Raw genomic sequence first — 144,179 nt, 5'->3', positions numbered from 1 at the left:
GGGCTTTAAATGCCAAATAGAGGCATTTTTATTTGATCATAAAGATAACAGGGAGCCACTAGAGCTTTTTAGGCTCATGGTCAGACTTGGGCCTTAGGAAGATCCCTTTGGTGGTAGCTATGTGGGGGATAGATTGGAGTGGGGAAAGACATGAGACATGGAAGCCAATTAGGAGTTAATGCAATGGGTCCAGGTGAGAGGTGATGAGTCTGGTAAACGGAGAGAAAAGGGACAGGTATGAGTTATGTGGAGGTAAATTTGATGAGATAAGGCATTTGACTGGCTATGTGAAGTCAGGGGTGGTGAGAAGTCAGAAATGATTGAGGTTACATATCTGGGGGACTAGCAGGATGGCAGTAAACTTTGACAGATTTGGACATGTCAGGTTTCAGGTGTTTACAGGATATACAGTTTGAGGTGTCTAAAAAGTAGTCAATTATGGGGGATTAGAACTCAAGGCTGGACATAAAGGTCTGAAAATCAACTCCATAGTGAGGATAACTGAATGCATAGGAGTTCAGGGCAGAGAGGAGAGCATACCCAGGACAGAATGATGGGATGCACTCACCCTTAAGGGGCATGGTATGAATGATGGTCCTGCAGAGGCGACTTGGAAGGATCATTCAGACAAGAGAACACAGAATACAATGTCATGAAAACCCAGAAAGGGGAGAGCCAGTCAGAGAGGGTGATCAACAGTGTCAGGAGCTACAGAGAGGTCAAGAAGGATGGGGGGGGCAGCTAGGGGGAGTACCTGAGTTCAAATCCGGACTCAGACACTTGACACTTAGTAGCTGTGTGACCCTGGGCAAGTCACTTAACCCCCATTGCCCTGCAAAAAAAAAAAAAAAGAAGAAGAAGGATGAAGACTGAGAAAAGGCCACTGGATTTGACAGTTAAGAGATCTTTGGTAACTATTGGAGGGAGCAGTTTCAGTTGTAAAGAATTCAGAAGCCAGATTGCAAAGGGCTAAGAAGTAATTGAAAAGAGAGGAAGTGAAAGTAATTAATGTAGACAGCCCTTTCCCCACCCCCAGTTTAGTTGTGGAAGAGAGGAGAGATTTATGACAATATTTTGAGGGAGTAGCAAATGCAAGTCAGGATTTGTTAAGGATGAGGGGACACATGGACAGCATGGGAGGAGAGAGTAGATAGGGAACAAATGAGTATCAGAAAAAGGGAATATTGAGAACTATCTGTGGGGGAAAGAGAGGATATTGGGATCAAGGTTACAAGTAGAGTTCGCGTTAGCAAGGTGAAGTTCTGCCTCTTCCTCAGAGCCTAGAGTAAAGGAGTAAAGACCAGGAAGGAAGAGGTGTGTGTATAGAGGAATGATATCAATAGGTTTTGTGATGTTGGTTGGTTGTTTTTTATTCTCAAAGAGGACCAAAATGACATCACTATGTTAGAGTCAAGGTACAATGTGTCTGACTGTGGCTGATCAGACAAATATGAGCTCAGAATGCTCTTCCATAGGTCTGGCACAAATAATCTATAGGAACATTTGGGATGGATTCTCTAAATTTGTGCATCTATCTTTTTTTTTTTTTCTGAGCTACCTCAATTCTGCTTCACTCATAGAAAACTGGACCTTCTCTGATAAGGGTATGCCATGCTGGGCAGTCCTGTGCCAGTGTCTCCCATGTGATATAAGTCAATTCCAAAGTTCTTAAGAGAGATTTTGAGAATGACCTTATAGTGCTTTTTCTGACCACCACGTAAGTGCTTGCCTTCTGTGAGTTCTCTATAAAATAGTCTTTTAGGGTTTTGTGATGTAGAACAGTGGTGTCAAACTGAAATAGAAAGCAGGGTGGGGGCTAATCCATAGGGCATATTGACTTTGTCTTGAAATGTAATGTCATCTATGTATTTTTAATAATTTTTAATGTTATCTATTGCATTTTCATTTATTTTGTTAAATATTTCCCAATTACATTGTAATCTGATTTCTGCACTAGGGAATGTTAGTCTTTGACATCTCTGATGTAGACAGAGTAAGAGAGAAGAGGAAGCTCAAGGCAAATATACTCTATTTTCTCAGTGAACTATGAGGTCAGGTCCTCTGTTGAAAGGGTGAAAGGAAGGAAATGTGGTTGGAAGAGCTGAAGAGAGAAGAGAAGATTTTGAATAGTCTCTGTGGGGAGTGGAATAGAGAAGCAATTAGGGAAGAGTAAAAGGATTGCTTTTTTATAAAAGAGTCTCTAGTGTCCTTCAGTTTGGGTGCTACCTTTTAAAGGAAGGCTTACCTGATTCTCTCAATTTAGGTATGGAATACCTGAACCAATAAAATTTTGCATTTACTTTATCTATAACCTGTATTTATCCATCTGTGCCCATGTTATATTTCCATAATAAAATGCCAGCTTTTTGAGGGCAAGGTTTGTTATACTGTTGTGTCACTGGAACAGTGCTTGGCACATATTCAGTTGTGTATGACTCTTTGTGACCCCATTTGGGGTTTTCTTCGTAGAGATACTAGAGTGGTTTGACATTTCCTTCTCTAGCTCATTTTTTTTTAACTCTTTTTTTTTTTTTGTGAGGCAATTGGGGTTAAGTAACTTGCCTAGGGTCACACAGCTAGTAAATGTTAAGTGTCTGAGGCCGAATTTGAACTCAGGTCCTCCTGACTCCAGGGCCAGTGCTCTATCCACCGCACCACCTAGCTGCCCCTCTCCAGCTCATTTGACAGATGAGGAAACTGAGGCAAAGAGGATTAAGTGATTTACCCAGGGTCACACAGCTAGTAAGCATTTGAAGCTGGATTTAAACCCAGGTTTACCTGATTCAAGGCCTGGCACTCTATCCACTGCACCACCTAGCTGCCTGGCACATAGTGGCCAATTAATTAATGTTTGATAATTGATAATGATTGATCTATTTGTTGTGCTTTAAATATATTATTTCATTTGAGCCCTATAAGCACATGTAGCCATATCACCCTTGGCTCAAAAAGCTCTAGTTACTCTCTAAAATACATACTCATCCATCTGGTATTAAAAGCCCTTCTCAATCTGACTCTGACCTATCTTTCTTTTGATTGGTTTTGTTTGTTTGTTTTTGCAGGGCAATGAGGGTTAAGTGATTTGCCCAGGGTCACACAGCTAGTAAGTGTCAAGTGTCTGAGGTCTGATTTGAAGTCAGTTCCTCCTGAATTCAGGGTCAGTGCTTTATCCACTGCACCACCTAGCTGCCCCAACCTATCTTTCTTGGCTGATTTTACTTTGCTACTCTGGATGAACTTGACCTCCAAGCCATATTCTTGTGACATTGCATCTCTTACCTCTGTGCCTTGAAAGATCCCTTGCTCAAGATGAAAGAGGATCACCAAGACGACCTCAGCAACTAGAGGATTGGAGGCACCTCTTGGGGACTGGGGACCAGAGATCCGGACCTTACTAAACTTGCCCTTCATTGACTTGTGTTGGTTGGACAGTGCAGGTCTGATGTTATAGGGAATTGACTACTTGGTCAGTAGCTCCCCAAAGTGTGTTTGATGTGGGATGGGATTAGGATGATCAGATTGATCGTGAGTAGTCCCAAAGAATTACAAGACTCAGTGACTCAGTTTCCCAAGTTTTATTGAAAGTCTGTTGACCACAGGGAGAGAACCAGAAAAAAATAGAAAGGTATCTCTCAAATAGGGAAAGACAAGATAGCTATATTTATAATATGGATAAATTGATTATCAATCTCATTATAATAATCTCCACCTTAGGGAAGTATAGGGGAGGGCTTATCCTAATTTGGACTTCCTGGGATCCTAAGCCAACCCCCTAGGCAGGTACCTTTTTCCATGGAGCTATATTTTGGGGGTTTACACATCATAAGGTGAATCTGGGGACAAATTTGGCCTTTTCTGCGCATGTTACCTCAATTTGCCAAGGTCAGAGTGTCTTGGTGTTTTTATTCTCTTTCTTATTCTTAGGCCTAATTTCCATTAGGATCTCTGTGATCTGTCTCTTTGCCTTTTTGTTGTAGTTAGGGTCTCTATTTCTCTTTATGTTTTTCTTGTGGGTGGTGATGAATGGGGGGTAATTAATAGGAGCCAGACCTCAAGGTACCAGTTAACAAGAACCTAGGCCCTGGCTTTGATGAGGGCCCAAGTCTTAAATTATCCATTAATTCCTTCAGAACTGGGGTCTGTATTCCTCTTACAATTCAGATCTAATTCAGAGATTGGGTCTTGGGTTTGTCTGTTAACCCCTTCTTTACCTCCTACATCATGTTTACTTCTTCTGTGTGTGTGTGTGCTTTTGTTTACTTGCTTGCTGTACCACATAATAATAAAGCTCTTGTTTGTATCAGCTTTCTGAGAACCAAGTTCCTGGAAATTCTCTGACCCAGGTCTTTGCTTTAACCAGAACAGTGAGGCCAAATAAAGCACAGAAGTTAAGTAACTTACCCATGGTCACAAAGATCAATGACTGGGACACATCTGAACTCAGGTCTTCCAGACTCCAGACCCAGTACTCTGTGCCATTTAGCTACTTCAGGGCATTAAGGCTGGCTATTCTGGTTGGGCGTGGGGTGGGGAGAGAAAGCTAGATGAGGCAGTGGTAGTGGTTTGACTTGCCTAGTATATACTGCCTTTTGTTTCTTCCTTGGGGTGGAGTACTAACCAACTATTACAGCTTAGCTGATTTATCTGCCCCATAGTTAAATGTCTATATGGGAGTTGGGGAATCAGTTATCCATGTTTGGGGCAACTTAGACACAAACTATAAATAACATTTTATTTTATTTTAGAGATTGGGAACAACAAACCACAGAGAAAATTGACTCTGTGGTCAGGTCCCCAGGATTGGATTTGGTGCCTTCTTGGTTTAGGACTCCAGGAAGTCCAAATTAGGATAAGCCCTCCCCTGTACTTCGCTAAGTTAATGAGTCTTTTTTTTTTTTTTTGGCCGGGCAATGAGGGTTAAGTGACTTTCCCAGAGTCACACAGCTAGTAAGTGTCAAGTGTCTGAGGCTGGATTTGAACTCAGGTCCTCCTGAATCCAAGGCCAGTGCTTTATCCACTGTGCCACCTAGCTGCCCCAAGTTAATGAGTCTTAAAGAGATCCCCAGGCTGTGGGTGGCATGTAGGAATAGCACCTCTGGTGTAATGGCTTGCCAAGCCCTTTTCAGACATGCTCTTCTACCTTTGGTGTCTACCTGGCACTCAATTTTCACCTGTAGCTCCCAGAAGCTATAGGTACACAGCGTCACATCTGGTAAACTGTCTTGGCAGATGGGCTAAACCAGGTTGAGGGTAACCAATATGGCCACAGACCCATGGGTGAGGTAGGGGGGTGTCAATCCTAAGTATGTAAAGACTTTCTCTGGCAGAAGGGGCAGATGAGAACAATTTGTTCTAAGAGCCCTGAAGACAGCTGAAGCAGGCATTGTAGAGCACTTAGAGCTTGGTCAGACATAGAAGATGCTAAGGTCATCCCTTGCATCTCAGACCATTACTAGTTGTCTTGACTTTTGTCTTACCACTGGATTTCAATGATTCTAGGAGAGAATGAGATAATGACTTTGTTGAACTCTGCCTCACTTAAATCCAATTAATATACAAGTCAGATATCACCCTATGAAGTCATTGGTTCTCTTCAAAAACAGAGGACATGGGGCAGCTAGGTGGCACAGTGGATAGAACACTGACCTTGGAGTCAGGAGGACCTGAGTTCAAATCCAGCCTCACAGACACTTACTAGGTGTGTGACTCTGGGAAAGTCACTTGACCCTGGTTGCTTCAAAAATAAACAACAATGAAAAAGAAGGATAAACAACAGTAACATAAGAATATGTATATTGTTCTCTAGAAAAAGTATAAGCTCCTTAAGGGCAGTTATTTATTATTTATTTTTGGTATTGGCAAAACCAATGTGGTTTTATATCGCTAGTGATACCAAGAACTTAATAAATTCTTGTTGAATCCTGCGAGGTAGGTATTTTATTATCCACATTTTCAAATGAGGAAATTGAAGCCGATAGAATTTAAATGACTTATCTAGAGTCACACAACATGATGGTAGAGGCAGGAATCAAACCCAGGTCTTTCAGACCCTGCCTTTAGCCTACTAATGCAGAAAGAAGGAAATAGAACTAAGAGAATCAAATGAACAATGATTACAATAATTTAAATTAAAATGATGCTAAAAGACATCAGAATTCAGATTATATGCAATAACCGATCTCTTTCTTCACTACACATATGTTCTTACAGTTGTTCCCATGGTTCTCTAACTCATATTCATCACTTTTCATGGCACAGTAATATTCTATTACCTTCCTGTGCCATATTTCTGTCATTCTCCCATTCATGGGCAGCTCCTATTTCCAGTTTTTTGCTCCCATAAGAAATATTTCACATAATAGGCTCTTAATAAATGTTTGTTGATCTTAATTAAAATTCTTACCATTTATTTTTTGACTACAATGCCATTCTCTCAAACAGGAGAATTTGGAATTCCTTATCTTCATGATTTGGACTGGGTTTATGGATTGTGTGGGCTCTGGGAAAGTTAGTACTTTTCCAAGATATATGAGGAATTTATTCAAATTTATAAGATTAAGAGCTATTTCTCAATTGATAAATAGCCAGAGGATATGAACAGGCAGTTCTCAAAGGAAAAAGTCCAAACTATCAACATGAATATGAAAAAATTCTTCAAAAAATGAATAATTTTTAAAAATGCAAATTAAAGCAACTCTGAGATTCCCTCTCCTATCCATCAGATTGGCAAAGATGACAAAAAAGAAAATAACAAATTTTAGAGGAACCTGTGGTCAAGTAGGCATCCTAATGCACTGTTGCTAGACCTGTGAATTGGTCTAGTCATTAAGGAAAGCAATTTAGGACTATGCCCAGAAAGCTACAAAATTGTGCAAGGAATACACTATTAGTTGCATACCTCAAAGAAAGCAGAAAAGGACCCTGAAAAAAATTTGATGGCTTTTTTTTTGTAGTGGCAAAGAACTAGAAAGTAAGGGGGTATCCATAATTTGGAGGAGTGGCTGAACAAATTATGATGTATGAATGTTGTTGTTTGTCCTTCATTCTTGAAGGGGATCATTATATCAGGGTGATGTCATGACTTGCAGTGAATTGGATTTAAGTGAAGGAGGGCTGTGCAAAGTCACCAGCCTCACTTTTTTCTTCAGAGCCATCTGGGTCAAGCAGCAAGATACATATTAGGATGACTGGAGATGGCCCCAGATGTTTAAGGGAATTGGGTAAAGTGACTTGTTCAGGGTCACATAGCTAGTAAGTGTCTAGGTGATATTTATGAATAGATTTATGAATCTGAGGTGAGACATATGAATGTAATAGAATACTATAGTGCTAGAAGAATAGGGAAGAAGATGGATCCCAAGAAACCTGGGAAGACTTGTATGAACTGATACAGCATGAAGTAAACAGAACCAGGAGAACAATGTATACAATAACAGCAACAACAATGAACACAATAAGAGCAGAGTCAAAAAACCTTGAAAGACTTAAGCTCTCTACTTAATGCAATAATGAGCCATAATTCAAAGGGTAAACCTCCTACCCCACCTCCTGACAAGGAGACGGATCCATGATACAGAATGAGGTGTGCAATTTTGGACATAGACAGTGTGGGAATCTATTCTGCATGACTATGCATATTTGTTATAAGAATTGTGTTCTTTCTTTTTTGAAAAAGTGTGGGTGGGAGAGAAAATAAATGCTTGGTAATTGAAATAGAGAAGTATAATATGTATAATATATTATAATAATGTTGCCCATGATTTTTAAAAATCATAATTGTTGGGGTCTGACTGACTACAGAGGAATTTGAAATCAAGAGCCTGATATTGCTGATAATCTTCTAAACCCCTATGGCTTTGCAAATATACGTTCAGCCTTCTGAGCTGAGCTAAACCTCTGCCAGCCACCTAACTTCTGGCTACTACCCAGGCGCCAGAATGAGCATGGCAGGAGATCAGGGAGCACTATCTCCTAGTAACAGCTCCACAGGCTTAGGAAAAAGGGCCCCTGGGGGTTGTTCCCAAGGGAGCCCTTCTCAGTCTCATTCTATAATCCTTAAGTTGGTTGTTTTGCCTTTCTTGGCCTTGGTTTGCCCTTTTGTGAAAGATGGATAAGGTCAGAAAGCTATAATACCTCTCTAGGGGGTAAGGAGGCTGAAAAAGAGAAGGGTTGCATCTAGGGGACAACTTATTTCACTTAATTCTGTGTAAGAAATATGTGTGTGTGAGAGAGAGAGAGAGAGAGCATATGCATATATATATATATACACACATACAGCATATAAATATAAATATATATATATGTATATACACATACTTGTACTCACAGGTTGGGGTCTCCTAAATGCACTTACTACTATTTTCATTGGGGTTCTATGGGTTACCCTGAGAGTTTAGATTTCCAGTACTATTGTTTATGAGCCCCCACCATTGTAGTTCCCATTGACGATCAACTAGTTAGCCTTAAATAGTGAAAAGGTAGAATTAAGAACAGCAGATATAAAAACATTCCCTGGAAACTAGGAGGGTATTCTTTTGGACATACAAGATAACTGAGAAGATTAGGCTCAGACATAAAGTACAAAAGTAGTGAGGCACATGTATTAAAAGCATATATGGCAAAGAGGTAACTCACAGTCTCCAGTTACTGGAAATCAATTTCTTTCTTCATAGTACATAATGAGGGTTTCCCCTTGGGTGTTGCTCCCCACTGGACAGGTAGCCCAGCTGAACCTTGAGGGGCCATGCCTCTGTTGAGGCCAATGAAAATACTTCTCTCTGCCATTAGGGAGTCATTCTTCTTAAAGCCACTTTTCTTCAGATGAGGATTTTCCTTCTGCTTCCATATTTGATCTCAGTTTGTCTCTCTTTGTGCCTTGATTGCTGTATCATCTTCTATAGGTCTGGCCTTTTTTGATATGGATAGAGGGAAAGGGATGAGAAAGAAACTGTCCTTTTTGACCTTTATGAAAAAGGATTTCCTCTTATGAGTCTGGAATCCTGAGCTCCCTAAATTGGTGTCCCTCATCAATGTATTGGTTCCCCACTTAACTGGACAGCTGCTAGAATTTCTCCCACTATTTAACACTCCAGAAGCATGGTTAGTTTGTTTGGTTAGCCAATTATGCTGTTCAGTTCTTGAGTCAATTAAAGAGGAGTTTGCACCTGATAACAGGATCGCAGGGTGAAGCCAATCTTGTTGACAAATTTTTAAAAACCTAATCATGTCCGTTGATTAATTAAAATTTTATCTTAAGAGCTGGTTTTGGAGCCAGAAAGACTTGGGTTCATAGTGTATCTCTGATATATGTTGGTCGTATGACCCTGGACAAGTCATTTAGGCCAGAGGGGTCAAACTCTGGCCCTGCAGCTGCAGGAAACCTCCCAATTGTAGCTTGATTAGAATGTAATTGGGAAATATTTAACAAAATAAGTAAAAATACAATATTACAAAAATAATGTTAATTTGTGATTTTCAAAGTGAACATGTTGCCTTTTCTATTTGAGTCTGCTCTAGGCAACCTTCTAAAACTATAAATTGCAGAGACAAGCTTACCTGGATTGGTAGAAGGAATTTCCTCATTTGGGGACTTCTGGTAGCAATGAAGCTACAGCAAGATCCTTTGCACATGCAAAGTGATTGTTTTAAACAGGCCACACAGAATCACTACAGGAACTAGAACTCTCATTCCTCCAAATATATGCTATTTCCTTTTTTGACCCGGTTTGAACAGAATTTTAGCCCAGCATTTCTTGATATCTTTTTGGAAGATATTTTTCTTCTTTATTTTTAATTTTTCAGATTCTTGCATTAGAAAAATATTTTAATGTCTACTTGCTGAAATTTTTCCAATCCTGAATTTTTTTCAAAGGAATTGTTGTTTTCTATTTTTATTTTGTTTATTTTAGATTTTCCAATAGGTTCAGCTCTCTCAGGATCAATCTGCCAAATTAATAGAATAATTATAAGTGAAAAGTACCTTGTTCAATGCTGCTGATTATTGTGTTCGGTATGTATAGAGAAGATAAAATGTATGTTGATAAAGCACTGGCCCTGAATTCAGGGGGACCTGAGTTCAAATCCGGCCTCAGACACTTGACACTTAGCTGTGTGATCCTGGGCAAGTCACTTAACCCTCAGTGCCCCACAAAAGAAAGAAAGAAACAAACAAAAAGTATGTATCATTGATTCTGGTTCATTGGGTGTTGTTTCCTAGTCATATACTAATTGTTGGAATATGAATTTGATCACAGATCCACCAGTTTTCATATATGCCTTATTGTTTATTTGCTGTGCATGAATTACAGCATTGTCTCGTATTAATGTGGTATTATATTGTGTTTCTAGGGCTTAAGTTACCTCTACTGTTTTGTGGAATGCTATAGTAATGGAGGGATTGAAAAATGGGGGCTGACTTGGTTGAAATGTATTATTTGATAGTATGGAGGTCTGCAGCAAGTCTTCTGATATTGATTGGACCCAGAGGGTTAAAAAAAAAAAGGATATTATAAAAATGTTGACAATAAATGTGAAAAATTTTGGGGAATCACAGAATAATTCATAGCAAAGTTAGGCCTAAGGAGATCACTAAGGCAATATTCTCTGAGTATTCAGATCCATTTCCTCATTCAGAAATAGCTATTATATTGACAATAGGAGAGGTTTGCTATAAATTAATCTACAGATCTTCCCTCTCCCCTCTCCAGCCTCCCAGGAGTTCATCAGGAGAATAGAATATTCGGTGAGCAAGAGGCATTGGCCAGAAAGATATTGGTGGAGATTATTAAATGAGGAAACAGAAACCTCACTTATAGGTAGGGCCAAAGCCAGATCCCCTGCAGTAGAAAGAGAAACCTCATGTGTGGGTATGGCTGAGGCTAGATATTTCATTGCAGAGGGATATAATAGGCCTAAATTAGGAACATATTTGGGAAAGAAACCTTGTCCCCATGGAGAACAACCAAGGGAGGATCAACAATATGAGAGAACTGCGGCTATAGTGGCAGGCATTTGAATTAGAAAAGAGCGGGCAGATCAATGGAAAGGATTTTGGATTTCTCCAGAGCATGAAAACTAACCAGCTCAGACTCATAAGGAATTTATGCACAAACTAGAGAAGCAATATTGGTGATGGCAAGACACCACAGCAAGTATATGATATATTTGCCCTCTTTACTCTTCAGTACAAAGGGGAATAGCCACCTAACTTTGCAATTTATGTGAATGCTTCATTATAGAGAAGGAGAGAGGAGAAATAAAACCCTAAGGAAACAGATCTGCGTTTCACTCATCTGGAGTGAGTGCATGCTATACTGTGCAGGAATTAAATATCTATTTGTTATTGACATTTGACAGCATCTGACAGATTGTGAACAGTTCCTGGCCAGGATGGAGGATGGACAAAAGGTTGGTAAGGACTCGCCCTAGGAAGACTGAACTTCAGTTGGCCTCTGGAACATTATCTAGTTTACGGACCATGGGAACAAAGCAAGGAAGTCATGCCAAAAATGCAGATTTGGAGACAGATAGAAGGCCTTTTGAGACATAGGACCATTCTCAAAATCAGGTTTGGAAACAAAGACCAAGGGAATGGAGACCACAACAGGCTGATACAAGCATACTGCCAGCAGGATACAATCAGAAATGAAGAGCTATCCTTTATTGCTTTCTTGAAGAGGACGGAAACGACATCAATATGTTGGGGTCAAAGTACAGTGTGTCTGACTGTGGCTGATTAGAACAATACAAGCTCAGAAGGTTCTACCACAGGTTGAGCACAAATAGTTAGTCCATATGAACATTTGGAATGGAAATGTCTCTAAATTTGCACATCTCATGTTTCTGTTGAACTACTACAATTCTGCTTTGCTTATAGAGTATAGCTCCTTTGATGCCAACATACCAGGAGGGGTGGCCCCGGCCAGTGTCTTGAATATCTCAAAATCAATTCTAAAGTTCTTCAGAGACCTTGAGAGTGTCCTTCTATTGCTTCTTCTGACCTCCATGTGAGCACTTGTCTTCTGTGAGTTCTCTGTAAAATAGTCTTTTAGGCAAATGTATTTTTGGCATTCGAACAACTCAGTTAGCCCATTGGAGTTAGTTGTGCTTTCTGCAGTAGAGAAGCTTGGAAGTTGAGCTTGTGAAAGGACCTATGATATGGTAATGGACACAGATCTGCCAACTATCACAAAGTTTTAATATTAACTGAAATATCAAGATTAAAAAAAATACTACCAGGATAATGTAGCAACAAGCTGAGACTTAATGCCTGCACACTTTGACTATCCATACAGCTTGTTCAAAAGCCTACAGGAAGAGAGGGACATATGTTAGGAATGAGCATCAACTCAGAAGTGGATACTAAGAATTTTGACTTTGGTGAGGCCTCAGAATCTGATGAATGGGGGGGGAATCTGTTGAGTCAAAAGTTCAGCAAGAGGATAGATGTGTTCTCATTGTAAGAGATGTGTGTGGAATGTAACTGAAGATTAACCTTTCCCAGATTTGAGTAACTAGTAATATTTGAGTTAATCTGGGAAGACCCCTTTATCTGTAATGGAAGAGCTCATACACCATCTTAAAGAAATTCTGGGGCAGCTAGGTGGTGCAGTGGATAGAGCACTGGCCCTGGATTTAGGAGGACCTGAGTTCAAATCTGACCTCAGACACTTGACACTTACTAGCTGTGTGACTCTGGGCAAGTCACTTAACCCTTATTGCCCTGCCAAAAAAAAAAAGAAAGAAAAGAAAGAAAGAAAAAAGAAATTCTGGTCAATGGCATTGTCACTGAGCCCAGCAGCCTATATGCATTTCCTATTGTGGTAGTATGGAAGGAGAATGGAAAGATATGGATGGGTATAGACTACTAGACTGTGAACAAAAGCAGAGGAGCATGCCGTGCCAAAGGTTCAAGATGCCCTAAACTATCTGTTAGGCATCTAGTGGTTCTCAGTATTCAATTTATAATGCATATTATCAGATTCTTATGGTAGAGGAAGACAAGAAAACAAATGTTTTCATCTGCTCAGTTGGATTTGCCAGGTTAAGTGTATGTCCCAAGGCATCTCAGAATTTCTTGCCATTTTTTTTTTTTGCGGGGCAATTGGGGTTAAGTGACTTGCCCAGGGTCACACAGCTAGTAAGTGTTAAGTGTCTGAGGTCGGATTTGAACTCAGGTACTCCTGAATCCAGGGCCGGTGCTCTATCCACTGCGCCATCTAGCTGCCCCTTCTTGCCATTTTTTAAAGGCAGATGGAGAAAATAATCAGAGATATGAATTAACAATAAGTATCAATGTACCTAGATAACCTCATTGCCTTTGGATAGACACTAGAAAAATACAAGAGACTGATGAAATGTTAGATCAAATAAAGGAAACTGGTCAGAAGCTGTCAACAGACAAGTGTCAATTTTGCAGAACCTCTGTCACTTAACCCCCATTGCCCTGCAAAAAAAAAAAGTGGACAGACAATTATGAACAAGCTTTCCAAAAGTTGGAAAACTATCTCAGACATGCACTCATGCTGGCCTATATCGATCCACCCAAGCTGTTTGTTCTACACACTGTCATCCTGGGGGTGTTAGGACCTGTCCTGTACCCAAAGACCTAAGGTCAACAGAAACTCGTATTCACCAGTAGAGGACTTGGTGACAGTTAAGACTTACCACCCCTTACACAAACTAGAGTTCTTGATATTGGAGTGAGCTGTCATTGAAAAGTTTGCAGGCTATGTGTATGAAACAAATTACAAATACAGACAGACAACAATCATTAGACCTAGGTTTTGACCATTGCTAAATTAAATGTTACTTGCCAGCAATGAGTAGATGGCAACACTGTGAATACAACATACACTACTGCCTAGGGAAGAATATGTGGACAACAGTCCACATAATGCAGATCAGCACTCATTCCTAGATTGTTGCAATAAGCTTTTGGTTGGTTTCCTTGCCATGTGCATCTCCTTACTCTAATCCATCCTCCACTCAGCTGTCAAATTAATCTTCTGACCAGGACACTCCCCATTCAAACAACTCTAGTGGCTCTCTATCACCTCTAGGATAAAACATTAAAACATTAAATCTTCTGTTTGGTGATCAAAGACTTTCATAACCTATCCCTCTACCACCTTTTAAGTTTTCTTACACCTTGCTCCCCCTTCATCACGTACTCTGTGATCCAGTGATATTGGTCTCCTTCCTCTTAATACAAAATATTCCATCTTGTCGGCATTTTCATTGGCAGTGCTTCAAACTTGGAATGCTCTCCTTCATCTCTGTTTCCTGGCTTCTGCAGCTTCTTTTAAGTCCCAGCAAAAGTCCCATCTTCTACAAGAAGTCTTTATCATCTTAATACTAGTACCTTTCCCCTGTTATTTCTAATTTATCCTGGCTATATCTTGTTTATACATGGTGGTGTGTATGTTGTTTTGCCTATTGGACTACAAGTTCCTTGAGAACAGGGACTGTCTTTTGCTTTATTTTGTAGCCCCAGACCTTAGCATACTGCTTGTCACATAGTTGGCATTTAATAAATGCTGGTTGTAATTAAGAGAAAAAAAATTTTTTTTAAATGCTGTTTCATTGATGATGATGCCCTGTCCTGAAGGCTGTCACCAGAGCTGTGGTGATAATGAGAGAAGTTGTGAAAGCTATGTGTGATGCACAAGGAGGTGGGCTACAATCAAATGTAGCTGAGAACTTGGTACTTCTAACAGACAGCATGCCAATGGCATATGAAAACCATGATTCATTGAACCAGCCTTCTTTGCTTCAGTTGTCTATGGATTACTGGCAGTGTGAACAGATGGCTGAGGAAAGCCAAAGAGCAAGGAAGAGATGCTAAAGGACTCAAGTTCAATTGCCAAGAAGGCACCCTACTGTTGAGACAAGTTGGAATTATGCAGAGTTATCTACCAGGTTGTAACTGATCCTATGAAGAGTACCAGGAAGTAGATGACACCTATAGAGCAGGGCTTCTTAAACTTTTCCCACTTTTGACCCCTTTTCACCTAAGATTTTTTTTATGCTACCCTGGATATATAGGTATATAAAATAGGTATATATAACCACCTTTTACTGTTGCCAAATTTTTCATGACCCCCACATTCAGTTATGCGACCACCTATGGGGTTGTCACCCACAATTTAAGAAGCTGGGACCTAAAGCATAGCACTCTGTAGCCATGAAAGTAGTATAGGAAGATTTTAGATACAGGAGGCAAGAGACAGCTCTGGAGCTAGGAAGAAAGAGAATTTGGGGTGGGGGGCGGGCAATGAGGGTTAAGTGACTTGCCCAGGGTCACACAGCTAGTACCTGTCAAGTGTCTGAGGCAGAATTTGAACTCAGGTACTCCTGAATCCAGGGCCAGTGCTTTATCCAATACACCACCTAGCTGCCCCAGAAGAAAGAAATCTTAACTAGCTTGAGAGAACAGTGAATGTCAATAAGAAGTGTGGGACTTATATAAAAAGAAAAATGCTAACTGTTGTGGGCCCAAAGTACCCCAGAAGTAACCTGAGGCACATCGAGGAATCTTCTCCTTGAGAAACTAAACCAGAGGACAGATAGGCCTAGAGAGAAGCGGAACCAGATCATAAGCGGAACCAGATCAGACTGAGCTAGCTTCGGGACCTCCACCCTTCATTCTGATCTCCCTTACTGGTGGGGAGATAAGTTTGGGTGTGGCTGCGGCCTTTGTGTCCTGAAGAGAAAGATGACTTGAAAGACCCATAGCCACCCCTCACCCAATTCCTCTAGCCACCACCAGTGGAAGATGGTCCTCCCTCACTAAAGGAACTTTCCACAGTCAAAGGGTCACCCCTCCCCCCCATCAGTCCTCTATAAAAGTGCCTGCCAGTCTCCTGCTTGAGGAGATTGGTACCTCAGAGCCACATGCTTTGTTCCATACCTCTCTCCCCATGAAAAGTCCAAGGATTTCTTTCATGGTCCCCCCCCCCCTTCCCTTGCCCCTAAATAAACTACCATCTTATTCTAACTGCTTTTGTGTGCAAGAGGGTATAATTCTTTAAAGAGGAATTCCTAAGAACCCCAATCCTGTACCCAATTTTCCCCCATAACACTAACAACTTGTGAAGGGAATTTAGAGATTATAAACACTAGCAAAGCTCTGTTGTTGTTTGGGTCATCTGTTTTCATTCACTGAATAAATATGTATTGACCTATGTGACCCTCCAACTTGCTGTTCATTGCTAGTGACACTCAATCTTCTGTTTTCTGTCCCCCATTCTGGAATGTTCTCCTCCTCACCTTTCTTTGTTTCTCTGACTTCATCATGATTCAGCTGAAATCTCTTTCTGCAGCAGGTCTTTCTTGGTCCCCCTCTTTCCCAAGCTTTCCTCTGAGAAGAGTCCACTTGCTACATACACACACACACTGGATTAGCTTCTATTTATTATATACGTTGTGGGGAAATATGGTAGCAGGTTTGAGATAGGGGTAGGGCTCTGGGGTCCTTAGGAATTCCTCTTTAAAGAATTATACCCTCTTGCACACAAATCCAATAGAATAAGATAATAGTTTATTTAGGGGCTGGGGAAGAGAGAAATCCTTGGACTTCTCATGGGGAGAAGGCATGGCACAGAGCATGGCTCTGAGATACCAATCTCCTCCAACAGGAGACAGGCAGATACTTTTATAGAAGACTGATGGGGGTGATCATCTGACAGTGGAAAGTTCCCTTACTGAGGGAAGATCATCCCCCACTGGTGGTGGCTGGGGGAATTGGGTGAGGGATGGCTGTGTATGTCTCAAGCCATCTCTCTCCCCTTCCCCAGACACAAAGGCAGCAGCCACACCTAATCTTATCTCCCCTGGGGTGAGGGAGACTGGAATGAAGGGTGGTGGTCCCGGAGCTAGATCAGTTCTGATCAGGTTCCACTTATCTCTGTCATGGGAAGATTATGGGCCCCGGTTACCCCAAGAGTTTTCTGGGGAGTTCAAGGAACTTTTTCCTTGAAACCTCAGGGGTTTTCCCTTGAAATCAAGGAGGCGTCTCCTTGAACTCAATCAAGGACACACACACACACACCCAAAAGAGATGAGCGGCACCAGATCCAACTGAGCATGCTCCAGGACCACCACCCTACATTCTAGTCCTGAGCACCTGGATGAGGTAATCCAGGAGAAGACCACCTGGAACCGCCCATCAGCAGACTGCTTAGACCCATCAGGACAAAGTTGACACCCACCACCAGATCGCTCACCAGGGATTCCTCCTACCCCAGTCCCTCACCCTATAAGAGGCTCTTACCCACCCCATCTAAACCCTATAAAATGGCGCTCCCAGAGCTAGTCGGGGAGGAAAGTGTTTTGTTCATGCAAAATCTTCCTCCCGGTCAGTTTCTCTTGTACCCCAATAAACCTGTTCTTTTATTCCTAATTAGGTCTTGTGTGAGAGTGTAATTCTTTACAGAGGAATCCTAAGGACTCACGTGCTTTCTCCTATCCGTTTTCCCCCCATATCATCTCTTTAGGTGTGTCTGTCCTTTGGTTTAGTTTCTCAAGGAGAAGATTCTTTGATGTACCCCAGAGAATTTCTGGGGTGGCCTGGGCCCATAACATATACATATATACACATGTAAACTAGGTACATGCTATATACAATGTATATACCTTACACATGTGCATATATTTATGTACAATTGTATATATGTGTGTACACACGTGTGGAAGATATATATATGTATATATATGTATATATATATGTATATATGAGAAATTAGCTTCCGCTTATTCTTTCTCTCTAGTAGATACGCGTGTGTGCGAGCACACATTAAAAAGAAATCTTGGTTCAGGCCTAGCCCTGATCAATAAGGGAAACTCAGAAAAAGAAAGCAGTTGGAGGTGGACAGCTTGAATTTCAAAGTAGGTGCTACTTTTATACTCAGGAGTGAACAACTTCCAAATAAGGATAAACCAGTATGTTGATTGTTACTCCTAATCCTAAAGAGATGAGATTAGTACCTCCTCAACTCCTCTTCCCATTACAATATCAAAGGGAAATGGGTATTAGTGCACATGCCCCACCAATATCTCCTGCAAGACTGGCAGTGCCTGCACTCAAAATTCAAGCAAGGTTTAAACATAGGGTCACTTTGACTCTGCACAAGTAGCTGATTTTGTATTTATATCGTTTTCCCTGCACAATTTTCATTTTTGGTTTCTTGAAATATAGTTCCGGAAACAAAAGGCTTAAAAAATGGAGCTTTAAAGGGAGCTACTTGACTATGCCTTTAAACCCAAATCATTCTGGCTTTCATTGAATGGCCAATAATAGTCCCAGCCCAAGCCCCCACAGTTTAAGTTTTAATGGTTTAGAATTAGTATAAATAGCAATTGTTTCTTGTTCTAGCCAGAAATTCATAGGGTCTTTCCCTCCCAGATTGATATCTTTGTGATGGTAAATTGGGCCACCTTTTGTCTTAATTCTTACCTAGCCCTTAGTCATTGAATGGGTGTGCCCTAAGACAAACAGACCTAAGAAAGACCTTAATTTAGAAAGGCCAAGGTCACCCACTGCCTTCTGGGCCATTTCTAGTCATCTTGACCTTTCTCTTGCCACTGGACTGGGATGACCCTGGAGGAGAGGGGCTAATTTTTGAAGCTCTGCCTTACTCAAATCCAATTCACTTTTTTTTTTTTTAGTGAGGCAATTGGGGTTAAGTGACATACACAGGGTCACACAGCTAGTAAGTGTTAAGTGTCTGAGGCTGGATTTGAACTCAGGTACTCCTGACTCCAGGGCCGGTGCTTTATCCACTGCGCCACCTAGCTGCCCCCCAATTCACTTTTGAAAGTCAAGACATCACCCTTATAATGTCAACAGTCCTCTTCAAATTGTTGAGGGCACAGAGCACCCCAGAAGTTCTCTGGGGCACTGACAAAATGAAGGATGAACAACAAGGAAATCTCTCTCTACACACACACACACTATAGTACCGATATAGTACGATATGTATACTATATACCTAGCTTGTACATGTGTATATGTATTTTAAATCCATGTGTACTGTATGTTATATACTATATATACACATGCATGCATATAGATATGTATGTATATATATATATATATATATATATATGAATATACTTAAAATAGGTACATACTATACACACATATACATTTATGTTATGGACCTGGGGTACCTCAGAAGTTTTCTCCTAATGTCAGGACCTGTCAATTTCCCCCATAACAATATACATCTATAGATATATAGTAAATGGAAATGAATCCATGTGTGTGTATAGGATGTACTGTTTAGATGGGTATATATCTATATGTATGGATATAGATATATAGTGATCTCCTTGAGGGCAGGGACTGTTTTTACCCTTTTTTGTATCCCTAGTACTTAGCACATTTCTGACTCAGTCAGCCCTTAATAAAACTAGTAAATCTTTGGAATTTGTTGACATTTTATGACATTTGAATTGACATTTTATGTCTGGGAGGAGAAAGCAAGAACATAAAATATACCTTAGTGGTGATCGATTATTTCACTAGGGTATGCACAGACATACTTATACACCCCCCACCTCCCCACTGTCCCCAAAACAGACAAGGAAGGAACTCAAAGAAATGCTAACCTTTGCAAGTATCAAGAAGTTGAAAGCTATACCTTGCTGTCCCAAGGGAAAGCCACAGCAGGCCTGAGTGCTTCAGTCACATACTGTTGATACATTAGGATTAAGACCAAAACAATAATTGCATTGGAGTCATCAAAATGTGCCATTTTTAGTACACATATACATCTCCACCAAGAATAATGCTTCATATCATAGTTGCTAATGTTTGGCAGTTATGCCTGCCTATTGCTTGTACTTTGGATTTTCAGAAGATGGAAAAGGAAGCAAACACAATTCCATCTCTCCTCTGAGAGAAAGGATGCAGAAGCCTACCAGCTCGATATAGTCAACTCAGAAGAGCTCCAACAGGAACAAAAAAATGCTGTGATGGCTGATTTCATTTTCAAGCTCTTCAACAATGAGATCAAGTTTTGCTGAGAGGAATCTTGATATTCAAAAGACAAACACATTAGCAGATCGACAGAAGGCTACTCCATACCAAGTTTTTGAGAGATTAGGTAACTTGCCTGTTTATAGAATAGTCCTAGTGAGAGCCCTGTAAAGCGAATTTAGTGCCACCTATTGCCCATAGGACCGAAAATTGAGTTCTCTGATGAGTAGAAGGAAAGAGGTAATTGACATTTAGCTCAGAGTGCTTTAAAAGAGACTGACCAGCAATAATATAAAGACTGAACCAGACACTGACTCAGAAAGTAACATTTCCAGTGAGCAAAATGATGTATAATATAACCCAACAACCTTGTGTATCATTGAGGTGAAACAACTCAGATAGGGAGAGAAGACTGAACCCCAAAGCAGAACCTTTCCTGCCTAGAATTTCAGCTCTTGAAACTTCTAGGGTATAAAAACAAATCACAGAACCTAGAAATACTGATAGCTAGCCTAGACTCTCAACACGCTTGGTTTTAGGAATGTTGACCATCAGGCAATACTATCAATAAGCTCAGTAATAGGAGCAGAAAGGTCAGCAGGTTCCAGAAAAACTAAGTCTATTTGATCTGTGACCACACTAATGTGAAACTGAAGAAGTGGTTATAATTACTGCTAGGCAACAATGCTAATATTTACCTATGTGATGTGACATATATAATTATATGTGCATATTGACGCACATGCTAATATATGACATGTTCTGAATTATTCTACTTATTATCTTGCTGTTATTTTTGTTTTTTGCTAATGTTATACCTGCGTTATAACTCCATTTATCTGTTGTATTGCTGCTTTATTTTGTATATATTTGTTTGCATTTTATCTCTCTTATTAGATAGTAAATTCCATGAGGGCAAAAAGTATCTTTTGCCTCTTTTTGTATCCCCAGAATTTAGCACAGTACTTGGCACATAGTAGGTGCTTAAGTGTTAATTGAATTGAATTGAACAAGCTAAAGAAAATACTAATTTTCTTCTTTCACAGGACTACTGATATTGTTATTGCTAACACTGCATCATTTTTTGGGTTTGTGCCTTGGATGTATATTGGCAGTTTTCAGGTATAACTCAGCTGTTTTTGCAAGAGACTGCAAAATTGCTGACTCTAGGAAGGAACATAATTCAAGTTTGGTTCCATTCATTTCATTCCCCTTAGAATCATTGGGGAACCAAGGTATGGACCTACTAGCTTTATCTAGAATTCTCCAGGTTGCTATGATCTTATCTTTCATCACAGTGGACTTCTGGAAAGAAGTCTGAGAATGTTTTCATGGGCAGCTACAGAAATCAATGCATGGCTACAAGAAGAACCTTGTGGAATGTACTGAGAATAATGCTGGTGTGCAATGATGGGAAGAGCAAGGAAGAGATGATGGGGGTGTTTCGATTGTAAACTATACACAGGATTAGGCCTTCACTACTGACTAGGTACAACCTGGGAGGAGTTAAGATGGTGACCCCTAGGTCATTAAGAGATGTCAGCCTGGCTAATAGCACCTTACTGCCTTCCCTCTGCCCACTTATGGGAAAGCAGCTCCTTCCACTGATAGTGAATCCCTAAATTTGCTCCCTTTTCATTTGTTCTCAATTGCTCCTAGCATCTGCTTGCAGATGAGGGGATAAGACAGAAAAGTGTAGGCTCACTTATTTCACTTTCATGTCTGGATTATCTAAATGATCATGTAATTTTATGGCCATTAATATTGATCTTGCCTGGTATGCATAGATTGAAAGGGAGAGTAGGGTGTTTTTTTTCTTTTAGACAGGAAACATTTTTCTTGCTCAGTCACAAGCTGAGAGGAGAGTGTGTGGGGGGGGCTAGTTAGAGACATATAGAGACAGAGAAACAGAATCAGAGAGAGATGAGAGACACGGAAAGGCTGATATTTTCCACCCCCATAAGTGTACCAGGGTACACTTGAGTAGACTAATAGAGATACCGTTAGACCCCAGATTGTCAGTTCAGGCAGCTGCATGCTGAAAGTGGAACAGAAAACAGCTGCTTTAGTCAGAGAGGCTTTGGGTGACTGGTTTCTCTGTGCTACAAAACCATGCTCCTAAGGGGAGGGAGAGCTCCCCAAAAGTGCTGTAACAGGCATGTGGAAGCTCTAGATTAAAGTGTCTGAAGTTATCAGTGTTTGGCTGGGGGCACCTGCCCTGGTGAGTACCTCTTGGTGGTTTTTAAAAGAAAATTTAATTAAATCAATTGTTTTTACCCCCTAAATGAGGCTTCAGGAGCGCAACAGAAACATTCACTTTTCATTGCATTATTCCGGGTAAACAAGAAATAACTGGTTATAGAAATACGAGGATCCAAATATTATTCTTTTAAGTGAGTGGGTGTCTGGTTCCCTGGACACATTTACTTTGAGAACCACATCCTTCCAGAAGTCTATGTGTGAATTTAGAAGCTTTAAACATGCCCAGTTGAACAGAATGGAAAGCTTTTCAGGGGAAATCAGGAGAACTGCCTAAGAATTAGTTAGGTATGCAAGGTAGGCAGTTAGTGGCATGACAGCTTGGTCCTGCCCAAGCACTGATGTTAGGAGCTGCAGTCCCCCAGCCTTCTTCAGATACTGAAGAGGTAACTGCTTACAAATACTAGGCTCTAGAACTGAAAACCCTACCTGGAGTTTAGAGCCACTGTGTCCTCAATAATGTAACAAATTAATCAACAAACCTTTATTAAGCTTTTTTTTTGTGAGGCAATTGGGGTTAAGTGACTTGCCCAGGGTCACATAGCTATTAAGTGTCAACTGTCTGAGGCCAAATTTGAACTCAGGTACTCCTGACTCCAGGGCCAGTGCTCTTACCACTGCGCCACCTAGCTGCCCTTATTAAGCATTTTCTATGGGCTAAACTAGGTGCTGAAGATACAAAGACAAAAATAAAACTCAAGGAGTTTACATTTTATTGGGGGAAGTAACATGTATGCACATAAGTAGATACAAAGTAAATACAAGGTAGTTTCCGGGGAAGGCAGCTAGCTGGCTGATGAAGAAAGGCTGTAGGTGGTTTTTGGACTGAGTTTTGAAGGAGACCAGAGATTCTAAGGAGTGAAGGTGAAGAGGGAATACATTCTTATTTAAGCAAGGCCATTGCCTGTGCCCATTAAGAACAAATAACAAGAAGATCAGTTTGGTCATAACATAAAACATGTGAAGGAGAGTAGTGTGTGATGAAACAGGAAAGGTAGTCTGGGGCCATATTAGGTAGGGTGCTGAATGTCAAACAGAACTGTTTGTACATGGTCTTTTTTTTTTTTTAATTAAATTTTTTTTTTTTAGTGAGGCAATTGGTGTTAAGTGACTTGCCCAGGGTCACACAACTAGTAAGTGTTAAGTGTCTGAGGCCAAATTTGAACTCAGGTACTCTTGAATCCAGGGCCAGTGCTCTATCCACTGCGCCACCTAGCTGCCCCAGTACATGGTCTTTAAAGCAATAGGGAGCCACTAGAATTTCTTGAGCAGGATGATGACATGACCCGTACTTTGAGAGTATCATTTTGGTATTTGTTTGGCTGCTAGGCCAACAGGAATGCTGGGCCTGGAGTCAGGAAGATGCATCTTCCTGAGTAAAGATCTACCCTCAGACACTTACTAGCTGTGTGATCTGGGCAAGTTACTTAACGCAACTCAGTTCCTCATCTGAAAAATGAGCTGAAGAAGAAAATGGCAAACCACTCCCCTATTTTTGCCAAGAAAACTCCAAATGTGGTCAATGAAGGGTTGGCAAGACCGAAAAAAGACTCAACAACAACTGCAACAAAATTTGTTTGGAGTATAGCTTAGAAAGGGGAAAGTCTTAAGGTAGGATAAAAAAAACCACCAAAACAATTAGGAGGCTACTGTAATAGTCCAGGCAAGAGTCATTAAGAGCCTGAACAAAGCTGATGACATCCATTAGAGAGGGAGATGGTTGCTCCCTAAGGTTAGGAGACCTAGGAATTGTAACTTGGGTTTATTTGGTGGGAAGGCAGCAACAGTCTAGTTTATGGGCAGGCAGATTAGCTATCTCTTCCCCTCCCCCCCCCCCCATGCCCCTACCCACTTCCTTTGCTGTTTATCCTGCTGTATGCTTTGAGTGAACACTTATTGCATGTAAATGCTTCCAGGGTGTCTAACAAATGATTCTTAGGAGGCTGGAAGCTCCTGAGTAGTGGCTTTGATTGATTTTTAAAAAATTATTTATTTTTGTTTTGTTTGCTGGGCAATGGGGGTTAAGTGACTTGCCCAGGGTCACACAGCTAGTGTTAAGTGTCTGAGGCCGAATTTGAACTCAGGCACTCCTGACTCCAGGGCCAGTGCTCTATCCACTGCTCCACCTAGCTGCCCCTGCTTTTTTTTTTTAATATCCTTTTTTTTTTTGGTGAGGCAATTGGGGTTAAGTGACTTGCCCAGGGTCACACAGCTAGTAGGTGTTAAGTGTCTGAGGCTGTATTTGAACTCAGGTCCTCCTGAATCCAAGGCCAGTGCTCTATCCACTACTCCACCTAGCTGCCCGCTGCTTTGATTGATTTTTAACTTCAAAGAGCTAAGGAAGTTAGAGTAGGTTACATACTGATTTTCACTGATGAAATCATTTTTCTTTTCTTGACTTAGGATGTTTCTCGTCCATCTCTTGAGAAGTCCTAAGCCCTATTTCCCTGGAAATTCCCCTCCAAGGATGCCCATCCCCTTAGTGAGTATGGAAAATGTTGGAAGTCCCCTGTTCCCGTGGTAACAAATTTTTTCAGAGAAATCCTTGAAGCTAAATTCTCTTTTGGTGGTAAAGAAAAAACGAAGAATTTGGACTGAAAACGGTTCCAAATTTAAAACCATAGCTTAAAATAGTCCCTTCTTTTTGTAAAAATTCACACTGTTCAAATATCGTTATCTGGAAATGAAAAGCTCTAGAACACGCTTCCCTGTTGAGTTTTTAAGGGTTAGGGTTAGGCCCAGCCCTTGCACCTTGAGTCTTCGTCCACCCTACCCCGCCCAGCACGCTACCCCTTTCTACTTCCCGCTTTTTTTCTTTTCTTTCTTTCTTTTTTTCTTCTTGCCTTCTCCCTCGCCCCGCCCTCCGTCTCTCTCGGCCCTACTCTTCGGCTCCGGGTCCGGGCTAGAGGTCCTGGGGCGCAGGCGCATCAACAACACTGCGAGACAGCCATTGGAAAGGATGGGGCGAGGTTAGACGGAAGGGAAAGGGTGGGAGGTGCCACGCGGGGGCGGGGCGGGGCGGGCACGCGCTCACTGGGCTGACGCCATGACGCCGTGACGCCAGGCCGGTGTGTGTCCGTCTGTGTGTGTGTGAGTGTGCGCGCTCTGCGTGTTTGTATGTGTGTCCGCCCGGCAGGTCCCGGATGTTGCGGACAGTATGAGGTGAGCGCACGGGGACAGGGACCAGCAGCTGTCGCGGCCGCTCTCAGGTGAGTGGGGGGAGGAGAGAGAGGGGGTTGTCCAGTCGGAGTGGGGGGGGGGGCGCCTTCCTAAGGGGCTGACCAGACACCCCCCCCCCCAACACACACATACATATACACACCCTTCCTTCTTTACCCTACACTCGGACGATGGCGTGAATCTGGCGTCTCTTCAACCATCCGTCCTTTCCCTCCACTCTGGCACTGAATTCATGGACACTCAGCCCTCCCTCTTCTCCGTCCCCTTCCCCCCCCCCCCATTCACTCCCTTTGCCCCATCCCCCCCCATGCCAAATAGTGAGCTGTCGCCGGAGGCGAGGGGAGAAGGCAATACGCATGCGCGAGCGCTACCAAGGCGGGGTATGTGTTCGTTCGCTGTTTTGGGGGCGCATGCGCAGCACCGTGCTGCAGGGACCTGCTGGATAACGATCCCCTTTGCCCCACGTACTCAGACAGTGGCTCAACCTGCCTGCTGCCAGATAGTGAGCTACTCCTGCTGTCCAAAGAAGAGAAGTTGAATTGTTTGAGGTGGTCTAGGGACAAAACGTTAGTTTGCCCCTGTTGCTGCCCCTGAGGCTTCCGGGGTTACACTCCCGGGTCCTCGGAACCAAGTCTTCCTCCACCACCTGGGCTTACCTGCCATTGCAGTTGCTGATTGTAGGATCACCTCCCCACTATCAAAATGCTACACCTTTTGAAGTCATTACTCTGATTATTGTGAACGCCCTGTAAATACAACTGTATGCAGCTCTAGGTGGCCGGTTTCAGAAGGGGGCAGCCTGTCTCCTCTGGGAAGGAGGACTTGGTGGTTATGAATCATGACACTATAAAATAGGTTTTTCCCTGATATAAAGTACTTTTCTGTTTAAACACAAAGAGTGTGGTGTAATGGTTAGAACGGGAAGTCTGAGTCAGGTCATCTGAGTTCTCCTCCCTGTTTTGACACTGCCTTGTTCTGTGCCACTGTCCGTTGTAGAATCTGCATATAAGACTTTTTAGCAGCACATAGTTGATGCTTAACAAACATCAAATGAAGCAATTAGAAATTATTGGTTTCATTTTCAATGGGGGAAATAATGTTTCTACTTGTAGATTAGAGATTAAAATAGTTAAATCTCAGTGGCCTAAACCCCTTCTCCTTTCTGCTTGGCCATTTCACTGCTCTTTTCACTGCCACAAAATAGAGTTAGAGAGTGAGAAGTAAAGTAAATGAAACTGAAACTAGTCAGTGTCAACTTGTTAGCAGTTACTATAAAAAGGTTAATGAAAGTAGAGATAGGAACAATTGGCTGAAATGACTGGGAGTGAGCAGGGCATTTTGGGCAGATTTCATTTATCTCTCTTATCTGAGTTAACCTTTAGCCATACTTTTAATCACTTATATACTTTGTCTCCTGCCTCTCCTATTCCATCCATTTCTTTAGGATTCAGTGGAAGGTGGTAGAGAGACTTTTTGCCCTATTTTAGACCCTGAAACCTTAATCAACATATTCTTGGGCCTTGTGGTTTATTGTTTTCTAACTTTTCTGTGTAACCTTCCCTGGTTTTTGCATAGTTGACCTTTCTTTTAGCACTGTTACCTATCACCACGGTTACAGTTAGACCTGAAAGGTAAAGTCAGAGAGAAAAACTGAAGGCCTCCTAGTAGAAACATCACTTGGTTGTGGCAAACATTCCATCATCCATGGGGAAGAGCTTAGGAAAAGCACATTCTCTTCATGTATAGACTGAGGGATTTACATTGTGACATCTCTTATAGACAGTGTAGGAGAGGAGGATGGTAATTAGAAATTTGCTTCCCTTTAAATGGAACTACTTAGAGAGGTCTGTATGATACTTGATGTTTGATGTCACCTTTCTACAGACTTACATCAGGTAATGGTAATAAAAAGGATAGATATGAACCACAGTGGAGAGGTATGAAATGACCGTTCTCTTTTGCAGGATTTTTTCAAGTGCCTAGGCCTTTAAGTTGATTATACACAAACATAGGTTTGCATATCTATACATATGAAAACATTTATCTAAATTTTCCAGGTGCTTTCTGTAGCTTGTTTTATCTAACATTTCTAAAATTGTTAAAGTTCATAGTACCCTGGATTTATAGATAAATATTATCATTGCCTTGCAGATGGGGGAGACTGAAGCAAAAAGAGATAAAGTCATCTGCCCTGGATCACACAAGTCTTTGACAGAGTTGGGAAGACGTTATAGATGTTCTGAATTCCGGTTCCTCACTATAACTTCTACACTGTGGTTCCTCCATGTAAATTCTTGTAAGATTGACTCTAATGTTTATAATAATAAGTTTTGTGTAGTACAAGATCACAATAATTTTATGAGAGCCAATCATAGTGGGTTATGAAAAGTGCTGAATTGGAAAAGCTTAGATTGGTTAACATTTATGGACTATGTGCAGAGTACTGTCCCAAGTGCTATGGAAGGATACAGTAGAAGCTGGTACAAATCTTTGCCTTTAAGAAGCTTACAGTCTGCTTATGAGGGACAGATATATTGAATTTTGGAGCAACAATGAGAGCAATTACAAAGCAACAAGGCAAAATAATAGATTATATAATTAACGAAGAAAAACAGTGAAGGAATAATTATAATGTTTCAGTGTCCATCTCTGAGAGCTTCCTGAATTAAGTGAATTTTGTTCCAGTTTTGAAGGAGGTGATGAACTTTGATGTAGAGAGTGTGTACATTAGTATTACGAAGTTACAGAGGTAGGAATTAGCAGGTTTTGCACATGGCAGAGGTTATAGGAATTGTTACAGAGGTATGGGGACAATAATTGTTAGAAATTTTTGAGAAATTTAAATTTAATACTGTGGGTAATGTGGAACTCCTTTAGCTTTGAGTCACTGGATGACTTAATGAAAATGGCTTTTGAGAAATATATTCTTTTTAAAAATAGATTTTAATGGTATTTTTTGTTTTCACATTGCCTGGTTTCCCCCGAATTCTCTCTCGCCTGCCAGAGAGCTACTCCTTATACCAGAGCATTTTTTTTAAAGTAAAAGAGAAAGAAGGAAAAAAATTGGCAAAACCAGTCAATACATTGAAAGAATTCCACACACCCCTTCTGTACAGGTATGAAGAAAGATGTTTGCTTATATCTCTTCTTTGTGGCTAAGATTGTTTTTGTTTTTTGTTTTTTATAATTTCACAATATGCATTTTGATTGTTTTGTGATAGTTGTTCTTGAGGAAGATATATTCTGAATATAAGATAAATTGGAATGGGTAGATTGGACAGGAGAGATTTAAAGCAAGGAGATCAATTAGTAGGAAGAAATCTTGGAATGAGGTATTGAGGGCCTGGATTAGGGTAGTTGTAGAAATGAAGAGGAGGCGTGATTGATTTGTGAAGGCATTTTAAAGAAAATTATTTTCATTTATTTTGTTAAATATTTCCCAATTACCTGTAAAAATATTTTTCACACTCATTTAAAAAAATTTTGAGTTCCAAATTCTTTTTCTCCCTTCTGCTCCTCCTTCTTCTTTGAGAAGGCAAACAATTTGAGACTGGTTATACATGTGAAGTCATGTAAAACATTTCCATTTTAGTCATGTTGAAAAAACCCCACAAAATAAAGCAATAAAAATGAAGAAAAATATGCTTCACTGTGCATTCAGAGTTCATCTCCGGAGGTGGATGGCATCTTTCATCGGGTATGAAGGCATTTTTTAAGACAGAAATGACAGGGCTTAGTGTTACTGACTGAATAGGGGGGCAAAGGAGAAGCAGTAAAGTGATTCCTGAGTTTTGAGCTTAGAACACTGGGAGGACTAGACAATAACTGGGAAGTATCAAAGAGGTAGTGATTTTGAGAGAAATTAGGAACTTTGTACATATTAAGTTTCACATATAATTAGGATATTCAAGTAGGTTGTTGAAGATGTGGGTCTAGAGAGGACAAGAAGTCAGGATTGAAAATGGAAATCTGGGAGTCCTCAGTATACAGATATTGGTTGGAACCATGAATGAATTGTCCTTGAGAAAAACAGGGGATTAAGGTCTGAGCTTTGGGACAGTAATCAAGCTCAAGGACAAGAAAAATCACTGGAGACAGGAAAAGGAGTTTTAGGGGTAGTATCAGAAGAGCTCGGTGTTATAGAGGCTGAGGAAAAAGAATGTTTCAAGAAGGAAGGGAGTGGGCAACATTGTCAAAGGCAGCTGATGCATTTTAAAAGATGTCAGTTTTTCTTGTTTCCCGTTATATAAAAAATGCAATATGACTCCTTTTGGAGCTAAGTAAGCATATTAATGCACTGTTAAATTATTTTAGTGGAAATTTTGCTCAGGGTGATAATAATGAACAGTCTCATGCAGGATAACAGTCTAAGCTGAAAAATCAAGGTTTGAAACTGTTTGTATTTAGGATGTAAATCTGATGGACCTTTGATGGTTTTTGTTCTTATTTGAGGAATGAAATTATATTTGTTCAGCGTGTGCTACTGTATATATGGTGATAGAGTTTCTAAAACCAAATACTAAAATTAAAGACAGGGACTTGTTCCCCTTCTTCTTGGCACATATTTTTGTTAGGTGTTTAACACATCTTTGTGCAGTTAAACTGATGTTTTGGACTATAAAGCTCAGATTATCTGTACTGATTCTTGAAATAATGGCAATATCTTAAGGAAAATATTATTTTGCCCCATTCCCCTCTAGGCACCCCACTCTTTTCCCTTTATCCTTTTTAATCCTGCAAGGTTTAATTCAGACATGACAGGGAGATCTTGCTTGTCTTTTAGAAAGTAACAGTGTGGGGCAGCTAGGTGGCGCAGTGGATAGAGCACCGGCACTGGAGTCAGGAGTACCTGAGTTCAAATCTGGCCTCAGACACTTAAAGCTTACTAGCTGTGTGACCCTGGGCAAGTCACTTAACCCCAATTGCCTTGCCCCCCCCCAAGCCCCCAGAAAAAAAAAATTAAAAAAAAAGAAAGTAACAGTGTTTTCTGAGAGGAAAGGTACTCATGATGAAATTTAAAGATATATATTGGGTTTTGGTTTGGTTTGTTTTTTTTGTTTTTGGTAAGGTAATTGGGGTTAAGTGACTTGCCTAGGGTCACACAGCTAGTAAGTGTCAAGGGTCTGAGGTTGGATTTGAACTCAGGTTCTGAATCCAGGGCCAGTGCTCTATCCATTGTGCCACCTAGCTGCCCCTATATTGGGTTTTGAAGCTTTGGGGAAAAGGGAAGAGCAGGGGATAGTGGTGTATGTTTTGGATACTTATAAAAATAGCTCTGTGTGTAATATGCCCAAGTGTGTTTTTCTGTATTTCTCTTTTTTCTCTTTCTACACAGCGGGAATGTTATTTAAGATTCTGCTGTCACAAGTTTGTTTTTATACCAATAGTAGATTTTCCACATGAAAAAGGATTAAAATTGAAATTGTTCTTAATTAGGAATTGTTATATGTAGGCCATAAACTTATGTATATCCTGCTTGATCTGGTGTTTGGAACAGTGCTGAGTGTTCCCACTTTCTAGTACATACTATGTGAACTCAGAGAATTTTGGTGCATCTAAGTTGTATTCTGAAATTCACCACACTGTGGAAGATAAACACAACTGAATCCTAGAGTGGGAATACCTTTATATGTATTGGGGAAAAAGAGACCTTGGCTGAATCTGCTGTACAGACTTTACATGTGTAGTAGTTATTCTTTGGGTGGTTTCTCTGACTTGATCTGAAATACAGACATGTCCATAAGATAATAAGCCATATTATTATGGAATTTTACTGTATATGTCAGTGACTCATCTTTGTTACTTGGCCATTTTGTTGTTTTACTTCTAGGTTTTCCTTCTTTCTTTTTTTTTGTGGGGCAATGAGGGTTAAGTGGCTTGTCCAGGGTCACATAGCTAGTAAGTGTCAAGTGTGTGAGGCTGGATTTGAACTCAGGTCCTCCTGAATCCAGGGCCAGTGCTTTATCCACTTTATCACCTAGTTACCCCGCCTTCTAGACTTTCTAAGGTCCTTTGCATCCTAGTGCCATGACAATATTAGTCTCATATTAAATTCTATGTAATTTCAAGCATGTTTTCGTCTTTTAGAGGTTAAGAGGAGATACTGTGGGAGTTCTTTTTTTTGGGGGGGGGGATGAGGCAGTTGGGGTTGTGACTTGCCCAGGGTCACACAGCTAGTAAGTGTTAAGTGTCTGAGGCCGCATTTGAACTCAGGTCATCCTGAATCCAGGGCTGGTGCTCTATCCACTGTACCACCTAGCTGCCCCTGGAAATTCTCTTAATACTACTTGCTCAATAATAAGATTGAATTAAAGAAGTACTTGATAAAAAATAATGCTTGAGGGAGATTATTCTGAATATCTCTATTTCTGTCCTCTTGTTGTTTTTTAAAAATGTTCTCAGTACAAGAAAACAATTCCAAAACACAGACTCTTTAAGGAAAGGTTTAGACCTTCATTCCTTTAGGACAAATATTTAAGTAAAACTGACAGGAGTGGCCCTGCTCTTCTGTGTGACCGAGCTGGTAATACAGCCTTGGTAAGGTTGGGTTAAGTTAAATGCTAACCTCATGGTGGGGATTCATTCCAATGTTCAAACATTAACCCTTACCTGGCATTGCAACCTGCTACTCTCTTAGCTGTTGCTTTTGAAGGGCATTAATTGCTTTTTTTTCTGGCATAGTTTTAATTGTACTAGTTGTGTCAAGGAAGAGCATGAGGTATTTCTATGCAAACCTTGGACTGCTCATGTGGTTTTTAGTGAATACATGCTTGCCATTCCTTAAATTGGGTTGTATGTGGTATTCATTCCTTGGTATTTAGAAGTGGCTAGGACATTAACTTAGCCATACAAAATTGTGCTTTTGATTATGTAGAAATCAGTTTATTCTTTTGCTTCTGGCTGTAGTAGTACTTTCTATTTTAAATGCCATTTGCATTTAACTCCAATCTAATAAGAAAACTTGACTCAAAGGAAACCTAAATAGTTGTGTATATGAAATTTTCATCTTATTTTGAACTTGACAAAGGTAACTGTACATGTATATGTCTATCTACATGTATACACAAACAGTATAGACCTAGTGTCTTAAATGAGTAATTATACCATATTGGCAGATTTTAAAAAAATTTTTTATTTATTTATTTATTTTTTTTAGTGAGGCAACTGGGGTTAAGTGACTTGCCCAGGGTCACACAGCTAGTAAGTGTAAGTGTCTGAGGCCGGATTTGAACTCAGGTACTCCTGACTCCAGGGCTGGTGCTCTATCCACTGCGCCACCTAGCTGCCCCCATATTGGCAGCTTTTAATGAAAAGAAATATTTACAGTATGAAAGGTGCTAATAGATACTGGCCCTAACCCCAAATTAACCCTTGAACTAGAAACTTCTTGTGAAATCAGGCTCTTGTTCTGACTGAGCCTGAAAATCCCAACAAATATTCAGTCATCAGCGTTGCTGTAGTGTTGCCTCTTTTATAGAGGCATTCCATTCTGATGCAGGGATAGGACAACCTTTTTTCTTATACTTGTGTCTGGGGAGAAAGGTAACACTGTTGTTAAAGGGGCTCTGCCTCTTTGGCATTTTTCAGTAATAAGGTTTTACTAAATAGTAATAAGGATTACTAAAGGAGAGCTCAGGAATGTAGAAGGACCTGCGTGCAGAATAAGCCTCAGATACGCTCTGGCTGTATGACCCTGGGCAAGTCACTTCACCTTTGTTTACCTCGGTTTCCTTATCTATAAAATGAGGATAATAGCAGCATCTGTCTCCCAGTATTGGTATAAGGATCACATGAGGTAATAATTGTAAAGCACTTAGCATAATACCTGCCACCTAGTAAGTGCTATATAAATATCATCTGCTGCTATCATCATTAAAAAAGCATGACAAGTTTTGAACTAATGAAGTGGAACATCTCTTCAGGAATTAAAATCATCCTCCGAACACCAAGATTTAAGTTCTCCTAGTTGCTTTTCAGACATTCTTCAGAGTTGGATGGTAATCTCAAAATAGTACCTGCCTTAATAAAACTAAGCTAACGAAATGTATATTATAGCAACAGCAGATACAAATTTAAAAATCTTTGACAGTTACATATAAGTTTGAAATCTGGGCCCTTTTGAGCATAAATTTTCATTTTCTTCTCTACCTTCAGAGGTGAAAGAGGTCAGTAGTCTGGCAGAGAATCTCACTCTTCTGACTTAGTGTTATATATTCTAGCAGGTACTCTGGAGGAGTTCAAGGAACGTACCCTTCCGAGAACAAAGCAAACCTATTTTCTGCAGAGATGGGGAAAAGCAGGGAGAGGCTTCTTTTTGGATATTTAACTTCACATAGGAACTCCATTATTATCAACAAGCATGTGCAAAACACTGGTCACATTGTACTGGTGCTTATAAGGAGAGCATTCTTACTGAAATCAACGATTCACTCATATTTTACAAGGAAGCCATCATTTAGCAAATCAGATTAACAAACATTAAGTGCTAGGTGGTCAGACTTATCTTGAATATGTTAAATACCCAGTTTCCTTTCATCCCTTATTAGGAAGGCATCCATGTGGAGAGAAAAAAATCTCAATTTAAGCAAAATTGAAAGAATATTGCATTTGAAACCAGTGATCTTGGGTTTGATACCCAGCTCTGCCTTTGCCACCTTGTGTGACCTTGGGGCAAGTCAACCTTTCTGGTCCCCAATTTCTTCACTTTTAAAATGAGGGGTTGAACTATATGACCTCCAAGTTCCCTTTTAGCTCTATATCTATTATTACCTATGATTTCATGAGTGTAGCATAGAAGCATTAAAGAAATGAGGTTCATACTGATTGACATTGAAAAATGTATAAGAACAACCAACTATTCAATCACTGTGATAATCCACTTTTCATGTTTTTACTGTACATAAAATTGACGTGATTTTTAAAGTTGTGTGTTAACAGAATACTTGTCAATCTTATTTTAAATATACTGAGCAAGCTCAAGATTTACAGGACCTCTGAAGTAAGTAAATTAGAGAAAAGATGTTTATAAGTGCTTATTACACGCAGAGCACTCTATTATATTTTTGGGAATAAAAAAAGGATATAAGATATGATTCCTACTCTTAAAGAACTTGGAGTTCAGTGGAGGAAACAAGACATATACTCGTGAAAAGAATAACACTGTGTTAGTTTTTGATAACTGCCAAGTGAATAGTTGAGACAATGAGAGCTTGAATAAGTAGTTTAGAAGGGAAAGATCAGTGAGTCAAGTTGGTTATTGAAGGCTTCTTGGAAAAAATGAGCCTTGAGAGGAGCCTTGTAGGATATGTTATGTTCAGGGGATGGGGAATGGCAGAAGTGGGAACTAAAGAAGCAGGAATATATCAGATTTTGTTGGGGAACAGTGAGTGAGTAGTTTGGTAGTAGTCTGTTGGTATAGAAAGTTCTTACAAAGGCAAAATGGAAAACAAAATTGCAAAGATAGCTTGGAGCCAGTTAATGGAGGCTTTTGAATATCAGGCCAAATAGTTTGGAAAGTAAAGGGAAGGGAGAAGAGAAACTTTGATTAGTCTTTCAAGGTTTTAGGGGAATGATGTTGCAAATAATGTTTTATTTATAGTAGCATATAGAATGCATTGCAGTCTGGGAGACTAGTTAAAATGCTCCTGAATAGTCTGTGGAGGTTTATTATGGCTCTCAGGGTGGTGGTAGAGGGAATGAAAAGGACAAATTCAAGAAATATTAGGAGGAGTGAATTTGATTTTTGGAGACTGATCAAGTAGGAGTGACATGATAGTTCTCAGATTTTAAGCCTATTTGACTAGTTACATTGGTGTCATTCACAAAAATTAATGTCAGAAGGGGAAGTTTTTGGTTTTTTGTGGAGTAGGGATAATAAGTATAGTTTTCAGCATCATGAGTTTAAGGAATGGTGGTGGTACATGCAAGTGAATAACTACCTAGCAGGTAATTTTAGATGTGGAATTAGAGGTTAGGAAGAAAGATAAGGACATTAGTCTTATAGATTTGAGATATCTGCTAAAAGGTAAAAGTTGGAATTGGAGAAAGCATTGGATCCTTTAGCAAGTATAGAAAAAGAAAGAACAGTTCAAGGATATGCTCACATTTTAGGGAGGAAGAAGAGGAATTAGGGAGGGTGACTGACTGAAGAAGTGGTGAAGGTACTAGAAAGAGAATTAGGAAAGTAATGTCATGAAAACCAAAAAAGGAGAAAAATCAGAAACATAATATAAAGAAGTCATAACAGAAAGAAAAAGCCATTGCATATTTCAATATGAAAAGAACAGTTTTACTATAATATTCAGGTGGTTCAGAGCTCAAGAGGTGGAGGGAGCTCAGGAGGTATTTGGCAGTAAGATGAAAGGTTGTAGATTTTTTTAAAGTAAAGAATTCTTTTTTGATATAAATAATAACTTATTAATTTTCTGCACTTATAAATTTGGATCACCTAATATATCAAATTTACTTCAAACAGAGTACCACCATTCTAGGGAAATACATTTTGCTTGTGTTGGGCACAGTACTAACAAAGGGTACAATTTTTTACAGTATATGTTATAATTACATTTCAGGGCATGGATTCTTACCCTCAATGTATTTGTGAAATAAAGGCTCATATTGTACCACAGATTTACAGGTATGCTCTATTTCAAGCAAATATATATATATTTTTATATTACAAAAGTATTTTATTATTTTCCAGTTACATGTAGAGATAGTTTTCAACATTTGTTTTTATAAGATTTCTACTTTCAAATTTTTCTCCCTCCCTTCCCTCTCTTCCCCCTCCCCAAGACAGCAAGTAATCTGATATAGGTTATATATGTACAGTCACATTAAACATATTTCTGCATTAGTCTTGCTGTGAAAGAAGAATCAGAGCAAAAAGGAAAAACCTCAAAAAAGAAAAACAACAAGACCAAAAACAAAAGAAATAGCATGGTTCAATCTGCATCCATATTCCACAGTTCTTTTTTTTCTGGATTTAGAGAGCATTTTCCATCATGAGTCCTTTGGAACTATCTTGTACCATTGTATTGCTGAGAAGAATCAAGTCTATCACTGTTTATCAACACATAATGTTGATGATACTGTGTACAATGTTCTCCTGGTTCTGTTCATCTCACTCATCATCAGTTCACTTGAGTCCTTCCAGGTTTCTCTGAAATCTGCCTGCTCGTCGTTTCTTACAGCACAATAGTATTCCATTACATTTATATACCACAACTTGTTCAGCCAATCCCCAGTTGATGGGCAACCCCTTAATTTCCAATTCCTTGCCACCACAAAAAGAGCAGCTATAAATATTTTTGAACATGTGGGTCCTTTTCCCTTTTTTATGATCTCTTTGGGAAAAAGACCTAATAGTGATATTGCTGGGTCAAAGGATCAAGCAAATATATTTTAAAAAATGAAATTTTTAGTTGAAGTGATTGCTTTACTAAATGATTTATATTATGGTCCCTTTAAATCAGGAGTTCTTAACCTTTTTTGTGTCATGGATCCCCTTAGCAGTTTAACGATTTGGGATTTTTTTTTGTTTTTTTGGTGGGGCAATGAGGGTTAAAGTGACTTGGTCACACACCTAGTAAGTGTCAAGTGTCTGAGGCTGGATTTGAACTCAGGTCCTCCTGAATCCAGGGCCGGTGCTTTATCCACTATGCCATCTAGCTGCCCCTTCAGTCTAATGATTTGAAATGATCCTTTCTTTAAATGTTTTTAGATGAATAAAATAAAATATATATGATTACAAAGGAAACCAATTATATTGAAATAGAGTTATGAAAATAGTTTTTAAAAAAAAATTTCACAGACCCCAAGTTAAGAACCCCTGCTTTAAGTAGTAAGTTCATTTAGTATCTTTAAAACATTCACTTTGTAAAAGTTTTATATGATCTTTCATAGAATCATAGATTTGGAAACAAATCATAGTTAGAATGGACCTCTGAAGCCATGTAATCCAGCCTCTTTATTTTACAGAGTACAAAACTGAGGCCCAAGGAGGTTAAGTAACTTGATGTTAGTAAGTATCAGTGGAAGGATTTGAAACTAGCTACTTACCCTCTTGAACCCAGGTCCTCCTACTTCAAAGTCAGTGTTCTTTCCCTTGTACTACACTGCTCAAGAACATATTCATTTTGTAAAGTAAGGTATACAAAACTTTAGTCATCATTATTTTCTACTTCAGGCCCTTCATGTGCTTGATAGTATTCTCCATAAATCTTTTTATGGGTCTGAGAAAATGTTTTGTGAGGGTTGGGGAGTAGGTAGCCAAATTTGCTCACTTCCTTGTAATGCCTATAAAACATGTGATATTTCTTTGGCAAAGCATATTCCGTAGACTTTTTTCCCCTTCTTATTTATGTTCTATATGTTGTCCCACAGCTATAATGTTTTTTAGTAACTAAAAAAAAATTAGCTGAAATGAGACCTCATAGAATCTTTATAAGGTAGGGGGAAAATTAAAGAAAGAGGGAGGGAACCAGGTTGTTGGGGAGGCTTAAAAAGTCATTCTTAAGGTTCAGAATCACATGACCAATAAGATGGCAGACAAGATAGTTTCTTTGATCCTCATGACCTCAGTCCTCTCTAAAATAAGAATTATATGCACGAGAGAAAGCAATTTCAGCTGTCTTGGACACCAAAAACCCAAATGATGTGAAAACCTGATGATCTAACAATAGAGAAAGCTATTAATCCCTAACCCCGCATGTGCTTACTGAGCACCCCCTTTCCCACTGCCACCAAACTGCAAGCTTGCAACAGAACTCAGCTCTATACCTGCCCTCCCTCCCCCACCTTCCCCCCAGTGCTTCAAAGACTCAAACATAGAAGTCTGATAAGGCCAGGATAGCAGCTTGGCAACACTCTGCCATAATAGAGCTCAGCCAGAGAACTGAGAAAGAGAGATACAGAGAGGATTCTGGCTTGTGTGTATGTGTAGCTATGTTGGCATTCCACTAAGCCTGTAGGCAAGAACCCAGCACCTAGATGGGGCCAAGTCTGTCCCCCCACAGGTCACTTGGGGCAAAGGTAGAGGCAGGGTGAGTTGCCCAGCTTGGAAAGAGGTTGAGATGGCTTTGAGATCCAGCCCCCAGTGAAACCATCATCAAAGGTGACTGAGTCAGAAAATGAGCGATGGGAGGAAAAAAGGAAAAAAGAGTAAAATTACTAAAGTTCTCAGGAGGAAGACTTATTTAAGACCTTGAGCAAATGAACCAATATGGAAGAGATATTAGGGGCAGCTGGATGGCGCAGTGGTTAAAGCACTGGCCCTGGATTCAGGAGTACCTGAGTTCAAACCCGGCCTCAGACACTTAACACTTACTAGCTGTGTGACCCTGGGCAAGTCACTTAACCCCCATTGCCCCGCAAAAAAAAAAAAAAAAGATATTAATAATAGAAGAGAATATAGTTTCTAGATCAGGTAAAAGGGTTCAGGCATTTATGAATAAATATTAGAGAACAAAGGAAAATGAATGCCTTATGAGGCAGAGGATCCTGTGGGTTTTGAAGAGAACATGGCACCCAAAAAGGATATTCCTGAATGGTTTAAAAAAGAAATAAGAATTGTGAAAGAATTTATGACCTGAACAGCAGAAATAATTGGCTGAAGAGAAAAACTTAAATTCCTCATGCTAAGTTTCACCCAAGTAACAAAAGAGGGAATAAATGATTGGGAATTAAAATACATGGAAGTAAAGGACAATGAAGAAGAGGAGCAAAAAACAATAACATTAAAAGAAAATGTAATTTCCATGCAACATGTAATCGTGTCATTGATCCCAAAGACAGGATATATATATATATAGAGAGAGAGAGAGACAGACAGAGAAAGACAGCTTAAAGATCATAGGGCTCTCAGAACAACATATCAAGCCAAAAAACCTGAATACCATAATGCAAGAAACAATACTAGGGAACTGTCTACAACTTGTGGTCACAGAAAACAAATTTCCAGTTGAAAGAATCCACAGATTGCCTCTAGAAACAACAAATAAACAAATCTATGCCACAAAACTTCAAGACACAGTGGTTAAACTTAATAATTCTGCTGACAATGAATTCTGCAAATAAACAGGAGAAACCCTTTCAAATATAAAGGAAAGGAAATTCAAATAACACAAGATTATTCTGCACCCATCAAAACCATGGGAGGGCATGGAATAATATGTTCCAAAGAACAAAGTAACTTAAGGTGCAACCCAAGGTGACCTACCCTGTACATCTGGCTCTACCCATTAATGGGGGGGAAAAAAGATGCATGTTCGGTAAATAAGATGCATTTGAAACATTTCTAGAGAGTGAACCAGACTTGAAGAAATTATTTGTTTCTTAAAAACACCCTATACAACAGAAATATAAGAAGAGGAAACAGATAACAGCAACCAAAGGCAACAATACTTTGAGACTATGAAGTTATTTCTTTCTAAATGCACATAGGGAGACGAGTGAAAGCAGAAGGTCAAATAGAAATGATGATGGAAAAACAGTACTGAGACACCATGGACTTACCTTGCCTACAGGTGAATCAGTATTTTTTTCAGGACTAAATTACAGAATGAGAGGGTGAATAAAATTGGAAAAGGGATGAAGATACAGGAGGATATGTGATATACCCTAATTAAAGCAAAGGCTAACAGTGAAGGAAAAATATCTCCTGTAGTCTCTCGTGAAGAAGAGAGTTTATAGGAGAATAGGTAAAGAAGCAAACCAGAGGTGTTGAAAAAGGAACAAATCTTGTTTTATTGGTAGAAACTGCTTCCATGTGAGAAGAGATTTGCTCTGTAAAGAGAAATAAGGATCTTACAATGGGCATAATCTGTAGAAATTTGCTGTTTAGAGAAACCACTCATCCTGTCTTAGGAGAAGGAGAATCAAAGCTCCAACAGCAACTGACACTTAGTTGGAGGGAATGGTTTCATGAAGGAAATTTCAGGGCACATGGGGAGGAGGGGAGGAGGGGAGGGGATAACCAAGAGGAGGAGAGAGGTCAACAAGGAACTACACAATCAAGGACATAGGAAAATTCCTGCCATGAGGCAATATACTCTATCACAGCAGAATTAGTATTTCTAAGAGTGAGACACAACAGAAAATAGGGACTCGGGGGCAAGACCTACAAGACAATAACATAGAAATGATTTAGAAAAAGGAACTCCAAATAAGTACTTTAGAAGCTTTAATTTCATGTATAGTATAAAAACTAAAGAAGGACTAAATAGATATAGGGGTCATGAATGAAAGAATAAAAGTATAGAATAAACAGAAAGGGAAGATAATTAAGAGAATGATGGAAGAAATTTTTTTAGAAAGAAAGTAAAATTTTAAGAAAACTAAAAGCAAGTTGAAGGGGAAGAGATGGGGGTTACTTTACTACTTAACTGAGGTGGGGGAAAAGGGGGAATTAAATAAGATAACAGCAAGAAAGAAAAAGGATTTAATAAGCAAAACTCTAAAAGTAGGGAAGGGGTTAACAAATGGGGAAAGGGGTATGGCTGAATATGAAGAGAAGAGAGCTTGTGGGAATAGGGCTGTTTTAAAAGAGATTAAGCTAAAATAACCAAGGAGACATAATATTGTGTCTAGAGAAAGAGGGAAGAATCCTAATTTGGAAAAAAACAAACAAACCCACACACTATTAAAGACAAATGTAGGCAAACATAAACCTAACTCATATTTTTAAATATGAATGGATGAAGTAGCCTAATAAAAAGATAAAGAGTGGCACATTGGATAAGAAAACAAACCCCATAATCTGTTGCTTACCAGAAACACCTAAAAAAGAAAAAAGACATATACAGAATAAAAATGAGGACTGGAAAAAAAAATGTAGTATGTGGCAGGTGAATCCAAAAAAGCAGGAGTTACAATTGCGCTGTCTGACAAAGCAAAAACAAACTGGTTCTTTGAAAAGACAAATAAAATGGATAAAACTTTAGCCAATATGATTAAAAAGAGTAAGGCAAGAAAATCAAATCAACACAATAGGAAATGAGCAAGGTGAAATCAGCAAAGCTGCAGGCTACAAAAATAAACCTTCAAAAATCATCAGCATTTCTATGTAATAATAACAGAATCCAAGAGGCAATAATAGAAAGAGAAATTCCATTCCAAATAACTACAAAATGCATAAAAATATCTGAGGATCAATCTACCAAAGCTCACAAAAGACTTATGGAGATTGAAATGTGGTATTTTCCCTTAAGAAATAACAATTTAGGGGCAGCTAGGTGGAGCAGTGCATAGAGCACTGGCCCTGGAGTCAGGAGTTCAAATCTGGCCTCAGACATTTAACACTTACTAGCTGTGTGATCTTGGGCAAGTCACTTAACCCCAATTGCCTCACTAAAAAACAAAGCAAAACAAACAAACAATTTAGTGGGCAGCTAGGTGGTCCAGTGGATAAAGCACCAGCTTTGGATTCAGGAGTACCTGAGTTCAAATCTGGCCTCAGACACTTGACGCTTACTAGCTGTGTGACCCTGGGCAAATCACTTAACCCTCATTGCCCCAGAAAAAAAAATAACAATTTAAGTAGTTGGAGGCATATTCAGTGCTTATGGATAGCTTGTGCTATTATAATGAAAATGATGATGTTACCAAAGTTAACTTACACTTTTAATCCTATACCAATCAAATTATCAAAGGAATACTTTGTAGAATTTGATTAAAGAACAAAATTCATTTGGACAAACAAATCTTTACTATCAAGGGAAATGATGGGAAAGAGATAGGGATGGGGGGAGAATAAAACTTTTAGACTTCTATATTATAAAGAAGCAGTCATTAAAACCATTTGATATTGGTTAATAAAACAGAAAGATAGATCAGTGGAACAGACTGGACTAGGGAGAATCAGAAACAATGAAACTCAGTAACCCAGTGTTCAATAAATTAGAAAACAAATTAGGAAACTGCTGGGAAAACTGGAAAGCAATCTGGCAGAAATTAGGCTTGGACAAACACCGAAAATCTACAATATATTCTAAATGGTTATGTCACCTTAATATTAAAAGATCATACCATAAAAAATGAGAATAGAAGTAGATAATATTTCTCATAGTTTTGGGTATTCTTTACTAAACAATGTATTCTTAACTCAACAAAAGGTAGAGGCAATTACAAAAGATAAAATAGATAATTTTACATGAAATTGAAAAGCAGATCAGTAGAAACAAAATTAACACACATAGCATAAGAAGGGAAGTGGTTGAATGGGGGAAAATGTATCAAATTTCTCTGATTATGGTTTGGTATCTAAGATACATAAACAATTAAAATGTATATGTGTGTCTATGTGTCACACACTCCCAAAAGCCATTTCCCAGTAGATAAGTAGTCAAAGGATATGAACTCTTTTCAAAAGAACTGCAAACTATTAACAACCACTTGAAAGAATGCTCCAGAGCACTAATAATGAGAGAAATACAAATCCACACAACACACAAAGAAGGTAGATAAGGCTGTGGAAATGACATATAAACTAAAAAACACTTCAATCATATGTAGAAGTATTCCTTTACAATTAAGTTCTCTCTGTTTTGATACTTCAATTTTTTAACCAATGAAAGTACACACTCCATCTAGTTTTTTCACATGAATTTTCTGCCACTATTTTTAGTTTTAGGAGAAAAGAAAAGAAGTTGGAATAAATAGGTTAATTTTTATGTGAGAATTAGAAAAGCTATAGCTTTTTCAATATAAAATGAAACCAAAATATAGAGCCCAAGAGATTTTATATTAAAACAAATTTATTGTCATAGGATTGTAAGTTCAAGGATGGAAGTGTGCTTGGAGTTCATTTCACATAGGCCCCACATTTTACAGATAAATTTTGAAAGTCATCCACAAATGGTAGACATTAGAGATACTTATGCAAGTGCTTGATCTAGGCAAAAATTCTGTGAAGTCTTAAAAGCTTTCAGCATCAGTTTAGTAAATCTTAGTTTTAATAGTTGGGAAGCATTATTTGCATATATGACATCATTGGTTAACAAAAAAAATTCTGATTAGTGTGGGTGGTACCTGGATAAACCAATGAATAGATACTTCTTGATCACAAGACTGTCTTTAGCCAATCATAAGTCATTGTTTTCTTTTATGTCATAGAAGTAGTTTGGCCTTTAACTTAGCAACCCAACCAAACATCCTTTCAGTTTTGCTCTTGACCACAAGAACAAGCAGAGTGTTAAATTGACTGTAGATTTGTTTTTTAAATTAGATTTTAAGTAGTAATATTTTTTTTCTTTCTACTGCATCGGTTCAAGAATGTTCGTGTGATGCTCAATTATAAGAAGCAGAGCAACCAGCATTTGGAGAACAGCAGAGTGAGTTTTCGAGGATTTAGTTACCTCATTCTAGCTGAAATGATTTACTTGCCTCTTTAGTTGTGTGACTGCAGCATTTGTCACTGCTGCTTTAGTACTTTTGTTTGTAGGTTAGGCTTTGAACTGTTAAATTCAATCTGGTAAGTGGATTTTTTTTCTTCCTGGAATCCATTAGGCAGAACTTGCCAGAATTGGAAGACTGTTGAATTTTTTATTTGAACTGCATTCCCTCTTAAAGGGTCACTTACCAGGATCATATGTCTGCCTGGTAAGGGTGTTTTCTTTTAAGTGCTCCTGTTAATCTCTTCTGCTGTTTTGGTGCTTAGTGCCTGGTGTTAGAAATGACCAGTACTAGCTCCAAGGTTTAGGAGAAAGAGAACTGGCTAGGAATTAGGAGATAATGGGTTCTCTATCTGGTTCTGTCACTGAGCTATGTGACCTTGGGCAGGGTCATTTAACTGCTCTGGCTATATAGCAGCTCTCTCAACTAAAAAGTGAGAGGGCCAGACTTACATGATTTAGACCCAAGGTCTCTTCCAGCCCCTGAAGGTGTGAAAACAGGAAAAAGGAGGACAAGAACCTGAAACCATAATAATCCATTTTAGTTGGAATGTAAATTATGTGAAGGAGAGTAGTCTGCCAGACAAAGCCTTGACAGAAGTGAAGCCCAAATTTGATATCTTCCATTTCTTATGTAGATCATTCCTCCCTAATTTCTTCATCATTATATTAATGTGTTAAGCACCTACTGTGGGCAAGATAGTGTGTGTGCCAGGCTTCTAGGCTTACAAAGACAAAAATGTGTCACATACCTTGCCCTGAAGGAGCTTACAGTTTAATGGGGAAATATGTATGCATGCCTGTGTGCACCCTCCCCCACACACTGACACAAGAGAGGGAAAGAAGTAAAAAAAGAAATCCAGGGAAAGTGCAGTGAGAAATTTGAAAAGGCAAAGGCCACTTTGACTTGGAGAGGTCAGGTAAAGGCTTCCCTCCTGGAAAAGCAGGCAAATCTGAATTGGGCCTTGGAGATCCAGAGGACTTCAATAGATGGTGATTGGATGGTGGAGGGAGGTTCACTTCAGGTGTGGGGGCTAGCTGACAGTGGGAGCTAGGGGAAGAATAAGTGCAGGGAACTAAGAGTAATTCAGTTTGACTGTAATGTAGGGTACATGAAAGGGGAATAGTATGAGAAAAACCTGTTAGAGCTAGATCACATAGTTTGGACTTGACTTGTCTTCCTTCCCCAAAGCGTTTAACCCAATAACCTGAAAATTTTACTCTTAGCCCAGTCAAAAACTCATGACTAGCTTCTGCAAAGGTCTGGAAGCTTTGCCCCTTTAGGATATAGTACTCCTTGTGAAGCCTTTCCATAAGTCCGACCTTTATTGGAATGTTTGTTTCTTATTAATACAGATTACTTAGTAATTTTGTAATGTCTACAAATTTGTGGCACCACAATTCATAACTGGGATCAGTGGGATTGTTGTATCATACTTTACCCCAGCTTACCTTTTCAACCAAGGTTCTCTATATTCCCATATCTTGTGCTTGTAAGAGAAGGTTTTGTGTGGGGTGGTCATTTTTGAGTAGTAATACTAAACTCTGAGGTTAGAAATTAGTGGTTTGTGATTTGTTTACTTCCCAACCTCTAATAGTTGGTTTAAGTGATGCCTGATGGCTTCAGTGGAGGCTGTTGGCATATAAAAGTTTTTGGAGAGCCTGATAAGATCTATATCTTTGTAGATAACTGGTTACCAGGGTAACTAGGCTTTTCAGTTGGTAGTTGCAGGAAAAGAAAGTGAGAACAAGATGATATCACAGAACTGCCCAAATTTTGTGAGTTTGAGAGGTGTTGTTTCTTAGTGTGGATTTCTGTCTGAATTCACAAATTCTTTTAAGTATAGAATTCTATAATGTTAATTTAATCATCACATAGTAAACTCTAAAGTTCCATTTTTGGGGGGCCATATTTAGCTACCTACTGTAGATTTCTTTTTGATTGACCTATGTGGGATAAATAAGGTAGAAAAACAGGCAGTCTTTCATTTGGCTCTCTATTGAGAGAGATGGAATTCATTGTCTGGCAGAACAAAGGACTAGTTTTCCTTATGGGATGCTTTCAGTTTTTGAGAAGTCTCTTACCTTATATCAAGTCTTTTCATATATCCCCAAAGTCAGAATAATTTTTTCCTCATACAGAGAATATAGGTAATGGTGGGATTTGGCGAGCAGACATTGGGATTGGTCAGCCAAACTCTTTTATTAGTGGAATTTGTTTTAATTCCATGGAACTGTATTGAAACTTTACTAAACTTCTATGGGCTCCATGCCAAGAGACTGTTTTTTAATGGTAATACTATGTGGTACTTTTGCAACTAAACTCAGTTGGATGGTGTTTCAGGACAGTCTTCCAACCAATTTCCCTCCTTATCAAAGAATGTTATAGTTTGCTTTTTTCAAATGTATTGATAAAATGATCATTTGGAAGTTCAGAATATGTTTTCTGAACCTCTGAAGGGTATGATTTAAAAAAGTATTTCAAACTCCATTTGACAGATACTTTCATTTGTGTTGTTAGGAAATCAGGAGAAATCTCTTGAAATCTATGAGACTTGGTTAGGCCAAGGGAAGAAGTTGATCAGCCAGTATGGTGTGGTTTTGAGCTACAGCTCCAGATGCTTGCTGGGATAAATTTCCTCTCAGATGTTACGTCATATGTTCATTTGATATGTGCAAATCTAAAAGTTATGAGGAAAATAGCAAATTGGATAGTTCCAGTAATTCTGTGAATCGAGCTTTCTCAGTCACTCTTGGTTCTTGGGTGTCTCTTTGTAGTGTGAATTATCTTGCTGTGGCAGGGTGTGATTCTAGAATCTTTTGTTGTACTACGGACAAACTAATTTATGCTTAGGGTTGTAGAGCTAATAAAAACCACTACCACCACCACCACTTTAGTTGGCCATCCTAGCATTTCTTGAGGTCAGCTAAAATGCTCCTATTGTATTTCTTTTTACTTACTTCTGTCTTCTCTTGCATGACAAAATAAGGAAGAAATAGTTAATTTGGTAATATACTCACCCTGTAATATAATTACACTTATTTTTGGACCCTTTTCGAGAGTATTTTTCCCTGATCATCATTTTTCCTACAATCTAGATAATTATTTTTGTAGAAGTCCTGCTTTTCTCCTTGTTAATATCTTAGATCAGTGTAGTGAAAAATAAAATCTTAGATTCATTCATTCATCTGCTCTCTGGTCCAGCTTTCCTTTCAAGAAGCCTTTTCAAAGTAACTTCCAGACTCTGTAATACAAATAAAAACCAAAAACATTCCCTGCCCTCAAGAAACTTATACTCTAATGGAAGAGATAATGTATATGCAAGATAAATGATGGAATAGATGGGAAATAACCTTAACTAAGAAGACTGGGAAAGGCCTGCTGCAGGAGGTGGTGGCAGGTGAGCTGGGTCTTTGAGGGAAACTAGGGATTCTAAGAAGCAGAGGTTGAAAGAAGGGGGGAGAGAGAGAGAAGGAAAGGAGGGAGAGAAGGATGTGTTTGAGATCTCTGCATTTGGGGATAACCAATGCAAAGGCATAGAGATTTTTTATGAAATACACAGCAAATAGGCCAGTAATTATTAGAGTGCGTAGAGGGGTAGAATGTATTAAAAGACTGGAAAGACAGATTGGCAAAGATGACAAAAGATGGGAATAGTCAGTGTTGGAAGGCTTATGGAAAAATAGGTGTACAGTTTGTTGTTGTTGGAGCTATGAATCAGTACCACCATTTTGGAATTTTGGAATTATATAAAGTGACTTTGATACAGAAATTACACTGCTAGGCCTTTATCACAAGGAGAGGTCATTGATAAGAAAGCCCATATATACACTAAAATATTTTTAGCAGTACTTTTTGTAGTAGCAAAGAACTGGAAACAGTTGATGCCCATCAGTTGGGGAATAGCTAACAAATTGTAGTATATAAATGTAATGTAATATTAATATGCTGTAAGAAACAACAAATATGATGAGTACAGAGAAGCATGGAAACACATGAACTGGTGCAGATCAAAGTAATCAGAGCTAAGAAAGCAATATATACAATGACTATAGTTATGCAAATTCAAAGAACAACCACTATAAAATAATCAAAAGTGAATATTGCAAAAGAATCGTTATGGCCCCAAAGAAGAGATATAAGAAGACACTCCGTTTTTATTATTATTATTTTTTGCAGAGGTGTGAGGTCCATGGGTGTGGAACATTGTATTGCAGACTTTTTTGATGTATTGATCAGTTTTGCTAATGTTTTTCCCTTCCTATTTAAATTTTTTTGTGAGATCATCCTCTGGGACATGGAAATGGGCTGGGGAGAGGTGCTGGGAAGAAATTTAGCCAATGTAAAGACAAAAACTTTCAATAAAACTATATTTTAAAAACTAAAGCAATAAAAGCCCTACACAGTAGTTGAGAAGGAGGTCTGGGTGTATTTATATAACAAATTTCATAGTCTCTACTTTTTACAATTTTAGTCCTCCCAGGCTCTGCTAAGCTTCTTTAAGCCCCCACCCCCCCCACCCCGGGGGCAGTGAGGGTTAAGTGACTTGCCCAGGGTCACACAGCTAGTAAGTGTCAAGTGTCTGAGGTCGGATTTGAACTCAGGTCCTCCTGAATCCAGGGTTGGTGCTTTATCCACTGTGCCACCTAGCTGCCTCCTAAACTATTTCCTAATATGGAAATCCACATTAAAAAAAACCATACAGGGTGGGGGGGGGAGAGGAGGAGCTGGAAAGATGGGAAAGGGCCAAGTTGTAAAAAAAATTTAAATGCTAAACAGAAAAGCTTATATTTGATCTGAAGGGGGAGGCAGAATGTTACAGTAGAAAGAATACTGGATTTGGAATCAAAGGGCTTGGGTTCAAATCCTGCTTCTGACATGTACTATCTTTTTGACCTTTAGTAACTCACTGAACCTTTGTTTCCTTACTTTGGAAAATGTTTTGAAGTTTTGAAGATCCATTGAGCTTTTGATCTGTGATAATAATAGGGAAATATGAAGTTTGAGTAGGGGAGTGAAATATATGATCAGATTGTGCTTTTAGGAAAATCCCTTTGACAGCTTTTTGGAGAATTGATTAAATTAAGGAAAGATAAAACAAAGAATCCAGTTAAATGACTTTAAGTAGAGCAGGTGAGAAATGATTAAACTCTGAACTAGGGTGGTGGTGGCTGTGTGAGTAGAAAGAAAGGGATGTCTTCAAAAGATGTAGAAAGAAATAAAAGTTGCAGTTGATAGGATGTGAGGGGTGAGTGGGACTAAGGCATTAAGAAGGACACTAACTTTTATGAACCTGGATGCCTAGAAAGATATTGGTGACTTTGACAGGTATGGAGAAATTGGGAGAAAGGAGAGATAATTAATTGCAGTCATGTTGATGTTAAAATACCTATAGAATATCCATTTGTTAAGTAGATAGTTGGTGATGTGGAACTGGAGCTCAGAAGAAAGAGTAGAGCTGGATAAAAAGATCTGAGAACTGTGTAGAGAAGATAATTGAACCATTGGGAATTGATGAAATCATTACACGAGAAGCTATAGAAAGAAAAGGGAAGAGGACTTAGAAGAGAGTTTTTGGGAATATTCACATATGAAAATCCAGCAGAGGAGACTAAGAAGTCAGACAGGTAGATGAACAAAGAGAGACCAGTCATGAAAACCCAGACGGGAAAGGGTATCATGTATCAGGTGGTCAGCAGTGTCAAAAGGTGCAGATAGATGAGAAAAAGAAATTATATTTGGCAATCGTTGATAATTTTGGAAAACCTAGTTTCAGTTCAGTGAAGAAGTTTGGAAGCTAGACTGAAGAGTGTTTAGAAGAGGGTGAAAAATGAAAAAAGAGGCACTGAGATAAATGGCTTTTTCAAGATTAGCCGATCCAGTGGCAGCTAGGTGGTACAGCAGATGAAGCACCGGTCCTAGATTCAGGAGGACCTGACACTTACTAGTTGTGTGACCCTGGGCAAGTCACTTAACCCCAATTGCCTGATCCAAAAAAAAAAAAAAAGATTAGCTGATCCAGCCACTAAAGAGATTTTCCTAAAACTCAGGTCCTATCACATTACCTTCTGGTGAAAATTCCAGTGGGTCCCTCTTGCCTCCAGAATCAAATAACAAAATGCTCTGTTTGATATTCAAAGACCTTCAAAACATAGTCCCCTTCTGCCTTTCTAGTCTGTCTTATACCTTACTTCCCAACACATACACTTCTTTCCAGTGACACTGGCCTCCTGGCTGTTCCATACACAAGACACTTCATCTCTCAGCCCCAGACATTTTCTCTGGTTGTCCTCTATACCTGGAAAACTCTCCCTCCTTCACGCTTGATTACTGACCTCCCAAACTTCCTTTCAGTCCCAACTAAAATCCCCTCTTTTATCGGAAGCCTTCCCCAATCCATCTTAATTCTTGTGTCTTCTCTCTGTTAATTATTTCCTATTTATCCTGTATATAGTTTGCTTTGTGTGTATTTGTTTGCATGATGTCTGCCTCATTAGACTGTAAGGTCTGGAGGGTAAGTAAGTTCTTTGCTTCTTTTTATATTCCCAGCACTTAGGGTAGTGCCTGACATGTAGTAGGTGTTTGTTTAATAAATGTTTATTGATGAAGAAGAGAGAATGATAGCTAGTGGGCATAGTAGGATCTAATGAAGTTTTTTTGTTTTTATTTTTTGTTGTGGGTTTTTTTTTGAGGATAGAGGAGTCTTGGGCATATATGTAGGCAGCAGAAGAGAAATCAGTAGTTAAGGAGATATTGAAGATTAGAAAGTGTGGTGATACTATATAAGTGATTTGAGGTATTTACTTTTTAAAATATTTTTTAAATGTAAATTTTATAAATGTGTTTTGTTTTAAAATCAGTCACATTTTCTACTATATCCCTTCCTCTATCTCCTCGCAGAGAACCATGCCTTAGAATAAAGAATAAAAAGAAGAAAGAAATAAAACATTCCCCCAAATTAATCAACATATTAAAAAAAAAGTCTGATATATACAGTGTTCTATATCATGGACCTTCTCATCTCTCTGAGGAAGGAGTGGAGGAAATGAGGAGGTACTTTTCATATATCTTCAACCAACTGAAAGAATTTTTCCCAATTACATTTTTTTTGGCAGGGCAATGAGGGTTGAGTGACTTGCCCAAGGTCACACAGCTAGTAAGTGTCAAGTGTCTGAGGCTGGATTTGAACTCAGGTCCTCCTGAATCCAGGGCCAGTGCTCTATCCACTGCACCACCTAGCTGCCCCTAGGAATTTTTAAGGGTAGTTTTGGCTATAGATTGTTTTTATCTTCTGTGCTGACTATAGAGCCTACATCCCAGCTCTTATACTACAAGATAGAACTTTCTTGTCTCTTCATCCCAAGCCCAACATATGTTAAAACAAAGCAAAAAACATAATCTTTCCTCTAAACCAACTCCCCCACTCCTTGACTTTATTCTTTCTCTGGTAATAGGATTTGGTTATCTGAGATGAAAACTTTTGCCTCTGTTTACCATCTCCACTAAGCTGTCATATTCTCCTGGATGTTCCTTTAAAGTGTCCCTTGAATCCATTCCCACCTCTACTACCCTTGTTTTCAAATGTCTAGACTTCTTGTCCATAACCAAAGGCAAGGAAGTAACTATAACCAGGACCAAAGGCAAGGAAATGGAATATTGAGGTGCTTGACTTGCTCAAAATCCCACAGTGAATTAGTGTCAGACTTAGTGTTAGAACTTGGATCTTCTAACAAGAGGTCAAATGATTTGTTTTTTCTTTAAACTTTTTAAAAATTTAAACTATTAACTTAATGAATTTTTTGGGGGGGGCGGGGCAATGTGGGTTGAGTGACTTGCCCAGGGTCACACAGCTAGTAAGTGTCAAGTGTCTGAGGCCGGATTTGAACTCAGGTACTCCTGAATCCAGGGCCGGTGCTTTATCCACTGCGCCATCTAGCTGCCCCCTAAACTATTAACTTAAATATCAACAGCTCTGAATATTTCTGTTTTCAAAGGCCAGAAAAAGGATTGTATATGAACAAAACCTCCACAGACTATGTATTAAATTCAACACTATATACCACAGTGCTGCTCTGCACTCCCTTTTGAATCTCCTCCTGCTCTTTTTTTTTTTTTTTTTAGCAACAAACATTTATTTTATTTTTTCCAGTTACATGTAAGGGTAGTTTTCAACATTCATTTTCATAAGATTTAGAGTTCCAAATTTTTCTCCCTCCCTTTCCTTCCCCCTCCACAAGATTGCAACCAGGTTATATATGTACAATCCACAAGTGATCTTTTTATCAGTTCTTTCTATGGGGGTGCATAGTAAGCTTCCTCATTAGTTCCTTGGGATTGTCTTGGATCATTGCATTGCTGAGAGTAGTTTAAGTCATTGACAATTTCCTCCTGTTCTTTTTTGTGTGTATTATTTAAAACATTTTCTGAATTTAGCAAGCACCCCAAAAAGAACATTTCCACATACAAAGAACATAAAAATAGTATTATATATGCAAATATGCACCTAATACATTCAGCTTGCTTTTTAGAAAAAGTATAAAATAAATTCAACATGTTTTTTCCAAAGCTATCATATTTGATTGATTGATTAACTTTGTATCTCCAGTGATTAGAATAGTGCTTGGTACATTATATAGTTTATAAAAGCTTGTTGATTAAAATTGTTTTTATGGAGGCAGCTAGGTGGCGCCCTGGATTCAGGAGGACCCGAGTTCAAATCCAGCCTCAGACACAACACTTACTAGCTGTGTGACCATAGGCAAGTCACTTAACCCGAATTGCCTCCCCGGGGAAAAAAAGAAAAAAGAAAAAAAATTGTTTTTATGTCATTGGGAAAAATATTAAATTGAAAAAAAATGTTTGTTGACCTTGAAGATGGTAGAGGAAGTGTTCTCTCCAGAGGTTATATAGTCCACAGGACCCTGAACACAGTGGAAAAACATTAAATATTTGGTGTTAGTGATTTAAATGATATTATTATAGGTCCAACAAAAAGAAAAAGGTAATTATAGAATAGAATGGAGAAAGCCTTCTAGCATTTAAAAAATTCAATTTAATTAGTTAAACATAAAGAACCTACTATGTGCAAGACACTATGGGAAGAAAAGCTGAAATAAATAAAATAGACCCTACCCTTAAGGAGCTTTGCCAGATACCAAGTATGGGATAAATACGAAGGAAGGAATAACACCTGTATGCAAATAATTACAATACATATCAGTACAATGACAGTACAGAAAGATGATTAATACAATGAAGAGGTGCAAAGTGCTATAAGAAATTTGAGTAGGAATGATTGTTTGTAGTTGGGGCATCTGCTGCTTGTGTCCTTGAATTGTTTTTTTTTTTTTGGCAGGGCAATGAGGGTTAAGTGACTTGCCCAGGGTCACACAGCTAGTAAGTGTCAAGTGTCTGAGGCCGGATTTGAACTCAGGTACTCCTGAATCCAGGGCTAGTGCTCTATCCACTGCGCCATCTAGCTGCCCTGTGTCCCTGCATTTTAAACAATTCTATTACTAGGATTTTTAAGCTGTATGATAAATCTCCATATTACTTCATATTTTTTACATTGATGCTTATTTATCATCCTAGCAATTTGTATTGTTAACCTTATCAGGTAAAGACTGATCCCAAGGGGCAGCTAGGTGGTGCAGTAGATAGAGCACACTTAACACTTACTAGCTGTGTGACCCTGGGCAAGTCACTTAACCCCAATTGCCTCACCAAAAAAAAAAAAAAGGCTGATTCCAAGTGTGTGGTAGGATTCTGGGGATAGTGCTGAAAAGGACTAGTCATCTAGTCCAAGAAGGTTGTTACCAAAATAACATAATTTCTCTATTAATATACATACAAAACAGTGGGCCCAACTAATCCAAAAGTTTGAGCATGGTGTAGTGGGAACTGTATGAGATTGAGAGTCACAGGACCCAGGTTCTAGCCCCAGCTGTGCTGAAAACTACAGTTCTGTGAATGGAGAAAGTCACTTCATGTCTAGAAAGGTTCAATTTCAATTTCTTCTTCTAGTGGAAGGAAAGCTCCTCAAGGGCAGGGGCTGTCTGTTGTGTTTCTTGTGTAGTGCCTAGCACATGGTAGTCACGTAATAAAAGCTCTTTGATTGATTTATCTGTAAAATGAAGGGTTTAAACTAGATGGTTTCTAAGGTTCCTTCAAGTTTTAATGCTATTCTATGTTTGAACCATTTCAGTCAGTAAAGGCCTATTTTTTTTTTTGAGGCAATTGGGGTTAAATGACTTGCCCAGGGTCACACAGCTAGGTAGTGTTAAGTGTCTGAGGCTGGATTTAACTCAGGTCCTCCCAACTCCAGGGCCGATGCTCTATCCACTGTACCACCTAGCTGCCCCAGTAAAGGCCTATTTTTGAACTGAAATATGATGGTTAAATAATTTAGAGGATTGAATGACTTAGAGCCTATCTAAGCACATAGCTACTTTAGTCATTTATGTTGTAATTTTTTTTTTTTTTGCAGGGCAATGGGGTTTAAGTGACTTGCCCAGGGTCACACAGCTAGTAAGTGTCTGAGGCTGGGTTTGAACTCAGGTCCTCCTGAATCCAAGGCTAGTGCCTTATCCATTGTGCCACCTAGCTGCCCCCATATGTTGTAATTATTAACTGGTATAGACAGTGTGCAAGAAATTAAAGTACTTGATCTCCCTGTAAGTAACATAATGGCTGATCACTAATTTTCATACTGACCACTTGGAATACCATGAGGAGGCAGACTAAACAGGGAAGATATTAGTTTAGTTGATTGACTGTATTTTCATTGAATTAAAGTCTACATGAGAACAGCAGCACATAAAAGTTTCTTCAGAACCTTTCTCCAGAAAATTCTCATTAAAAGGGAAGAGAACATGTAGTCGTTCAGTTAAGAACATAAGCATTTCCTTACTGAAGTCACTCCCTAGGTCAAGCTAAATACTCCTAGGGTCATATTATCATAATACTAAAAGACATTATGATTTCCTTCCTGAAACAGAGAGATGTTCCTTTAATAACTCATTATGGAGTTTTCATATATCGATTTATCTAAGTCTGCTTTTGAAACTGTATCTATTTTCAGTTAGCCTCACCTTTTGTGGGAATATTGAGTTCTGTCAGTTTAGTAACTATTGAGATCAAGTAGTACATTCTTCTTTTATTTCTTCTAAATTTAACTTATTCTGCTGTCTAGAACTGCCTCCTAGTGATTGCTGGTATGTCAGGATTCAGTTAATCTGCCCGTGCTTAGCCTATCATCACTATTTCTGATTCTATAGATTGTACCCTCGCTTTTCTTCAAACTAAACGTGCCTGATCCTTTAACTCCTCCATGCCTATTTGGCCTCTTCCTGTCACCTTCCCCATTCTATTGACCACTGAATCACTTAAATTTGCCTTTTTATTTGTGTGTGTGTGTGTTTGCTGACCCAAACTGCATATATATATTCCTAGTATGATTTGTTTGTGGGTAATATTTTTTTTTTGTTTTCAGCAGCACATTGCTTATATCTTCAGGAGCCAATCTTTCTTCCTTTCTGATTGTCCCTTTCCTGTATTGTAATCTGATGATCCATGCAGCTCCATAATCTTCAACTATTGTCCAGTTTAGTTTTCTCTACCTGCATTACCTTAGGTTTGCTTTATACAGGCACTATTCTTAGATTCCCATACCCTAAGGAGGTAATGTGATATGGAAATAGCACCGAACTGAGAATTAAGACGTCTAATCCTATTTGACCACTAATTAGTTCTGTGACCTTTGGACAAGTCAGCTTCAAGTCCTTCTTTGCTGCTTAATGTTTGTGGGGTCTTGAATCACTTAACCTCTCTGAGTCTGTTTCCTAATGTATAAAATGGAAGGTGTTGAACTAAATTTTCTCTGAAGCCCTTTTTAATTCCACTGTTTTATGAAACCACATTACTTCTGTGGACCTTAGTTTATTCATCTGTAAGATGAAGGAATTAGACTAGATGATCTCAAGGCTTCTTCTGATGTTGACATTTTATGATTTTATTGCACATGCATAACTTGTATCTGATGGCTTGCCATCTGGGAGCGGGGAGGGAAAGGAGGGATCTCAGATTTGGATCTCAAACCTTTAAGTAAAAATGTTTTTTAAAAAACAAATTTTATGATTTTTTGATTTCAAAAGGAGGAGGGTTCACTCTGGGCTAGGGTTGATCAAAGGAGGTTTCCTGGAAGGGGATCAGCTGGGCTTTTTAGGTAAGAAGAACAATGTGAGCAAAGGTGAAAAATTGCAAGGCATCTTTTGAGTACAGTTTAACCAAAGAATAATGGAAGATAAGACTGGAAAGAGGCCTGCTCTTAAAGTGCCTCGATAAGAGTTTAAGGAATTTGGACTTTATACCATTGAAGGCTTTTGAGTAGGGAAATGGCCTGAAATAATTTATTTTTTCTGGGAACTCAGTTTATTCATTAGAAAAGTTAGGTGACTATCTTGTAGGGGTCCCTTCCAATTCTGGAAACTCATGATTGCTCCTCCTCATAGTTTTTCTTATTAGATTGGTATTTGGTTATCTAGAACTACTGAATATTACCTGCAGATTTAGAGGATTCATAGTGAATCTTTATAAATGTGTTAAATAAAATTGGTTCCTGTGAGTCCCTACTATTCATATTTCTCCATCTAAAGAAGTAATTCTTCCTTATTCTTTCTTTTTAAAGCAGATCCTTCTTTTATACTTCATGGATTTCTGATTACAATTAAGTGGTTACTCCCTGCAATGATGCAGTTCGAAACCCATAATGCTGTCTCATCCAGAGTGTCTCATGTTTAGCTGTAAAGTGTCTACCTAGTAGGTGTTGGCAGTCTTCCTCTAAATCTCTTCACATTGTGGCTGTGCATTTTCTATCTATTGATTGTCCCTTGTTCTCACTGTTATGTGGCTAATCCATCTTCTTTTCTGACCATATATATATTCTGCTAACATCTTTTACTTAGCTTGTTCTTTATTGGAAATGTTACAGCTTACTCATTCCCACTATGTATCCCTCTATTCCCCCTTTAAGATACCCTCTTTTAATTCTTGGGAGACAAATATTTGGTGACTTAAAGTCATAGTACATTAATAGAAGAATATTGTTAAAAAGATGAGCCTGCATTTGAGTAGAAGCTTGGGTTCATTAAAAGCACTGAACAAATCCCCAAAGGTAATCCATCCTGAGGGCAATCCTTGATGAAAGTATGAGAAAAGAACAGGCAGGATTTTTTTTATTGTAAAGACTATATCTTTTATAGTCATAGAATTGACCAAAAGAAGTAGAAAATACAAGATACCACTGTATTTATTATTATTACTAATTTTTTTTTTGCAAAGCAATGAGGGTTAAGTGACTTGCCCAGGGTCACACAGCTAGTGTCAAGGGGCTGAGGCCGGATTTGAACTCAGGTCCTCCTGAATCCAGGACCGGTGCTTTATCCACTGTGCCACCTATCTGCTCCCTATTTATTATATTTATTAAAAAAGCATTTTAGTCCTCCAAGTTTCTACCATGCATATGTCAAAAACATACAAAATTCTGTGAAAGATATAACAACAAAGATAACTTTGTTGGAGATGGTGGTAATTAACATAAATTTAGGCATAAGACAGGGAGATATTTTCCAAAGGTGATGGTATTAAATATCTAATGCAGAGCCCAAATGAAGGAGGGTTTCCTTATGAGACTTTAAGGTGCTCCTGTTTGGAGAAAGCTTTGTTCAAGCTTCAGAAAATTGCAGGACTTCTTTAAGTGTGACTTAGAAGAATTCATCCTAACCATACATGTAGGAAAAAGGAAGTGGATGATGAGTGCCTGATTTCCTGGCTATGATTAAAAAGTTAAATGAACACTTATAGAATTGATCCATCAATATGTCTTTTTTTTTTTAAGTGAGGCAATAGGGGTTAAGTGACTTGCCCAGGGTCACACAGCTAGTAAGTGTTAAGTGTCTGAGGCCAGATTTGAACTCAGGTACTCCTGACTCCAGGGCCGGTGCTCTATCCACTGCGCCACCTAGCCGCCCCCAAAGATATGCAGATATTTATTTATTTATTTATTTGTTCGTTCATTCATTCATTCATTCATTCATTCATTCATTCATTTATTTATTTATTTTTGCGGGGCAATGGGGGTTAAGTGACTTGCCCAGGGTTACACAGCTAGTGTCAAGTGTCTGAGGTCCGATTTGAACTCAGGTACTCCTGAATCCAGGGCTGGTGCTTTATCCACTGCGCCACCTAGCTGCCCCCATCAATATGTCTTAAATAGATATTGTTCACAGATAATGATTAATGGGCTCAGAATTGAATTAGGAGAGTCATATTTCTTTTTTTTAAAAAACAAACATTTTTATTTAAAGTTTTGAGTGCCAAATTTCATCCCTCCCTCCTCCCTGAGGCAGTAAGCAATCAGATATAAGTTATACATGTGCAATTATGTGAAACACTACCATGTTAGTAATTTTGTATAAGAAAACTTGAATAAAAGAAAAAAATGAAAGAAAGTGAAAAATAGCATGCTTCAGTCTGTGTTCAGTCAATATTAGTTCATTCTTTGGAGGTGGATAGTATGCTTCATTATTAGTCCTTTGGGATTGTCTTGGATCATTATATTGTTGAGAATGCTTAAGTCATTCACAGTTCTTCATCAAATAACATTGCTGGGGCAGCTAGATGGCGCAGTGGATAGAGCACCAGCCCTGGATTCAGGAGTACCTGAGTTCAAATCCGGCCTCAGACACTTGACACTTATTAGCTGTGTGACCCTGGGCAAGTCACTTAACCCCCGTTGCCTGCAAAAAAACCCCCCCAAAACCCATTGCTGTCACTGTGAGCAATGTTCTCTTGGTTCTGTTCATTTCACTATACATGAGTTCATACAAATCTTTCCAGGCCTTTGTTGGGGGGGGGGGGACAAGGTAATGAGGGTTAAGTGACTTGCCCAGGGTCACACAGCTAGTAAATGTTAAGTGTCTGAGACTGGATTTGAACTCAGGTTCTCCTGAATCCCGGGCCAGTGCTTTATTCACTGTGCCACCTAGCTGCCCTCCAGGCCTTTCTGAAATCATCCTGCTTTTCATTTCTTATAGCACAGCTTGTTTAGCCATTCCCCAGTTGATGGGCATTCCTTTGATTTCCAATTCTTAGGCACCACAAAAAGCTACTATAAATATTTTTGTACAAAGAGATCTTTCTCTCTTTTTGGGGATGTTTTTGGGATGTAAACCTAATAGTAATATTGCTGGATCAAAGGGTATGCACAGTTTTATAGCTCTTTGGGCATAGTTCCAAATTGGAGAGTCATATTTCTATTGGATAAGTTTTCTTTAGCCCATTCTTGCATTCAATCAGTCTTTTTTTTTTTTTAAGTGAGGCAGTTGGGGTTAAATGACTTGCCCAGGGTCACACAGATAGTAAGTGTTAAGTGTCTGAGGTCAGATTTGAACTCAGGTACTCCTGACTCCAGGGCCAGTGCTCTATCCACTGCTCCACCTAGCTGCCCCTCAATCAGTCTTTAAAGTGGTAGATGAGAAGCTATATGTGTCCTAGTTTGTGGAGTTATTTATTTCAAAGCACAGAATATGGGAAAGGTTCTACAGACCTGGACCATGGTCACATATTCAGAAAGAAAAGAGGCATAACCTGTATGAATTGGAGAATTTTGGTAAGATTAAAGATGGTCTTGTTTGAGATAAATATATAAAAAGTAGTAAAAGGATGACAGGAAGTATGACCAATGTAATTATGGTTTTGTCATTGTTATCATCCATACACAAATATGTTCATGGTGAGTTCTGTTTGCTTTTGCTTTGGATTCTCAAAATAGTTGTTGAGATCGTCCACGAGGCTATTTTTCCTCCATACGCTGCTTCTGCAGCTAGTGAGTTTGGTTAGTTTTAGGAATCAGTAATCAGAATAAATAAGTGCCGATGGAAATTTTGCATTTTGAATATGCCCATATGTTTGTAGGGAAAGCACTTTGGATTTTTTTTTTTGGAACTTATACTAGGAAATTGTTTTCTAGTCAGGACAGTGGGTTTTCAGATTATGTCATCTAATGGTGCCTAAACTAGCAATAGGGATAGATTTTGTGTTGTCTTAGTAGAGGGTTCTGAGAGGTGAAGAAACTCCTACCAGTGCAGATTGGGGACATAGAGCCAGTATGTGTCAGAGGCAAGGACATGAACTCATAGCTTTGAGGCCAGCTCTCTGCTCATTGTGCCATGCTGCCTCTACCTAAGCTAGTGAAAGATAATTCTGATATAGCTCAATAATTGCTCATTTATCTACTGCTTTGCATTTTGTAACTCTTTGAGGTGTAGTTGGTGAAGTATATGCCTTGCTCGGTGGCACAGTGGCTAGAGTGCTGGGCTTGGATTCAGGAAGACCTGAGTTCAAATTCAGTCTCAAACACTTACTAGCATTGTGACCCCTTGGCAAGTCACTTCACCCTGTTTGCCTTAGTTCCTAATCTGTAAAATGAGCTGGACTAGGAAATGGCAAATCACGCCAGTATCTTTGCCCAGAAATCCCCAAACGGGGTTATATCGAGTCAGACGTGACTGAAATGACTCAACAACAACATGGTGAAGTATACTCATTTAAACATCAGGGGGTTTTTTGTGGGGGGAGGAGAAGGGGGTGAATCTAGATTCTTATTTTACATATGAAAAACCAGATATAGGAAGAAGTTTAAACAACTTGCCCAGGGTTATACAACTAATTAAGTGTTGGATGGGAAGTGAACCCAGGTCTCCTTATTTCAAATCAGGCACACTCTCCACTACACCATGCTGCCTCTGAATAACAGTATGTTTCTGACCAGGATTGAGCCTGTGGTAGAGACATACATAATCTGATCATTATATTTTTGTGATCTTGTTAAAGTTACTAATAATATTGCTCATACAGGTCTTAGAGCAAAGATGGTATTCATTTTAAAGTAGGGGCTCTTACCCTGGGGCTCTTATGAACTTCTTAAAATATTTGTTATTTTCCTTTGTGATCTTATGAATTTTATGGATTTCAAAACAATATTCTGAGAAGGGATCTATAAATTTCACCAGATTGAGGGGTCTCTGACATACACACAAAGAAAGGTTAAAACCCCCTATTTTAAAGGATTGTGCCTGGAATTTGAAACCAGAATGGACTTTATACCATGCTTCTTATTTCTGTGCATGCAATAAGAAAACCTTTCTGGAATAAGAATCACCCAGACTCAGAAATTGTAAGATTTCTGTTTTCGATAAAGAGCCCAAAGACCTTAAAACTGGTGAGAGATTCTAAATGAAACCTCAGAACTGAAGTGAAGAGGCAGTAAGTGGATGTGTAGTTACCATGGTTCATTACTCTTGTTTGCCTTTGTGATTTCAGTGACTGCAATACTGTGTAACTTTCTGTGCACCTATTTGTGAAAGACAAGTATGCTAAATTCTGGAGGGAATGCAAATATGAATTAAGAAATCCCTGCCCTGAAAAAACTTAAACTCTTGAAGAGTCAAGCTAGTTATTGATGATGTGTTTCTAACAAATTTTGTTTTTTCCCATGATTACTACCAGTATGTACCAGTTGAACTGAGCCACACTATTTAAAATATGATAGGATGAAATGAGTTTGGTTTTATACTTATTTGGTAATTAATGATTTCTTGTTATTCAGAACCATAATGTTAAACTAAAAGAAAATCAAAAGGGGTCACATTTTCCAACACTTTTATCTTGGGGTTTTACTTTGTACTGTTGAAATCCTTTTATAAAGAACCATTTTCTTTGGTGTAACTTCTTGTAGTGTAGGAATGATATATCAGTGCTCGAGGCTCAGTGACAGTTGAAAGTGACAGTTGGTCAGTAAGAGAGAAGGGTAGAAAGAAAAAGACACCACAAAACAATAGGTTAGGGATGGGAAAATGGATTTTGAAGAGGACAAAAATGGTTGATCAAGTTTCGGATAGGCCTGAAATTATCAGTGAAGTTTCATCTCCCTTTTTTTTGTTCATGTGGGCCTACAATTATGAATAAGCAAACTTTGATAGATGAAAGGAAGGGAGGGTTTGAAAGGGGTGCCAGAATTGAGAGATTAATAGAACCACACAGTATGCAAAAGGGGGAGAACTAATCTGTTTAAAAGGATTAAAATGGAAAAATTGGGAGAAAAAGATATAAAAAGAGATGATATAGTAAAATAATTTTATAATGACTTTTCCCATTAATGTGCTATCTTGTTATTTTCATTTATTTCCTTACTGTTGAATTCTCCTGCATGGATCTCAGACATTAATTCTAACTTGCTCCTGCTGCCCTTTTAGATTTTAAAGCAAATTCAGAATCAAGGCATACAATATACATATTTTTTCCCCTCTCCTTTTGTCAAAGTAGCAGCTATTTGTGAGTAAGAATGCCATCCAACCAGAGAGAGAATGTTTTACTAGCAAAGAGCCAGGATTTTTACTAATTTATGCTCTTTGCAAAATTCCCTGGAATTCTAGGTTTGAGTTCGACTGTGGCTACTATTTTTTTTATATACATATGTATGTGTGTATATATGTATATTGTATATATATGTGTGTACATATGTATATTTTAAATGTGAGGATTGTTGAATAGTGCCCAAGAATGACCCCAAATATGAATTTTCCTATTTACCTCATAGCCTTTGGCATTCCCCATCATCAGTGGAAAGAGGGATGTAGAAAATTCAAAATTCAAAGGCCACCAAATTTCAATTTCCTAAGAATCTCAATACTTGACAAAATTTGGCAGCCTCCTTCTATTGAATTTTTATGTTTTGCCTTCCTCTTGCTTTATTGCCAGTAGCTGTTTTCAGCTTCATTAACTCCAAACATTTACTCTTTTGCCTTTTTTATCCCACTACATCTTTTGGATCTAAAAAGTCTTCCCATTAATTATAGAGTGTATTCATTGATTTCAAGACCACATTTAGGAATTGATTATTTAACTTTTAAAAATATGATATGATCCTAACTTAGCTGAGTTTTTCTGAAATGGTTTGTGCCACAACTAGGTAGAATTAGGCATTTAAAAAAAAATCCCTCCATATTGGTATCAGACTAGAATAATGGAAAATAAATGTTGCTGAGAGCCCATATATTTTATTGCTTAGGATTTACAATTCTTTTTGTATTAATGAGGTTGTTTTTTGAGGTCTTTTAATTTAAAACATTTTTTCATTTTTGTGGGGTTTTTTTGTTCCTTACAAACCTGGATCCTGTTCAGGTCTTTGAGCACTTGGAAATCTCTAAGAGTTACAAATGAAGATTCTTACTTTTCTAATAATATGCCCTGCTAGTTTGAGTAGGGCTTCTTTTCTTAACCCATTTAGGCAGCCACTTGTGAAATGCACTGATAAGCTTTCAGAGTTGGTCTTGTGTTCAGTATGTGGGTTCCATTTATTTATTTGTTTGTTTGTTTGTTTATCTATTCATCCATTTATTTATTTATTTATTGCTGGGCAGTGAGGGTTAAGTGACTTGCTCAGGGTCACACAGTAAATGTCAAGTGTCTGAGGTCGGATTTGAACTCAGGTCCTCCTGAATCCAGGACTGGTGCTTTATCCACTGCGCCACCTAGCTGCCCCTGGTTCTTTTTACTTATGAGAATAAATCTTCAAATTAAAATTGGAGTAATGCATGCAGCAGTAGTAGAATTAGTGCCTGCGTATTTGCTCTATTCATAGTCCCTGGCTTATTAGGATTTGTTCAGTTCTCAGTCCAGCTCCTTGCTGTGAACATGATAAAGTGGTACCATCTTTCTGTAAAATTTTCTAAGTTTAGCAGTTATATCTTATAAAAGCTATGTAATATGCCCTCCCTTCCATCTTTATGATGCCAGTGATGCCTAATAGCATCAATTTCGGTAATGGTTTCCTTTATTATATAATCCCTAATTTTTATATGTTTTGGCTTTCTCATTCAACTGTTTTTTGTTTTGTTTTGTTTTGTTTTTTTGCAATTTTCTCAATTTGCATGTGGTTAGAGAATATAATCAAGTTTTTATAAACTTTTATTTGGTAGAAGAAGGTAATGTGGCATACGGAGGTAGTGTTGAATTTAATGTTGGTAGAGACCTGTGTTCATATGTATCACAGCTTTGACACATAAGGTTGCATTTTCCCTGCATTCTCTCCTAGCTTTAGTTTTGCTTATCTATATAACTTGAGGATAGTAATACTAAACAGTTGTTTTGAGAAAGTACTCCCCCCCTTTTTTGGGGGGGCAGTGAGGGTTAAGTGGCTTGCCCAAGGTCACACAGCTAGTAAGTGCCAAGTGTCTGAGGACAGATGTGAACTCAGGTCCTCCTGAATTCAGGGCTGGTTCTTTATTCACTGTGCCACCTAGCTGCCCCTGGGAAAGTACTTTCTGAACCTTAAAACCTGTTATGTATATGTGTATATACACATACTTATGGGAACAATTGTTTTTCTCTAAGGAAATGTCTCCAGTGTTTTTTTTTAAGATTGAAATTATGTATTAAAATGTAACACTGATATTTGGGATCCTGTTTGTTGCTCGTGCCTTTTGGGGGAACTTTTCCTTATACTTTTTCAGTTCTTAAGACAAAATATAGCATTTCTAACTGTAGCCACCCCTAAGTTCTAATTTGGAACTTTGTAGCTGTGATTGTGTTTTCCCCTTTTGTCATTTAAGTTATTGATGATGAGACATAATAGAAGGCAAATTGACTTTTAAAAATCATAAACCTTTTGACTCGGTTCAAAAGAGTCAAAACTTGAAGGCATAAATTAGAAACAGTGTTAAAGTGATACAAAAAGGGGGAATTTTATTTTTTGGTAGTCACATTCATAAGAACACAATAGAGAATAGGCAGACTGGTAATCAGGCTGAAAAGCAAGTGGACTTTGTCACAAGGTGTGGCTGAATTTAAAGGGTACCAAAGTATAGTGGACTGGTTCAAGCCCAATGATTTAAATGGGGGTAGGGAAAAGAGGATGGGCAACATTTTGGGCTTTGTCCCTCCACTCTGGTCTAGGGAAGTTAAAGGCATCTCCTTTTTCTTCAGGTTATCTTGTTTCCAATGTTCCGAGAGCTTCCAACACAAACCAAAGCTGGTGGCAGGGAGCGGGGTGTATTTAAACCTTCCCATTAGGAATGAATTAGGTACCTAGGTACAGGGTAGAAGGAAGAAGAGCTTATAAGGGTATTGTGAAGCCAGGATCTGCAGAATGATAGCTTATCTTAGCCTGCTTACCTCAGCTGGGGTCCAGAGAAGGCTTCTTCATAACAGGCTTCATAACAGGTGGACATAAACTCCTTTGCCTTCCCTTCTACCTTTATGAAACCCTTGTCAATATAATTTTCCTGGCTCATATAGTCAGTGAGGGATCTACTCATCCACCCATTGTGCAGGCCGAGACTATGTAATCACCTAGGTTTAGCCTGGAGTCAGGTCATCTGATAAGTTGCCACTACTTTCTTGTCTCATTTTGGGGTCCTGGTTCGTTGTCACCCCATGCCTGATGTTAAACATTACCCATCATAATTTTTTTTTTACCCATCATAAATTTCAATAGCATTAAATGGACCCCAGGGGTTACACATTATTTAAAATAGGAAGCTGTCATTCTATAATCTTTTTCATAACCAAACTCCTAGAAAAAGCTATCTGTACTATGCCTCCATTTCTTCTCCTTCCACTTATTTCTGTTTACCCTTACCATTTATCCTTGCCAGTCTGGTTTCTGATCTCACCAGTCAACTGAAACCACTTTCTCCAGGGTTCTCAAGGATCTATTAATTGCTAAATCCAATAATGTTTTCTGTCTTGTCTTTCTTGACCTCTTTCCAGCTTTAAAACAAATTATGAACTTGACAGACATCAACAGATGTGAATATTTCCATATGTAAAGTACAGAAAAAGAGGATTATATGACATTGTGAATCTCTTAATACTGCTTGCTTCAAAAAAAATAGATTAAATTTAACATAGTAATATCAACATGACCCTTTGTTGTGTGTCCCCTTCTGAACTTCCTTTCTGTTTTCTCCTGTGTATTTTTCTTTCCTTTTCTCCTCTTCTTCCTCCTCCTCCTCCTCCTCTTCTTCTTCTTTCTTCTTTCTTCTTTCTTCTTTCTCCTTTCTTCTTTCTTCTTCTTCTGCTTAAGTGACTTGCCCAGGGTCACACAGCTAGTAAGTGTCAAGTGTCTGAGGTCAGATTTGAACTCAGGTCCTCCTGAATCCAGGGCCAGTGCTTTATCCACTGCGCCACCTAGCTGCCCCTCTCCATTTTAAAATGTTTCATTGATACTGGTTTTTTTTTTCTTGGCATCACTATCACTACCTCATTGGCCCCCTAAACAATGCCCATAACTTTCACCTTCTCTTAGCTTTTTGACCCTGTTGATCTCATGATGTCCCTCCCTCCTGGTTCTCCTCAGTTTCCTATTCTGTATCTGTGTCCCACCACTAATCAAGGGTGCCACACAGACTGTGTTCTGGGCCATTTTCTATCACTTTAACTTTCTTTCTTAGTGATGTCATTAGCTCCAATAGGTTCAACTGTCATCTCTTGTGCAGATGACACCCAGATCTATGTATTTGTCCCTCGTCACTTTCCTAAACTCCAGCCTTACAAACTACCTTTTATGGTGTCTCCAATTTGAAATCTCAGACTCCACATGTCTAGAATGAAACTCATTATTCACAGTTCTCTCCCCAACATACCCTCTCTCCCTCTCTTGCCTATTTCTGTTGAGGGCTTTTCCATCATTCCAGTTCGCCTAGTTTGCAACCTCATTTAAATGCAGCTCTTACTTTTCCTTCACCTGTCATATCCATCTAGTTGCTAAGTCTTGTAGATTCTGTCTCCATGATATCTCTTATCTTCATTTCTCCACTCATGTGCCCACCATTCTACTTCAGGCTATTGTAACTATAGGGGGGGACTTGCTGCCCAGATGGGGGGAAGGCTAGCTCACTCAAAGAATTGGAGGCTCATCACCAGTCTTTTTTTTTCATCACCAATCTTGTCAAATAAAAAGAAATTTATTAGGAGAGAGGAATATATGGCTGGGGTACAGATCACCATGGTGACTGTCCCACTGGAGTAAGAGAAGACCTGATCTTTTATATCTTTACAAAACAAAGGCGAGGGAAGGACAAGATAACTGAGGGGATCTTTGGATAATGGGGTATCAGTAAGGATATGCAGCATACATCCATATCCCACATTTCATCTTGCAGACCGTGATAATGCTTATCAGTATACCTGGGTCATGCTTGGCCACACCTTATTCCTGAGGTGGGAGACAGCTGTTTTTACCCTTGGCCTCTAGGGGGTTGGAATCTTTTGGATTTCTTGGGGTCCCACTACATAACCTCTCATCTGGATTATTTCAGTAGCCTCTTAATTGAATTTATGGTTTCTGTTATTTCTACTCCCATCTGGCATATGGTTGTCAAAATAATTTCCACAAAGCATACTTCAATATTTTACCGCACTGCTCAAGAATCTTCAATGGCTCTTTGTTGTCTCTAGGAACAAATATAAACCTCTGACATTTTAGGCCCTACAAAATCTGGTTTCAGCCAAGCTTTTTAGCTTCATTTTGAATTACTCCCTTCTGCTCATTCTACATTTTAGCCAAACTGTCCCACTAGCTGTTTCCTGAACTTTCCATTTCCCCACCCCTATTCCTTTATTTGTTTTTTGGGTTTTTTTGGTTTTATTTTGTTTTGTTTTGTTTTGGTGATGCAATTGGGGTTAAGTGACTTCCTAGGGTCACACAACTAGTAAGTGTAAAGTGCCTGAGGTAAAATTTGAACTCAGGTCCTCCTGAATACAGGGCGGTGCTCTATCCACTGCACCACCTAGCTGTCCCACCTCTATTCCTTTAACTAAACTGGCCCCTATGCCTGAAATGTACTCCCTTCTCACTTCTACTCCTTCAAATTACTAGCTTCCTTCGAGGCTCCTGCAGGAGGTTTTTACTAATATTTTGGTTGCTCACTGTTGTTTCTACCCACAAATTATCATTTATGTATTTATTCCCATAGAATATAAGTTCCTTGGGGGAGTTTACAATAGTATACATTTAATGAATGTTGGATTGGGTTGGAAGCTACTAAATGATCTATAGGGTGAGCTCTTGCTCCTGTTGGTATCCCAAGATCTCTGTCTCCATTTTATTTGCCCCCCAGACCCCGAACTATGATGACTTTCTTTCCTCTAGCCCCGCATATAAAAATTCCTAGTTATGGCTCTGGCAATGGAAACTAAAGCTAATAAGGTTAAAGCAGGAATCAGCTTTTAGGCTTCATATTCTTTTATTTGTAGCATATCTTGGACATATGCTAATGGTCCTTGCTGAATAGTCTTATACAAAATTTAGAAATAAAACCTGAAGAGATAATGAAAACTTTTCTGATAGACCCTGTAAAAATCTACTCAGTCTAGTTCCAAAGCAAATGTGTACAAGAAGCAAAAGTCAAGTAGATATGTAACTCTGTTTTACTACTGAATATTTAGTCTTATCACCTCTCCAAGAAATGAGATTCCTGCAGTGTACAAGGTATTAAACTAGTAGACATCAGACATTTTGTGCTGTTTTTCTAGAGGTTTTAGGGAAGGGAAAAACTGTCAGATGATCCTGACACATTACCCTAAGCTAGCAAATTAGCAGAAAAAGCAAAACCTTAAAACTCTCTCCTTTAAAAATTAGAACAAGTAGTAAGAAAAAAGTCCAGGGCCTTTTGTCTTATATTTATTTCATCAACTCTGATTTTTTTTAAAGTATTTTTTTCTCCTAGCCATGTAGTTATCTATTGTGTGATACTATGGCAGTTTGTGTGACTGTTTAAGCTGGGTAGGATTTTTATAGATTTTATTTTAGTGTTTAAATTTCACTTAGCTTCAAGATTGACCTGTCTTCACCCCAGTAACTTGGCAGACTCCATTGCTGAGTGTAACTATAAAGTTACAATTTACCAAAGTGAAGTAGTGTACAGAAGGTCATTTATGCCAATATAGGTTAAGGGATGTGTACCTTTTGCATTACAAGTCCCTAATTTTAAAGAAAGATTTATAGTTGATTCTTTAAAAAAAAAATTTTTTTTTGGTAGTTGATTCTTAATTATGTCCAGTACTCGAATTTCAAACCAGGGCGTGATCCTGGGACTAGATTGCTAAAGGTCTTTCAAAACCAGGCTTGCCCTCCTTATTTTCTTTAATAATGCTTTGTTGGATTTTAGAATAACTAGAACTGATGTTATTGCTTAATCAAACTATACCACCTGTATTTCCACAGAAATCCTTCCCTCTTCTTGTCTCATGTTAATCATCACTAATCCATTCATAATGGTATTTGTTTAGTGATGATCATTTAAAGATCTTCCTCATCAGCTATTTGTTAGCCGACAAGGGGAACCTGGCTTTCCCTAGGCATAAACAAGTTGGGTGCAGTTTTCCTATTCAACCTCTTTGGAAGAGAAGTGCATTGTAATTCTTTCATTATAGACTTGTGAGGGAAGTAGCAAAGGTGATCACTTCATTCTTCTTTTGCAGATGGATTGAAATTGGGCAAACCTTTTTTGCTCTGCTCACAAAGTAGCTTCTAGGTTTAAACTTATTTCCCTGGGCCATACATTTCTGAGAACTGATAAACAGAACAAAGACTGGCAAAATGGAACTGTTGAATTTATGTATTATGTAGCAAATAAGAGCAATTGTAGTAATTTGAGCCAATAAATTCCAAATATGCCTTTTGTGAAAATTTTCCCTACTTTATGCCAGAGGAGTTAAGACTTCAATTAAGTGTCTTACTCATTTCTATTTCTAACTGGACAAGTTGTTTTAGAACCTTCTGAGAAGGAACAACATTTGAGAATAAGTAGAGTTCTGTTTTAATCAAATTTCAAAATTAGTGTAAATGTATTGTCAAAAAAGTGAATTGCATAGAAATTGTTAATAGTTGCAAAAAGTGGCATAGTGGAAAGAACACTAAATTTTAACTGAGAATCTGGTAGGGTCTGCTGCTTACTTACTTACCTTTGTGACCTTCCTACTCCCAACTTCTTCCCATATTCCCCTCTGCTTCCTTATCATCTCTAAGGTTCTTTTCACCCCCAAACTTTATGTGAAATATGTCATTTATACTACATAACTGAAGTAACATGTATGAAATTTCCAAAACATTACAAAAAGCGCACAGGAAATGTTTTGATAACAAAGAAGATATATTTTAAATACTTTTTCCTGTCTTAGCTTAGAACATACTTTTTCAGAGATTGCCTTGTATCTCTGGGTATTTATTCTGGGGGGCAGGGAGGAGAGACAGAGAGAAGAAAATTTGTACTTTAAACAAATGATAGGAGAAATCGGGTGTTTTTAAATTTTCATTTGATGGCAATACATGTAATTGGAGAACTTAGAATAAAACTATTTTCCTCACAGAGTAACTCTCTGGTATAACTAGAATTATTCTCTATAAATGGAAATGCTACCTTAGAACAATTCATGGATTATATTCTGCTCTATAAAAAGAGTTTGACTAAGTAGATTGCCTTATTTGTGTATTTGACTTATTAGAGCCTCAGCTCTCTGTAGTGCTTGGAATCTTGATATTTTACTTAATGATAAAAAGAGGTTATTCCCTAAAAGTCTTATGTAGATTTTCACAATTTCATTGGATGAAATGGGTGTTAAGTGTCTTAATCTTTTAAACTACTCAAACCAACAGAAATTCAATGAATAGTAGGAAATTCAATGAATACTTTCCCCAGTTTGTATACTGAATTTTGTAATGAATTGTCCCTCTTTTGAGCCATTTAACATTAGAATCCTAATGTTAACCCCTTCCCTCCCATAGTTTTTTGGTGTTTTTTTTGGGAGGTGAGGCAATTGGGGTTAAGTGACTTGCCCAGGGTCACACAGCTAGTAACCTCCCATAGATTTTTAAAAAAAATCTTTCATAGAAAAAGAAAGATACTTCAAAAGAAATGGGAACTTTGTTTCTGTTGGTTTCTTAGCGGTAGGGAGTTTGTGTTTGTGTATATAGCAGCCAAGTTTCTATGGTTTAGAGAAAGAAAGAAACCCTATGCTTTAGTCCATAGAGGAGCAGATTAAATGGGTAGAGATTTGATGTTTCTTTTTAGATTAGACTGAAGAAAGTTTAGGTGTCTCAAGCAAAAATAAATCTTTCTTAGGCATGCTAACTTCTATTCTTTAATGTATTTGTAGGTAATGCTAAACTATAATTGATTATCCATGTGGTATAATGGGTCCTAAAGAGAGGACACACATATTTCAAATAGCAAATTGTAGGTAATGAAATCATTGAGATTAATACAGTAGAAACTCAACCGAAAGTGTCTCTCTTGAGATGAAGCCATAGGGATCTTGTCCAACATACAGTCAAATTGTATTAGCAAGAAAGTAGTATTTAAACATAATTTGATCAAGGTTTGTACAGGACCAAAAAAAGGCTGTTGTATTTGGCTCCTTTGCAGCCCAGAGGACTCCAAGACATTATGCAACCTCTGTGTATTTGTTGCAGTGAAATGACTAAGTTTTCTAATCTCTTGCACCTTGGACACATTTACATGGCATTGGGGGCCAAACTTTGAATCTGTTTGTCATTTAGATAGCCTTTATGAACTTAGTAGAAAGGAGACTTTTGAATGAATCACCTCTCAACTCTCAAAAGTGTCTATGATAATTAAGGATTTTTTTTTTTGCTTCTTTTCCAGTTCTTGTTTTGAACTAAGTGACCTTTCTTAACCCAGAAAAAGGATTCCCTATTAATGTGTGGGATGTGTTAAAATTTTTGACTCTTTAAAAATTCTTAATTCCTTTTTGCTATTGGGGAATTTTGAAGACTAGTCAGTCTGTAGAATCCCCATGTAATTGTGATTTTGAAAAAGGAGAAGTCTTTGTTAGAGGATAGTTTTTACTTTTTTTTTTTTTTTTGCGGGGCAATGGGGGTTGAGTGACCTGCCCAGGGTCACACAGCTAGTAAGTGTCAAGTGTCTGAGGCCGGATTTGAACTCAGGTACTCCTGAATCCAGGGCCGGTGCTTTACCACTGCACCACCTAGCCGCCCTTAGTTTTTACTTTTTAACTTTTAACTTCAAGCACTGAGAACTGACCCACACTTTAAGGAGAAATGGATGGCCTCTTTTACATCCAGGATATTTTTTTTTGTTTGACTAAATATTTTATTTCAGATACTTCTCTTGCAGTAGATTCTGAAACTATGTTTGCAGTTAATCTTATGAGTTCTTTGGATTAGCTTTTTTCCCTCCCATAGCTAGCAGTTTTTCTTTCTAGTGAGGGTCTGGTAATGAACAGCAGCAGGCCATGCCATTGGACATTATTCACAGAGAACCTATGAATAAAAACTTTGCTATTGCATTGTTAGATGTGTCTAGGTAGATGTTTAAAAAACAGTGTTTTAGCTTAGTAGTTCAGAAAACTTAGGACATAAGGGGGGAAAAAAGCAAAAGGTTTTAGATTTGTAAGGCCCAAGAAGTGTATATCCCACTGAGTTTTGGAGTGCTAATGTGGTACAGTAGTAAGAATAATGTATTTGTAGTTAGAGGACCCAGGGTCAAACAGCACCTTTGCTATCTAACCACCTGTGAGACCTTGGACTATTCACTTCAGTCGTACTTAAGCACCTAATATATGATCGGCACTGTGCTAGGCACTGGGGATATAACAAAATAAAAACGCCTGCTCTCAAGACACATTTTCTAGGCCTCAGTTTCTTCTGAGTTAGTCCAGATTGTCTTGGAAGGAGCTCTCTTCCAACTCTCAGTCTAGGGTCCTCTAATTTTCTGCCTTGTTCTAGTTGTAAATCACCATATTTAAGAGATAGCAAGTGTTAGAGTCCCTCTGTGTATATTTTTGGGGTCAGGGAACTGTTCCAGTATATTCAGAACAACAGCTAGTTTGTGCTGGGTAATCCAAAAGGGAAAGAATGATTCTGAGACGCAAAAAAAGATTACCATTTCCCATTAAATGGCAAGAAAGTTTGACCAGTTTTGTTTGTTTTGTGATAGGCAAAACACGTTTGCCTCTTAAGGTGAGAATTATTTCATATTTTAACTTTTGGGCTGGCTGCTAAGGTCCCTCTAGGGACAAGGACTATTTGCAGTTATTTATAATCTCGAGAGAAGGGCACTAAAGTCAATAAACAGCTGGCTCTCACAGAGACTTTAGGAAGCACGGTGGAGTGTTCTGTTGCTAATCCCCCTGACTTCCGTGGTTTGGAATGCCTTCATCTACCTTCTTGCTTATACTGTTTGGCTTTGTCAGGACGAGCCTTGCTGCCCAGGCTACTTCTATAAAACTGTATTATTCTTGGATTGGAAGTGAAAAGTAACCTGAAGAAGATTACCCAGACTTCTCTGTTCTCTGAGTTTCAGAATCCAGGCCTACTAGGAAATAGCTGCAAGCTGGAAAAAACCCTCATAGGTACTGACATATGCAGGTAACCATGTACTTGTTTTGGAATTTGCCTTATATTTGACAAACAAGAACAATTTAACTCTATTAATTGGATAAAGATTTGGTCATATTAGGATGGAAATTTACCTAAGGCTTACTGTCTTGATCAGGCTTTGGAAAAATTCAGCAACATATCCTAGATATGTGTGTGTGTGTGTGTGTGTGTGTGTGTGTGTGTGTGTATCTTTTCTATAGTGTTTTGTCAAAGCAAGGAATGATGGAAGATGTATTTCATGAGTTAGTTTTAAAGGGCAATGGATATGGAAATTACAGATCAAATCCTTGTGCAAGAAACTCAGGGGGCTGCCCAAATTCTTATATTATACTGAATTTTTATTGCTTTGACTGTAGCTTGAAATAAGTGGGTCATTGGCTAGGTCTTTTTTCTTATCTATTGTAAATTGAATTTTTTTTCTTAGAGGATGTGGCCTGTATATACACTATGCAATTTTGACAGTATTTCTCTATAATCATTTGTGTGTAGGAAATTTCCCATATATCTCTGTAAATTTTTTCTCATAGCATTCTTCTCTCACTCTTTTCTTTTATGACATACATTATACTCATTGGCTCTTTTGTCCTCATCCTTTTACCAGAATGAAGAAGAAATTGAATCCTTTACATTTGGAGTAAGATGAGTTGATAGTTTTCTTTGAGGGTTCCATAGTATTGAAGATGTGGCTAGATTCCACATTACCTGTTATAGCCATATGAGGCAAGAACGTACTAGTAACTTAAACTTCATTGAGGAAATATACCACTTCAAATGTGTCATATTCAAGCCCTTTTGTTAAGTTTCTGTTACAAGATGGTCACAAATAACAGTTTGAAAATTTTAGTTGTAAAGATTGTTAGGTTAATTTGAAAGTCTAGTTATAAAGTTTTAATGATACAAAGAAGCAGTCATCTTTAACTAGAACTGTATATTCATATACAAACATCCATCATTCACAAAAAGTGTACTTGGTTACTAGAAGGAACACAAAAAACAACTAGCTCTATATCTTTCCTTCTGTTATCCATTGCTCTATTTTATCCTGTGTTGATGGTCTTTGGGATTGTCTTCAGTTTCATTTTAAGAGGTGGCTGAATAAAAAAACATTGTCTTCTGTAATGAGAATCCATTAGGCTATGTTAAACTGCCAAAAGTTTGCCCTTAAAAGTCAGACAAGCTTTGCAACAAAGGAAGTCAGTGTGACCTGTAATAATCCGTCCTTGGGGTAATGAGAAGGAAGTTATTGCACCCTGGACTACATATTATTGAGTACACATGAATAAAGGAACAAAGAAAACTCTGTAGGTCACATTAATTCTCAAGTATTATGGTTTGTCCATGTCTTCCTTCTCTGTCTGCTATTTTTCTTTGTCAACAATCTTTTTGGCATCTTCTGTTTTGGAAAGTGCAAGCGTCTCTCAGTTTTAAAATAGTTATGACACTAGAATTTTTCCTTACTTGAAAACTGAACCATATTTTAAGCCCAGGCCAAAAAATAGGTGATATCTTTTTTTTTTTTGATATCTTTTTTAAAAGGAAAAAAAAAATCCTCAAATGCAACAGATAGATGCAGGAATTTATTTCTAACCATGCAACCTAAAAGTTTGTATCTTGATTCCATACTACTTTCATTAATCTGGGTGTTTTAAGACTGACTCTGGTATAAGGATTACCCACAGCAATCATAAATCTGATATGGTTGTGCTAGTCAATAGAGTTTTAGGTTCCATGGATGAGTGGTGTGAATTGAAGATGAAATGGGGAGGTCACTCAGGAAATAAAATGAAAGATTAAAAATGACTGCAAAATCTGTCTGCAGCACTTTTGCAAAGACTGTTCTAGCCCAGCTATGCCCACTGCAGGATAAACTACTGGTGCTTTATTCCCTCTCATACAACACTCCTTTGCCCCAGAAAGAATTCCGGTTATGTAATCCCTAAGCAAAAGTGTTTTAGCTCAAACCAGTTCCTGATTTACTAGGAGTTGCTCCTGGGTCTTAAAGTGAAGCAAGTTATATCTCTCTAATTATCTTTTCCTTTCTATCCCCTCAGCATTAAGGCAAGCATTCCTTCACACTTGATTAATACCTTACTGCGACTGGCAGCTAAGATTTTAGGTGCCAAAATGGCATAAAGGCCTAGTATATATCCCATCCAAAAGTCTAAATTAATAGTCTTTGTTTATGTCATAGTTTTCATTTCTTTGTGAGTATTACACACTTAGCATTATCAAGGACAAAGAGCCTGTGTTAAGATTTTGAAATAAAAGAAAGAGAAAAATTAATGAGTGTAAACAGAATTGATATTTCAGTGCACTATACAGGTTTGTTGAAAATATATTCTATGAAGGGGCAGCTGGTGGTGCAGTGTATAGAGCACCAGCCCTGGATTCAGGAGGACCTGAGTTCAAATCCAGCCTCAGACACTTAACCACTTACTAATTGTGTGATCCTGGGCAAGTCACTTAACCCCAGTTGCCTCACCCCCCCAAAAAAAAAGAAAGAAAGAAAGAAAAAGAAGAAAATATATTCTATGTATGGATCAGGACAAAGTCATTTTAGCTTTTCACCTATTCTTTAGCCTAATACTAGTTTTAGAAATTCATAATGACAGTATTTTTTAACTTGAAAAATCCCTAATGTTACACAAGAATAACTGCACCTTGCTTTCATAAATGTCACTTGTAGGCATTTTGGAAGATTGTATTGGGGATTGCTCTTAGCTGTTTGAAAATGCATTCACATTGGATAATTAGCCACACTGCAATATTTATTGATATGGAAAAACCAAAATACTTTCAAGTTAAGAACAGAAGTAAAAGAGATAGTAGTGAGGGCCTGACTGTGAACAATTATCCAGTGTTGAGTTTGGGATTGTCAGAATTCTACCAAGTTCCAATAAAATACATTTAATAAATTTTTTGGCCAGGCAATGAGGGTTAAGTGACTTGCCCAGGGTCACACAGCTAGTAAGTGTCAAGTGTCCGAGGTCAGATTTGAACTCAGGTCCTCCAGAATCCAGGGCCGGTGCTCTATCCACTGCACCACCTAGCTGCCCCCCTAATACATTTTTTAAAATTTCAAATAAAGTGTAAAAAGCAGTTAAATATATTTTTAAAAGTTATCTTTCACTAAAGAGAACTTTGATCTTGTTTAAATCTGTTTGAAGTCAGTACTATATTTTATTACTAGCTGTTTCCTATAAAAGTTCTCAAAAAGGCGACCCCCCCCCCAAATAGATCTCTTTTCTTTTCAAATCGTTTCTCTACTGGGCATCTGTGGCAACTAGCATGGTGTGCCAGAGAGTTCATGTAGCACCAGGATTCTGCACTGATGAAGCACTTTACCAATGGTGCCTGCTATGAGTGAAATTAATTAGATCTGTGCTATCCTAGTCAATTTCCCTCTCAGCAGGCATTGTAGATAAAGCTCATCAATGTGGGAGGCAGAGTCTAGTTCAACCAGCTGCTGAATTGGACATGAAAAGAAAGAAAAGTGGAGTTATTAAAGGAGGACTGGGCAATAAGAATCTAAAAAGAATGGAAAAAATTCAAAGAAACATTCATGGCCACAGTAGGATTTCTTCCATCTTTATGAATGCACCTTAATTTTAATGCATTATTTAAGTTATCTAAATAGATGAGTTTGAGGAATTTGCCATTTCATTAGCTTCAAAAGTTATTTAGTTGTTAGATGAATTTGGTTTTTAACTTCCAAATAGCTTTGGACTAATGTAAAAAATCCTGGCCAATTAGATGGGCACAGTTTTAGTCTGGGCTGTTTTGTTAATCTAATACATAGACAAATTGACAGCAGTTCAGGCTACTACTTCTGTGTAGTTCTGTTTCAGGATTATACTTGCAAGTTCTTTTGTTTCAAGGATTAGGGAATATCCCTGAAGATAACTGGATAATTCTTGGAGTGCCTTTACTGAGTAGTTAAATGTATTTGTTCCTCTTTTAAATATTCATTTCTATATTAACTTTTTTGTGTAGACTTGAAACCACACTCTTGACTTAAATTACTGTCATATTGAGAACCAAATGGGTGATTCAAATACACAACTGAAACTGATATTGCCATATTTGGTAACCGTTCACAGGAAATTAGTTTTAAAATGTTAATTTTCCATGTCCAAGTAATTTCTGTTCATTTCTTTGTTTTGTTTTTTTTGGGGGGGGGAGTTGGAAGCAATAGGTGTGGGGGGGAAGGGGGATGACCTAGCTGTGGGTTACACAGCTAGGCTAGTAAGCGTCTGAAGCCAGATTTGAACTCTGGTCCTCCTGACTCTGGAGCTTGTACTCTATCCACTGTGCCATCTAGCTACCCTTTCCCCTCCATTCTTTTTTTTTTTTTTTTTTTTGCGGGGCAATGGGGTTAAGTGACTTGCCCAGGGTCACATAGTTGGTAAGTGTCAAGTAAGTGTCTGAGGCCAGATTTGAACTCAGGTACTCCTGAATCCAGGGCCGGTGCTTTATCCACTGTGCCACCTAGACGCCCCCATTCATTTCTTTTGGGGGGGGGGTGAGGCAATTGAGGTTAAGTGACTTGCCCAGGGTCACACTGCTAGTATGTGTTAAGTGTCTGAGGCTGGATTTGAACTCAGGTCCTCCTGACTCCAGGGCCAGTGCTCTATCCACTGTACCACCTAGTTGCGCGTGTCCCCCCGTCATTTCTAATGGATTTTTTTTTTGGGTCCAAATGAGTGCTATTTTAAAGTGGAATTAGGAAATTTCCTACTGACAGAGGTGACCCCTTCAAGTAAGATTAGCTTAGTTGTGAAACTGAAGGTTTTGTTATATGGAACAGCTGCCAAAATAATCTTCATGTATAAGTCTGACCTCGTCACTCACTTAAGAATCTTGTGTCTCCCTTTTGTCTCTAGGATAAAATCAAACTTCTCCGCTTGGCATTTAAAGCACTTCCCAGTCTGGTTCTAGCCTGCCTTTCAGACTTATTTCATATTACTCTCCTTCTGTGCACTCTCCTTTCCAGCAAGGCCTACTTGCTATTCCCTAAATTTGGAATTCTATCTTTTTGTCTCCATGCTTTTGCATAGGCTGATCCTCTTCATTACTAGAATGTTCTCCTTTCTCACCTTCAACTCTTAGAAACTTTAGAATAATGAACCTAGAGTTTGAAGGAACTTTTAGAAGCCATCCCTTCATTTTACAAATGCAGAAACTGAAGTCCAAAAAAGTTAGTTGACTTATCCAAGGTAATAGTTTGTATCAGAGGTGAAATTTGAACCCAAATCCTCTAACTTGCACCACTTCCCCATTCTCTGTATCTCCTCCTACCCCACCCCCTCCAGCATAGATCTCTTTTTACTATGCTGTTGCTGCTCTCATAATTTCTTTCACCATCTAAAGCAGATCTTTTCTGATTCCTTTAGTGGTTAGTGCCCTTTTTCTTCTCAAATAGTCATGTGTATATTTATCATTTCTACCCCCCCCCCAAAAAAAAAAACCAAAACAAAACTGGTCTTAGGACTTAGCACAGTGCCTGGCACATGGTAGGCAGCTGTTGAATTTAAATTGAATTAGCAGATATGGATGTGTGGTCTATAGAAAATGCAAATTGTCTTCCTCTTCTTGGTTATAAGATCATCAGATCAGAGAATTTAGAGTTGAAGGGAAGGTAAAGGTCATTTGTTCTATCACTTTCATTTTACAGATTAGGGAACTGAAGCCCAGAGAGGCTGTGACTTGCCCAAGGTCATACAACCAGTAATTATCATAGAGGGGATAGTGATTATAGAGGGGCATTTAATCTCTTTTCTTGATGATAATGTAGAGTTACAAATTATAGAAAGCAGAAAGGCCCCCAAATCACTATGTTGATTGAAGAAAACCAGCAGGGCAGCCTTTGGCTGGTATAATTGGGATAGATAGCTGTGTGTTACAATTATGTCACATTATTTCTTGGAATGTTCTATTTGTAAATGCTTGAGAAGGCAGAATCTTTGACTTCAGTTATGTTTTATACAGTAGTCAGCACCTTATAGGAACAACATTTAGTTTCATATATTAACGGTAATGTCATGCTTGGTGTACCTCTTGTTTTCTATGACCAAGTGAATGCTTTTCATTCATTCACTTATGAGAAGGGTCTTATCCTCATTGAAAGCAGTCTCAAAGGCCTGCTACAGCCAAAAAAAGTCTTGTCTCTGAGACCCATTCATTTCAGTGTGAAGTTAACCATCTCTATCCTTGTCCCAGTGATGAAGATAGGGACTGTTGTTTAAAGAGTAGCAGACAGTCAAGCCAAGCATTTTAACCCTTTCTCTGCAATTTTATTTCCAAGTTGACCTTCCTAACATTTGCCCATATTTCTTTTTAATTAATTAATTAATTTATTTATTTATTAATTTTTTTGGTGAGGCGATTGGGGTTAAGTGACTTGCCCAGGGTCACACAACTAGTCAGTGTTAAGTGTCTGAGGCCGAATTTGAACTCAGGTACTCCTGACTCCAGGGCTGGTGCTCTATCCACTGCGCCACCTAGCTGCCCCTGCCCATATTTCTTAATAGGAATAGTCTCTGATGAGGAGACCAGAGTTACCATTGAAAATATATTGAGATTTACCCCATTACCAACTACCAAGTTTTCTCTGGGCTTCCAGTATATCTAGAATCTTTGTGGTGAAGTGCAGACCCCTATAAGGTGCTTCCTAGACAGTGTAGGAGAAAAGAGATTCACAATATTGGGAGGTAGCAAGGTACTGGTTTCTTCATCTCTAAAAAGAGAATGCTGGATTCAGCGACATATGAGGTCCTTCCAGCCCTAAAGCTATAATCCTATGCAAAAGGGAATCTCAGCTAAGTACAGACTTCTTCATTGTTCTTTTTATTTGCCTTTCTTTGGCTTTTTTCTCTGCCACCAATCCCTACTCCTAGTAGTCCCCAAAAGTGCCCAAGCACATACTAGTAAACCTATCTTTTTACTTTAGTGGCATTTGACCAGCAAAACGACAACTTTTTTATTACAGTGCTCAGAAAAACTAAACCATTTGAATGGGAAAATGAAGCCCTGAGAAGTGATATTTAACTTCAGATGGAAGTGGTTATATGGTATCCATACATTCTACAGTGGTTAGCACTTTTTCTTTCAAGGCCATTAGGGTTAAGTGACTTGCCCAGGGTCACACAGCTAGTAAGTGTTAAGTGTCTGAGGTCGGATTTGAATTCAGGTCCTCCTGAATCCAGGACCGGTGCCTTATCTATTGCTCCACCTAGCCGCTCCATTAGCACTTTTCAGGATCAGTGTTTAGGGAGTATCTCATTAACTTCTTAGTGTGAAAAGGTTTGTTATCACCTCTTTAAAAGAAGCCTTTTTTATTGGTGTAAATTAATTAAACGGATGGGTAATGTTCTTTTTGTATCTCTAACGTATGTATGGTATTCAAATAAGGGTTAATGGGAGAAGATCTAAAGTTTAATTAAAAAATAATTTTCCTGCTCTAAAGCATATAAGATAGATGATAAGTAGTGTCCCTGGAGTTCTAACCAAAGTACTCTTGTTCCTTGGGATTGACAGGGTGAAGACTAAATAGAAAGGTGGTTTTTTTTCTTCTGAACTGGGAAATCGAGTTTAACCTTCAAACTGGCGATGTCAAGGGTGCCGAGTCCTCCTCCTCCGGCAGAAATGTCGAGTGGCCCTGTAGCTGAGAGCTGGTGCTACACACAGGTAAGTTGATTTTTAAAATTTGTTGTTCTTAGAGGATTTTTGGAAGTCAGAAATATGAAATTCTTTCCTTCCCTGAGGCTTAACTTTTAAGTCCTTAAAGGGACAGATCATGCCAGGATATGGCAGTCCAGAACAGGAAAATATGCCTGTAGCCATTGTCTTTTCAACCTTCCAGACCATTGTGTCACACAGCAGAATCTGCCTGAATGTTCAAAACTTGGTTCCAAAGTGACCAATAGCACAAACTGGAGAAAAGGCAAAAAGAGGTTAATGGATACTTCATTTACTTCATTCTTTTGCCTCAATGTTTTTCTCACTTTCAAACAAGTGTTTCAGGTATTCTTGAAAAAAGTTGTGAAAGTGATCATTAGATGTTCTCTGAATGTAGAGTCTGCCCTTGTCCCTGCTTACCTTCCCTAGTTCACCAAACCGTGCTACCTTGAAGTTGGCATTAAACACAGGGAAAAGAGGGAAGATCTGAACTTCTCCCTGCTTCTTGTGGTTGACTATTCTTCACTGAGTTGCTTTCTGACTTTCTGTCTATAGATCAAGGTAGTGAAATTCTCCTACATGTGGACCATCAATAACTTTAGCTTCTGTCGGGAAGAAATGGGTGAGGTCATTAAAAGTTCAACCTTTTCATCAGGAGCCAATGATAAACTAAAATGGTAAGGAACACATTCAGCATCATGAAACTTATAAGAAGTGTTTCCAGCTTGTCCAGAATTAGGGTTTATCCAACACAGATACAGGAGAATGCAATTTTTAAAAAGTCTTCACTGATTACCTGCTGTGTGCATAGGACTATATCAAGTGTTTAGAGAAATGTTTGGTCCTTGGCATTTTATTCAAATTCATGCTCTGGCAAAGTATGTGCTAGTGATTTGGGTAGCATATACTCTCTGTGAAGAGAGGCATAGGGTTAGGCTCCTGGCCAGGAGGAGGGGCCACAACTCTGGCATGGCCTAGAGGGTACATATGGCTTGTAGATTGAATGTGGCAGAAGCAGCATCTGAATCCACATGCTGTGGATTCAACTTGTGACATTTACACTTTAGATAGAGCCCCTTGAGTATATAACTCTCCATAGAATCTTTGTTTTAATTCATTTAAAGATTTGTATCACTGGTTGTCATCGTAAATCCAGTTAGAAACTATTTAAAATCATTTCCAGAGGAAATATAATAAATTTGCCCTTGATTTATCTTCCCCTCTCAAAAAACACTTTAAAAATACCAACCCTATGCTTAAGAAAACAAATTTTTCATGACCATATTTAGTAAATGTCTGTCAAACCATTATCCACTTGATAGATTTCTCTAAAAGTGGGATTTTTGCTATCCCTTGCCCAGACCTACTAAAAAACCCAACCCCAAAACATTATTAAGCCCTTGCTGTGTACAGAGCACCATGCCAGGCATTGGGACAGATGTTTAGATAAAACACAGGTCTTAAAAGTGAGGGGTTGGTGGGAGGGCTCAGGGCAGAGTAAGAAGCCAATAAACAAAAATAGCTGAAATACATGATATTACCTTAGCTATAAGATGAAGTGATCTAAAAATGAAATGATCACATATACTAACAAGAATCAAGGAAGACTTCTTAGAAGAGAACATATTAAAGATGGGCTTTAAATGTTGGTAATTCAGTGAGCAAAATTGGGAAGGGAGAGGATTCCAGCCACAAGGAACAGCCTAGCAAAAGCAGGAAAGCATAGTGAATATTCAGAGTGAAGAAGTTGTTCATTTTGGCTTGAGTATGTAGAAGACAGTTATGAGAAATAAGGCTGAAAAGGGAGTGTGGGACCAGGTTGTGGCCTTCAACCACAAAAGTCACTGAAGAGCTTTGAGGAGAAGATTGACATGGCCAGATCTCTGAATGTCAATATCATCCTGGCAGTGATACAAAAGATGAATTAGAGCTAATGAGGGTCTGTGCTGGGGTGCTGCTGTTGGGAGCAAAGAGGAAAGGACAGATATGAATATGTTGTAAAGAGGGGTAGAATGGCATCTCGTACCTAATTATGTCTGAGAAGTAAAGGGGTGAGGGAAGAATGTAATATAACCTCAAGGTTACAAGCACTAGAAAACAGGCACTACAACAGAAGGAAATTAAGTCAGGGGGACCAGAGTTCAAAGCAAGATGGAGCAGTTGGAGATGCAACAGATATTCTGTAGCTCAGAAAAGAAGTTTGGACTAGAGAGAGAGTTCAGAGTCATCTGTGTAGAGGTGATAGATAGTTAAGACCTGAGAAGTAACTAAGATTGATGTAGTAAGGGAGAGAAGCCCAAAGATAGAAAACCCCTTGGGAAACACGGTCTATATTAAGTGGTAATAAAAGGGAAGAGGAGAAATTAGGTAGGAGGAGAAGCAGGAGATAGCAGAAATGTTGATGGGGGTACAATTGGTTGTAAGAGAAGAGAGGAAAAGTTTGAAATACTCATTATGGGGAAAGAGTAATTCACAGACATAAAGTTCACAAAATAGAAGATTGGATGCTTCTCTGAAACTAGGAGAAGAAAGTATCTAGTAGAAGAGAGATGGTCTTTAGTGTTATAAGCTAAAGAAAGGGATAAGAATGACTGAAAAAAAGGCCATTGGATTTGGTGATTAGGTCATCATTGATGACCTTCTAGCAATTTTGTTATAATTGATGTGGTCAAAAACCTGATTACAGAAGATTGAGAAGAGTGAATAGGAAGAAAGTGGAAGGTATAGATAACTTTGGTTTTTTTTGTTTGTTTTGTTTTGTTTTGGTGAGGCAATTGGGGTTAGTAAGTGTCAATTGTCTGAGGCCGGATTTGAACTCAGGTCCTCCTGAATCCAGGGCTGGTGCTCTATCCACTTTGCCACCTAGCTGCCCTTGTAGATAACTTTGTAAAGAAGTTTAGCAGTGAAAGGGGATTAGAATGGTCATGGGGAAGGTGTTTTGTGTTGTTTTTAAAGTTAAAAGAGACCTGAAAATGTTTAGATAGATGAGAAGGACTACCTCTGGGAAAAATTGAAGACACAGGAAAGAGAAGTTGACTACAGGAACAAGGTGAAAAGGATTGGACTTGGGGCACAGGATTAGGCCTCCAATAGAGTTTAGGCAAGTTGAGAATTAAGGATATCTCATCTGTGGCCAGAGGGAAGGAAGAAATTAGAAGAGCTGGTGGTGATGCTTGACAGTGTTTGAGGAGTAGAAAAAGGGACCTGAGGGAGCCATCAGTCAGTTGGCTTCAGTTGACAGGCTGTCAGCTTCTAAGAATGTAGTGGTGCTGCTGCTACTGCTGGTGGAATGGAGGTACAATTGGTTGTAAGAGAAGAGAGGAAAAGGATGAAATAGTCATGGGGGAAGGGGGGGGAGGAACAGTTCACAGATATAGCTTGCAAAATAGAAGAATTGCTGATTTTGCATCAAGATCTCAACTAGGGGGTGCTTTTTGTTTTGTTAGTTTTTTGGGGGGTGTCTTATACTTATGATTTCACTGGTGTGGAAAACTCCCTCCACTGACCTTTTCTAACACTGAGAGGTTAAGCGCTTTGCTTCCATGGTCACATGGCTAGTAGATATTGTCAGAGACAGACAAGACCTGAATCTAGGTCTTCCTGGCTCTAAGGCCAACACTCTTTCCCCTAGCTGAGGTTATGTATCAGCAGTTAGCCAGTAGCCCTCCCAAGGATTGAGGACTTGGACAGAAAAAGGTTGACTGGTCTAAAAACAATTAGGATATTCAGTTGGAAAAAAGGAAAAGTGATTTGGAGGATTATGGGAAAAAGAAAAATTCAAATACTAAGTAAAAATTAGGTCAGTCTAAAATGCCCCCTTGTAGTTTATTAATAAATGAGTAGGTGAGCCATGGTCCTCAAGGGAATGTTCCACATTACTGCTTGAGACTAGAGCCATGAGAACACAGCCACTTTTAACTTCATTCCTATCTTGTCTGTTCTGGGCAGGTGTTTGCGGGTGAATCCAAAGGGGCTAGATGAAGAAAGCAAAGATTACTTGTCACTTTACCTGTTATTGGTCAGCTGTCCAAAGAGTGAAGTCAGGGCAAAGTTCAAATTCTCTATCCTGAATGCCAAGGGGGAAGAAACGAAGGCAATGGGTAAGTGTGCTCTTCTAGGGTTGTGCTTTGGCCTGTAGCACCTCCCTCTGTTGTCCAGTTATCACTTCAGATTATATTTTTGAATCACCTTATTGATGTCTTTTTATAGAGAGCCAGAGAGCATATCGGTTTGTACAAGGCAAGGACTGGGGATTCAAGAAGTTCATCCGTAGAGATTTTCTTTTGGATGAGGCCAATGGTCTCCTTCCTGATGATAAACTCACACTCTTTTGTGAGGTAAGTCCACTGATACTGCTGTGAGGTTGATCATTCCTAGAACTGGCTAGAATGCTAGTGAATCTACTTGTTATTGTACTGGGGACCAAAGAGAGGGATGGGGGTACCCTTAAAAGGCAATGCCATGCACAAGTTAGATTTGGAATGAGAGGACCTGGGTTCAAATTTTAGCTCTGCTAATTTACGATCTGCGTGACCTTGAGCAAGTCACTTCACCTCTCTAGACCTCAGTTTGCCCATCTATAAAATGAGGACATTGGATTAGATGATCTCTAAATTATATTCTAACTCTGTGATCTTATAAACCCTGGTTTATGGGATCAGCTGAAGGCTGCCTTTCATGATTTTCAAAGCTCCTGAACTGAAATGCCCTTTCTTATAAGATTTCAAAGCAGGGGCTTTCTTGACATTTGTAAGGACTGTATTTTTTTACCTTAGAATCCTTGGACTTTTCTATTGAAGGGCTTTTAAGGCATCCTTTTGAAGGGCTGTCACTGACAATAAGCACCTTCATTTGCTTCTGGAAACTTGAGGGCCTTATTTCAGGGATGTGTGTGCGTGCATGCATGTGTACGTGCATTGGATAAGTTGCTTACTCTCTTTTGGACCCCAGGACTTGTCAATGTCTGAGTAATTCCAGTCTATGCTGTTTAGGAACATCTGTAAGGTAGGAAGGTGAGAAACAGGACTGATAGAAGAGAAGAGATGCTCTAGGCCTCGGCTTAACCTGTGCTAAGAGATGCCAGCTGTCATCCACTAGGAGAGTATGTTAGAAAGGGAGGACTCCTTAGATTTCATTGTTTTGTCTTTCCCCCATTATGTGGTCTGAGAGCCACTTCTGAGCAGGGCCTGACTGCTCTGACACCTTGATGACAACAGCTTATGTGTAGACAGTTTCCCAACAACTCATGAGAACTATACAGTGGTAAGATCCCATCTTGAGTTTGAGGTAGCTGGTGCAGTGGATAGAGAGCTACCCCTGGAGTCAAGTCAAGAAGACCTAAGTTCAAATCCAGCCATAGGCACTTATTAGCTGTGTGACTCTGGGCAAATCACTTTTGCCTCTGTCTGCCTCAGTTTCCTCATCTGTAAAAATCTTGCAGGGTTGTTGTGAGGATCAAATGAGGTAAATAAAGTACTTAGCACAATACCTGGCATAGAGTAAGTATTGTATAAATGTTAGTTGTTATTATTATTTAATTAATGCTCCCATCTGATCAGCAGGGAAGGAATCCATGCCTATAGGGATGGCAGTACCTATTTTGTTTTCCATGTCACTGCTTTTCCTGTGCCTCTATGCAAAAGTTGATGTCCAGTATAAAACTTTTGAGAAAAAATGTTTTTGATACCATGCTGCTTATAGAAAACGTGGTTTTGTGTGATAGCTACTCTCACTTCCTTTTATTGCTGGGGCAAAGAGGAGACAGTTCAGTGAGAGGGAGTGGCTAACTGGAGAATGTGGAAATTGTTTGGTACCTGATGGTTTTTGAAATTTGAATTCCATGGAGGTCCAGCTGGTCACAGATCATACTCAGTCAGCCAGGAGGAGGAAGTGGGGAAACAGTTGGCTAGTTTAGAGTGAGGTTAGATGCTGTTTTGAAAAACAAAAACCACACTCAGGCTTTCAGTTTGTGTAGTTATGCAATCTAATCCACATTCTATAATAATTCTATGCTAAGAAAAGTCTTTACCTGTCTTGGAGGTTTTTATTTCAAAAGCATCTAAGAAAAATAGAAAAGCTTAATTCCTGTTAGAAATGTGAGCAAGCACTGACGCCTTTGTTTTCTGAAGGAAGAGAAACAGTCCTCTAAGTGTCAACTCCAATTTTTTTATTGGCATTTTTAGACAATGCCGCAGCCTTTATTGCAGCATCCCAGAATTTCACAGTAGAATAGCAACAGTGTCTCTCCCCATCCCCAGGTTCAGCCTCTTCCGATTTTTTTTCCCTAAACCCATTCCAGCTGCTTCATCTTGCCTTGTGTTGACAGTCTGGATTTGGAAGCCAGTTTGCCTGGGTCCTCACGTGGCCGCCTATTTTTCTGCTGTTGAGTCCATGGCTGTTCTCCAATCCTCTTTGCCCTCACTTTTCCATATGAGATTCCCTCAGGAGGAGAAGCCTTGTGGTTAAGTTTAGCTTTGCCTTGCTAACTTGGGAGGGAGGCGAGATTACACTTTGGGAGTTGGAAGATGTTGAGCTGGGAAGCGTCTGCTGGATTCTGCTGACGCCATCAGTTTCTTCCCATCAAACCAGGTGTGCCATATGTTCCTCTCACACTTCTTAGTTGGCCACAGGTGCAGTGCTCTGTTTCTTGGTTTTGGACTTGTGCCCAGTGAGACTTGTTTCCTGTTCCAATCTCTGTGGACTTTATAACATTCATCATTGCAAGATGTGTGTGTGTGTGTGTGTGTGTGTGTGTGTGTGTGTGTGTGTGTGTGTGTGTGTGTGTGTGTGTGTGTTTAAAAAAATTTGCAGCTCATCTCATCTGTGCAATGAGGAAATGTGGACTAAATGACCTTTAAGGTTCCTTCTAATTTTGAATCCTTTGATCCAAGTTTGTAATACTTTTTCATGGTGTCTTCATCCTTGGGTTTAAATTCCAACTCCCTGATCATTGCTGTTTCCTACCTTCCATGGAATTTTTATTTAGATACATAATGTTTATTCATATTCATATTTATATTTGGTGGTCCTTGATGGATATCATGCTCACACAAATTCATACTGAATACTTATGGTCCCACTGCCAGTTCCCTCCTTTATTCCTGTCTCTGGTTTATAGACTATTGGTTTATCATGCTATTAATACAGTTGTCTTCATGGTGACTTTGTCATATCTAGAATCAATCAGAGAAATCACAAGATGAAAGATTGAAAAAATTAATCACTTTTATTTATATATTTTGGGCTATTTATAGTGGTGTTACTTTAACAAAATGTTTAGATAAATCATAAAATTTTAAGGCATGGGAGTAGACTGTGTTGTCTTTGCATGTAAATGTATAGTACAGAATCCACTTTTGGTGATTAAATCATTCTTGTGAGGAAATGCAGTGAACCTGACTGGGGAGTATGCCTTGCCCTCATTTAACTTTTTCTAGTCCATTTAATTATTATAAGCATTCACATAGCATTCTTTTTTTTTTTTTTTTTGGTGAGGCAATTGGGGTTAAGTGACTTGCCCAGGGTCACACAGCTAGTCAGTGTCAATTATCTGAGGCGGGATTTGAACTCAGGTACTCCTGAATCTAGGGCCAGTGCTCTATCCACTGTGCTACCTAGCTGCCCCTCCACATAGCATTCTAAGAATCACTCTTTTTTTGGGGGGGGGGTGTGAGGCAATTGGGGTTAAGTGACTTGCCCAGGGTCAACACAGCTAGTAAGTGTCAAGTGTCCGAGGCCAGATTTGAACTCTGGTTCTCCTGACTCTGGGGCTGGTGCTCTATCCACTGCGTCACCTAGCTGCCCCTAAGAATCCCTCTTGCAAGAATCTTGAGAGTCCAGTTCCTCTTGTTTGGGTGAGAAAACTGGCGTCTGGAGAAGTCATTTTGCTTAATATCACACCAAAAATTAGTGTAGTGGAGCTGTGATTAGAACTCGTAGCCTCATGGTTTTTTCACTTGTTAGTCTGCTGAGTTCAATTAAAACAATAAAGTTTCATTCCGTGGAAGGGAATGGAGGTGGTATTGTGTTTGAGGAGAGAGACAAAGTTAATGATAATTGTTTGGGAGAATAAGGGAGGAAAATAAGGACATAAAATGTACTGATCTTTTTGTTTTGTTTGTTTTCATAACATCTACATTTCCCATAATGAAGGTTAAAAAAAAAAGAGGAAAAAGAAAAAAAACATTGAGCAAAATTAGTAAACATATAACCTTATTTATAATGTTTCAGACCCATAGTTCTGTCACTGCTTTGGAGAAGCCAGGGACAGTGCCCTCAGAGCTCTTGTCATTATAATTTCACAGTTTTCCATTGTTCTGTTGCCTGTTCTTTCCATTTCCATTGTTGTAGTCCTGAATATCGGCTTCTGAGCTCTACTTCATTTTTTGATCAGTTCTAGTAGGTCCCTCCCAAGCTTCTCTTTATTAATTTTATTCATTACTTACTTGACAGTGTTATTCCATTCCACTTATTGTATTCTCATAGCTATTCCCCAGTTTTCCTTCATTTTGAACCTTTGAAAAAACAAAGGTAAGAACATGCTTTGACTCCTGAATATTTTTGCTTGTGTAGACCAATGTGTCTCCTAACATGAGCTTAATGTTGAAAGCAAGCAACTACTAGCAAAGAAGATACATATTTTCCACCTGCTGGGTTTATGTCTTTGAAATAGTAGTATGTTTTAGTATCCACTTTGCAGTGTTGTAATTAAGGTTGAGATGACCATCAGTCTATTTTCAGGGACTTTTAAACTCTTTTAAAACATTCATTCTGACTTCAAACATAACAGATCCCTTCTTAGCCCAAGATTATTCTGGCCAAATTTGAAATAAGTGGGTTTGCTCTTTTTTGTTTCTCTAGATTGTATTTAAATACACAGATGTTAAACAAAATTTAACTTTGCTGTTTAAGTTCCTCTAACTCAAGAAAGAGTTTTCAATGTGGCAGACTCTATATGCTTTTTAATGAAAACTAATTTTGTTTAGAAAGAGGAATATATTTTTTAAAAGAAGCTCTTACAACTTTAAATTTAGGTTTACACTGCCTGAGTGAGATATTTTCATGGAGCCATTTATAAGAAAGAAGTGTCATATTTGTGTCAGGTTTACAGCTACAGTTCTGAATGAGTCTCTATAGTCGGTTTTATGGGCATTGGAAAAAATCTTTGCTTTACCCCCAAGTTGCCTCTTTTTTCAGTATCATTTGCAAAAGAAAAAATGCTTTTTAAAATTGAAAAGTTTGGACTCTGAAGACTCATTTGTCTTATGTGCCATTTAAAATTTATTTGTATTTAAAGGTACCAGATCTGAGAGCCCTGGTGGTTGTAGCCTTCTAAGTGTGTCTACAGAACAAATCCAGTCTAGGTGGCAAAACTACATAGGTCTTCATGCTATGTTCTTTATCTATGTCATGGAAGAAGGATTGCTTCAGTGAGGAGTCCTAGTTTGCAGAACTGTTCACTACCAAGCTCTTCTTTTATCAGTTTTGACTATGTCTGGTTGTGTGAAATTCAGTGATGACTTCCCCAATTCATTCCACCCAATCTATTTATTAAATGCTATCAATTGTTAATGACTGTAAGTTGTTGTCAATGTGCTTTAATTGAAGTTGATAATCCAATAGCAGAATGCCAGTCTCTTTGTCCTAAGTCCCGAAAGGACTCTACCTCTTTTTATGTGGAAGTTTGGTTTAATTGATCTTTTCAGTCTTTTCCTTGGTCATCAGTGTTTTGGTGCTATAACTGGAAACAAGACAACGTAAGTGTTTGGCATTTAATGTCAAAGGACAAGAACTGTTAACATGAAGAAGTAGATGAACCACATTAGTGTTTTTGCACAGGTCAAGAGGGAAGTCTCCATGGGGTGGATTTAACTATGCCCCTTGCTATCAAAATAATGCTGTAATCTTTTTTGATTAATGTGCTACTAAGCACATCTATAATTTATCAACTTGGCTGCCTCACTGCCCAAGACCATAATGGCTAGTTTAAAACAAATGAATAAATTTCCAGACATGACAGTAAATATCCCTCTCCTGCACAGAAGAGACCAAGGGTGAATTGGATGAAGCATTAATTTTGCCTCTGGGTTTACAGTAGCATTTAGTGGATGACTTAAATCTTGATTTTAAAAAGCAAGTTGGGTATTGGGGCGTCCCTGAGCTGTCTTTTCCATCCAGCTCTATCAAAAAGAAAAAAAAAGTTGGGAACCAGAAATTAGACCTCAAATTCTGTTTTTGCCTAAATTGGGATGACTTTTAGCAAGTGACTTCATCTTATAATGTCTAGTTTCTCATCTCTTTAAATGGTGATGATTGTACTTATTCCCTCATGGTATAGGAGGTAAAGTTGGAGGCTGGCTGTCAACAAAGAATATAACCACAAAGCCTTAGTGTCTATAGTCAGTCAGTCACTTAAATGGCATTAATTAAACACCTACTATGTACCAGACACTGGGCTAAGTGCTGGGGATACAAAGAAAGGCAAAAGATAATCCCTGCTCTCAAGGAGCTCTCAGTCTTTTGGGGGAGACAACATGCAGACCATTGTATACACATAAACAGTAGACAGGAGAAAGTGGGAATAATAAAAAAAACAAAGGCACTAGCATTAAGGGGGAGGGGAAGGCTTTTTGCAGATGATGGGACTATATAGTTGGACTAACTTGCATTTAAGCAAGCAGTGAGGTGGTTATATTTTACTGACCCACCTTGGAGAAAATACATTTGCCTTATTGTCTGTGTCCAGTTAGCTTAGTTGTTTAATGCATGCTGCTAATTGTAGAGGCCTTGGTCTTTCTCTTTATCTTATTATGAGCTAATTACTTTGATATTATTCCAGTCAGCCATCTTGCATGGGCACCCGTGGGGGGTACTAAGCAAGAGACTGATAATGCCTCAGCATAATACATTACCTTACCTTTAAAGGAAAAAACAGCTTCAAAACACTTGCCCTACAGATTATATGGAAAAGTGCACATTTCATTTTACTTTTTCTATAACCTAAATTAATAAATAGGATATGTTTGGGGCAGTGTGCCTTTAGGTTAAGAAATTAGGCTCAATTCTGTCAAGGTACCCAATTCAAGCAGTAGTCTTTTCAGGAGCTCTTGGTGCTTGGACCTTTTGCTCAAGGCAGAATAAGGTGGGTGCTATTTATTTTTTCTGTCATGTCTACCTTTTTTCCCCCTTGAGATTCTTTGTAGTATTTACAAAGCTAATGAGAGAAAGGGTCTTGGCTGAAATTAAGTTTCTGGGCAGTATGAACAATTCAGGTTAGGAAACAGGGAAAAGGCATTGTCCCAATAGAGGAAAAAGAAGAGTTAAATTTGTTTTTGAAATTATTTGATTTAAACAAGGAGGGGTGGTTGGGCTGATTTCAGAAGAATACAGCTAGTCCATATTATCATCTAATTGTAGTACACACACTTAGGGGAAGTAATTGGCAAGACCATTATATCTCCCCTTTCTTTAAAAAGAAAACTGTCTGATAGAAAAAGCTTTGATGCACATTTCCTGCCTTTCACAGGTGAGTGTGGTGCAGGATTCAGTCAACATTTCTGGCCAGAATACCATGAATATGGTGAAAGTCCCTGAATGCCGGTTGGCAGATGAGTTGGGAGGACTCTGGGAAAATTCCCGCTTCACAGATTGCTGCTTGTGTGTTGCTGGCCAAGAGTTTCAAGCTCACAAAGCTATCTTAGCAGGTTGGTATTGATTCCAGGGGCGAGTTTTAGTTACAAGGTAAGATTTTGAGAGTGACCAGGTAATTTTCCAACTTTTGGAATTCATTTCAAGAAGCATTTATTGAATGTCTGCTGTGTACATGGAACTGTGCTAAACACTGAGGGTAATATAGAGATGAATAAGTTCTAGGCCCTTTCTTCAAGGACCTCAGTGCTGATAAGGGAGAGGAGGGGATGAGGAAGAAAACAAGACATAGACAAACACAGCAGAGTGGGAAAATGGAGGACATTCTTCAAGAATTCACAGGAGAAGAGGTCCTGTTTCTGCTGATTGAAAGCAAAGCAGGGTGATCAGAAAAGCCTTGACATGTGAGCTGATCCTTGGAAGGGCAAGTAGATGGCACTACAGTATGCCAGGCAAAGGAGGGCGGTAAACAGCATGAGGAGAGTCCCCAGAGTTGGGAAAGCTTACACCTCCTTGGAAGAGAACAAGTAGATGAATTTGTACCATTTACTTTACAACCTTATGCAGGTCCCTGAATTTCTGTGCAGGTTCCATTTTTCTCATCTTAACAGAAAACGGTTGAACTGGATAGTCCTTAAGGTTTATTCCAACTCTGATAAGCTGAGTTTCTGATCTTTTTTTTTTTTTAAGTACTGTATTCATTTGTGTATTTGTTTTTAGAACATCATCTCTCCCACCCTTCACCATATTGAACAAATTAAAAATGAAACAAAGCAAACCCACATAGTCCAGCAAAACAAATTCCCACATTGCCCATGTCTAAAATTATGGGTCTCATTCTGGATTTTAAGTCCATCACCTCTATGGCAAGAAGGTGGGCAGCTTGATTTATTTTTAGTCCTCTGGACTTGTTTATGATTATATTAATCAGAGTTATGAAGTCTTTTAAAGTTTTTCTCTGTAATGTTATTGGCATCGTGTGAATTGTTTTCCTAGTTCTGCATACTTCACTCTGTATCAGATTAAAGAGGTCTTTCCAGTTTCCTTTAAAACTGTCTATTTCATCATTTCTTATGGCACCATAATATTTCCTTACTTTCATATACTACAGATTGTTTAGTCATTCTTCAATATATGGTTACACCCCCTTCCCCCGCCCCCCTCCACACACTTAGTTTCAATTTTTGGCTACTACAAAGATAGTTGCTCTAAATATTTTTGAGCCTAGTTTCAATTTGCTTTCCAGAATGGCTGGGCTCATTTGTTAGTCTAGGATTCCCCTTTTTAAGGCAGGCTGAAAGTTTTTGAGCAAGGCTATGACCTCATCAAACTTGTGAATTGCAAAAATTAATTATGGCCAATGTTTGCCAGATGGATTAGAGCAGAGACAGAATTGAGTCATTCCTTTTAGGAGTCTATTGCAGTGATCGAGGCAAGAGGTAATAAAAATCTCCTTGAGGAGGTTACAGTGGGATCCAGGAGAAAGGGGATAATTGGGGTGAGATTGAAGGGGTAGACTAGACTAGGACTTGATAGGATATGAGAGAGAAGGAGGAATCAAAGATGACTTTAGTTTGAGGAATCTGTGACCAAATATATTTTTACATCATGGGTCATCCTCTGCCTCTTAGATTCCTTAACTTCCTTTGGAGATCAACTCAGGTACCACTAGGAGAGTAAGCCTTTCCTGATTCCTCTTATTTTTAGTGTCTCTTCCTTCTTAAAATATCTTAAATTTATTTATCTGTGTAATTGTACTTTTTTCTTCCCCAGAATGGAAGTTTTTTGATGGCAGAGACTGTCTTTTATTTTGTTCTTTGTATCCTTAGCACTTAGTCCATTCCAGTGCCCCATACACTTAATGAATGCTTGTCAAATTGAATAAAATTGTTCCCATGGCTAAGTAGCTTGCTCAATCTAAAGATGACCCATAGTTTCTTCTGTAGTGCTGACAGTACCTGAAATACTTCTGCTGGGAACCAGACTCCCACTTTCTGGACTGCAGATGAAGAAAATGGTTTTAGGCCTTTGAAAGATTCCAGAAGTACTTGCAGTAGGAGCAGATTTAATATCAAAACTTCTAAAAGTTTTTCAGAATTGTAGTGTTTTGCACACAGTAGTAGTTTAATAAATGTTTTGCTCTTGAATTTTTTTTTAAACATAAAGCAGCATATTACTAGATTCATTAGTTATTTCTTTTTTTTTTTTTTGGTGAGGCAATTGGGGTTAAGTGACTTTCCCAGGGTCACACAGCTAGTAAGTGTTAAGTGTCTGAGGCCGGATTTGAACTCAGGTACTCCTGACTCCAAGGCCGGTGATCTATCCACTGCGCCACCTAGCTGCCCCCATTAGTTATTTCAGTCTACCATAATGGGTTATTAACCTAGTGTCCATGAACTTTTAAAAAATATGTTCTGATAACTACATTTCAATATAATTGGTTTCCTTTGTAATCTTATGTATTTTACACACTTAACATTATTCTGAGAAGGCATCCATAGCCTGCCAAAGGGGTCCTGGACACACAAAAAAGTTAATACTTTTTGTACTATAAGAGTGCTTGCATATGTAAGCTTTATATCCTCCTGGTACCTAGCACTATTTCCTGTACATAATAGGAACTTTATAAATTTTTTTTTATTAAACTTTTATTTTTGAAGTTACAGTGAGAGATTGTTTACAGGATCATGATAACATTATAGGAGATCATCTACTCCATTCCCATCATTTTATGGCAGAAACAGGTTCAGAAAGATCAAATGGGTTGCCCCAAATCACAAGCTTATTGGAACCTAGGTCTTTTGCACTATACTGTACCCACAAGACAGCTTTGGGGTCATGTTTGGGACGGAGAATGGTGGTAACTGAGTCCCTTTTTTTGGCAATAACACAGGGAGCATATTACATGTTTTGTCATCACTGGGTAGGACAGCATCTCTGGTTATAACTCTGTGTTTCTATTCTATTTCACCATAGCCCGTTCTCCTGTGTTCAGCGCCATGTTTGAGCACGAGATGGAAGAGAGCAAAAAGGTATGTGTCTGATGAGATGTGGAAGCATCTTTTTAGGCAGGTTACTAAATCTCAGGTCATCAGCTATCAGCTTTCAATTATCCTTGTCAATAGAGAAGAACTGTTGTATGGATGATATATAAAATGATAGATAATCCAGGGTCTATTAATATTTGATTTGGAAATGTAAGAGATTTGCCTTTCTAATTCTATTTAAGTTAGCTTAAGATGAAAATTGCCCCATCAGAGTTCACCTTGCATGTGTCATTAAGTTGTGAGGTGACCCAGTGTTTTCCATGACTACGCCACTGTAGCACAACATCCTGTGAAACTGGGAAGGCTTAGAATATGTATCCAGGGATAGACACTGTGCCTGTCTTCTAAGCATCAGCCAAGCTAACGTCAGAGAGGCTCTTCTGGGAAGTTGGACAGAGCCAAGTTCTTTTTGGCCATAGCTCCTCAGGAAATTGTGATCTGCCTTGTGGAGGAAAGAAATTAAATCATAGATTATTAAAGCATTGAAATATATTAAAATATGTTTAAAAAGCCATACCTAGTAATTGAGATCTGGTCCTTGTCAGAGGTTTTCTGGGAACCACTTTACAAATTGTTTTGCTATTTATTATGTTTCAGAGAGTACTAAGGGATGCATATCTGGAAAAAGGGGCTAGATTCAAATAGGACACAACACATTTTTTCTAACCCATTATAATCCTTCTAGTTCTCCCTTGGAACTTAAAATTAATAATGAAAGTATCTGATGAATTGTTCTGTTGAAATCTTTCTCTGTTTGGGATATAGAACCGAGTGGAAATCAATGATGTGGAGCCAGAAGTTTTTAAGGAAATGATGTGCTTCATTTACACTGGCAAGGCCCCCAACCTAGACAAAATGGCTGATGATCTTCTGGCAGCTGCAGACAAGGTGAGGCCGACATCTTAGAGGCTCACGGTGTACTCCGATTTCTATGGCAGGCCTCTGTTTTGTACTGTCAGGAGAGAAGCATGAGTTTGATGACCCATACCTTTCCTACTCTCCCTCCATTTCCATCTTAATGTAATGTCATCTTTTTTTTTTTTAGTCTTTTTTTTTTTTTTAAGTGAGGCAGTTGGGGTTAAGTGACTTGCCCAGGGTCACACAGCTAGTAAGTGTTAAGTGTCTGAGGTCACATTTGAACTCAGGTACTCCTGACTCTAGGGCTCTATCCACTGCGCCATCTAGCTGCCCCATAATGTCATCTTAATGTAATGAACCAATTGCCTACTGTGAAATTAACTATATGGGAAAAACCTCAAAAGTGGGGAGGGAGAGATGGAGATTGATCCTTTTTCAGTTTGTTTCTTAGTTAGCATTTCAGGATTTTCTTAAATGGTCAGTTGAAATATTTGCCAAATAATGCAGGCTATCTGAACACACCAAGGCATGTTCCTTTAACCCCTCCCACAAAACCACCTAGTAGTTAGTGAAAGCAGGACTCCAGGAGGAATGGTTGGTGAGGAAACAAAGATTGGCTCTTTGCTTGTTGTTTGTTGTTTGCCATCCTGAAAATAATTCTGTTTGTAGAGGAATTAAGGGAAGTGTGCTGGGAGGATTTATGTAACTGCAGTATTAGACCTTGTTGGTGGGGAAAGGCGATTTTCTGTTGAAAGCATCTTCTCTTCCTGCTCTGATGCTGCAGAACTCATCAGAGGGAAAAGATGGCTCCAGCCTAAGGGCTCAGAGCCTTCCTAGGATCTGCTCATCGGCATGGTCTCCCTCCACCTCCTTTTGCACCTCCTGAGGATGGAGGAGAGCACTCAGTGGCTTCTGTTTACAGGTGGAGATTTTATATTTCTCAATCAGATGTTTTTGTTAACTTTGTTTAATTGAATTGGGGTCCTTCTTATGGGGTGGGAACATTATTTATAAAAGGTAATTGAATGCTGCTGTCAGAGTTGGTTTGACAAGACTGAAGATATTTTCCTCTATTAAAGTCTTTTAGAAATATGCAAGTTATACATAATAGAGATTTGTGGCTTCGTGTACAATCCCTTTTCTGTTTTTCCTGTGTATCTGAAAATGTTTGATGTTTGTCAGGTACAAAGCAAAAGAAAAATTTTAATTAAAAAAAATCTTTTGAAGGGAATAAGGCTATGTGGGTTCCTTAAATTATTCTACCTGCCTGAGGATGGATACCTGCTTTCCAAAGAATCATAGAATCATAAAGTGTTAGAGCTGGAAGGGACTTCCCAAGCCATCTAGCACACCTCCTTCATTTTACAGATAAAGAAAGAAACTAAGAGCTCTGAATGTGATTAACCCAAGGTTATATACTGACCTTTGCAGAGCTAAGACAATTCAAAACTCTTGATTCCCAATTCATTATTTTTTCTACTCTGCCAAGAGACAGTGATGATTGGTAATCAGTAACTATTAGGCATTTATTGGTTTGAAAGTACTGAAGATATAGAATAGGGATAGATACAAAAGTAAAAGACACACTGTGCTTAAAATGTCTTTGACCTTTTCATTTTTTTCTGCTGGGATTTTTCTATAGTTGGTCACTTGTGTCCGTTTTCATGTAATAGATATTTGTCCATTAGAAACTAAGATTATCCTTTCGCACCTGGGTGCTTGGTAGTCATTGGATAACATTCCCCCAAATTACAATGAGACAAGTTAATACTAATCCCGGTTTACAGACAGAAATACTGAATTGCAAGATACTTAACTCACTTATCCAGTATTGTGCAACATACCACTGGTAGAGCCAAGATTAGAACTCTGTGCCCCTGGGTTTTTCTTTGGTTACTTAGCCAGGGAACCATGTTGCCTTTGACCCATTGAAACTCCATAGGGGAACAGCTTCTGCAACTATTCCCCAGGCAGGATATTGTCAGCACAACATGTTCACTGGTACTAAAAAAATCAGTTAAATCCATTGATTCCCAGCATTCCCTTCCATTTGTGAAAGAGAAACTGACAAAGGATAAAATTGTCAGGTTTTCCTCAGAATGTCCCAACTTTTTGGGTCTTGCCCCAACATGTTACTTTTAAATTTCCTTGTGAACTTAAGGAAAACAGAAAAAGAAATCATTCATGGAAGGACCTAAACCATCTAGTTTTTGCCCAAGAGTCTAAAGCAGCTTCTTCAGAGCTTTTCCAGTCCCCTGAGAACATGTGTAATTAGACCAAAAACAAAGCATATCACGTCTGCCAGGCCCAGGAGACACAATTTCAATCTCTTGGGTAAGTACCGCTATTAGGCAGGTTTTTCAGAATCGTAATTAAGAAAAAAAAAGTAGTCCCCCCCCGGGACCAAAATGGCTACTTTTGTCTAATTATGCAGTTGGGATCAGAGCTATTCGTAGTACAGGTCCTTATAATACATGTATGGATGAAGAATGGGAAGAAGACTCTCCCAGTAGCTGTAGAGAGCCAATCCCCAGTCCCAACCCCCAAGCCATCCCAGCTGTGGAATGCGGAAATCTCATCCCATCTTCTTATCTGGTGTCAGTCTTCTTTTACTAAAACTGTTTTCCCAGTTGCACAAATACAGAGACCAAGGGAGCACCAAAACCAATAACCCTCTCTCTCTCTTTTTGCTCCTGGAGATTAGAGTGCCCAGCAGATTTGCCCTCCTCATCCAGAATTCATAAAAATACAGTTGGCCTCATTTTTATCGCTTGAAGGGACATTGCCCCATAGAATTCTGAAGTTCTAAAGACAGGTCCTGTTAAGGAACCTCTTCATTCCCTCCTGGCACCACAGCCCACCAGGGAATCCTGTTGAATTACATTTATATTGTGCTGGCTTTTCTTCCTCACAGAGTACCAAAGTCAAGTCATAGTCTCCCATTAGGAACTAACCAATACTGTTGCATCGAAGCCATCCAGATGGATTGTGTGTTTTGTGCCCAGCCACAACCCAGCTTCCCACAGCTAGGGACATTTAGAACTTTTACTTAGACAATAGGGAGTTTAGAAACCAGGTTTTGGACAGGGGGATATCAATTCTGCTTTGTCCATGTACCCACCTAAGCTTTACCTTAACCTCAACAGAATAAGACTCATTTAACTTTTTCTAATCAAAAGAAGGCCTTGAATGAGATCATTAATAGCAGAGGTTCTGATAAAAAGCCACCATGGGGTTCTTTTGTCCCCATTTGGAATAACAAGTTGGACTAGTGACAATACTCAGGCAAGAAAGAGATGAAATAAAACCATATTTCACCTCACTCTGGTTCTAAAACAGTATGTAGCAGAAGTTTTAAAGTGAAAGTTGCTTCTGAACTGTGTAAACAGTAGCAGTACGATATACACATATGGGGGTAGATGAGACTAGACATTTTGGGGATAGAGACTTCTATAATAATTGTCATTTTGCTACAGGTAGACTTTAGAATTTCCAAATAAGAATCTTAGCATGCCCAAAGTCTTCTTGGATGTCCTCATTTTAAAACTTAAATAGTTGACCCTCAAAGTAAGCCAATCTGGTGTGAGTAAACGAACCAGTATTTTTTGTAGTCTGTCAATGTGTGCAACTCTTTCCCTGTGTCTAATGTAGTCCTGAGGTCTGTCTGGAGGAGGGTGTTCTGCCAAGGGGAGCCACTTAAGGATCATTCTGCCCATCAGTGATTACTGCCCTAACCATGGTGGTGTTTGTGTCTCACAGTATGCCCTGGAGCGTTTAAAGGTCATGTGTGAAGACGCACTCTGCAGTAGCCTGTCTGTGGAGAACGCAGCAGAGATTCTTATCCTGGCTGACCTGCACAGCGCAGATCAGCTGAAAACGCAGGCAGTGGATTTCATCAACTAGTGAGTTGGCATCTTTAAGGTCTTTTTCTGGAAAGGGGGAGGGGGATTGATGAGAGAAAACTTGCAGTGCTGGTGACTTCATTAACCCTTCAGGTAAGCAGGTAGGGATTTGTTTATTTTAGGCATTTTTTCACCTAGCAATCTGGAAAATAGTTTTGTCTTTGTAGATCTTACTGGTAAGTGAGTTTGATTAACTTTAAAAGGAAACCATATTAATTTAGTTGTCATATACTGACTTGAAAGAACATTATATCTTTAGAAAGTTGTTCTTTTACTTCCTACTTCAGTATTGGGATCCGGTTCAGTCAAAGTAAATTGTGAAGATCTTCTGAAAACAGAAATGTGTATTATGAGTTAATGAGATTTATCTACCAGCATGTTTTGAAATGGGGAAAAAGAAGGTTGGGCTAATCAGGAAATTTGGCTCTTCACAGTAGAAACAGTCAATTCCCTCAGATCTGTTCTTTCATCCTAAGTGAAAAAATTTTCTGACCATGAAATAATCTCAGCTAGCAGTGGCCATCAAGTACATGAATGTGCCAGGAGAATGGCAGTTTTCTTGGAGCAGAAGTATCTCTTTTTGCTCTCAGATGGGTATATCTCAGGAACAAACTCTGGAGATGATTCATCCCAGAAATGAACAGAGACAAGAAGCAGAAGATGTAGAGCTTCAGACCAGGGATCTGGAGGATGGCAGATCACACATTGCCACAGGAACCAGCAAAGTCAGAGCATTTCATGGTCAGGTCACTGGTGGTTTTTTCCCCCACTTAGGATAAAAGAATAAATGGATTAGACCTTTTCTTTTTTTTGAGAGGCAATTAGGGGTTAAGTGACTTGCCCAGGGTCACACAGCCAGTAAGTGTTAAGTGTCTGAGACTGGCTTTGAACTCGGGTCCTCCTGAATCCAGGGACAGTGCTTTATCCACTGCGCCACCTAGCTGCCCCTAGACTTTTTCTTTAATAGTATTTCATATTCTAACAAAAGTTACTGAGCTACATTGGCAGATAAATTTCATTAACTGGTAAAATACATTTCTGGTCTTGATCTTAGCAGTTAGCCTTTTCTGGACCAAATACGATTTTAGTGGGTTTTTTTGGTTTGTTTTTATTTTTCATAAAGTAAACTTCTTGATCGGTCTGCTAGAGACGTAGGTGATCGGCATCTATTATTGGAAATCTTTGAAGACAGATAAATGTATTTCTCTGATTATCCATGAGATTATTTTCAGAGTCACTTGGCAGGAGTGGAGGAGGGTTGGGATTTTGACTGTATAAGAGTATTGTAAAGTGTGTCAACCAGTGAACATTTATTAAGTGCCAGTCATGTGGGGAGGGGGCAGAACGGGACAAAAAGACACAAATGAAACAATTACTGCCCATCAAGGAGCTTAACATCTTTTTTGTTGTTGTTGTTTTTAGTGAGGCGATTGGGGTTAAGTGACTTGCCCAGGGTCACACAGCTAGTAAGTGTTAAATGTCTGAGGCCGGATTTGAACTCAGGTCCTCCTGACTTCAGGGCCGGTGCTCTATCCACTGCGCCACCTAGCTGCCCCTTAGCATCTTTTAAAATGCATGTACATAAAGAAGTATGTACAAAATAAGTAAATACAACATAAATTCTAGGTAATGGGTGTGGTGAGAAGGGGCAGTAGGAACTGAGAGGAGTCAGTCAAAGCCTCTGGCAGAAGGTGGTTTTGAGCTGAATATATAAGGAAACAAGTGATTGTAAAAGGAAGAAGTGAGAAGAAACTGAATTCTAGGCACTGAAAAGACATGGTGAATGGAGATGAGAGATGACGAGTGAGGAAATAGCAAGAAGGCTAATTTGGTTGGACTGTAGTCCAAGGAAGTAATGTATAATAGACAGGAAAAGTCTGGGTTGTGAAAAGATTTGAATGTCAAATAGGAATTTACATTTTATCCTAGAAGCTCCTGGATTTTATTGAGTAGAAAAGTGACGTGGTTAGGCCTGCACTGTAGGAAGATAGCTTTGGCTATCATATGGAGGGTAGATTGAAGTGGAAAGAGCCATTAGGCTGGAAGAACAATCAAGAGTCCATTTCAGTAGTCCATATGATAGGCAGTAAGGGTGTCAACTAGGGTAGTGGTTATATGAGTAGAGAGAGGATCATATGGGAGGCGTGGTGTGGGGTAGAAAATGACAAGTTCTGGCAACTGAATGGACACATGTGGGTGAGGGAAAGAGTGTAAAGAGGGTGATCCTCTGTATAGAAATGAGGAAGTTCAGAAGAAGAGGGGTGTATTTTGGGGGAAGAGGTAATGAATTGTGGTTTTGGATGTGTTGAGTTTGAGATATCTTTGGGACATCCAGTTTGAAATATCCTGTAGACAATAGGTGATTCAGAGCTAGAGCTCAGGAGAAACACTAGAGCTGGACACAGAGAACTGGGAGTCATCTTAGTAAAGATGATAATTGAACCCATGGCAAAAATGACATCACTGAGTGAAAGAAAATATGACATCACTGAGTGAAGAGAATATGGCCTGGGACCTAGCTTTGAGTACACCCGTCAGTTAAGGGCAAAATATGGGTGATGATTTTGGCAAGAGACCAAGAAGAAATGGTCAGGTAGATAGGAAGAGACCCAGGAAACAAAATTTTCACAAAAATCTAGTATTGAGAAGTCTGAGGACTGAAAAAAAAAAGCCATTGGACTTCACCTTTGAGGTCAGTGGTAATTTGAAATAGTCATAGTCTCCTTGTCTAAAAAGACCTGAATTTCAGAGAAGTTCAACAAAAAGGAGTGTGGAAAACTACGAGATGCTGTTATCATACCTCCACATCACTCAGACACCTGAGACCTCGTGCATCTTTTCGCTTTTGACATTTTAAAAAATTCGGCCTAAGGTTGATATGTATTCCATAATTTGTTTGCCTTCTCTCTTCACTATTAACTAGTCTGTCTGTGTTTCTTCCAGTCATGCTTCAGATGTCATGGAGACCTCTGGATGGAAGTCCATGGTGGTTTCACACCCCCATTTGGTGGCCGAGGCGTACCGCTCCCTGGCTTCAGCACAGTGCCCTTTCTTGGGCCCCCCACGAAAGCGCCTGAAGCAGTCCTAAGGCCCCTGCTTGTTGCAGGACCCAATTTTTTTGCCCAGAAGCAGCAGCAGCACGTTTGCTGTCCTTGACCACTACGTAGAGACAGCTCAGTCTGTGGAGCTTTTACTCTATTATGGGGGAAAAGACTGTTTCCTGACAACCCTGACTTTTAAAAACAGCACCAAGTAACTTGAGGGGACATAGGGGGAGGGGAGGGCCTGGGGCTCGGGGCAGTTCATCCTAACGAAAACCCTGTTGCTGCATTGTCTGTGTGTTCCCTTCAGCTTGGACAAGCCGATCCTCCAGGGATTTGGTTTAGGTGCTGACACCCCACAAAGACATCCGGAAGGTGGTACTAGGGTATAACCCATCTCTGCACCTGACCGCACAGAACAGAACAGATCAAATCGTCAGGTGCCTGGAGTAAAAAACAAACAAAAAAGGACGCTTAGTTTTTAAGAGGAAGGGAAAGAGAAAAGGAAGAGGAGGAAAGAACTTTTGATGGAATTTCTCAAAAGGACGTTTCTGGAGGATTCCAGTAGTATTTATGTTGAGAGAAAGAAACTTGAGCCCTTTCAGCTGTGCTAAAAACTGGGACGTTTACAAAAAACGCCTAACCATCGTACAGCGACCAGAAGAACAGTTCTCTCTTGTTATTAGCACTTATATGTTGTTTGCAAAAAACTCCGGAAAACACCCTTTATCATTCTGTGGGGGAAGAGACACGTGAAGGTGAGAGGCCGAAAGGAGGCCCTCTGGTCTGGGAAACAAGAACTCGGACATGGCGCCCTTTGCAAAGAGTCTTTATTGGTTTTGAAGAACTGGGGGAAAACAATCCTTCATCCCTTTCTTGTACTTTCTTGACAAGAACTGTGGTTCTCTGTTTTTAGATATTGTGGAAAATGTTTTTTGGCATTTTTCTCTCATTTTATTTCTCCCTCCTCCTTCTCCCCAGCCCCCTTTTTTAAAAGGGTCGGGGGGAAAGAACTAACACATTGTTAGTAGTTCACTAACACTGCGTGGGGAAAACAACACTGAAAACACTAACACAGTGTTAATTGTTCACTAACACTGCGTGGAATAAAACACTAAAAACACTAACACGCAGTGTTGTTCACTAACACTGTGTGGGAAGAAACCCCACTAAAAACACTAATATGCCGTGTTAGTTGTTCACTAATACTGCATGAAAAATTCCTGGTCCTGAAATGCTCAGTTCTTTGTACCTGACTTGCCGCCTGCATAGGAGCCAGTCCTGTTCTGTTCCTTTCCTGCCTCCCATGGGGAGAACTTCCAAATGGTCATTTTTTTTCCTTTTTGAAAATATAAATAATTACTATTTTGTACTGTGTGGTATCCCTGGTTTTCCTTTTTTTGTTTTTGGGTTTTTTCCCCCTCCCACTCCCTTGGCCTGCTTCCTGGATTGGAGGCACCTGCTCAAGGGAATTTCCAGGGCTGGTTGGCTCCCTAAAACAACTGGCCAATGCCACTCTTCCAGCTGTTCTATTAAACTAGTGTTTCTGATCTCAATGCCTGAGCAGCCCAGGGTCAATGTCTTTTCCTGGAAAATCGGGTCAAAGTTGACTTTTTAAGCTGCCAACCTCTGCTGGCCCTCTGCCCTTGCACCTTAGTGCTGCCCTTTTACTCCTCTGTTGGAGTGAATATTAAGTAATTAGTCCTGAGGGTTGCCAAGACTGGAGCCTAGTGTAGAAATGAGAGTAAGTGAGTCTGTCCCTTCTGAAAGTCCTAAGGGCTATGTTTGTTTCCCACACCAAACTACAAAATTATGCAGAACTGCCAAAATTACAGACCTCACCTGGTAACTGAACAGAAGGAACAATCCAGAGCTTGTAATCACAGAATCACTAAGCAAATAGACTTGGTACAGTGACACATGCTGTGACTGAATTGAGGGTGGGTTGGTGGCTTTTCCATTGTTTATCCCTATCCAGCTATAGAAAGAACTAGCACCCCTGTAATTATCCTAATAATGGACATGCTCTCAGGTGAGCTAAACTTACAGAGCACTTCTGGGCGGGCACCTTTGATGCCCCATTCATAGCTATACTCAGGAACAATAGAACCCTGGATGGACTTGAACTAAGAAATGCATTTGCTATCACCTGCCTAGTGGAGCTGGGGTTTTTGAGTTTGGGTCAAGGCTTAACCTTATTCATTTAATTCAGTTTAGTGTAAACTCTAACCTAAAAGTTAGTGAGCATTTTCATCTCTTTGACAATAGCGAGGAAGAACATCCTGAATTGACAGTCTATTGTTAATATAACCAAGAGCAAGATTTAGAACCTGCTAATCTTCTACCACACACTATCAGAACTAATGTCTGATTTCATTTTGTTAACAATACCTTTGTAAAGGAATGGGCTGTAAGTTCTCTGACTTGTAATTTCATGTCTTCCCAGCCGTTGAAATTGACACACAGGACAAGCCAGTAAGGTAGCTGGCATTTGTCCACACTATCTCTTGCACAGCTAATAATAATGCATTTGTATTGTGCTGTAAGGTTTTCAAAAGTCCTTTCATGTGTATTTTCTCATGCGATCCTCTCTAGGGGTCAGGAGAGTAGGGATTGTTATCCCAGGTTTACAGATAAGGAAAGGGAGTGATTTGCCCAAGAGTACCACATCTAGTAAATGGCAGAAGCAGGGATAGACATGTCCAGTACTCCAAGACTCAATAATTAGCACAAGGAAGCTTCATTCTTGGGAAACTTGAGATAGGGTTTGTTTGTTTGTTTGTCTCCCCACTGGGGTAGCAAGAATGATTCTGTGTTGTGATTCCTTAGATAATTCCTGATGAACAAACCATATTTAGAATTTGATTTCTTATTCCTTCACTGAAAACCTGGAGGTTTGGGCAAGTAAACAGGGATTTGTGTAACTTCTGGAAGGCTGCAATTCTGGGACTCTCTGAAGGATGTGTTTCTTCTTCTGGGATTATCCAAGGTTTGTGAAAATTCCAATTTGAGCTTTACACGGGAATCAATATAATCCAAGCATCCCAGGTGAAGTTGCTTTATAGGTTTCCTATTATTGTTACTATTACTATTATTATTATTGTTATTATTATTATTAGGTAGTGTTTGTGGGGTTTTCCCCCCTAAATGATACAGTTGGAACCATCTGGTTATAACAACATCAGAGCCACAGCATACTGTTCATAAACCTCCCACTGTCACTGGCCCCTCCCCCAGCTCCCTCACATCTGAAATTTAATTCGAGTTAACTCCACAATCTGTGGCATGTGCTGTCACTGCAGAGATGTCCGTGCCAGTGGAACAGTTGGAGATTTCAATTCCACAAGGATATGGCTTATTTATCAAAACAATATTTCAGGCAAGTGGTTTCATAGAACCTTAGGAGCTGTGGTTTGAGGTCCACATGGAGCATTTGAAAAAAGTATCGATCGTCCTCCCCTCTGCCCCTTTTGTACCCCCTGTCCCCCCAATCAGACCCTCCTCAGAATTTTTTCCATGCTTTCTAGAGAGTTCAAATCTCTATTCCCCATTTTTTTCTTCAGGACCTCCAATTTGGGGGTTTTAGTGATTTGGGTAAGTCCCTGTTTCCTTGTCAATAATACAATAATACTGGCTTTTAAAATGAGAAGTGGAGAATCCACTTTTGTGTTTTCAAGGGCTCTGCTATCCTTCACTGCAACCATAAACCAAACCACCCATGCTTGTAACCACCAGCTTGCTGCTGCTGCTGCTGCTGCTGCTTGAGCTGTTCTGAGTGTTCTCTCATTATCTAGACAGATCCTGGGGTGGAGGTTCTCCTCTTCTTGTGTGAGCCTCGGCAGATGAAAAGAAACAGCTTGTCTGTTTATGAGGATAACAACAAACAGAGGGGGAGTTCGGCCGCACTTTGAAACGGTCTGCTGCTTTGTTTTGGCTCTTAAACTGCTGTTAAAAGAACAACAGCTAAAACCCCTAACATGTCTGCCATGGTTCCTTTGGTTCAAACTTGAAGTTGAGTACAAATTCTCAGCCTGAGCCCTACCATGTTTTCCACAATCTTTGTTAATCATTGCGAGGCCTTCTGCACTTTAATTTTCTTTACCTTGTGATTTTCTTTCTTTCTTTCTTTCTTTCTTTCTTTCTTTCTTTCTTTCTTTCTTTCTTTCTTTCTTTCTCTCTTTCTTTCTTTCTTTCTTTCTCTCTTTCTCTCTTTCTCTCTTTCTCTCTTTCTCTCTCTCTTTCTCTCTTTCTCTCTCTCTTTCTCTTTCTCTCTCTCTTTCTCTCTCTCTTTCTCTCTTTCTTTCTCTCTTTCTCTCTTTCTTTCTCTCTTTCTCTCTTCCTTCCTTCCTTCCTTCCTTCCTTCCTTCCTTCCTTCCTTCCTTCCTTCCTTCCTTCCTTCCTTCCTTCCTTCCTTCCTTCCTTCCTTCCTTCCTTCCTTCCTTCCTTCCTTCCTTCCTTCCTTCCTTTCTTTCTTTCTTTCTTTCTTTCTTTCTTTCTTTCTTTCTTTCTTTCTTTCTTTCTTTCTTTCTTTCTTTCTTTCTTTCTTTCTTTCTTTCTTTCTTTCTTTCTTTCTTTCTTTCTTTCTTTCTTTCTTTCTTTCTTTTTCTTGGCAATGGGGGTTAAGTGATTTTGCCTAGGGCCACACAGCTAATAAGTGTTAAGTGTCTGAGCCTGGATTTGAACTTAGGTCCTCCTGACTCCAGGGCCTGTACTCTATCCACTGCACCACCTAGCTGCCCCATACCTTGTGGTTTTCAATGAACTCTGCCACAGAATTGTTGAGACCAGATTATCTAGTAGATCATTAGAAATTAACCAATGGTCAAGTGAATCCTGTGGAACTGGTGTCTGTATTTGAAACATTTCCTTGTCCCGATTTTTTTATTTCAAGGGGGAACAGACCAAATAGGATATTCTGAACAGGTCTCTAGCACTCCATAAGAACAGAGATTAAAAAAGTAAGACCACAGAATTTTGGATAGTATTTCAGATAATGAGCCAAAGGAGGCAGAAGGGTTGAGGTCAAGGTGTGATTGAGCAAATGAAATGGAGAATTGAATAGTGTTGATTCAGATTTTTGAGTCAATAAGCTAGAAGAATCACATTCTAGTAAGATGATCACCATTTCCCCTTCCCAATTTGTATGGCTGGTTTGGGAATGGCATCTGGATTTTTGTTTGGTTCTGATTTCTACAGCGCCAGGAAAAAAAAATACTTTCAGGCTGGAGGGAATTCAGAATAAGCAACAGAAATGATGAAGGGTTTGGGAAGGATCAACTCTAGGGGAAAACACGAAAATGAAATCTGTATAATTTGGCTAAAGGATATAGAAACAGTGCCTTCGATTTCCACATCTCCCAAAGAGCTCAGCGTGCTTTTTTAGGACATTTTTTATTTAACTCTGGGTACATCCTGAGACAACAGTCATCCTCAGTGTATGTACTGGGAAGTTCTAACTTCAACATCAGCTTTGGCTTCTATGGTTTTGAGAGATGAGATGCAGCAGAAAACAAAGGGACCGTTCTGGCACGTGGGAACTGTGGACCAAGATAAGAATGGCAATCCAGAGTCCCCCTGATAAGCCAGTACAGAAACTATTTAATTGTATGAAATAGAAGCCCCAACATGCAAGACACTTTAGAAAGAAAAATGTGATGTACCTTAGGGAGAGGATAAGAGATACCCAGATGGGTCTGTTCCTATGAAAAAGATTGTAAAAGTTGAAAGAGACCTTGATGTTCATGTAGGCTATCCCTCTCGTGTCACAGATAGGAAATGAGCCCAGAGAGACTAGTTCAGTGTTACATAGCCCGTTTGGAGGTATGCACGGAATAGAACCCAGTTCTTCCATCTCCCAGCACAGCATTGCTTCCACAGTAGCATCTTGCTTTATCTTCATATCTTTGGTGCTCCAGGCATTGTGCTGTGGTGTTATTTTGATGTTTTTTGGAGCGATCGTGTCATGAGTTCGAGAGCTCACTGCCTTTCCTCTGTCTTCATATCTTTGGGACCTCAGGAAGACTTCAACTAGCAGGCCAAATACAACCATCTAAGGGAAGAAGGAACTTCAAGGTGATTGTTGATTCTAGTGGCAGGATACTCTTCAAACCATGTCCCCATGTCTTCCATAACTCTTATGGATGTTTTTTTTTCCACCTTCAGGGCAGTGAGGGTTAAGTGACTTGCCCAGGATCACACAGCTAGTGTCAAGTGTCTGATGCTGGATTTGAACTCAGGTCCTCCTGAATCCAGGACTGGAGCTCTAACCACTGCACCACTCAGCTGCCCTCATCTTCCATAACTTTTGAAAGCCTTAGGTTCAATTGGCCAAGTACAACCACCTGAGGACAAGAAGGAAACTCAGGGTCTTTGCTTGTTGCCTCTCCTAGGGGTAGGAGCCTTATCAGTCTTTCTGTGCTAATTAGTGGTCCAGGAGGATCCTCTACATGATATCTTGGAGTGATATGTTATAGATTTAACAATTACAGTGACTGTGCTTCTATTTTTGGCATAGTGATGCTACTGTGTGAAATTCTGTGTTATGCTTTCCACAAAATGTGTACTAAAATAACATTTGTAATATAAATTGGGATGTTTAGAATACAGTAGCCAAGGAGGAAAGTGGCCACCACTGGCTTCTCATTTTCATTTCATTTATTTCAAGAAGTAGAACACTTGAACTTACCTGTCTTCCAGGTGAGTACACATACAGGTATTCAGATAAGCTTATCTTAGAACTTACTGTGAAAGGCGTAAACTGGCCACAGGTGCCTAGATTTGGAACTAGCCTTCATTGACTTTTTGCCTTCTAAGCATTTTATTTTTCAGTAACACCTTAAATTCACTTAATGTTGGGGGCAGCTAGGTGGCGCAGTGGATAGAGCACTGGCCTTGGAGTCAGGAGGACCTGAGTTCAAATCCGACCTCAGACACTTAACACTTAGCTGTGTGACCCTGGGCAAGTCACTTACCCCAATTGCCTCACCACCACCCCCCAAAAAAATGTTGTCAGATATGACCGTGCCATTTTAAAGGTCCACTTTTGTTTACCCATATTACAATATTGTCATAACACATGTCATTAATAGCAATTGATAGGCTTGCTACACCATACTATAAATTTGTTGTATTTTTGTTGTGTTTATGACTACCTTAACATTTAGGCTGTGCCTTCATTTTCTTTAGATACTTGAAAAAACTACAGATATTACCATGTTGGTTGCCATTCTTCCCATTCACTTGGTAATGCCTTCAATTCCTCACCATGATTTCCTTAATTGTTTGCCATCTGTTTTGTTTTGGTTTTGGTGAGGCAATTGGGGTTAAGTGACTTGCCCAGGATCACACAGCTAGTAAGTTGTCAAGTGTCTGAGGCTGGATTTGAACTCAGGTCCTCCTGACTCTAGGACTGGTGCTCTATTCCACTGTGCCACCTAGTTGCCCCATGGCATCTGGTTTTTGTCTTCACCTACTGTATTTACTGTTACAGACCAGCTAATCATGAAATCCCATAGTCCTTTTTCAATCTTTTTTCCTTTTTCAATTCTTATCCTCTGTCTCTTAGCAGTATCTAACATTGTTCACTAGCAACTTTTTGCATTCTCTTTCACTTGTAAGCTTCTGACACTCCATACTCTTCTAGTTCTCCCCTCTTTTTAACCACTCCTTCCATCCCTTACTAGCTTCTTGTTCCCTATCCCTTAAAGTAGACATTCCTAAAATGTCTGCTCTTGCCCTACTACATTGGTACTCTCACTCACTTCACCATTCACTCACTCTCACTTCAACCATTACCCTATACATAAGACTCTCCAATCTATAACTCCAGTCCTGGTTTCTCCTCTGAGCCTTACACGCCAGACTATTTAGAGGATGGGTGGTTCTGTACCTGGTTTTATCTCTGGCACATTAGAGTCTGTGCTTCTGAAGGCTTATTATTCCAGAAAAAATTGCACCTCCTACTGACTTATTTCTGTCTATAGTACTACTAAACACCCAATTTCCTGCATTCAAAAACCTTGGGTTCGGGGGCAGCTAAGTGGCATGGTGGATAGAGCACCGGCCCTGGATTCAGGAGAACCTGAGTTCAAATCCGGCATCAGACACTTGACACTTACTAGCTGTGTGACCCTGGGCAAGTCACTTAACCCTCATTTCCCTGCAAAAACAAACAAACAAGCAAAAACCCTCAAAAAACCTTGGGTTCAGTTGGTCAGTAAACACTGATTAAGCACTTATGGTGTCAGGCATGGTGTTAAGTGCTGGGGATACAAAAAGAGGCAAAAAACCCAGCCCTTGCCCTTAAGGAGTTCACATTCTGATGAGAAAGACAAGAAAACAACTATGTAGTGACAAGCTCTATGCTGGGAAAGTAGGAAATAATTAACAGAGGGAAAGCTCTAGAATTAAGAGGGATTGGGAAAGACTTCCTGCAGAAGATGGGATTTTAGTTGGGACGTGAAGGAAATTGGGGAAACCAGTAGGAAAAGATGAGGGAAGACATTCAAGATGGGGAACTCTCTCTGGAACCAAAATAGAGTGTCCAGGTCATGGAATAGCAAAGAGGCCAGTTCATCTCTGACACTTTGCTCTCACCTTTTATATCCAGTTCTACCCCAGCAGCATTTCTAGAACTTGCTCACAATTACTGGTTGTGCTGCACTCATATAGACTAGCGTTAAAACTTTCCTGCATCGGGGCGGCTAGGTGGCGCAGTGGATAGAGCACCGGCCCTGGAGTCAGGAGTACCTGGGTTCAAATCTGGCCTTAGACACTTAACACTTACTAGCTGTGTGACCCTGGGCAAGTCACTTAACCCCAATTGCCTCACTAAAAAACAAAACAAAACAAAACAAAAAAACTTTCCTGCATCAATAATTCCCTAACAAGTGTTTAACATAGTAACTAACATTTATATATTACTTACTATATGTTGGGCTCTGGACTAAGTGCTTTACATTTACTCATTTGATAGTCACAACAACCCTGCAAGCTAGGTGCTGTTGTTAGCCCCATTTTACAGATGAGGAAACTGAGGCCAAAAGATTAACTTGCCCAGCTAGTAAGTTTGAGAGGCCAGATTTGAACTCTGCTTTTCCGGACTCAATCCAGTGCTCTATCCTCTGCACCACCTAGCTGCTTAGGAATGTAGATTTGTTCATCTAGAAAAAATTCCAAAAGGAAGTTAGCTTAAGTTGCTACAGTAGACAAAAGTTTTTTAAAAGTCCTGATTGGAAGGCTTGGGAGCAGTCACACAAAAGATGGAACCTTCTTTCCTAAGGATCCCTGGGGAGTAAAGGTTATAAATTCCTTTCAGGTGTATACCCTCTAGAGTTTGCAACGTTCCACAGATAATATCTTTTGACTCTCACATTAACCCTGAGAAGCAGACAACAGGTGGGTAGTTTTAGAAAGTTGTTTTATAAAGTAATAAACTAAGGCTTGGCAAGGTTCTGTGACAGCTAGTAAATGGCAGAAGAAAACCAGTTTGAAGCAATATTTCTCAAAAATATTTTCAGTCCACTCACTTCAGTCAGAGGCAAAATCCCCCATATATCACCTATTCCAACCACTCACTAACCATTAGAACTCAATCCATTACAATTCATTCAACAGATATTGAGTACCTACTGTATACCCATCCTCATGTTAGGTGCTACGGAAGATGTTGGGCAACTTTAGCTAGGATGTGGTCTGTACCCTAATGGAGTTTAAAGAGGGAAAGGGGTTATTTTTTGGGGGGGGAGATTATTTTTTACTCAGGGCAGGGATTGAGGCCAGGGAAGGCTTCCTGGAGGAAGTGATATTTGAACTTTCAGATAACTAAACACTGTAACCAAAGGACATTCTGCATAAAGGGGTTACTATGATCAAAGGCTCACGAGCTCAGAATTGTAGCATCTGTACACGGAAAGCAAGTAGTTCAGGCCAGCTGAAGCAAGAGTATGGGAATGGAGAGCCATGAAATTTGGCTGGAAAAGTGAAATGGTAGCAGATTATGGATGCCCTTGAATGCCAGAAAAGTCACTTGAACTCATGTGATGGGCAAAAGGAAGCCAGTCTATTCAATCAAGTATTTTTTTGGGGGGGGAATGAGGGTTAAGTGACTTGCCCAGGGTCACATAGCTAGTAAATGTCAAGTGTCTGAGGCTGGATTTGAACTCAGGTCCTCCTAAGTCCAGGGCTGGTACTTTATCCACTGTGCCACCTAGCTGCCCCCAATCAAGTATTTTAAAATTTTATTTTTTCAATTGTCAAGCATTTATTTTTCTTCCAACTCTCCTGCTTCTCTCTCAACCCCCAGGCACCCCAAAGTGAAGCCCTTATAACCAATATGCATCCATGTCCAAAGATATGTTTCATTCTGCCTCACCTCTCTCTGTTAGGAGGTTGGTCACGTTCTTCATCCTCTGTCTTCTGGAATCAGGTCTGATCAATTTGTTGATCTGAGTTCTTAAGTCTTTCAAAATTGTTCATTCTTAGAATTGCTTCAACATGTATTTTTTAGTCACCTAGACACTGGGCTAGGTGCTGGGGTTGCAGTTACCAAAAAGGAAACAATCCCTTCTCAAAATGCACTGAGGATGCTATGGCCAAATCTGCATCTGTGATAGTTTTTCTACAAGCAGTATGATTTAGAAGAAAGGAGAAGGGAGGTTGGCAAGTCTTTCAGAGGCAGAAGTTCAAGTGTGTGGTAGTGAAGACTTGTACTAAAGTGTTGGCATTGGGAATGGGGAGAAATAGGAGTTATGGGTGAAGATTTCAAAGAGGCAAATTTCAACTCAATGTAAGTAAAAACTTAAGAATTAGAGCTGTCCATAGCTGATGTGTTGGTTGCTTGTGCTGAACTGTGTTTTTATTCTCTCTCTCTCTCTTTTTTTAAACTATTCCAGGAGATGGCTCACTGGGTAGGAGAAGGGGGAGGAATCTATAGGGAAATGAAAGAGATGCAAAAACAAATGATATAAATAAAGCTTTTCAGATTTTAGAAAAGAATTAGAGCTACCCAAATAAGAATAAGTTGGTTCAAGAGATATTTGGTTCCCCATTGCTGAATATCTTTGCAGAGGTGACATTTTTGGAGGTGTGGAGGGGAGGGATTACACTATAAATGACCTCTATTGTCCTTACCAGCACTGAGATTCTTTGGATGCAAAGGACATTTCCAAGGTGTAATTAACAGGACTTGGTAATTGATTGGTTATGCAAGATGAGGAAAATCAGAGCCCCAAAAATTTGAACCCAGGCTGACTAGTGGTTGCATTGAAAAACAAGATTTTTAAAAGGAAAGGGTTGGCAGGAAAGATGAACTTAGTTTTGGACATGTTAAATTGGAAGGAGTAGAAAGACATTCAGATAGAGATGCTCTGTAAGCAGTTAGAGACAGGGGTCTGTGACACTGAGTCAAACTACTGAGGGAAAGTTGCAGGTTCTGTCAGAGGTTGTATCATCTTGGATTGTGTGATCCTGCATTAGAGGAATACAACGGAAAGGCAATGATTAAGCATTTTCTCTGTTAAGCACTTGTGCTAAAGGCTGGGATTACAAATAGAAAATTGAGATAGTTCCTGCTTTCAAGGAACTCAGTATTCTAATTGGGAGAGATAGATAAAAGGCAGGATCATGGTTATGTTTAGTTGAGGTCAGGCAGTACTTAGGCAAGGAAAATAGTGGGGCAGATGGCAAGGCTTATCTTGGGGAGTAAGACAGAGCACATGATTTGTCTCCTATCAAGTAAAATGGCATTCTAGGCAGCTGAGTGGCATAGTGGATAGAGTGAGGGACCTGGAGTCAGGAAGACATTTACTAGCTGTGTGATCCTGGGCAAGTCACTTAACCTTGTTTGCCTCAGTTCCTCATCTATAAAATGAGCTGGAGAAGGAAATGGCAAACACTTCAGTATCCTTGCCAAGAAAATCCCAAATGAGATCATAAAGTCAGGCACTACTGAACAACAAAAAATGGGATTGTGGGATATTGTTAGCAAAGGGACAACATTCAGCTGGCATTGGGCATCCTTTGGGAGGTTACCAGTTGGGCAAAGAAAGTTGTTTGGGGATGGGAAACAAGGTGTATTGTACGCCTTTTCAAATTGAGAGTCAAAGTTTCTTTGACCAAGATCTGACTTCTGAGGTCATGCTTGAAGACAAATTGAAGGTTTCAGAGGGAACCCAGGAAGGAAACAGTTATAATACTTAAATTTTGCTCCTCTCTCCCTTCATCTCCCCCCCCCCCCTTCATCTTTTGACATGATGACAACATTGGCTCCTTTAGGTAGTGCCTTAAGGTTTTACAAAGTGCTTTTCTCTCATTTTTTCTGATCTATAGATCAGGAAACTGAGAAGCCGAGAGGTTAAGTGACTTGTCCGTGGTCATACATAAGTGTCAGGGCCAAGATTTGAACTTAGGTCCCGAGACTCCAGTAGCAGTGCTCTTTCTGCTCTACCATCTTTAAGAGGATCAAACGTGTAAACTTCCTCAGTATCACCTATCCCAGAGAGGAAACTGAGGAGCACAGAGATGAAGCTCTTCCAGATGGAAAAATTTAACCCAGAGAGAAATGCAAAGTCAATTGCAGTCGTGAATGTCAACCTAGGAGTCCTGCTTCTGAGACTATTGCTTTCTTCTGAAAAGGGTCAGGAATCAGTGTGAACCTGCTTTATACAGGACGTCATCTCCACAGAAGCTCATGCCTTCATACCCTTCCTTAACATTCTTCTCCTCCTGTTTCTTCCCCCCTCCCCATTTCTTCCTTCTTCCTTTTGTCCCACCTCCCTCTTAAAACTCTTTTCTCTTTCCTTCTCCTCTCTCTCCTTCAACGGTATTGATGCTTCCAGTTTTCTCCCATTTTTTTCCCCCAGGCATATATCTCAGACCTCCTTCCTCCCCCTCAATTTCCTGTTCTGCTCAGTGGAGTGACATCCTGAGCCAGATCCTCTGCATTAAAAAAGGAGGGGGGGGAGCTACAACAAACCCGCCAGATCTGATCTTTGATATGCTGTGGCAGATGGCAGCATCAGAATGAGGCGGCAGCAGGCCCTATTGGAGGCCTGGAAACAAGGTGAATGGAAAATGGGGTATTATTTCCCCGTGCTCCACAGCTCCATCCCCACTCCTGCCCCCAATTACACAAACAAGTAATTCTCTCCCTCCAAGAGAATGTGATATTGCCTAGTGAAATTTTTTTAAAAAACAGATTTCTTTACCCTTTTTCTGTTTCAACTGTCCTACCTGTGTTTCTCTCCTCAGTCCTCTTAAAGTTATTTGGTTGAAAGATAGCAGTAAGGGGGGCAGCTAGGTGGCACAGTGGATATAGCACCTGCCCTGGATTCAGGAGGACCTGAGTTCAAATCCAGCCTCAGACACTTGACACTTACTAGCTGTGTGACCCTGGGCAAGTCACTTAACCCTCATTGCCCCTCAAAAAAAAAAAGATAGTAAGAATTGTGATGATGATGACACAAGTTTATCTCTCGCTATAAGGTTTGCAAAGTGCTTTCTTCACAACATTGGTAGCCCCATTTACAGATGAGGAAATTGAGGCTTAGATTAAGTGACTTTAGGCTTGTAGACAGGGTTACAAGTAGGTGTCAGATCTTGCATATAAACACATGTCTCCTGACTTTATGTGCAGCACTATGTCTTTTTAATTTTTTTCAATGAATAAGCAGTTTTTTTCTCTTTCCCAACCCCTTTTCCTCTACTCTTGAAAAGAAAAAAATAAAATAAACCTTTGTAACATATATGCACAGTCCCACATTGCCCATGCCCACTCTTTCCACGGTATCTGAGTGGATTGAACCCAACACAGGACCAGTCAACAAGCATTTTCTGAGTTACTTGCAAAGAGATGTTCCCAGGCAGGAAGGGGAACAGATTTCACAACTGAGCCCCAGGCTGCTCTCTCCCAAGGGTTTCTGATCCTCTAATAGGCTCAAATTCCAAATCTGTTCAGGTGGTGGCCTGTTTTTACTGCTGCCAGGAATGAAAGAAAGTCTTTCCCTTAAATTCACAGAGTTGCTGAATATGGGCATCATCTACTTCCTGGGGTATCTAGCTTGGCAGGCCAGCCTCAAAGACTGGAGCAGGGGTTCCTTGGGACAGGATTTCTAGAGTTTATACTCACCAGTTATGTGCTTTGTATGATGGATTTATCAGCTCTTCCTTGAGTTCTAGATAAGTCTAGGTGGTACAGTGGATATAGTGCTAGATCTGAGACACTCACTAGCTGTGTGACCCTGGCCAAGTCACTTTACCCTGTTTGCCTGAGTTTCCTCATGTGTGAAATGAGCTGGAGAAGGAAATGGCAAACCACTCCAGTATCTTTGCCAAGACAACCCCAAATGGGATCACAAAGAGTCGGATCTGAATAAAACAACTGAACAAGAAGTCGATTTTATCTCCTATTTCAGCTGTTCGGGACCTACTATGAAGTATGGTGGAGAGAGAGAAAGAGAGCAAAGAAGCAATGAAAGACATGGCCCTCTTTTCTGGAGAGTATGATAAGGGAGTTCCCAGTGTGAGAGAGGGAAACACTGTCTCTACCCCAAAGGAGAAGCTTGTTTGTTGGGGGAGACAGTCCCTGCCCCTAGGGAGTTCTTACTGTGATGAGGGAGGGAGACATGGTCCCTGTCCTCAAAGGAAAGACACAATCCCAATCAAGGGTGATGGGGGGAGTCAGAGCACACTCGGCCACACCCCAGGCAGGACTGTTTGGCATGTTAAAGCCCTTCTTGGTGGAGCCGGGATCTCCCCCTCTTAACAATCACCTTACTTCAGTTGGGAGTTTCAAAGCTGTGTGGTTGCAGGTCTTAATTAAAGGGTCTTAATTAAATTAGGATCCCATCTGGCTGGGATGAGCCAGGCCCTTAATGAGGATCTTATGTCAGCTACACTGGAAAGTGGATGGGGACCTAGCTGAGCAGAGGCTGAGTTCTGGGGCCAGAGTTATTCCAAATGGGAATAGGGGAGAAGACTGTGGGTGGCAATGAATGCTTCTGAGCTGGAAGGTTTGGATGACCCCCACCCCCACGCCAAGATGGAGGTGAAGGGTGTGAAATGTAGCAGGAGAGTAGTCTTTTTTTTTTTTTTTTTTTAGTGAGGCAATTGGGGTTAAGTGACTTGCCCAGGGTCACACAGCTAGTAAGTGTTAAGTGTCTGAGGCTGGATTTGAACTCAGGAACTCCTGACTCCAGGGCCGGTGCTCTATCCACTGCGCCACCTAGCTGCCCCAAGAGTAGTCTTACTAAAAAAAATGTCATGGTGACAAAATTGACACATTTGGTGGGCACCGACCTTGTTTTGCAGAGAGGGAGACTGAGGCCCAAAGGCATAAAGCGGTTCACTCAAGGTGTCACATGAGGACAGGACCAGTAATAGAATCTGGTTTTTTAGTCAGCCACACTGGAAGTGAAGCTCAAGATATTGGAAGCCCATCGCAGGAAGCAAAGAGATTGGCTCTCCCTTTTACCCAGAGCAGTTTCCAAACCAGCCCTCCTGGCCAACCATCTGGGGGAAAAGAAACCTATTTGGCTGCCTCTGCGGCCCAGGAGGTGCAGGATTCTCCTTGCCTTAGGCTGTCTGGCTAGGTGCCACTTGGATGGTAAAAAACGAAGAGACCTCACTCTCCCTTCACCATCCCCAAGCTCGAATTTGGGATCTGTATTCTGCCAAGAAATAAGATCCTCTTCTCCAAGCCCCCTCTCACATGCCACTTCCCTCCAGGGACCAGTCCCTTCCAACAGACAGATCCCTAGTTCCTTCTTTCCCAGCCATTTGTGAGAGCTGAGATAGGACAACCCAGTGTTCCACCACCTTGGACCTAGTGAGGGTAAAGGCAACTGCTGATCCCCTGATGACTTTGGGGTAATTAGCAAATGCCTCCCATATTTCTCCAAGTTCAGGTTTAATGGGGTTGGGGGGCATCTACATTGCTATGTGTCATCCCCTTGCCTATCCCTACATGCGTGCGTGCACACACACACACACACACACACACACACACACACATACACACACACACACACGAGTCACCAGCTCTGCTGGCAATACCACAGGACTTGAAGTCTTCGGAAGTGACATTTCTCTTCTCCCACTCCCAACCCCGACAGTGGATTATCTCCCAATCTGGAACAACTAGCTCATTCTGTACCCCTGCTTCCTTCCTCACCACCCTCCCCCCCAAACACCATGACCCAGATGTCCGAGCATCACGATCCTTCTCCCCCAGCCAAGCTGCCCACCCACCCACCATTCATCTCGGAGAGCCAGGGTCCACGTCATAGAGAAGAAACCTCACCACAGGAGCTATGCCACAAGCCCAGGTCACTGATGCTTCTTACTAGAGAGAAGAGATGTGGGTGACTCAGTTTCCGCTTGCTCATCCCCCGAAAGAATGGAATGAAGGAGGGAAGTCAGCTAGCTCCAGTCATTTCTCCCTCTACTCTTACCAAGAAGAGCCATCAGAGTGATTGGCATTCAAACAGAGCTTTCACATCATACAGCCCTCCTAATATCCTGTAGGACAGCAAGGACTCACATAGTTACAGATGGGGAAACTGAGGCCCAGAGAGAGATGATGTTATTTGTGTGAGGTCATCCAGCAAGGGAAGGACAGAGCTATAACTCCAGGTCTTCTTCACACCCACCCCTGAAATTACTTTGTATATATTGTGTATTGGCTTATCTGTGTGTGTGTGTGTGTGTGTGTGTGTGTGTGTGTGTGTGTGTGTGTGTGGTTTCTCCTTATAGAATATAAGTTCTTTGAGGGTAGGGACTGTTTTGCTTTTGTCTCTGTGTCCACAGTGCCTTGCACATAGAAGGCCCTTAATAAATGGTCATTGAATGAATGCATGTTCTGATATGCAGTCTAGGGGTTCTTGCTCTTAGAACTGGGCTCTGCCATATAGAACATGGTCCCCACTTCTAGACAGAAGAAACTTCCCACCTCCTGGGAGCTCCCACTGGCTGTCCCAGCCAAAAGAAAGCACTCAGCCTTAGACACATATATGTAAAGACAGGTAACTAAGCCTACAGGGCCATGTATGTAGCAGCATGGCAAGCCAGCAAGGCTAACTGGGAGAGAAGGGTGATAATAGACATTTGGGTTAGGCTAAAGAAAGCTCCTGGAACTTTCACTTGGGGGGTGGGGGTGGGAACCGAGGTCATTCCATGAGAGTGTACACACTCTCATGAGTACAAAAAAGGAAGTCAGGACTAGAAAGCCTGAAGTATAGAGGAAGGGAGGTTAGACACAGTATCTCCCACTGCTCATTTCTCCAGGTGTAGAAATTCCTTTCTGGCATCCTTAAGGGAGAGGGCTTTGAAGGGAGTGGCCCAATGTCCTATAGGGAAGCAGAAGAATAGGCAGTTTCAATCAATGAGGATTGACACAATATTGAGGGGGGGAGAAGAAGAAATATGGTCAAGAAATTGAATGAGTGGGTTAAATAGGATCATAGACTTGAAGCTGGGAGGATACCATTGGACCACCTCATTCTATAGAAGAGGAAACCGAAGCCTAGGAAAATTAAGTGACTTGCCCAAGGTCACACAGGCAGTTATGATCAGAAGCAGGATTTGAACCCAGATCCTCTGATTCCAGAACCAGGGCTCTTTCTACTGGACCATACTCCTTCAAAGGAAATGGAAAAACAAGAGGCAGGCTGAGAATGAGCATTTTTGGCCTTGTTGGAAAAGGAGGGGTGGGCAGGAGGGAAGAGCATCAGGGGGTGTGAAATGAAGTCATTAAAATGCAACAACCCCCTGCATGGTGAGCACTTGTCGGGCATGCAAGGCCCTGGGTGTGCAGCTGCTGCCAGCAGCTGGATCTCTGCAGGTTTGAGGAGCAAGATGAGGGTCAAGGAGAACAAGTAAAGTACAATTCATTTTTCAGGTTGGGTCTCAGGGAGAGTGGGGGTGGGAAAACCAAATGGATTACTATCACTGACCATGTCCACCCTCTCTCCCCCTGACCCCACATCTCCGATTCTAGTCCACAGGCAACATGTCCTGGTTGCCTCTGAATGGAGAGTATGCTTGGCCAACTGCCAGGGTGCTCTTCCTTTCACCCAACCAGTCAAAATAATGTTGTCAGCTCATATTAGCATAGTGAAGGAGACTGGGGTGTCCTGACATCGTAATCCTCTAGACACCTGTTAAAGGCCTGGACTGGGTTTATGATAGCTCCCTTCAGTTTCTCTTTTCCCTGTTGACCCCTCTCCTCTCCCTTCTTGGGGCCAGGGGTCAGAAAGCTGATGGGCAGCACTGGTTGCCTAGTAACCACACTCTCCCAGACCCCACGCTCTCATCTGCCGCTGACAGGCGGTACTGGGTGGTTGGCTTCCTCCAGGTCGCCCCTCACCGCCTGTTCCTTTGTTGACACATTCTTTGATTTCATACATCTTCCAGAGAAAATCTGATGGCACAAGCTCTTATGACTGACTCTTAACTCTTCATAAGGCATCATCAGTAGTTGCCTCCTTTGGGGAGTGTGGGAGTGGTGGTGGTGGCAGGCAGAAACAATAACAATAATACAAAAAAAAATTGAGGAATAGTACTTTCTACATTTCAAAAGCACTTAGAATCACAGATTTTCTAGAAACATGTAATGTCCAGATATAGAAACCCCTTAGAGCATCATCTCACATAAGAGATGGAGAAATTAGGAAAATTTCCCCCAAAAGAGGAAGTAACTTGTCCAAGGTCACACATTAATTTAGAGGCAAAAACTCAGAGCAGACCCTAGGTTTCTTTCCATGCGTCGACCTTTCCAAGACTGCTTTTCTAAGCTTCCAGGAGAGGAGGAAGGAACAGCATGGATTTCTCTATCTAATTGATTGTGTAGCTTATGCCAAACATCCTCAAAACAGCTCAGTGATCCTTGCTTAGTAATTCCTCTCCTTCTCTGCATGACACTGACTCTTGGAAGGATGGGAAGAATGAAGGAGGAATTCTGGAGCCTGCAGCTGGCCACCATCAAACACTGGTCAGGAACTCTTTAGCTCTGGTCTCCAAGACCAGAAATGCTGAGATGGGCATAAAGGGATAAAGAAAGGATGTGGGGATGGAGTTGGTAAAGCAAATGCCATTTTTCCCATTTAGACAACTAAGATTCCCAAGTCCTGGGAATGCTTTATTCTCTGTTCCAAAAACATGATTCTGCAAACAGAAGTTGACATTCAAGGTAATTTTACAAGACATCCCTTTGCCCTCCCTTTCATCCCCCCATAACCCTCCCCCTCCCCCCAAATATAGACACCACAGAACATTTGAAACAGAGACCCGGTGCCCTCTGTCTCATTCAGCCTTGCTTCTTCCCAAGTAACTGACAACCTCGTAGAGCCAACTGGGGTGGAAGAAGCAAAGTTTGCAGAGGGAACTCAGGTGTCTTCCCTCCTCAGCTTGCTCCCTTGGGGATACATACCCAATACAAGAGGAGGGGATTCAGGAGGCCTTGGGGGGCAGAGTAGGAGAGATCATTAACAGTACAATGTCTGAATGTCTTTCCATCTGTGCCCAGAGAATCTTTTGCTGAGGTTAGAATACTTTCCTCTTCCCATACCCTAGCAAAACCTATCGAATCACAGAGTATGCCTCTCAACAATGTCTGAGAGTGGGAGGATCCTTATTAGCAGGGCAGAGTGGCTCTTGAGGATGAGGGATTGGGGGGGGGATGTGCTCCATTAACTGAGACCTTGACAATTTATGATTATCCCTCCCATTTCACTCGACTGGCCTTCAAGGACTAGATGCTGACAATTCTCAACCACTAGGATGTCTTTGTTCTGACCTGAATTCATCTTCAGTGTTTCCACTCAGGCTATTGGAAATGCCCTTTTCTTGACTGCAAACTTCCTTGAACCCTTTCAACTATTTTCTCTGAAGATATCCATCATTTCATGTCTGTCTCTTCTTGAGTACAGTGGCCAAGGAACTAAGGTTCTAGGTGCCTCTATATCACTTGATCCCTAGAGATATTTGACAAGCTCTTTGCCAGAGGCTTCCCTAACCTGTTCTCCCCAGACCTCTGGAACTCAATGTCTACCCACGACTCATAGTCTCCAGTGAGGGTCAGTTACCTAGAACCCATTCCTTCTCCTTTTCACATGATTAAGGTTACTCAATAGCTCCCACTCCAAAGCTTTCTTCTTTTTCCTTCTTCCTTGACTTTAACCATACCCCACAATTCTGCTTCCACTATCCCTTCCTGTCTGGAAATCCAGTCTCTTTCCTACCCCATCCCCCCTAGGTCTCCTCTTCCTCTGGTGGTACAATCCCCTTCAGCCCCTGGTGGAAAGAGGGAAGGTCCCTGAAAGCCCTCCCCTCTACCCACCCAGGGCATCACCCAGAAGGATAGTAGGGGGCATCACTATGGTAGTTGTAGTCTGGGCACACCTTCTGGACTAGCCGATAATCTGTGCTGTAGAAGGCGATATAGATACAAATGACCTTGAAGGGCTTGGAGCAGTTCCAGGTGGCTGAGCTCTGTGTGTGGTCTCGGGAGCAGGTTTTGGCAGGGTCATGAGTGCAGAGGGAGGTCCGCCGGCCCCGATCCACCTTCTCCCACTCCACCCGGCAATTGAAACTCTTGGATGCTTTGGCTTCAATGAAGATCTGCTGCTCTTGATGGAACTCCACAGCCTTGCTGGGGGGTACTAGGCTGACTGAGATATTCCCTTGACCAGTGGCATTATGCTGGAAGTGGACACTAAAGGTACCATTGCCGTGGTCCACAATCTTCCCTGTGACCAGTAGATTCAGTGCCACTGTCTTGATGTTGGAATAGAAGTCGCCCCAGCCAAAGATTTTTTTCAGCTTGGCAGGAGATGCGGCATTATGGTGGGTATGGGCAGGGGGCTGTCCTGGATCCCCCCATGACTCCCCTGGTGGAGCCAACAGCCCAAGGAGTGTGGAGCTGGTAATCTGACGGGTCTTGGGGGAGAGATGTCCCCGTTTCCGAGGCACCCGGGACCGAGGTTGTCCCTCAGCATCATCATGTTCAGGGTCATCAGATCCATGGGGGGAGTCATCTTGGCCACAGATGACCTGGGGAGTTGGAGGAGAGAAAGGTAAGAGTCCTGTCCATACCAAACCTAGGTGGCCAAGTTCTTGCTGACTCCTCTTCCTCATTATTGATGTTATCTCTGGTTCCATGAGTCCCTCTCTTCCTTGAAGATGTAGCTCAAGTGCCATCTTCTACACGAAGCTTTTCCTGAGCTCCCCAACAGCTAGTGTCCTCCCCCTCTGAAGCTATCTTGTATTTAACTACTTCACATATATTAATTTTGTTTTTAGGCATTGTATATACTATGCTTTTTATACTATGTATATATCTTACTTGTATTTGTTATTTCCCCTCATTAGATCATAAGTGCCTTGAAAGTAGGGGTTGTTTCATTCTTTGTACTTGTATGTAGCCTAGCACAGTACCTGGTGAAGAGTAAGTCCAATAAAAGCTTGTTGATGGATTGAACAAAGGAGCACCCCCTCCTCCTTCCCACCTTAAACTCCTATCATATGCAGAGCCATCTTCTGTCCTGAGTTGAAAGTTGCCTTTGCTTGATTCTTTTCTTTCTTTCATTCTTTCTTTTTTTGCAGGGCAATGAGGGTTAAGTGACTTTCCCAGGGTCACACAGCTAGTAAGTGTCAAGTGTCTGAGACCAGATTTGAACTCAGGTCCTCCTGACTCCAGGGCCAGTGCTTTATCCACTGGGTCACCTAGCTGCCCCTGCTTGATTCTTGTTCTCCTCTCACTCCTCACTTCCCCAATTCCCTACCCCTCTGTGCAAGAAAGAACACTGAATCTGGAGTCAGGAGAGATCAGGGTTTGAATTCCAACTGGGATATTGACTAAGCTATGTGACCAGAAACTAATCACTTAACTTTTTTCTAAGCCTGTTTCTCTATCAATAAAACAGAAATAATCATGCTTACATTATCAAGCTCAATGGTTTATTGCCCTTTATAAATCTTTTTTTTTCTTCAGGGCAATGAGGGTTAAGTGACTTGCTTAGCGTCACACAGCTAGTAAGTATCAAGTGTCTGAGGCCGCATTTGAACTCAGGTCCTTCTGAATTCAGGGCCAGTGCTCTATCCACTGCCCCACCTAGCTGCCCCGCCCTTTATAAATCTTAAAGAAGTATATGTGAGTTGTTGCCACTATCATCATCATCATCATGCCTTCAATTTTGCTGCTCTTCCTCTTAAAATCTTACTAGTATAGAAGAAGTACAGCCCCCAGCTTGAGAGAGCACCATTCAATCTGCATCAGGAGATTCTACTTGGAAACTGATGGCCAGACATAAAAAGGGCAGGCAGTGGAATATCGACATGGATGAAACCACAAAGAATGGTGTCCATGACTGGGGATGTATATGTATGTGTGTGTGTTATAAATATCTATACACTTATAATATTTACACATATGTGTATACACACATACATATACACTCTATATCTGTACATTTATCTGTATATGGGGAGAGAGGGGGGGGAGAGAGAGAGAGAGAGAGGGAGAGAGAGAGAGAGAGAGGAGAGGAGAGGAGAGGAGAGGAGAGGAGAGGAGAGGAGAGGAGAGGAGAGGAGAGGAGAGGAGAGGAGAGGAGAGGAGAGGAGAGGAGAGGAGAGGAGAGGAGAGGAGAGAAGAGAAGAGAAGAGAAGAGAAGAGAAGAGAAGAGAAGAGAAGAGAAGAGAAGAGAAGAGAAGAGAAGAGAAGAGAAGAGAAGAGAAGAGAAGAGAAGAGAAGAGAAGAGAGGAAGTCACCTCCCAAAAGCTGAGCTAAAGAATGCCAATTTTCTGAGAGAGGGAGGGAAAGGGTGCTGTTAGGAAAGGATGTCCAAGCATATGGACAACCCGAGGGAATCTAGCCCATGCACAGTAACCTGAAGGTAACACAGTATGTGTGCAGAGGTATTTTTGTGGCCTTGCATGCCTGTTTCCGGATGTTGACTTAGGTCCACTGTATGGCATATGGGAAATGCTGGACAGCTCCCTGACTCTAACTTGGAAAAGAGTCAGTCATAAAAAGGTAATTTAGTGATAAAGGGATAGATGTCCTTACCTTTCTGAAGGACACTACTGATCCCTTTGAAATACCTTTCCTTTTTCCTGCCAGTACGCATCTCCATATCATTAGCACTGTGCCTGGCACATACTGGGCACTTAAAAAGTGTTTATTGATTGACTGGGCTCCCCCTGCCAGGCGAGACTCCCCGACCCCGGGATAAGGGAAGAGAGGACATGGGTCCTGGAGGGAGGCTAAGTGTTAGGAGTCATAGACCCAGACGTGTATAGCTGGGGATGGAGGTGTGTGGAGTTGAGATGAAGGCCACAGGTGGCTGGCTGGCTGAGAAGAGAGGGCTGGTTTATGTAGGGTGGGGGAGGGGTGGGATTAGTTGATGTGGCACAGGGCCAGAAGTGTGCATCTGGGCATCTGGCTTTCACGCAAGATTTAAGGAGTGGGGTGGAGGTAGTGGGAAAGAAAAGGTGACATTGTAGGGGGGTGAGTCAGGTAGGGGCTGGGGAACAAGTGTAAGAGAGAGAGAGACTCTCTTTTGCTTGACCAGGAGGCTGGGTCAGAAACACAGAAGTGGCGATTGGGGGGAGAAGCCCAGGAGTTTGGGGAGGGGGACCGGTTTCCGTGGCGATGGGCGGAAAGCAGGGAAAAGGGAACAGGGAATCAGGGAGCTCCGCTCAGCTGCCGAGAGAGCCCGGGGCGGGGAGCCGGCTGCCAGGGTCCTGTGGGGCTTGGGTTGCGCGCAGCCGAGAGAAGAGAGGAAAACAACAGGCGGAGAGGAAGGGAGGGAGCTAAGGAGAGAGAGAAGCAGGGAGGTGGGGGCCAGACCTCCAGATCTGACTCCGCTCTGGGGGATCCCAGAGCCTGGGGGGAGTGCTAGAGGTGACGGCCCTCGATCCAGAATAAAACCCACGAGTTCTTTCCCCGCCACCAATGTACCTCTATTCCCGGAGGGCTAAGATCAGCTGGGGGGGGGGGGAGGGAGCCCACAGGCTAACACCTTTGGTCCGTCCCATTAGAGAGGGTCCCATAACCCTTTAGGACTTGTCTCCAGCCCTCCCCCTTCCATTCCCCACTCCTCTCCCTCACCCGGGAATAACTGTGGGAGGGACGTGTCACCCAGCCCTCCGGGTCCATTAACCCTTTCTTGCACAATTCTTTGCCCCAGCCCCGGGACTCTTTCTCTTTTCGCCGTCCAGCCTCGGGAAGTTGGGAGGTGGGGGTGGGAGAGAAAGTTTCGGTCCTCGGAAGCTTCCCGCGTTCCTCCCCCACTCCCTCACGCCTTAGGGACCCAGGGCCCTCTCCGCCCGGCTCCCTTCGAGCTACTCACCAGATAAAGGCTGCCCTGCACCAGGAACACGAAGCAGCAGCGAGTGAGCTGCATCTTCCTTCCCCCTTCCTCTTGGGGTACCACCCTGCCCCCTTCACCTGCCCCTCTCTTTTAGGCTCACAGTTCCATTCTCCGGCTCCCAGCGGGGAGCGCCCCTCCCACTTCCAGCTGTCTACGCTGGGCCCCGCCCCCTGCCTTAGTCCAGCTGTGCGGACGCCCTCTCCTTCTCTTGCAGCTGTTCGAGGTGCTAGCCCACCACCCCACCCCTAAGTCCCAGCTGTGCGTTCTGAGCTCCTTTCTGGATCCAGCTGCACGACCGCTCCTTGGTTCCAGATGTGCGTCCTGCGCGCCTCTCGGCTGGCGCCACCGCCCTTGGGCCCCCCTGCTTTCTTCCAGATGTGCGTTGGACTGGCTTGCACCCCCTCTTCTTTGCAGCCCTAATTCCAGAGGTGAAGCTACCCCTATGCTGGCAGCTCACCCCCTCGGACTGGCGCGCCCCCTGGCGTACGTGCCCCCCTCGCTGTCTGCCCACTCCTCCCGGAGCCCTCCCGTGCTGCTCCGGGCTGTAGCGCGGGCCCAGACTGGAGCGCTCCCGCCGCCCAGCCGGCTCCCTCTCTCCTCGTCCCTCCCTTTCTCCCTCCCACCGGCAGCGGCGGCAGCAGCAGGTACAGTGAGTCGAGCCGGCACCTCCGGAGTTAACTCCTCCCCTGCCGGCCCATAGGCCAGGGGACCCAGGACGCCCTCTCCTCCCAGCCAGAAGGAGCCAGGATTTGGGACTAAGGCTCCTGGGCAGGGATAAAGTGGACTGTGACCTTAGTCATTTAGTCCCCTGGGTTTGGGTTCTCTAGGAAGACGTCAGATCCAGAAATCCATCCCCACTCATCTCTAGAAGGGGATTAGACTGCCTGAGAGCCAGGAAGACCTGAGTTCAAATCCATTTCTGACATATACTGGCTGTGTGACCCTGGGCCAAAGATGTCAAACATGACACCCGGAGCCACCCACTACATTCCCGAGTGTCTCTGCACCAGATTAAACTGTAATTGAGAAATATTTAACAAAATAAATAAAATTATAATAAAACATGGATAATATTAATATTTGTTTTTTCTGAATCACTGAGTGACTCTCCAGGATCCTTATGTGTGTTTGGGAGCCCCCATTTCTATTTTAGTTTCACACAGACTGGTCTAGGCAACTCTAAGACCAGGTGCTGAGCTGTATTGGCAGAGGGAATTTGTTCACCTAGGAGTGAACCCTATACCAATGAAGTCTAGTCCCTAACTCCAAAGGGAAGGCTGAGCCATGGGAGGTAAGGGTGGTCCTGCTGTTGGGCTCCTTAAAACCGTCAAAAGTGGCTCATCCTTAAAGACCCTTTCCCCCTCTGGATTCTCTCTCTTATGGAAGTCTAGGTAAATTCTCTCCTGCTGCCCTTGGACCAGTTTTTCTCTCCTGCTTTGGGCACAACTTTCCCTCAGACTTAGAGACAGTCACTTCATCACACCTCGGTCTTCTCGATCACCCCCCAGTCTGGGGACATTTAGCATCTTTTCTGGCTCCCTTTGGCCTGTGTTCTCTCCCAACCCCTTTCTAAAGGTTCCTTAGGGAACGAGGCCGAGGACATCCTTGGATGCAGGTATCCTATCATATCCCTCTCATTACTTTCAAAAGGGCTCTGCATAGTGTAAGGTGCTCAATTCAAGTTTATTGATCGAATAGAACTGGTGACCCCAAGCTTCCTGCAGTTCTGTGGCTGGATGAGGGAGGGGCAAAGGACTGAATGCTGGATAGAGCACACTCAGCAACTTTTTCCTTATTCTTTTACTGCTTCTTGCTCCCTGTGGCTCGGTCACACAAGCCTGGAATTGGGGTTCCTGGATTTCAACAATTTCCACAGAGTTGCCTCCCAGAAGGCCTCCAAACACAGATGAAAAGGGAAAATGAAATGAAGGCAATGTAAGTACTTTAAGATCTCCCCCAAATAGAGGCTAAGAGCTTTTACCTCATACACTTACTATGGGCAAGTCATTTAACGTCTTTGCTTTGACACAATGGCCTCTAAAATCTCCCCCAGCTCTCAAACCATGATACTATAATCCCTCCTTGCCCAGGAAATGCCTTCATTTAATCCTCATCAGTGTTCTTGGAGGGAAACTGTTGTATCCTGCAGGGTCGGGGGTATGTGTGTGGTGGGGAGGTTCCTGTAATATTGTTGGAATCTTAGAAGGTAGGAGATATGGCCATCTACCCTCTGAGGTCTGGTGTAAGTCTCAACATTTTCATCCATCTCTCTGGACTGAGAAGGGAGTCCCTCCTCAGAAGAGATCAGAAAGCCCTTCCTCAGGGCTTGGCCTGTGGGTTCTGTGCTTTGTGGATTGTCCAAGGCCAAGGTTTTATCACAGGATGGCTTCCCCCTGCTCCAGCCCCCAGCCACCTCCCCCACCATCTGTCAGTCTGTGTGTGCACAGGGAATGCAGATGAATCTTAATATCAGCTTGAGCTAGTGTAATGAGGAAGACAAACAAAAAAGTGTTTTAGGATGCACTGCCAAGCCCCCATTTTAAAAATTATTATTATTACACCACAGCCTTGGATAATCAGGACCACAGCTCCCTTGGGAGAGATGCTGGGCTGGGTGGAGAGTTGGAGATATTTATTGAAACAGTGACCCTCCAAAAACCATAAGAAGAAACAAAGACATTCCAGACGAAGGTGGCCGTTGGGGATGTCTGAGAGGAAAGCTGCAGTTGGGGCAGCTCAGCAGGGTTTGCAGTTGAGCCTAACAGAGGGTTATTTCTAAGGGCAGACAGGCAGAAGGAAGCTCTGCTCATCATCGCCTCACCCAGGGGGTTTCCTCCTTTCCAGAGTAGTGCAAAAGAGTTCTACATTTGGAGGCAAAAGACCAGGGTTTAAGCCCCAGCTCTGCTATCACCTAGATGTGTAACCTTAGGCAAATTGCTTCCATCCTCAGTCACAGGGCTTCTCTCCTATAAAAATAGTACCTTCTCTTCTCCACGAATATGCACCCATCACTTGGTTTAGTGACTTCTGTCTGTCTGTCTGTCTCTCTCTATATACACACACATACATACACACACATCTCAATGACTACCCCTTCTTCCATAGAACTATCACTTGTAATATGAACACTAGCCATAGCTGGCTTTAAAGGTTTGTAAAGCATTTTTTTTTTACTAGATATGTGACCTTGGGCAAGTCACTCCACCCCGTTTGCCTCAGTTTCCTCATCTATAAAATGAGCTGGAGAAGGAATTGGCAAATCACTTTATTATTTTTGCCAAGAAAACCCCAAATGGGGTCATGGGGAGTCAGATCTGACTGAAACAGCTGACCACCAACAAAAAGCATTTTTTAAAAAAGCATATATTATCTCATTTCATCCTCATAACAACCCTCTTATGTAAGTGCTATTATTCTCTCCATTTTGCAGTAGAGGAAATGGATGCTGATAACTATGAGATGACTTTCCCAGAGTCACACAGCTAATAAATGTGTTTGAGGCAGAATTTGAACTCAGGTCTTCCTGACTCCAAGTCCAGCATTCTACTCATGATTCTGTCTAAATAAGGACCAATATGTTGGGCATATTTAACAATGTTTGCTCCATTCTTCACCTGCAGTCCACCACCTCTCCTCTCTGAGAGGAAGGAAATATTTTTTACTCAATCATTTGGTGGTAAGCCTTTTTTTCCCCACTTCCATGAAGCCTTAACCAACTAACTCTACCTCCTGGCATCTGTCTTTTGCTCTAAATTCCCTCAACACTGTGGATATAGGTTGGTTGGACACTTGCTACACAATCTAGCCCCAATTTATCTTTCTTGACTTTATTATACATCTTTAACAACTCTACCTTCCAGTCAAGTCTCTGGAAAGGAGGGAAAGGGAAATAGTATAGAAAGGGGTAGGACTCTGAAGAAGAATTCTGGGAAGACCCACCCAAAAGTAGGTAGGGGAGAAGTTTTGCTATGTAATAATGATAGTTTGTTGTTGAGTCATTTTTCAGTCCTGTCTGACTCTTTATGACCCTATTTGGGGTTTTCTTGGCAGAGATACAAGAGTGGTTTGCCATTTCCTTCTCCAGCTCATTTTACAGATGAACAAACTGAGGCAAAAAGGGTGAAGTGACTTGCCCATGGTCACAAGCTAGCATTTAGTGCCTGTTATGTGTCAGGCACTATACTAAGAGCTTTACAAATACTTTCTCATCTGATACAACCACCCTGGGAGGGGAATGGTTTCTTTTTTCTTTTTTTTTGGCGGGGCAATGGGGGTTAAGTGACTTGCCCAGGGTCACACAGCTAGTAAGTGTCAAGTGTCTGAGGCCGGATTTGAACTCAGGTACTACTGAATCCAGGGCCGGTGCTTTATCCACTGTGCCACCTAGCCGCCCGGGAATGGTTTCTTAATTCTCATTTTACAGATGAGGAAACAGGTTAAGTGATTTGTCCAAGGTCACACAGCTAGTAAGTTTCTGAGGCTAGATTTGAACTCAGGTCTTCTTGATTCCAGACCTGGTACTCTAGCCACTGAACCACCAAACTTATCTATTAGTTACTATCCTACTACTTTACAATTCCGAAAAGGAGTTGACATAGATTTTGGAGTCTGGGATAAGGTGGATTTCTGTGATATGATGAGCAGTGCTGTGCCATGATCCCAACTCTCTTAGAAAGTCAAAGAGGTTTTGTTTGTTTGTTTGTTTTTGCTGAAAATAGAATCAATAATTTTATTTACTTTTGGGTAATCACTTCCCCTTCCTGGGCCTCATTTTCCTCATCCAAGCAATGAGGAGGTTGGACTAGCTCATCTCTTAGGTCCCCTTTGCCTTGGCTTCTACTTGTTTACTCCTAAAACTATAGACACTTTAGGTTTGAAGAAGTCTTAAGTAATCACCTTTTGTCCCTACACATAAGACCCTATTGTACATATGGGACTCTTCTTTGGCTTGACAGGCTCCCAGGAATGGGGATGCAAGAGTCATCCACCCTAGTATGTCCCCAGTATGTCCCTATCAGGAAATGTTTCTACCCATCCAGATGCAAGCCATCCTTTGGCAATTTTGTTTACTCCTAGATAAGAAGGTCATAGTCCCATTAATTTAAAACTAGGTTATAGGACCTTAGAGATCATCTAGGTCAGGGGTTCTTTTTTTTTTTTGGCAGGACAATGAGGGTTAAGTGACTTGCCCAGGGTCACACAGTTAGTAAGTGTCAAGTGTCTGAGGTTGGGTTTGAACTCAGGTCCTCCTGAATCCAGAGCCAGTGTTTTATCCATTGTACCACCTAGCTACCCTCCAGGGGTTCTTTTTCTGTTTCTTTTTCATGGATTCCTTCAGCAGTCCCTGAAAGTCTATGGATCTCCTCCCAAATGAATGCATAAAATAAAATATCTAGAATTACAAAGGAAACCAATTATATTAAAATAAAGACATAATTATTTTCCCCATTCAAGTTCATGGACGCCTGAACTCTATCCATGCAATCCATCAACCCCATGTGAAGAACCAACAATCTAATCCTGCTCCCTCTTTTTTTTTTAATAGATGAGAAGATTAAGTGACTTCTCCAAGGTCATACAGGTAGGAAGTAACAGAAGCAGGTTTCAAACCAGGATGTTTAGAACCTTGTTCTAGTGTTCTTTCCTCTGGACCTTCTCCTCAGACAACAGACATGCTGTTCCCACTAGGCCCATAACTGAAGTCTTCCTTCCCCACTCAGCAGGACCTATTTTAGTTTTTCCTCTGATGGTGTTCACAGGGTCACAAATGGGAATAGAGCTTTAGTAGAGGTTTTAAGTGAATAATGGGCTAACATTCGAGAGCAGTCCATTTGTGAGCAGTTTTTGACCCAAGTCAGAGATGTTATTCACAAGACAGATTCTTTTGAATTTGAATCACCAGGTTTTTGCTTTGGCAAAACAAAACAAAACAAAATGATAATCTTTTTTTAAAAAAGACACAACAAACAACTACAATGATATAATTAATCATTATTGTTTTAAGAGAAAGTGAGTGTTTGGAGGCTTCCAGGTCTAAATTGTAATTCACTTTCAACTGCCCTCCCCAAGTTTCATTCAAGAGATTTCAAACGAGAAAGAAAAGAAAGGAGGTTTCTTTTGGTTGTTGCTTGTTTTACTTTTTGTTCTAGTTCTGGGGGAAGGATAGAGAGGAGAAGGTGGGGTCTAGCAGCCCTGCATATCTCATATTGCATTACTAGATTTCCCCCATCTCTCTGGCCTTATAGTGTGACCAATAAATGTAAATAGATGGTCCAGTATAACCCAGCAAAAAGACTGAATCCTAGCAGCAGGTCCTGCAACCAGGAAGAGGTAAGGGTTGGTGTGGAAAACCCATAGCCAGAACATAGATTTTTGGCGCTCTGCCCTATGCTTCTCCCCAACCCCAGGTTGGCGCCACCCAGTCCAACAAGGGACCTGCATGGTCTGTTTGTATTTGGCACCAGGTTCCCCCAGGGGGCAGTGGAGAGTTAGTGTCAGGGCTGGTGAAATGTTACATCACCATCGGGGAGGAGGGGGTAGGTGGCAAAGTGAAACCAGATCGCCACCTGGCGGATAATTAGGGATCCAGCACTCAGGACTCAGCAAGCTTCTATGGCCAGAATGGTAAACTGTGTACTTTGTAGGGATGGACCAGGCAAGGGTCCTAGAGCCCTCTAGAGAATTCCTATTCTCCATCCATCCATCCATCCATCCATCCATCCACTAATTTTTTTTTGTTTTGTTTTGGTGAGGCAATTGGGGTTAAGTGACTTGCCCAGGGTCACACAGCTAGTATGTGTCAAGTGTCTGAGGCTGGATTTGAACTCAGGTCCTTCTGACTCCAGGGCTGTTGCTCTATCCACTGCACCACCTAGCTGCTCTCATCCACTAATTATTTACTGTGGGGGATTTAAAGACTTTGTTCCATCCCATTAGATGACAGTCCCAGATCTTCAGGTTCCCTTGGGAAGAGGAGACACACACTAGTAGATTCTCAAGAACATAAAAGTCTGTATTAAGGAACAGGTTAAGAATAACTGAAATAGTTGCCATTTTAGAGGACTTTAGGGTTAAAAAATTATTTAGATACAGGGGCAGCTAGGTGGTACTTAACCCCAATTGCTTCACCAAAAAAAAATATTTAGATACATTATCTCATTTAGAACCCCTCTCCCCAAAGTTCTGTGAGACAAGTAGTACAAATATTATCAGTTCCATTTTACAGATGAAGAAACTGAGACTCAGAGGTGAGGTGACTAGCCCAAGGTCACAAACTAGTCAAGTCAATTCAACCACCAAGCATTTCTTGAATTCCTACAACTTAGAGGGGGAAAAGTCCCAAGTTTGTTTTCAAAGTTTCAGGTTCTGCTGCTTAAATTCTAAACAGAAAGGAGGGGAAAGAGGTAACAAGTATGATAAAAGGCAGAATGTTGTGGGATAAAGAAAAGATTCTTAGGCAAATCTCAAGAGGAATCCTGGGTCTAGAGTTGGAAGGGACCTCAGAGGCATCTGGATCCATGCCCTCATTTCACAGTTGAGGGAACTAAGTCCCAGAGAATTGAAATAAATGCAAGCTCCCACAGGTAATGAGTGATGTCGTCAGAATTTGAATCCAGGTCCTCTGACTTCAAACCCATCCCTCTTTTCACTGCAACCCCCCTCTTCCCCATTGCTGCCTCCAGTGATGATAAGGGCTAAATTGGAGGAGGGGATAGGGCTCAGAGAGTGGAGAGAAGGAACTGCATGGGAAAGATTTTGTGGTTGTGGAATCAATGGGATCTGTTGTTCAGTTGTTTCAGATTCTCTGTGACCCCATGTGGGGTTTTCTTGGCAAAGAAATTGGAGTGGTTTGCCATTTCCTTCTCCAGGTCATTTTACAGATGAGGAAACTGAAGTAAGTAAAGTTAAGTGACACACCCAGGGTCACACAGCTAGGATTTGAACTCAAAAAGAGGAGTCTTTCTGACTTGAGGTCCAGTGTTCTATCCATTGTGCCATCAAGGGAGGAGTCAAAGATGATTGAGGTTTTAAGTCCTGGTGAATCAATTAATTAAATGACAATCATTTATTTAGCCTTTACTAAGTGCCCTGCACAGTGCTTTGCACTGAGGATTCAGAGCCCAAAGAGAGACAACCGGTGCCCTCAAAGAGTTTACATTGTCCTGGAATACAATGTATTCACAGAGAAGTAAATACAGGAATATCTTTTAAAAGCCAGCATTTTGGAGGGTGGCACTAACAAGTGAGGAAATCAGGAAAGGCTTTTTAAAAGAAGTGAGTCCTACTTTGTGCCACGAATGGTACAAAGCACTTTATAAATGTAACCTCATTTGATCCTTACAACAACTCTGGGAAGTAGCTGCTATTCTTCATTTCCATTTTACAATTAAGAAGACTGAAGTAGAGATGAAGTGACTTGCCCAAGGTCACACAGCTAGTGTCTGGGGCTTGATTTGAATTCAAATCTTCCTGACTCCAGGCCTTGTGCTCTATCTTGTACCACCTAGCTGAGGGTGGCAAGAATCCTAAGAGATAGAGGTGAATAGGGAATGGGGGACAGAAAAGACAGAGGGATAGGAGATGTGATGTTGTGTACGAGGAACTACAAGGAGACCAATTTGGCCACAGCACAATATGCATGAGGGAGAGTAATGTTTAATCAGCCTGGAAAGATGGGCTGGAGCCAAATTGTAAAGGACTTTAAATGTCAAATAGAAGAGTTTGCATTTTAAGGGGAAGCCATTGGATTTTTTTTTTTTTTAAGCAGAGGAGGGGTATAGCCAGATCTGTTTTAGGAATATTAATTTGGAAGCTAAATGGAGGATGCATTGGAAAGGGAAGAGATTGGAAGCAGAGAGACCAATTAGGAAGCTGTTGCAATAATCCAGGCAAGAGATGATGAGAGCCTGGATTAGGGTGATTGTGAAAAGAGTAGATAGAAGGGAATGAATGCTAGTGATATTGCAGAGATGAAATCAGCAAGCCTCAGCAGCTGCTTGGCTATGGCATGTGTATAAGAGTGAAGAGTCAAGGACAAAAATAGGGAAGATAGAAGGTGGGATGGATTTAAGGGAGGAAAAGCCAAGCTCTCTTTCAGACATCTTGAGTTTAAAACGCCTATAAGATGGTGCAGTATAAGTGAAGTAATGGATAGAGCACTGGGCTGGGAATCAGGAAAATTCATCTTCCCGAGTTCAAATTTGGCTTCACTGGGCAAGTCACTTAACCCTGTTTGCCTCAGTTTCCTCATCTGTAAAATGAGCTGGAGGAGGAAGAGTCCGACACAACTGAACAACAGCAACAACATTGGGATATTTAAGTGCTGGTCTCAAGAAGGGAAATGGAGATGTAGAATTGGAGATCAGGAGTGATATGAGGGCTGGCTGGATGTGAAGATCTGTGAGTAATCTCCATGGAAGTTATAGATGAAGACACAGAAATTGACGAGATCATGCAAAGAGAGAGTATAGAGCAGTAGTGAGAGTATAGAAGAGGACAATTGGGATGGTGGTGGAGGGGAAATGCTATGAGCAAAGCTGGAGATTAAGTGAGGACCAGATGGGAAGAAGCACAACCTGTTTGGGAGACAGTTAAGACAGGGGTGTGATGAAGAGTCAGGGAGCCCTAGAGGATAAGGCTAAAAAAGTAACCTATGGCCAGACTGTGGAAGGCCTTGAATGCCAAGATGAACAATCTCAACTTTATCCAATAGATTATGCGGAGTAACAGAAGGGGCTTTAGAGTGTTGGAGAGGCTTTTCCATGTGTTTTCAATTTAATTATTTTTGAATTAACAAAAAAAAACAATGTTCTCTCCCCTCCTACTTTTATAAATAAATAGACTCAGGGCCAGCTAGGTGGTGCAGTAGATAAAGCACCAGCCCTGTATTCAGGAGGACCTGAGTTCAAATCCGGTCTTAGATACTTGACACTTACTAGCTGTGTGACTTTGGGCAAGTCACTTAACCCTCATTGCCCTGCAAAAAAAAAAAAAAGGAAAGAAAAATAAATAGGTTCAGCGGTAGGGAGACCAATTGGGAAACTACTATAGTGATACATGGGTTTATAATAATATGAGTTTGGCCTAGAATGGAAAGTGTGGATTAAAAAAAAAAACATTGTGAGGGAAGAACTGACAGGACTCAGTGACTAGAGGTAGGGGCTGAAGGAGAGGTGGGAGTGAAAAATGACTCAGGTTTCAAGCATGAGTGACTGGGAGAATATGGTATCAGTAGCAGAGACTGGCAAGTCTGGGGGAAGAGCAAGTTTTGAAATAAAATGCTGAGTTCAGTACGGAAAATTCTGAGTTTGGGGTACCTGAAGGACATTTAAGTGAAAAAGTCTATCACACAGCTGGAGAGGGGAACCAGGAGCTCAGGGAAAAGATCGTGGCAGGAGACATAGATTTGAGAGTGATAGATTAGAACGAGGGCCAGACCCAAAGCTAGGGGACCTGGGTTTGAATTCTAGCTCTAGTTGTATGATCTATTTTGCCTCTAGGAGCTTCAGTTTCTTCATCTAAAAAATTCATTGAAATTAATCAAGAATTTATTGAACCTCTACTATATGCTAAGGACTATTATAGGCTAGATGCAGGAAGTAAAAATGCAAAATGGAAATGACCTCAAGGAACTTACATTTGTTTTGGGGGGAATTTATGTATATATTTACATACACATAGAGATATACATATACACATACACATATATACACATACATATACAGCACCCCTGACTGGGGCCTCAATTGAAGTAAGAGGTTATAGGTTCCAGAGAGTATCTAACTACTCTCCCTCAGAGTTCTAGGAGTAAATCTGGAGGTGCTGTTTTCTAATAATGTCACTCAAAAGTCCCCATAGGTGTGCTCTCAATTAATAATTAGCCATACAGGGGGCAGCTAGGTGGCGCAGTGGATAAAGCACCGGCCTTGGATTCAGGAGGACCTGAGTTCAAATTCAACCTCAGACACTTAACAGTTACTAGCTGTGTGACTCTGGGCAAGTCACTTAACCCCCAATGCCCCGCCAAAAAAAAAAAAAAAGAATTAGCCATACAGCTTTTTAAAAAGGTATTTACTAAACAGATATAGTAAAAACGATGGTCTAAAACAATCTTCACCTCACATCCAACCCCCAAAAGTTGAGATACATTCTCCTACCAATGCATAGTGTTTATTGGGGGGTGGGGGTGGGGAATAAAGAGTGGGTTTTTTTGGAGTTCATAGCTGCCACTTCTCTCCATCACTAGGAGTCACGCTCTCTGAAGCTCCTTAGCATCCTCAGATGATTGTCTTTTCACATGTGTCCATAACTATTTTCTCTGATGTTGCCCACTACTGGTGGTGGCCACTGCTCCAACTACTGTTCAACTCTGACTACCAGTGAGATCTCTAATGGAACTTCTGCTCCAGTCTCTCAAACTCCCAATGTTTCCTGGACATTTCTGTTTCTGAATACTCTCGTCGAAGATCAGGAAAGAACAAACCCAGATACAGAGGCAGCCATGTGCTCACAACAGCCACTGTGACTGGGTGGGAAACAAGGGAGGTCACCCTTCCCCATCGGAGTCTCTCAGCCACAAAAGAAAGAAATTGACATAAGGGCAGCCTGCCTCTTTTGTATGCCCACTCAGTTCCAGTTTAGCAACTCCTGAATCATAAGTTCTTCTAACTCCGCAGACAATTAGGAGACTTTTATTCATCATATGGCACAAGCCTTTTAGTTACACATGGCTGGAAAACAGCCCTATCCCCCCTCCCCAAGTTTTCATGTTGTTGCTTGGGCTGGAACCAATCAGAGAATCTCTGCACTTGTTTCAAAAACTAGCTCCCAGAAGTCATTCCACCCATGCTACATCATCTCAGGGTGTGGAGGAAGGGAGAAGAGCACTAACAGTTCAAGGAATTAGGAAAGGCCTCCAATATGAAATTGAGTTTATAGAAGCTAGAGATTCTAAGAGGTAGAGACATAAGGAGGGAGAGCATTCCAGACATGACAGATAATTTGTACAAAGGCAAGGGGGTAGACGAAATGCTTTATAGGAGGAGAAACAAGTATACCTATTTGACTGGAATGTAAAGTATGTGTGATCTTCATGAAGGGTTAAGTTGGACCCAGATGATGAGAAACTTTGAATGCTAGACAGAGGAATTTGTATTTTATCCTGCAGACAACTGGGAATCACTGAATTTTCTGGGAGGAAACTATCAGTGGATAGAGCATTGGACCTTAAGTCAAGGAGACCTGAATTCAAATCCAGCCTCATACACTTACTTGCTGTGTGACCCTGGACAAGAGACTTAATTTCTGTTTGCCTCTGGAGAAGGAAATGGCAAAACACTCCAGTACCCTTGCCAAGAAAACCCCCATTGCCAGTATTGGTGTGATATGGTCCAGGAGATCATTAAAAGTAGGACACAACTCAACAACAACAACAAGTATCTTGGGCAGGGTGCTGAGATGGTAAGACTTGTGCTTTAGGAACATCAATTAGAGGAAGGATGAATCAGAAAGGGGAGAGACTTGAGCTAGGAGAGCAACAGGGAGCCATTGCGATAGTCCAATCTAAAGTAGTGACGACCTGAATTTGGGTGTAAGTGTAGATGAGAGGATACATATGATGAGAGATGTTTTAGAGATAGAACTAATGGGATTTGGCAACTCCTTGCAGATGGGTAGTGAGGATGACTCTTAAGTTGTGAACCTTGGGTGACTGGAAAGATGACAGTGTTCTTGACAGGAATCAGGAAATTGGAAGAGGGGTTAAGTTTTTGGGGAAAGACCATGAGTTCTGTTTTGTTCATGATGATTTTGAGATGCCTATGGGATATCCAGGGGGAGCTAGCAATGAGATAGACAAGAGATTATATTTAGAAAAGAGGAGCCAGGACAGAATCCTGGGGCATAGCCATGAAAACAGGGTGGGAGTCAGCAAAATAAGTTTGAGAAAATATGATCAGACAGGAAGCAGAACCTGGAGAAAGCAGCATCACAAAACCCAGGGTGGACGGAATGTTGTAAGTGTTGTAAGTGGTCAACGGCATCCAAAGAAGTCCAGAAGGATGAGGACTGAGAAGAAGCCATGGGATTAAGTAGTTAGGCGATCACTCCTTGGAGAAAACAGTTTTACTTGGGCACTGGGGATGCAAGCAAGATTACAAAGAGTAGAGAATCCATTAATAAGTATTGATTAAGCACCTACTATGTGCCAAACATTGTGCTAGGTCCCTGGGATACTAATATAAAGAATGAAACAATTCCTACTCACAAAGAGCTTTTTTTTCCTCTAATAAGGGAGACAATAAATATGTAGAAAATATATTGTATAAATTAAAAATTAATAAACGTAGTTTGGAAAGGGGAGGGTACTAGTATTTGAGAGGGGGAGATGAGGAAAGACTTCATGAAGAAGATAATGTCTAAATTGAATTTTAGAGCAGCAAGGTGATGCAGTGGATAAAGCATCTGGCCTGGAGTTAAGAATATCTGAGTTCAAATCCAGCTTCAGACATTTACTAGCTGTGTGACCCTGGGTAAGTCACTTAACCCTCTTTGCCTCAGTTTCCTCATCTGTAAAATGAGCCAGAGAAGGAAATGGCAAACCATTCCAGTATCTTTGCCAAGAAAATCCCAATTGGGGTTACAAAGACTTGGACATGACTAAGCAACAACAAAATTGAATCTTAAAGGGAGAGAAGGACAGCATGTAGGGAGGTAAGGAGTGATTGCATTCTGTACATAATGTACTATGAAAGAATAAGCTAAAGGGGAGGAGAGGAAATGGAGGTAATGAGGCATCCTTACTGTAAAATGACTATGATGATAACGCTAATTCAGGAAAATATCAACTTCATAGGGTGAAGAAAGTATGATAAATCTTAGCACAGTAGAAATGTGAGCTATTATGCTTGTAGCAGGTGTGTGGTCTTTGTCTCTTTTCCCTTCTTCCAGAAAAAGAATAGGAACAGAAATGCTTGTTAGTCAGGGCTGGAAAATGAATAGTGTCTGCTCAGGGACATGCCTGGTTGGAAGATGGACCTGGGAACTGGAGGAAGTGGGAGAGGGATTGCTGAGAAAAGGATGGGAGGAAGAGTCAGGGATGAAGGAGCCAAGAGAAATGTGGCAACCCCTGTCATGGTGGCATCCCATTGATCCCCCCCACCCCCTGCCCCGCCCCAGCTTCTGTTCCAAGCCTTCTCTGCTCTAGCCATCCTCCCCTGCCCCTCCCTGTTAGCTAAAGTCCTCTATTTATTATAATTTAATGAGAAAATAGAGGCCATTCACCAGAAGCTCTCTCTCTCCTCTCATTCTCTGTATCTCAAAACACCTAGATGTGATCAATCATTGTTCCCTCCTTTAGTCTCTGGTGAAGAGGTGACCTTTCTCTTCTGCAATGGCGACCCCTCCTAACAATGCTCACTCTGGATCTTATCTCTCCCCATCTGCTCCAGCAAATCTCCTTCATAATCGCCCCTGGCCTCCAATATTCAATCTCTCCCCATCTACAAGTCCCTAACCTGCTGCCTACAAACATGCTTATCTCCCTCCCCCCCATCCTTAAAAGGAACCTCTCACCCGGGCAGGTGCTGGAGCCAACTTTGTACCAGCTATGACTGTCAAGTCCAAACCTTTTTAGTGGGAGCATTTACACCTTGGAAATGGGCAAATGCTGTAAAATCAGGGGTTGGTTTATTGTTTTGTTGATTGTCTAGACTTAAGAAAGAGATGAAGAAGTGGTAATAATGCAAATCAAACTGAAAAGAGTGTCATGCCTACTTTTTTTTTTCCCTTGGAGAGCTGGCTTTTAAACATTTACCAATGCATCTCTGCCTCACTACATCCTAATAATAATAGCTAGCATTTATAGCATTCTTTAAGGTTTGTAAAGTGCTTTACAAGCATCTCATTTGATTCTCAGGACAACCCTGAGAGGCAGGTGCTATCCTTAGCCCCATTTTACAGGTGAGGAAATAAGTGACTCACCCAAGGTCACACAACTTAGTGTCGAAAGCTTCTTTCTTTCTTTTTTGGTGAGGCAATTGGGGTTAAGTGACTTGCCCAGGGTCACACAGCTAGTAAGTGTCAAGTATCTGAGACCAGATTTGAACTCAGGTCCTCCTGAATCCAGGGCTGGTGCTGTATCCACTGCATCACCTAGCTGTCCCTCGAAAGCTTCTGGAATCAGAACTTCCACAATCCTGAATCAGTACTCCATCCACTGCATTACCTAGCTGCCTGCCACCATCCCAAGATGTCATCCTTCATCTCTCCTTTCACGGCCACAACTACTAGAGAAAGCACTTGTTGACTTCAATTGTTTTCACTCCTCAACCCTTTCGGTCTGGTGTCTGACCTCATCCCTCAACTGAAATTGCTCCCTCCAGAATTACCGATGATCTCTCAATCACCACATCTGATAATCTTTTCTTCATCCTTAACTTTCTTGACCATTCTCTGGTTTCTGACACTTAACCATCTCCTTTGGGACATTTTCTCCTGGTTTTCATGATACTTTTCTCTCTTGGCTCTTTTCTCCACCTGTTTAATTACTCCTTCTCAGTCTCCTTTGCTAGTTCATCACCCATATCACAGCCCCTAACTGTGGGTATGTGTCCCCCCTCCCCATCCTTGTCTGGCACCTTCTCTCTCCGTAGTCTCTCACTTCATAAACTCATCACTTAGCAAACTAACATCACTCAACGCATCAGTTCCTATGGATTTTATCACCTCTGACTTCCAGAGCTGTGTCTTCTGTCTTCACATCTCTCTTGAGATCTGTCCCCATGTCACCGTCTGCCTGTCAGACATTCCAAACTGGATTTCCCAGAAACATCTCAAATTCAACACATCCAAAACAACTGGTCATCTTTCCATCCAAACCTGCCCTTCTTCCCATCTTTCCTGCTTCGGTGGAGGACCCCACTTTTCCTTTGACTCTCTTGAGTCTCCCTATATCACCCCAGCAGAAGGAATGACAGAGATAATGAGGCGAGGCACTAGCAACATCCATTGATCCCTTTGTAATGTATAAATACCTTTCTCTGGTGAATTAAAGGAAGTAACTTGATTGAACAAGCGAATTACTCTAAAGGGGAGGTAGGCTTGAAAGCCTTTTCACTCCCCTCCAGCCTCCGGTCATTTTTCATGGATCTCCTGAACTCCACAGTATTCACGGGCAGATTCACAAATTCACAGATGAAGTAATAATGAGTTTCCAGGGTCCTTTTGGTGCCATCTCCCCACAGCAAGGTAAAACTAAAACCTCCAGAGTCCTCCTCCTCCTCCTCATTCTAATTGCCAATCAATTAAGAAACATGTATTAATTACTCCTGGATGTGAGGCACTGTGCTAGGTG

General features: G+C 40.5%; 2 protein-coding genes across 8 annotated transcripts; one reads left to right on the top strand and one right to left on the bottom strand.

Moving 5' to 3' along the window:
- Positions 1-25,286: 25,286 nt before the first annotated feature.
- LOC122755424 (speckle type BTB/POZ protein) lies at positions 25,287-104,831 on the top strand. Of its 7 annotated transcripts, none has more exons than XM_044003856.1 (12): positions 25,289-25,449; positions 27,572-27,716; positions 73,216-73,280; positions 80,829-80,978; positions 81,525-81,646; positions 84,918-85,069; positions 85,179-85,306; positions 92,494-92,671; positions 95,592-95,647; positions 96,428-96,550; positions 100,280-100,422; positions 103,366-104,831. In XM_044003856.1, the coding sequence occupies exons 4-12, from the start codon at positions 80,901-80,903 to the stop codon at positions 103,508-103,510; spliced, it is 1,125 nt and encodes a 374-aa protein (XP_043859791.1). In that variant the 5' UTR covers positions 25,289-25,449; positions 27,572-27,716; positions 73,216-73,280; positions 80,829-80,900; the 3' UTR covers positions 103,511-104,831. The 7 variants fall into 7 exon arrangements, with proteins under 7 accessions (XP_043859796.1, XP_043859791.1, XP_043859792.1 ...); XM_044003857.1 differs by having other exon boundaries at positions 73,106-73,280; XM_044003858.1 differs by lacking the exon at positions 73,216-73,280 and adding an exon at positions 28,425-28,536.
- Positions 104,832-122,489: 17,658 nt separating this feature from the next.
- NXPH3 (neurexophilin 3) lies at positions 122,490-128,396 on the bottom strand. Its single transcript, XM_043964747.1, has 2 exons — positions 127,808-128,396; positions 122,490-124,508 (listed from the first exon to the last, which is right to left on the bottom strand). The coding sequence occupies exons 1-2, from the start codon at positions 127,859-127,861 to the stop codon at positions 123,804-123,806; spliced, it is 759 nt and encodes a 252-aa protein (XP_043820682.1). The 5' UTR covers positions 127,862-128,396; the 3' UTR covers positions 122,490-123,803.
- Between the last annotated feature and the right edge of the window lie 15,783 nt (positions 128,397-144,179).

Source organism: Dromiciops gliroides, chromosome 4 (genome assembly GCF_019393635.1).
Source record: "Dromiciops gliroides isolate mDroGli1 chromosome 4, mDroGli1.pri, whole genome shotgun sequence".
NCBI classification, from domain to species: Eukaryota; Metazoa; Chordata; class Mammalia; order Microbiotheria; family Microbiotheriidae; genus Dromiciops; species Dromiciops gliroides.
This window is presented reverse-complemented; position numbering and strand designations above follow the sequence as displayed.

Coding starts and splice junctions, on each gene's coding strand:
- NXPH3 (XM_043964747.1), bottom strand. CDS start 127,861: ATGCAGCTCACTCGCTGCTGCTTCGTGTTCCTGGTGCAGGGCAGCCTT. Junction 124,509..127,807: donor TGCAGGGCAGCCTTTATCTG/GTGAGTAGCTCG, acceptor CCAACTCCCCAG/GTCATCTGTGGCCAAGATGA.
- LOC122755424 (XM_044003860.1), top strand. CDS start 80,901: ATGTCAAGGGTGCCGAGTCCTCCTCCTCCGGCAGAAATGTCGAGTGGC. Junction 85,307..92,493: donor AACTCACACTCTTTTGTGAG/GTAAGTCCACTG, acceptor TGCCTTTCACAG/GTGAGTGTGGTGCAGGATTC. Junction 92,672..95,591: donor TCACAAAGCTATCTTAGCAG/GTTGGTATTGAT, acceptor ATTTCACCATAG/CCCGTTCTCCTGTGTTCAGC.